Below are 142,398 nucleotides of genomic sequence, written 5' to 3'. Positions count from 1 at the left end.
TTTACCTGTAACAAAAACAAAACAGCACACACACAAAAAAAAAGGCTTCACTCTACCTTTTTCTTTTTCAAATTACGGCTGTACCCACACACCAGCACAGTCGGGCCTCTGCCCTCTTCAGCAGCCGCCTTGAGCAGACTGACTGCTCTCCTTTTAAACCCTGCACCTGGCTCTAATTTCACCGTGTAACAATTTATTTTTTTTTTTTTGGTTCCTGGGTAGTAAGTGTTATTTCCTAATTGCTTATGCCTCAAAAGCATAGAAAATGTCTATTATTCCCCACAAACTTTGCTTTTGTGACCAGGACAGTGATATTTTGAAATTTACTTGTTTTCCAGAACATTCCAGATAGATTCAGTGCTGAGTAAACTTGGAGTAACTTCTAGAACTTTCTAGAACTTTCCAGTAATATAAATAGTAGTATAAATACAGGGGCCTTAAGCCCACCAGTTCAGTTTAGTTCCAACTGCCTAAGTGGATACATATCTGCATTTTTCTGAGATGGCATCAAGGTCATAGGAGACTTCAAAATGGTGGCATTCCTGATGGGTCTCCAAGGCGGCTTTACCAAGTTTCCCTGCTATCTTTGCCTTTCGGACAGCAGGGACACCAAGGCGCACTACCACAGGCGGGACTGGCCACAGCGGACCGAGTTCTCTGTGGGGAGGAACAACGTCAAGTGGGAGCCACTGGTGGACCCCCGGAAGGTGCTGATGCCACCACTGCACATCAAATTGGGCCTTATGAAACAATTTGTCAGAGCTCTAGATAAGGAGTCGGCAGCCTTCAAGTACCTTCAAGACTTCTTCCCTAAGCTGTCTTAGGCAAAGGTCAAAGCCGGTGTCTTCGTCAGACCACAGATAAAGAAGATCCTGGAGTGCAATGAATTCCCCAAGAAGCTCACTAGTAAGGAGAAAGCGGCTTGGAACAGCTTTGTTGCAGTGGTTCGGGGCTTCCTGGGCAATCACAAGGCCGAAAACTATGTGGAGCTGGTTGAGACTCTGGTGAAGAACTACGGCACAATGGGCTGTAGGATGTCCCTCAAAGTCCATATCCTTGATGCTCATCTTGATAAATTCAAGGAGAACATGGGAGCGTACTCGGAGGAGCAAGGTGAGCGCTTCCACCAGGATATACTGGACTTTGAACGCCGCTACCAAGGACAGTATAACGAGAACATGATGGGAGACTACATTTGGGGGCTGATTCGTGAAAGTGATTTACAGTATAATCGTAAATCTCGAAAAACTACTCACTTCTAAATCTTTTGTAGTCATTTTTGTATTACTTTAGTATAAATACATGTTAATTTGGATTCATATGTTGTTTTTTTCTGACTTTATGTGAACGAAAAGACACAAATTTGCCCGTTTTCTCATTGGAAATAGGTAAATTTCAAAATATCACTGTCCTGGTCACAAAAGCAAAGTTTGTGGGGAATAATAGCCATTTTCTATACTTTTGAGGCATAAGCAATTAGGAAATAACACTTACTACCCAGGAACAAAAAATGTGTTACATAGTGAATAGCCAGGTGCAGGTAATGATTAAACAATAAAACAATTAAACAATTAAACAAAACAATTAACACCAATTAAACAATTACACAAAACAAAACCAAAATGTGCCTTCCGCACATGTTTTCCTATTAGGGAGGAATTAACCTCCTCCCTGCTGTCTCACATTATATATATATATATATATATATATATATAGTTTGTAATAATTTCTGTTCTGCATGTAGTTTCCATTTACTGCACATTTAAATAAAATGTTATAAAGTGATAGTTTTGTATTTAATTATAGTGAAATACTGTAATTGTCAGCCTGACTTATTGTGATTAAGTGATTAATGAAATGGTAAATATTTCGGTTTTGATTTTAAAAGTTTTGTGCGGACGTAAACCCATAGAATGTCAATGGGTCCTTGTGTTTGCATCGCTTAACAAATGCAGGTACATTCATACTGTACTGTATATAATTTGGGAATCACCAACCCGCTTAACTGTATACTCTGTTTAAGTGTATAAATAGTGATGAAAAATAGTCTCTCTCTCTCTCTCTCTCTCTCTCTCTCTCTCTCTCTCTCTCTCTATATATATATATATATATATATATATACAGACGTGCTCAAATTTGTTGGTACCCCTCCACAAAAAACGAAGAATGCACAATTTTCTCTGAAATAACTTGAAACTGACAAAAGTAATTGGCATCCACCATTGTTTATTCCATATTTAATAGAAATCAGACTTTGCTTTTGATTTTTTATTCAACATAATATTGTAAATAATAAAACAAATGAAAATGGCATGGACAAAAATGATGGGACCGCTATCCTAATATTTTGTTGCACAACCTTTAGAGGCAATCACTGCAATCAAATGTTTTCTGTAGCTCTCAATGAGACTTCTGCACCTGTTAACAGGTAGTTTGGCCCACTCTTCCTGAGCAAACTGCTCTAGCTGTCTCAGGTTTGATGGGTGCCTTCTCCAGACTGCAAGTTCCAGCTCTTTCCAAAGATGTTCGATAGGATTCAGATCAGGACTCATAGAAGGCCACTTCAGAATAGTCCAATGTTTTGTTCTTATCCATTCTTGGGTGCTTTTAGCTGTGTGTTTTGGGTCATTATCCTGTTGGAGGACCCATGACCTGCGACTGAGACAGAGCTTTCTGACACTGGGCAGTACGTTTCGCTCCAGAATGCCTTGATAGTCTTGAGATTTCATTGTGCCCTGCACAGATTCAAGGCACCCTGTGCCAGGCTCAGCAAAGCAGCCCCAAAACATAACCGAGCTTCCTCCATGTTTCACTGTAGGTATGGTGTTCTTTTCTTTGAAAGCTTCATTTTTTCATCTGTGAACATAGAGCTGATGTGACTTGCCAAAAAGCTCCAGTTTTGACTCATCTGTCCAAAGGACATTCTCCAGGAGGATTGTGGCTTGTCAATATGCATTTTAGCAAATTCCAGTCTGGCTTTTTTATGTTTTTCTTTCAAAAGTGGAGTCCTCCTGGGTCTTCTTCCATGGAGCCCACTTTCGCTCAAAAAGCGACGGATGGTGCGATCAGAAACTGACGTACCTTCACCTTGGAGTTCAACTTGTATCTCTTTGGCAGTTATCTTTGGCAGTTTTTCTACCATTCGCACTATCCTTCTGTTCACTCTGGGGTCGATTTTCCTCTTGCGGCCGCACCCAGGGAGGTTGGCTACAGTTCCATGGACCTTAAACTTCTTAATAATATTTGCAACTGTTGTCACAGGAACATCAAGCTGCTTGGAGATGGTCTTGTAGCCTTTACCTTTACCATGCTTGTCTATTATTTTCTTTCTGCTCCCCTCAGACAACTCTCTCCTTTGCTTTCTCTGGTCCATGTTCAGTGTGGTGCACACAATGATACCAAACAGCAGAGTGACTACTTTTCTCCATTTAAATAGGCTGAATGACTGATTACAAGATTGGAGACATGTGTGATACTAATTAAAGAAACTAATTAGCTTGAAATATCACTATAATCCAATTATTTATTATCTTTTCTAAGGGGTACCAACAAATGTGTCCAGGCCATTTTAGAATATCTTTGTAGAATAAGCAATAATTCATCTCTTTTCACAGCTTCTTTGCTTTATTCTATGACATACCAAAGGCATGCAAGTATAAATGATAAAATAGCTTTTAATTTCATCACTTTTCAGGAGGAATGAAGCATTATTTCAATTAGCTGTAAGGGTACCAACAAATTTGAGCACGTCTGTATATATTTTTATCTCTGTTTTCTAAAGAACAGCTACATTCCTGAGCTGTTTGTCAGTTGATGAATTTGAAAGAAAGAAGCATGTAGTGTGGGCAGCAGTGTGGAGTAGTGGTTAGGGCTCTGGACTCTTGACCGGAGGGTTGTGGGTTCAATCCCCAGTGGGGGACACTGCTGTTGTACCCTTGAGCAAGGTACTTTACCTAGATTGCTCCAGTAAAAACCCAACTGTATAAATGGGTAATTGTATGTAAAAATACTGTGATATCTGTATAATGTGAAATCTTGTAACAATTGTAAGTCGCCCTGGATAAGGGCGTCTGCTAAGAAATAAATAATAATAATGTAGAAAAAGGAACAGAATGTTCTGTCTCAAGTGATCTTATATGAGACAATATATTTATCCAACACCCCTCAGCTCCTGGGTACTCGGTTTTTGTTTTTTTTAGGTGTGTTGCGGCTAATTCGTAGGAGTCCAGGATGAAGAAGCTTTTACCATGGCAGATATCTTGTACATGTTCACACATGCTAAAAACAGAGAGGTGGGGTGAGGGCACCAGGATTACGGTCAAATTAAACCAAGATAAGGACTAAGGAGACTTTTTCATGTAAAATGTCTTTAATAACATTAAAATCCAAAATATTTAAACAGAAAAAAAAAACAAAGAAAAAAAAAAAACAAGCACACCCCACATAATACAATAAATCATTAAGGCACATCTTCTGGAAAAGAAAAGAACACACTATTTTTTTAGTAAATAATTTAAAACAACATACACCACTTGAGAAAGATGAGCCCCTTCCCCCCTAACAGATTTCTTGAATACATCTTAAAATACTGGTACATTACCCACACTGTATTTATACTATAACAACATGCTCCACTGTCAGTGTGGGGACTATATTGTTGTGATACTTGCATTGAAGCAAACATTCATAGAAACAATACTAACTACAGTATAATTACAGTACTAATAAACTACTTATAACAAAGGTATGGCAAAAGCAAAACCTTCAGTGTTTTCCTCCCAAACCAGTACTGACACAAAGATGTAATTACTAATGAGTTAGTATAATTACCTAATAGAAAACATTGTCTTTTCTTCTTTACAGTGTACACAAATATTTTGCATTTGAGAATGGTATTTTTGAATATTATAATTGTTTTTATACACTAACAAAGGCGTTAATTAAACAGTCTGCTTTACTTATAATTTACAGAATGTCAAATGTAATATTCTGTCATATTCTCACAAAATGGTGCACACTTATGCACCTCTGTGACGTCTATTGGATAAAGTAAATACAGTTTTATTTAAAAGACAATTCTGAAAAGAGATTAGAGCGTTGCCATGAATTAAGCCAGCTCCTAGCATGATATTTCAAATAAAAAAACGAGAATATGTGGAGTTTGTGCATTCTAATTGTAGGCCATCTTTCTCATTGAAGGGTACAGTAATAAAAGCACAACTTGAGATGTCCTGCACTGGTTAAGCCAGAACTGTGTGCCGGACCGGGAGCAGCTTCTGACAGCTACGACTGGAAAGGAACCAGAGCTGCTCCTCTCAGCTGGTGTCTCCACTGGGCAGGGTGTGGGGAGGACTCCTGAGGGGAGGAGGGGCATCATAGAATAGGGGGAGAAAGGAGAATAACCACACAGTAAATGTGAAGAACAAGGTGTATCAACATGCCACAGCGGTTCTTGTTGGAGAAATCGGTTACATGGGAAACATAGTTATGTCACGTCTACCATCTTTTCTGATCTCCACCATTATTCTCAAACACAATCCACTGTCCCATGTTGATATTTTCAATTGCACTAAGCAAGGGGGTTGGAGAGGGGGTAGTCAGTTGGGTCTTGAGGGAACAGCTTTGGAGACGGTGGTGAAAAGGCAGGGAAGCAGAGGGATCAACTGGCCTGTCAATCATTTGAAACCATCCTTGAATTCCATCCTTATGGGTTTTTTCTGGAATTCCCTAATTTTCGAGATGTATGGCTATTCACATAAACTAACAGAAGAGGAATCCTGTCATAGTTTAATCTTCACATTGTTTTGTTATTATTGCGACTGTTCCGATTCCAGGTCTCTTAAATCCTCTGAAGCTATTGATCTCTGACATGAATGTTTGTAAATTACAAAATGTAAAATGGTATCCTTTTTCTCAGAAACTGTGACATATTTTGGAGGTAAAAAATCTTAAAAAAAAAACGCTAAGAAAATTAATGGAATATGAGGCAATATAAAATACCATGCAATAACAATAATACAGTACCTATGCTGTTCAAGGGGAAATTATAAGTTGTATAACGGTACTGTTTTTTTAAGACCTATTTAGGATTTTAAAGACAACTTTTTTTGCAGTTTCCAGTATTGTGCTATTTTATTTTGGGTCTTTTCTCACAGTTTTCTCCTATTTGATCCTTTTCCGCCCCTGTGACATCCCATTTCTCTCTAATAACTTGTTCCATTGGATAACTAAGTACAATTTGTTGTCTTTAACAGAATAATCATTTCTTATTTAACCAGGTAAAAACACACTGGTTTTGAGGTGAAACACATCCCACTAATATTTAACTTTACAATGTTCAACTCTTTAGAGGAGCTCATTGGTGAAAATAAAGGAGACATTTATAATGTAAAGCTTTTAAAAACAATTATAATAATTGGGCTTGGCTGCAGAATTAGTCCATTTGAATTGATGATAAAGACCTGCTTGTGAATCAGTATATCCCTACTGGCCATAAAGATGAACTATTTCCAATATATCTTCCTGCTGCATTATTTTAGTGTTATGGTGCATTAAGTAGAGGGAAATGATGCTTGGCCCTAATAGTTTTTTTAAGCACATTCTTGTAAAGCATGTAATATACTATATAATAATTTCCCAGATCAAATGATGTATATTTTGTTTTCTCATCCCCTAAAACTCTCCCATTGAATCATATTTGCACTTTCTGAAATATTAAAGACATTCTGGGGTTTTCAGGGTATTAGTCTTAGTGTTAGTTTATATTGCTCAGAGACAAAATGCACTGTAATGTGACACAGTGAATACATAATGGGATCTAAATCACCAGTTACCCTCATCATATATATATATATATATATTGGATTTAGCTGCTGTTATTTTATCTATTACTACCATACATATATTTTAAAATGACAACAATTCACACCTTATTAAAGTTTGCTTCAGTACATTTGCATGTGTTATCATGTCACACACTTTCCCATGCTTCCTCATGTTTGTATACATGCTTTTGGCATGCATTTACCATCCATCACTTCTATTTACCACCATTTTACCATAGCAGACATTTATAAGGATACTCCTATTAACATACAATAAAAATGCTGACAGATGTCACTAAAATGGAAGTGTGTTGGGGGCATACAGTAAATATCAGCTTTGACGCCCCAGATAAATGCATTAAAGGCAGACTGGGAAGCATTTTTATAAATGGATTATTCTCTTACCCAAATGTCATTCATGGTATTTGGTTTCCAATTCTTGATTTGTTTCTGTCTTTATCATATCTTTGAAAGTGATGTTTAAAATATTTAAGCATGAAAAGTTCATAGCCCCAAGCCTAGCTGCTGAAGACTATTTCAAATAGCCTTAGTAGAGTTTCCAACACGGGAGTTTTGAATCATCGATGTGAGAATAAAGGTTAGAGAGTTAGGCAACCTATTTTCTAAGGTTCTTTGAGATTCAGTTCTCAGTGTCTCTTGTTAACAGCAGCAAATAACTCACAAATCATTGTCAGCAGGGAAGCGCACACAGGCCTTGCAAGTGAGACTAAATGAAATACACTCTCTAACCGCTAGTCTCACACTGAAGCAGCACACCCTGTGGGTTCATGAACTACAGCTACTTGAAATGGGCTTCAGCAGCTCAGCTGTGGCAATGAACCTGATCGCAAACCCAGTAACATGGATGAGATTGGGTAAGAGGACACTCCATTATTTTAAACCTTTTCCATTCTATCTTTAAGAAGCTTGGTGGCACTAGCCCTAATCAGGTTTGAATCACAGTGACTCACACATGATTTGAATCTATGTGCATACTCATGAAAGGAAAAGGCTAATAGCAAGAATTTGATTTTACATGTAGGTGTTTTACAGCGGTAGGCATTTTTATTTATTTGGTATAACAAATTTAGCTTTACATTTGCCTCAAAGAGTCTTGTCTGTTGCAAAAACTAAACAGCATGTGACCAATGGCTGGGCATAATCCAAACTACAAGTACTGCTCCCCTTTCTCTGGTGGAGACATTTTTACATTTGTTCTGCAATTTAAAAGAAAAGAAATGTTTAAGTAAGTATACATGTATTAAAACACATTAGACTACCAGTTACTTAAAACATAACCAAAAGTAATAATACTGACAACATAAAACATTATTTTTTTAGACATTATTTACAGCATACAATATTGTTATTACAATGTCAATTAGACTGTTCTGTACATGTTCAGACCTTGTCCATTTATTATCTATTAGAGTCCATATTCTTTCACAGGTTTTGATAGGTCAGGGTGCATTCTTTCTATATTATCAGATGCAGATAGAAACATCTATAGAGAGTGCATTTTATACTATAGTGAAGTAATAAGGGTCCAAATTTTGCATCTAGGAAGGAACAAGGAAACGGAAAAATTAAGTGGAACTTGAATAATCTTCAAAAGAGGCAGGGGGTTTGCTCAGTCAGGAAAACTAGTTTCACTCAACAACTCAGCCCTAGATCAGAAAGAGAAGAGACATTCAGGAGAGGAGAGTTAGCGGCAGGAAGACATTGCCATTGTTTTAGTGGAAGCAGCAGGAGACAGTGGAACATGCTGTCAGACAAGGAAAGCCCTTAGTTTGAAAGAAAGGGTGAAAGGATTAGTTATATACATGATGGAAGCTTCTGTAAGGATCATTGTTACAAAGTAGGGGTGGACAAAACTGGCCCTTCTGTCCCACAAGGAAAGGCAATAGCTTTTCCATGTATTATTTAAAATATTTAGGAATAATGCATTTTCAAGTTATATATATATATATAGGTTCACATAATACTGTGCTCGTCGATTCGTTCATGTCAAAAGTAAACTGCACATGTGCTATATTTTACTGTATAATGGTCTTTCAATATTTCATTTTTGGATGTGAAAGTCAGATAGTGAATTGAAGAGGGAGCACTGAGTTGTGAATCAGTATTTAAAATGTCTTACCTATGTACAACATATATAAAAAAATATTTCAATATGGGCAGGTGTCTGTTCAAACCATGTTCAAAATGATTTAATAGAACCAGTTAAACATCCTAACATAATGACTTCTTTCACATGACCTCTTTAATCTGGTGTGGACTGACCCCCAAGGGCCAGAATTGCCCAACCCATTATAAAGTGAACCAAAACAAAGTTCAGAAGAAATATCACATTCACTAAAGAAGCATCCCTACCATGAAAACATTTGAATAAATAAACACTTAAAGAAACTTAACAAAGTTTAACTAGAAGTGTCTTCAATGTGATGTGTATACATTGATGCATATGGTATGTCTAGATGTGAATCTGCTTGTAATCCCTTTCATACCCTGTGTCACACCCTACAAGTATTGTCAATGTGTGTGCTAGATTGGAGTGGGATAGACATATTTATACAGCAAGTGTTAAAAGATCTACCATTGAATCATGTTTTTAATATTCCATGCTGCTGCATAGAATCTTGCATTAAAGCAAAGCCAATGGCCGAACGACTGGGCGAATCGCCCTTATTCAGATTTCACCATGTTGCTAAGCAGATGTGACGCCTGATTAATCTGCTCAAACTTTCTTTTCCATACATTATAGTTGTTACATAAACAGAATGCTCCATGAATGTCCATAGAGTGCTGTGGTTATTTCACTCATGATGCTAGCCAAACCCTCATTTGTGGAATAACTCCAGAACTCTATGAACTCTCCTGGTGTCTCCTCTGTATATGGGATGTGCCCACAGAATAGGTCCTGAGTTTAGTAATAAAGCGCCGTGAGGATTGTAACACTCCAGACATCAGCTTGTATTTGGTATGAACCACATACACAGTATATTGAATGATCTTGACTATTTTTCTTATATGTAGGGCATTTTTCCATGATACCCAAACTATTGTTAGTTGCTTTGATAATCAAAAACCAATAATCAAAAATAAATGTGATTGTATAGTCTTTAATAGTTCATTACTAGAATTCCTGGAATGTATATCAAACCCACAGAGTACGTAAAAATTCTCTATCAGATTTAAACAACGAATACCACTCTCACAATGAAAGGCAGATTTAAGGCTGTTAGTGCAAACTGTGGTCATGGGCATTAGAATGCAGATTTAGTTCACACTGCTTAAATACATTGAAACATCTCAAATAGGATTCTAAAATAAAGTCAATGCTACCTTTTACACAATCAATAACAACTAAGAAACGTAAAGCTGGAACACGTGCAATATTTTACAATGCATTAAACAAACCTGGTTCAAAAACAATTATCCACAATAATATATATATAAAGGAAGGATTGCAACATAACATTGGTTTCGTTTACTAAAACTAAATAGCTGTCTAAATAGAGATTTAAATAAAAGAGATAAGGTAACCCAGACTGAAAGGACAGCTTCAGTATGATTGTACTCCTTGAGCGTGGGTCCTGTTTAAACACAACAGCAGTTACGCTGCATGCTGACTGTACTTGCTTCTGCCAAAGACTGCAGATTTCCCTTGTAGTCTTTTCAGTCCACTAAGAGTCTATTCTATCTATTCCTGAGCTGCTGGGTAGCTTTGATAGGCAGAAGAGTTCCACATATTTGAGTATTGGATTGTATTACTGGTAGCATACACCAGCTGCATGTTTAAGGCCAGTTAAGACTAATTGAGTTGGATACAATGTACTTTGTATAATGTTAACATTACATGTTGTGTTCACCCTACATGGAAATCAAGCCCTTCCGAAAGAGCTTTCCCCTTTATAGTGAAGACACCAGCTGACACGTTGCTGTGTTTGGGTTTCATTTGTCAATTGCAAGCACTGTACTGAATAGATGTTTGTGACATTGCTAAAAATAAAAACAATCTCATTTTCCTGTATCTAGGCTCAGTAAACCCCAAGCACTTTTATCAAACCTACTTTGTATCATCGTACTACAATCTAATTTACAATAGCAGAAAGATGCAATAGAGCACCACTCATGTCATTTATAATAGAATCCCATTGAAACAATTCATAAGATATCATTTGGAATGGCCAAACTGTGACACAGCCAAGAACACACTAAGGTTTTCAGAGCTGAAACATCAGCTTTCTGTCTTATTTGATTTGATTTTTTACATTACAAGTTCTTTATCGTCTCCTTTTCCCCATGGCGAGTACACCACTGTTTATCTGTGCAGCTGCCACCAAGGCTCTCAAAGCTGGACATAGAAATGCAGGACTAAAGCACTTACTTACTGTAAACAATAAACTGCTTATTCTTAGAGAGGATTTCAGTGTTTTTGACAGAGAAAGTATATGACAAGATGATTGTCATTGATTTTCCAGCAGTAACTTCCAGAATAGAAATAAAACAGTAAATAGAAAACAGGGATGTAATCTAGGGAAAAGGGGACTCGGGAATGTCTTAGTGCATGTCCAGTCTCTATGCTTAGTGTTTGTTGTAGTATTATTTACACGTACTCCCTGGCTGTGGATGGCTGGGATTGTCTGTAATACTGTTGCCCTCTTCTCTCCTCATTAGGACAAGAGCAGCAGAGAAACGACCCTCCCAGCATGGTGAGACTGGCGGCCGCCCAGCCAACAAACAGAGCAGAGCCAAACTCATACCTGGAGTGAAGGGACACAAAACAGGAATATGGGAAGGGTCATTCACACTATATTTGAGGTTAGAATCGTTACAGTTTTTACATTACTGTGCCCCCCCAGTATAATGCTGAAGTCGTGAGCCATGCTGTTTGTGTTCCTCCTTATAACAAAAATGAAAGTGCTAGTGGGATGACATTCAGGGGCAACTGGAAGCCCCTTTAAACTGGTTATGTGGTACAAAGGGCTGTCTTATAACAGGGAGCACTGAATTAAAATTGCTTTGTACTGCATGTGTAAAACTGTAATTCATGTCTGGGTTCTGCATCACTTTAGTGGTTTCATCATGTGACCGTATCCACCCAATGGAAAGAGAAATACATAAATAGCCCCTTACCTGGCATTCACAGGTGTGTTTGGGTTAAAGAATTGATGGGAGACTTGTGTTGCATACCAGGACACAGAGATCAGTGTGCACAATCCTGTAGGGCCAATGCAGACACCAGGATTAAAAATGAATCAATCCATCACAGAACACTGAGAAATGAATTGCACCGGAACATCTCAGAGTTTATATTGTCGAAGTGCTGTTTGCATGCTTCAGTTACATATTAAATCCACTGTTGACTTACATTCTTTGCATTTAATGTTTTACAGTGTTTGTCTCATGTGTAAATAGTGTATTTTGTTTCTTTTTAAATAAAATTAGTTTACATTTCAGTTTGTGCTAGATATGGCATGGCTGGGGGTTAGAACCCCCTTTCTAATGAGACAGGTGTGGAAGGTGGGCAGGTGCTAATTGATTTATTGACTGTCAATTAACCCTGGCCACATACTATAAAAAGGAGCTGGAAGCCATTTCCTTTGTTCTACCAGCTTAGAGGTAAATCAGAAGAATCTTCAAGACTGTGTGTTTAACCAGGCTGAGTGAATCAAGTACGTGACCACTATGTTCCTGCAGTACCTAAAATCCAGATGTAATATAATAGTGTTGCTTGGGGGTTAAGTGTAGCCCGTTAAAAATCTTTACTACAGTAAGTTAGCAGTTTTCCCATGCTTTTCCAATGGTTATACTATACAGTTTTAAAATGCGTCCCCATACCTCTCTGGTAAACCATGCTTTCTTACACTTTGCTATTCTTTTACCACGGCACACTTCTATAAGGGACCACACTGTGGGGAAGACCAGTTCAACCACCTGGGGAGGCTGGCCCTAGCCAGGTAGTGCTGGCAGTTGAACTTCTTCCTTTCTGCTTCATTATAATGAACCCCAGTTAAATGAAACAAGTCTACAGGCTTGTTACCTGCAAGCAGGAAGAGGACCCCTCCGGAGACAGCAATCCTGCTCTTCGTGACGGGGTTGTTGTCTCCCACTTTAGTGCACTTCATTCCCACGACGCTGACGATGATCGCGAGGAAGCCCATCAGCACGGACACCACCATCAGCGCCCGGCACGTCTGGATATGAACTGGAACAGAGAGCAGCGGCTGCATTGAACTTGCAAAGCACACAATCACAAGCTCCATTTAGCCCTATAAGGTTTACACTGCAGTGGTACAATCTTTGTAAGAGGTATGCCAGGTTACAGGAAGACACAGAGGGGTAGATGCACTAAGATGGGCCAGTCGCAGCGCAAAACATACCGCAATTTGCATTTCTGTTGCGATAATTCAAAAACTATGCATTTTGTCATATGTATTAAGAGAAAATATGTTAATGAAAACATGTGTTTTGGGTAGGCTACACGTTACATTATGTAAAAATATAAATCTGTACAGTAGGCCTATACATATAGTAGTAATATAAAATGAATACCTAACACACTTACCTTTTTACTTTAGCCTGTAGGCTACCGGTAACTTGAGAACACAAGTAATATTTGTGAACCCTCATTTGCACTACCTCAACCCCATTTTTGCAAATTTATGCAGGAACGCCCATAATTACATATTCATCTGGCTGAACCGCAAAGAAAAACTGCTGCTGCAAAGCATTCCCTAAAAAGAGACTAACAGCATTGGGCTTGTTTAGTACATTTCACCACAGACTTTCGACTCGTTTGCAGCTGGTTTGCGACTATTGAGACAGGCGCAACACTTTAGTACATCTACCCCTGAGTCATTCCCTGTTATCAAAGAGGCTGAGAAATCCCACTTGATCTCAAGTCTCAATGAACACACACATTTTAATGGTCCTGTGTAATCTGAAATATGGTAGAAATAATAACATCTATCTGTATATTTCCGGATACAAAACCTTATATGAAATTGGCATGAAGAACAGCACTAACTCCATCTGTGTTGAATAGTGGTGAGGAATTGAGTCCCAGTCATTTTAATATCAAACCTCCCATTATTTTACTCAAAGACATGAAGATAAGCAAACAGTAATGTGAATAATGGACATGCATAACTATGAAACACTCAGTGGTGGTAATGTATCTGTAATGTATATGCAGGCTTGCTCCTGTTCCACATTTATTTTTCAAGGGCTCACATAACGTATTTATTTGTGAGCTGACTCAGTGTTTTATTGAAACATCATGAAACCTGTTAACTGAGCGAAAGGGCTGCAGGGGTTTTGCATCTTAATGCAATGATTTTCAATGTATTCTTTGCTTCTGACTAGAAGCTGACCAAATGTGGCCAGGGCAGAGAGTTCCACGCTAAGGAAAATCTTAGCAGATGAAACAGGTGTCAATCATACCTGAAGCTTTCTAATTGTTGACTTTGGATACCAGTATCTCTGCCCACTCAATCAATTCAGCTGGTCAGAGACGACTCATAAACTGAAAGTGGTGATGCCTGTTATATTTAACAATGAGGGACCCCAGTCAAATACGTGCAAGCCTCTGAAAAATACATGATGAAAAGGAGCAAGCCTATGGATAAAAGAAACTGGACCAAAATGTTCATTAGAAATCTGGAAGACATTGTTTCATATGAAAATTGTAATTCTGGGTATTTTATGTTTAATTGCTGGGAAGTCCTGGGGGATGGTTCAGATTATTTTTATTTCAATCCCCTGCTTGCGATGCTCTGGCTCAATACAAGGTTTTGTGCCCCCCCCCCCCCCCCTTGGAATTCCTCTGTAACCCACATGGTTGAGACCGACCTCAGCACATGCTGTAGGAGTATTGAGGTCTTTCATACAGATACGATTAGGAGGGTGCTTCACAATGGGACGCTGTGTTCTCTGCTTACAGAGCCTGTTAAAGGGACAATGCACAATTCCACAGCGATTCCGTTATAAAAGTTTACCATAGTGAAAGCATAGCAAGATACAAAAAAGCCCAGTGAAAGCATGGTTTACCAGTGAGGCATGGTAAAGCATATTAAAAAATAACATTGTAACAGTATAACTATGGGAAAACAATGGGGAAAGCATGGAAAATCTGCACAATCCCTGTGCAAATGTACCTTGGTAAACTTTTATAAGGGTTAAGTATTGTTTAAATGTATTAAAAAATATTTATTCGTGATTGTCCTTTGACATCCAAGCACCTCGTTATAATAGGGGAAAAAAAAATCTGATTTAGCAGTATGATTTTTGTCTCGAGAGCTTACTATTAATTTGTGGAATATAAATAAATCCCCATATAGTGCTTTGAATATAGTTTCATTGTTCATTTTTTTTAAATTGAAATCAATTCAAACAATAAAACAACAATCGTCAAATAATAATGTAGTTATTAAAGTTTAGGAATCAAAGGGAGAATGGAGAAGAAAACTGAAAACAAGAGAGATAAAGAGAACAGAGAATAAACAGATCACGGCTTTCCCAAATCTGGGTAGGAAAGACATCTTTAAAAGCGTGTGTTATCTTACTGTACCTTCAGTAGTATCACAATAATGTTTATTTTAAAAAGCTAGTCTAAACTATACATTTAGAAAATAGCTTCAGTTATTCATATGTCATCCTATTAAACAATCTATAGTGCTGAATTCGGAAAATTCAGTTACAAATGTTCTGACTAGAATTGTTTTTCAATGTCTTCAGATGTTATGCTATATCAAAAGCAATGAAAAAGATGTTCAGTCAAAATGTTTGCCATTGAGTTTTAGTTTATTTTAGTATTTCTATAGTTATTCATATACAGTAGTCGGGATAACTCACTATTGAATAACTTTTCAAACGAAACCACAAGCTGCCTGACTCGGTTCAAACCATAAAACACAAAACTTCACAAACATGTTGCTACTATCTAACTAAAACATGAACACCTGAGAAATGGCAGCACATGTGCATGTAGATTTTGATGAATATGTAAATAACCTGGTACAAGCTGTAGAAACCATTGTAGACCAGTTTAAGACATCTGAGAAACGGTTACCCTTCCTGGTACCACATTAAACTGGAAACAACGAATTCACATGCATTCAGTGTGACGTCAAGCCTGTTACTCCACCTCCTCCGAGCATGTTTCATAAACTAGAAAAAACATCTCCATGATCGAACTCAAAACATATCTGTGGGTGTTTAACGTGAGTTTTTATTTGTTCATTTATTTGCATTTGCATTTGAAAGTTAATCTTAAAGGGGACATGTATAAATTGTACTGTCAGTTAGTACATTAGCTATTTTTCTTGAAAGTACAAACTGTGACAGGCTGTGTCAGGCCAAAAAGGAAACTCAATGGACCACTGGTGCTGGTATTGGGTGCTACATGTGACTGTGCCACTCATTATTAGGACAGCAGCAATGTCAAGGATGGATTCTAAGATACTTTTCAGCTATCATTCTCTTTGCTAATCCAAATCACTTGGAAAGAACAGGCCGTATAGCTAAGGATACAATTTTGTCACAGTGATTTTTAGAACATTTCATGGAAATTTTGGAAATAAACCAAGAATTCACAGAAATGTCACGGAAAGGCCACCAAATCATGTAGGTTTAGCTACATCAACATACACAAGAGCTTTTAAATAGTACACAAAAAACAATAATATAAAGACTTTTGCTTTTGACTGCTGGCAAGTTTAAATGTTACTTTAGAGGACAAAACTTAAAGGTCCTTTCACAGCAACGTAACATTCTTTTTTAGAATACTGTACGATGCAGCTTTCACACCGACCACATCGCAAAACAGACGGGGTCTGAAATAAACTGTGTTCCTATTTCTCTGTGCATGTCCAGCATAAATGTACATATATAGACAAAGTAAGAATGTCAAACAATTGTTTTTATTACCGTGTTCAGAATGAAATGGTATATATTTTTTCTTCAATAATAAGAACGAGACATCCATTTCCAAGATTTCACTGACTTTTGTTCAAATTCACGATTTTCACGATTTCCGTAACCTCTGTGGCTTCCATGACAAAATCGTATCCTTAATCATAGCTCTCCATGAAGTGCAAACAAAGCCAACCTTTTGGGGGCTGAGTATGTAAATGCAATGATGACATCGTAATACAAAGAACAACAATGTGTATGTATATAATTGTGTATGCATGACATCATAACTCTTGATGATGAACAAACAAAGCCGACTTGTCGGGGGCTGAGTATGTAAATGCATTGATGACATTGTAATACAAAGAACAACAATGTGTATGTATATAATTGTGTATGCATGACATCATAACTCTTCATGATGAACAAACAAAGCCGACTTGTCAGGGGCTGAGTATGTAAATGCAATGATGCCATCGTAATACAAAGAACAACAGTAGTGTATGTATAAAATTGTATAAGTTTTTTGCACGGTAGAAACAATAGCTATATGGTTCAAATCAGAGAATCTTAGTGAATTTTCAGAAGGATGACAAACTAGACAAACAACAAGTGTGCTGTATGCTAATAGAATCATACATCAGGATAGTAGTTCAGGCGACAGGTGTTAAATACAAATTGTTATCATTATTTATTCTGTGTTTGGTTGGATCCATCCTTATAAAAGTTTCCCATAGTAAAAGAAAAGTGTAATAAAACATAGTGAAAGCATGGGGAAGCATAGGTCCTGTTCCAGGTTTCTGGTTTATTCAGAATTTTTCCAAAAAATTACAGGATTTTTTTTTTAACTGGACGCCGGTTTTTACTGATTTATACCGGATTTTTGTCTATTATTCAATATTTTCCTGATACTATTTTCTAGGAAATACACAATATTTTGATTAAAATGCTGTTTTATTTTGACTCCGACATTCTAATAAGCAGCCCTACACTGTATCCTAGGATAGAGCAGATGTTTAGACGTCAGAGAATCAAATAACGTCACTTCACAAACACATTATCACCTGATTACGTTGGCCAATCAAAGTTGGATTATTGTGCCAGTTGCTGGGCTTAGTAACTACTAGCTTGATCAAAAACGAAATTGAAATACTTATATGAAAATATAATATTTTTACTGGATGAGGAATGGGGAGAAAACGTAAATCAGTTTATGAATATTGAAAAGAAAATGAATGTTTTAAAGTATATAAAAATCAAAAATAGCAGAAGTGGGTCATAGGCGCGGCAATACTGCTGCACTGAGGTACATGTTCACGCTGACAATAAAATAACATACTGAAAAATAAGTGACACATTAAACTAAAACAAGAAAGTGAACTGAGACAAGCAATCCATTTACGCTACTTTTACACACGCTTTAATAAAAAGAGAGCGCAGAATGACTGTGTTAATGAGTTTGTCAGAGTGCTGTGCTTTGCTGGACAGCCACTGTTTATTGCAGAGAGGTATGTATTGGTGACTTCATGCGACAGTACTGTACTGAAACACTACCTAACGCCTAACTTAATTGTAAATATTTGACAGAAAATGGGGATGCTTTAGTTGGTAAACTTATGGAACGCATTGATGAAAATGTCCAGTGTGATTTTTGACATGTCTCCTGATGGCTTGCACCACCCAGTTCTGTCAATTTTCTTTTCTTTTTATGATTTGAAGATTTAAACCTGGCTTGTTTAGTGCTGATGTCATGTTCATACCTTCTGTAGATACAATTTCCATCAGCACAGCGATTGCCTAAACGTTCGCAAAGTACCAGCTAACTTGGGAAAATGTGACTTCGGCTTGCACAGATTCTGCTTCATCATACATGCCAGGGACATTAAACTTAATCAGAAACCAGAACTGATACGCATCATATTCCACGTGTAAAGTGTGTATACTGAGATTTTTTTACCGATATTTCAATTAAAAACAATTTTACTGATTTTATTTTTTTAAAGTAAAAAAACGAAAATGGGGAACACTAAGCACAGGTAAGCATAGTGAAGCCCATAGAGGCACGGTAAACAATTGGAAATGCATATTATAACCATGGGGAACACTGCAAAATAACCGTGCACATTTACTGTTAATAAAGGTGCACCTAAATGACTTTGTTGCTCCACCAAGGTAGCAATAACAAAGCTAATCAGAAAAAAGGGATCCCAGGGCCAGACTGCCACATGTACATCTCACTCTGTGACACATTGCCAGTGTTCAATATAAAAGTGAGTGCTAGTTTGGAAACCAGTCCATTGTAATGGTGCAGTTACATTTCCTGTAGAGAGTTAACCTCACTTCTGTATAAATAACTTTTGCAGGATGCTGTGAATGAATATCATTACCTTCACTCAAGTTATGCAAAACCACAGTTAATGTAACACCTCTCACCAATAATTAACTGTAAATAAGGTGATGAATAATAACGGCTGATTAGGGTGTCAATCGCTTCTCAAGGCTATTTAAGCTATTAAATCGTCATTAGCACATTTGTTTCTGAAAGGAAAGAACACCCATTATGATTCTAAAACAAATGAGAAACAACTTACAAACCACTAAATCAAGTTGTTTTGTTTCTGGTGTAGTAACTTTATTGGGTGTGTTTTTCCTTCCTGAAATAGATGGTAGTAAATTCATACTGCACTATCAGTACAGAAAAAAGTTACTGTTTTAAAAATATATTTGGCAGGTTGTTTGAGTGGTTAGCTTTTAATGGATCTTAAATAGGGATTGAACATATAGCTTCCACTTCCAGCACTGAATGGTGTTCAATAACTACATCCACTGGTTTTGTGAGAGGAGGAATTCAGGACTAGAAATGTTTGAACTGGTTCTTTTGTGACTGCAGAATATGTATACACTTGCATAGGTCGGCATAACTCTAACTTATATGTAGCTTACACAAGTGTAGAATATTTAAATGAAAATCTAGTATCGCTGTGGACATTCTGAGACATATAAAATACTGCATCCCTCTTTCTTTCCGACATCAACAACTTCCAATCAGCAAATAGACAAATAAATGACCATCACCACACTGGAAGTTTCAGATACTGCTCAATGAGGAGCCTGCTCCACCGCAACCTGTCGGACCCTCTGTGCAGCAAAGCAAGGGAGGATTTGAAGGGATATAGGGCAGGCTGTGGGGTTTTCTGTAAGGTGACGTTTTTCTCAAAGTCTCACATTTAGAAATATAGTTACAGGGTGGTGTGGACACATTTAAATTACTATCAGAAAAGTAATATTTTTCCACTGAACACACATCTATATGTGGGATATACAGGATTATTCACTGGACAGATGGAATGAACATATTTATTACTGATAAACACACAAGTTACAGATACTGTTGATATTTTTCCATTTGTCCAGTCACTTTTGAATCACCCTGTATATGCTAATGTTGAGGTTACATTTCATAATAGTGAAACTTAATAAATGCAACAGCAAACGTTTTGACTAGAAGTCTTTTTCAATGCCATTTAAAAAGTCAGCACTAGTTATTATCCATAACATTAGTTATGGATAATATTAACGGTTATAAATGAAAGTCTCAGGTTATCCAGTTCATTCTAAAGAGCTTGCTGGATAATCATCGACCCATTTTGGGCTGGATAACCAATTTGTGACTTTAACAGTGACATTTTAAGACAGGCAGATAGACAACTATACGTGTCTCGTGGAATGATTTCATACATGAGAATGTCAAACACGTCACCACTGATACTCACCATCCAGCGACAGCAGAGAGTCGTACACCTTGCACTGCACCTGCCCTGTACTCTGAGAAGCACAAGACATCCACAGGCCTTCATACAGACCCACCGCAGTGATGATGGCATCGCCAGCGTAGGACGACTGCTTCCACTGGGGCAGGGCTGTGGTGGAGATGATGCCAATCCAGCCGCCAAGTGCCAAGAAGTACCCCAGTAGCTGGAAACCCGAGTTGGCCATTTTCTTTCTTTTCGAAGCAGAATGTTGTTCTTCGTGTCTTCTTCTTGGGTCTGATCCTCAAGGTGCTTGGGATTAGCCCAACTAGGAATCCCCCTTCCTTCAAGGAAAGAAAGTTCAGCTCCAGAGAAAAGCGGTGAATCGCAAATCCACTTTTCTGCTTTGTTCTGTGTCTTTGTAGTGTTACACTTCTGTTGCTATTTATTATCTCTTTTCCAGTTTTTTTTTAAAACACCAAAGAAGTGAACAAGAAAAAAATAGCACTACACCTTTTATTTCTAGTAAGTTTCTAGTCCCTTTTTTAAACAACCTGTTGTTAAGCCGCTGTCTGTCATTTGGATAACTTGTTTTGTCCAGTCAATTCAGAAGGCTGCAAATCACAGTATTCCCCCTCATTTAGAACCAACCCTAACCCTCGACTGGCCCTTTAAGAGGCCCCCTACCTGCAGGCTGGTAGCTTGCTGGAAGGTGCTTAATGTTTGCAGTGGCAGCCGGGATTGGGGAGAAGGCTGTGTAGTGCCTGCATAGCTTCCTTGTCACACTCCAATGGCTCTGGAGGGAACTCGGGGGGCTGAACACCAATAAAAACTTCACTGCAAACAAAACAGCCTTGATGTGCTCCACAGCTGCAGAATGCTAAAGAGACGCCTGATTGGCCACCAGCTCTGAAAAGATACGCCCACTGAAAGAATTAGAAATTCCACACAGCAGAATTATTAAAGAGACTGTATCCCATTTATCATGATGGACCCTTTACTAAACTGGGACCCCAGGAATATTGTAATGAGGGGCACAGCACAGCACAGCACAGCAGGGAGGGATTCTAGAGGCTTTCAAGTGGGCCTGGAGTAGTATATTCTTACTGTCAGGGCATAATAATACATAAAAAAGGTACCGATGCTTGCAAATTATTATAATAATTATTACCAGAATTCAATCTTAATGTGACCAATGAGAGGCTTTTTTTAGTCTTCAGTATTAGTAATGTTGTTAATTACACATTCATCATGAGCGGCTGGTTTCACAGACCCCAGTTAGCACTAATCTTGGACTATCCAGTGTTACTTTAGGTGTAAGATTGTCCGAGATTAGTGCAATCGGGATTGTGAAACCAGCTGACTGCTTTTGTGTTTCAGATAGGAAAATGGCCTACGAAGTGATACACATTAAGTAATACATATTTGTCAGCACTTTGTGCTTTGGCAACCAATTAAGTTAAGTATAAAAATACTAAAGTAAAGGGATAACTAAAGCTGTTGTATTTGTGAAAAGAGGAACATATCGGGGTCTCTTTGGCTCACCGAATGATATGGTCATTTTCTAGTTCAATCAGTTGTGTACAGGTGGATAGTGTGGCATAGCCATTGTGTGTCTACAAGACCAGTGTGTTGGAAACACCTGAAGCAAATGTTAACAGTGTGTGTCTGTGTCTCATTGACTGTCATCTTCAACTCATACAACATCATGTGGGCAGTGTGGTTTAGGTGCAGGTAACACAAGGTGTTTATTGCATTTCTCTAAACAGTGCTGAAACATGTAATCGTACTCTCACTTCTTCTTCTTCCATTTATTTAATCATCCCTGGGGTATTTAGCTCTGCCACTGTTGGTATTTTTAAAAACATTTTTTTTTTTTTATTATATTCGATTACGTTTTTCAATACTATGAATAAAATGTAAAAAATAAAAAAGTGTTTCCAGTAAATTCAAAGTTTACTTTTAACAACCTACACAGGGGTCCTAAGAAAGATAACTCCACTCAACACACAGCAAAAGACTATTCTACCCACTGGACAAGTGAGTAAACCCACATATAATAGTTTAATAAAATAAAACAAGACACTGAAACAACTGAATTCGTTATTTGAGGGTCGTACTTCTTTACGTTAGCGTTGAAAGGGTTATTATACACTCTAAATGAGCTCAGTTTTAAAAACAACACTGCAAGCTCCTAACTTTAGTGTTGACAGCATGCCAAAGCTAAGGCATGCTTTTTTGTTTTTCTGAATGCCTCTTCTATCTGCCCATTTTCAATGGTGATGCTGGAGAAACTACAGCTTCCATAATCCCGTACTGCAGCACAGCACTTTCGTTTCAGCAGGACAGGCGGAGAAGTAAACTTTTTCTGTCCTGATTTGGGTCTCATTCTATTTTGACCAAATTGTCCTATATTTTGAAAGGACAATGTCTTTAAAATGGGAATTTTGCCTATGGAAGTCGTATCACCTTTAATAGAACGGCCACGGGGAATATTTACAGAAATCTATTGATATCCACAATTCTCCTGAATTCAAGGCTACTTTTCATCCATTTTTCAATGTGCGCACCTTCTTAAAACAGTATCATCTTTTAATATTTATCACATCTCATATGCTAAACAGCATTCTGAAGACTGACGTTGTTTAAAATTACCTTACAATTTGTAAAACTGCACAAGTGTGCCTACAAAGTAATTTTTGTTGTATTTTTTTTAAATGTCCACAGTAAATATTGTGTTATGTGTTATATATATTATACATTTTCAAAGTCACACTTGTCAACACGGTGTTCCATCTTAATATTTGTTTGTCCTAGTAAAGTAGGCTGTCAGAAATTTAAGACACTAACACTAACGATGTCTTCACAGACCCCGGTAAGCACTCATTTTGGATTCATGTAGGTAAGGGAGTCCAACACTAGTCTGGGTCTGTGAGTTTCAATGAAACTTTTAAGACAACAATCAGATGTGGCTGACACATGTGGCTTACTAAACCCTACTTATTTATGCTCTGCTTGCCTTGTTACAATAAATATTGTGTCTCAAGAACAAAAAGCAAGGCTCATGAACTGAACGTACTGTAAATCAATCCATACCCCTGACCTGAGAAAAGACATTTTAATGGCCGTGAAACACTGAAACCAATGGAGATTTAAAAACAACTGGCTGCCTGAAATCTTGGTATCACCATGGAAACCTTAGAATCGAGGCGTTGCTAGGGTTAAACGTTCTCCGTAAACCATTTTAACTGAGGTTTAAACCTGAAAACGAGTCTCAGAAAAAGCTGGCCTACGAGCTCAACTGCAATGGAGCAATTTAGATCACAAAAAAAAACAATAAAAAAAAACCCTTGACCGCATACATCCTCTTGACAATTACGATGATATTGAACTTGATGCCCATTTTAGATTTAGATGTGTGCATATTTTGAAGATCACTGATGAACTAAAAAGTAACACAAAACATTCATCTTCCAGAAATGGAGCACTTCCTCCATCTCTCCAGGTTTGCCTCGCTAAGGTATTTCGATACCGGATCTTTTCAAAACCTGGTAGGCGACTCGACACAGGTGCATAAATCAGTAGTCTGCAGAACAGTCCGTTTCATTACACTCTCTCTGTGTAAACTGGAGCAGAAGTATGTGTACTTCCCCACTGATACCAAAAGATTGAACGGAACTCGCCAGAAGTGTTTTCAGGTCGCTGGTTTTTCTGATGAATTTGAAGTATGTTGATTTAAAGGGAAATTACTTGGAGATTCAGGTTATCCATTAAGAAAGTGGTTAATGGTCCCTTTTCGCAACAAATACCACATAAACAATTTCTGCAAGGAACAACACTGAAGCTTCATATAATAGGTGTAATGCGGATGCAATTTCATTGACTGAAATGTACAACTCCTTATAATAAACACTTCTTAGTATAAATTGTAATGTATGTAGGTACTGGTATATTTATTAGCCTTAGATTAGGCAGCATTTTAAACGGTTTCTATTGAAAATTGAATACATTTGGAAAATATATACAGTATATGTAAATATTTTATTCAACATTAATAATAATAATAATAATAATAATAATAATAATAATAATAATAATAATAATAATAATAAAATAAGATACAACACTGGAGTGGAGAGATAAACCCTTCATTACAGTGTTGTCTGTGTGAATGGGAAAAGTCTGCAGTGTTGGTATCCCGACTCAAAATGAACAGATTTTATTAAATGTTCTTAGGGAAAACCGGCGTTCCGTTAAGCCAACAAACCTCTCAACATACAACCTGCTGTACCAGAATAAAATGAAAAGAAAAGTACAAAAAACAATGAACTTGTACCACAACAGATGAGACATCTTTTTTGAACTTTTTATTTTCACAAAGAGAATAATTGAATTTATGCTGTCCTGTTTTTTTTTGTTTTTTTGGAGAAGAAAAAAAATTCTGAATCAAACTAAGCTCTTTGATTAAACACTTCTTGAAAGTTATGTTAACAGTTCATAAATACAGTGTGTGTGTGTGTGTGTGCGCTATACTAACTGCCAGCATTCGCTTTTCTCTTTAATTGAATTATTATTCCACTTGTTGTTTAATTGTTGTATGGTTGCTCTTAATTGAATGTACATGTCTCTTGTCAGCCCCACATCCTGTTTGTGTTATCCATGTGTGTGTATTGCTTACCCTTTCCCCTGTTTGCTTCTTAATTCTCTGCTTAGTTCAGCACTTATAAATGCTACAGTTAGTTAGTAGTCACCTTTGCAGAGCAAATAAAAAAGCAACACATTGAAATTCCATTTGCGTGTCTCGCTCTTCTTTGCTGAACCTGTGCGCACCAGGCGCCACAATATGCTTTTATTAAATTTTCTTAATTTTAACCCTGTTACTTTATTCTGCCTTTATCATTTTCTCAGTGATTTTGAAGGCATTGACCATGACTGCTCTGTGATTTACATCCAAATTTTCCGTGACAAAGTCCTAGCCCTAGCTATTATATATATATATATATATATATATATATATATATATATATATATATATATATATATATTAATTTATTTATTTATTTCTTTTTCTTTGAAAAGTTGGGAAGGCTCTGCCTCCCTTGCCTCCACTGATTCAACCTACTTACTGTGTAGATGAATTCTCAACAACTGTAATGGTTTAACTGGGATTAGGTCCCTAATCTTTGGTAAAGAACCTTGAATAATGTCGTTCAAACTATGTGTACTCACAATTTCTAATTAGTTGTACTTTTATTATTTTACATGTTTTACAAGCAGTTCACAAACCATGTCTGCTTTTGTGTACGAGGTAGAACAGCTCCATGTATGTAGAAGTTTTTTTTGTTTTTTTTTAATATTGAGGTATTAATTAGGCTATTCAATATAGTCCACCACTGGGAGAATGAAGCCTGAAGGTTACTGGACCACAGATGGAATTCTGAGCAAACCACATTACTCATGGAATATTGAGTAAACCTTTGTATTTATTAGCAACAAAAACTAAATAGATTTATCATAAAACAAAATGTACGTATCCATTTTATAATAGCAATAGAACATTCGGCTCGGGCCATTTAACGGCACGAGGCGGGCCTTTGCCAGACAGTAAAACCCTCTTCTTCAGGTTCTATTGCTTAATTGTTTTCTTTCTCTGTTAGTCTCAATAATGATCTATAACCTATGCATAGTGATATGTCCAGTTTCTGCAAATCTAAAGCAGTTTTATTGACAAAACAGTGTTCAACAGCCATTACTTTGTTGTTATTGTTTCTGCATGTGTGCAAATACTGCCTAACATTGCATGCATTCAAATTAGCTATGTAAGTTATCTGTACTTCCCAATTTTCCAAATCCAGCACATATGTGAAAAAAAAAACAACAAAAAACATGTCTGTTGAAAAGTAATGTTTAAGTAGTTCAAGACAAACCCCACAACACAGAGGTTTGAGTTTAAATAAATGTTTTATTGATGATTATGCGAGGAATGGAAGAAACAATTTGGCATCAAGCCTGCTTGGTTTGTGGGTCTCACCTGGCCGTCTGTGCGAGGCGGGAGACACCCCTAATAGATTGTATGTAGAGAAGCTACTGGGGCGGAGATGGGGAGGTGGAGGGATGTGAATCAATCAAATGCTAGAGAGGGGTGAGTTACATGGGTATTTATATGTTTTTGATAGGTTACGATTAGATGATGAAATGTGTAGCGGCCGTCCCTCCTCCTGAGCTTTGGTTTATAAACTTCATGTGGCTGCTTGTCATTTAAAACTTGTTATAATATATATTTTTACATTATTGTAAAACATGAGTCTATGAATGCTTAATTGTCATAATTTACCAGCAAAAAAGTAGAGAATCCAAAAACTGCAAGGTCCTTTATTTTCATTTGAAGCCCAACTCACACGACACAAACACAAAGGCTGGCTGAAAACGGATCCTGATGCAGTCTCTCAGAATAATGAGGCTTGTGTTCCTGGGGAAAAGACACATTCGCTTGGTGTAACAGGGTTCATTGAATGCAATAAAGAGAACATTGCAATAAGTGTAGGACATACTATACCTTTTGCTTTTCCTGGTTTTAGCTCAAGCAGTTTGACATTTATTTATTTTTTGGTCAGTCAGAGCTTTTTTTAAAATCTCCTTGTTACTGTGCCAAATGCATTAAACACTTTCTAACTAAATCATCATTAAACACTTATTTATTAAAGTAAAGATTCAATTTGACTAACATGACTAGCAAAACATTTCTGATTACCATATACTTACTGTTTGCGTATCGTGACTTTGTATAATTTCTTATAACTAGAGACCTATGAAATTCTTTTTATTTTGTATAATATTTCGTTTTATTTTTCACAAATGTCGTTTTATTACAGATACACATTAATAAAACAACTCAAATAGATGTATATCAATAATAGTATAGTATACATCATGTTTTAATTACATACATATTTTTTATTAAACATCTGATTTTTTAAACATTTTGACAAACAGACCTCACACAGAAAAATTATTTAGTTACCATAATTGTGTTCTCATTAGCGGCAGTAACAGTAATGTACAGTCCCCCACTCTTTTTAACTAACTGCCTATTTACACTGTCCTACTATTGTGGGGCTGTCATAATAATTACACATACAGCAATATACCCATTAAAAAAAAACAATTGCACTAAAGCAGTATACAACAAGCTTGGGGTTTCTCAGTATTTAAACACTCAGCAAAGCAGATTCATTCATTCAAATCCAATCAAAACCAAAACAGCATTTGCTCCAGTGCAAAGTTTGCACCACTTGAAATAAAACAAATAATTAACATACTAATGCAACATACAGTACAAGCAAACAAGCCATATTTTCTCCCAAGCAATAAACAGCTAATGATGTTTAATGACAGTATCTGTCGACAGTTGCAAAATCTGCACATCATTATCACTGTCAGCTGCATACATCCCCTCATGCTCAAATTATTTGCAGCGTTGTTTAATTGTTATGCACAGTTTAGGCATTTTAGAAATACACGTCTCTTCTCTTCCATCACAATTTGAATTTATAAATGACTCGCTCTAAATTATACATCTGCGCAAGTGCTAGTCAGAGCTCCCATTTCCCTTCAGACCGTGTCTATGGTAACGGTGAGCCTTGACAACTACGATTGCAAGTATTTATTTAAAGTATTTTCTGCATAAACCTCACAATTGTGTTTGTTTTATGATGATTTTTCTTTTTATATTTGCATTTAGTTTTATATGTTATATTTCGTGTTATTTCGTATTTGTGAAAAACACAGGGCTGTACTTAGAACTAAAATAGAGGTAACTTGCTATGCTAGCTGTGCCTTTATTCCTGAACAAATCCACTTGCCCTGTAGTGTTTTTTAGCATGACATTCAACAAACTTCAAAGTGCCATGCCAGTGGGTGTCATTTTATAGTAATTAAGGAGGAGCTATGCTAATATTGTGGTCATCACGCCCAATAAGAACATACAATGAAACAAGCATTGCTTTAAAAGCAGTGGCATAACTTTGGTTTCAGAAGTGTGTGTGTGTGTGTGTGTGTAATTGACGCCTATGTTTAAAAGGGTGTTTACAACAACAATATTCTATTTACGTAATACAGGCCATATGAGTCCACAACAGATGCAACTGGAGTGTCCTATTTTTCATCCTTGTTTATTTATCTCCGAGGATGTAATTATTTATGACATTTTCCCCTTAAGATTCCCTCATAGCACTGTTGTGCCAATAGTACTAATTCCTTTGAAGTTTATTGATTTATAAAAATGACTTGGGGCTACCCTTCCTCTCTCAAACAATGTGACTATCAATATTACATTAAAAAGAAAAAAAGAAAATTCTGATAAAGGATTTATGATTCTTAACGTCAACCCAATGCCATTTTAAAGCAAGCCAATCGCTGCTATAATAAGAGTGTTGTTTTTGTATCATAATACTTTCCAACAATGGGATTCAATGCTGTGAAGCTTTACAGACGAGCTACACAGACCGCTCTGCTTGCTGATGAGATTTCAGTGTTTTTATCTGCAGCAGTGTGGAGGTGTGTCTATGTTGACAATATACTGGATTTGTAATTTATGTTTATAAATACATATCAATGCTTTAAGATGAGTCAGGAAGTGTGTTGTGAAATGCCTGAAAAGTACATTACCGACAGGGAGGTCCTTAACTGGCAGATAATGAACAACCCTCAGGTTCTTAACGTCAGGGAGCTCACTCATTAACACGATTACAAAACTATTGTTCTGATATTTTGTCAGAAAACGTGTTATTTTAAAAGAGGCCCTCCCAATAGTGTGCAACCCCCATGCTACATCCTCATTGGCTAAGGCTGTCCAACATTCTATTAGGTTTATAATTGTGGCTTTGACCCCTGTACCCCTGTGCAGCCCGTTCTAATGGCTAATCTCTTATCAATATTATTAAACTATAAGAAAAAAAGATGAAAAACAATTGAGCATTCATCCAGGAAACAAAAATGGTACTGTTTTTTTTTTTGGTATTAAAACCAAGTGTTTAATGAATTTGAAATGAGCACATTAAACATTGTTTACTGACTGACTTCAAGTGGGTTTTTGTCTTTCCAAAGAATGTCCTCTTTTTCATTGCATGCAGCCGAAGACTGGAACCAAGGATTTAAACATAAAAGTGGATTAGCCGGGCACATTCCAGCTCTAATCCCCCATTTTCAGCTCCTTTGCCCAACACAGCAGCTCTCCCCTGGTGCCCTGGCTCTCAAGTGGGGTTCTTTCAGCTCCTGTCTATGGCTGTATGGACGTTAGTTATCTCAGAGCTAATCCGTCCGACAACTGGACTTAACTGGTGCCAGGCAGGGGGACTTTAGGCAAGGAACACATTTTTCCCATTGCATAAACAGACAGGTCTTGCAAAGACTGCAAAGGAGGCACATTCACTAACTATTGTTGGGTCGGTGACTAGCTCTCCAACATCATGATGCTATGCCATCCCGTACGGGTATAAGTATTAGTATCCAACGCAGCAGGTATTCCTGCTTGATCACTGACCGTGATGATTGTCAAGATCATTTTGTTCTGTGGCTTACATACATTGGCCAATACTATTTATAAAAACTGCCAGTTTTGTCCACTTTCTAAGTTAGAAATAGAAATAAAATCGGGACTACAGTTAAATGTTATGAGGATTTCAAATTAAAAAATCTGATTTCAAATATCTTCTACTGGTGAGGAGCTACAAGATTTTGTCTGTATGACAAAACAGCACTATTTACAGGCACTGTCAGCTATTTAATTATATGATATTAAGTAACCCCCCCTCTTAAAAATACATGTTCCTTTTTTCCTGCTCTCCATTCCTGGTTAATTTAGAGAGAACCTGTTCAGGTATTTCAGTTACCTGTCTTTGAGTGCTCTGAGACTGGAGGAAGAACACTTCATTGTGAGGCTAATCAAGGAAGGCTTGCTGGTGTTAGCTGTTTGACAAATAGTGCAGATGTGAGCAGGCTTTCTCACTATACACTGTACATGATTCACAACATTTTATCCACTGAAACACATTTGCTTTTACACTGATCTACAATCTACGTGCAGTCTCTTTGCTAAGATCAATGTTAAGAACATACGAAAGAACGCAAGACTGTTTACAAATAAGTGGACGCTATTTATCCCACTAATGCTTGCCTGGTTCCTTGTAGCTGATTGATCTCAAAACTTTGTCAAGTTGGATCTTTAAGGATTCCAGTGATTCACAGCTAGGTAACCCATTCCATCCCCTCACCACTCTCTATGTGAAGAAGTGTCTCCTACCCTCTGTCCCAATTCGCCACGAAATATCCAACCAGTCTTCTGGTCCTGGATATTGTGCTTAGCTTAATGTATTGGTCAGTGTTAACTTTGTCAGCCCTCTTTAAGATTTAAAAAAAATTCAATCAAGTGAATAATCCAAATGTCGGCAAGTATTATTGTGGAGTGAGACAATTTACCACCTAGTTAAAGATATGTTAATATGAGGGTTGAATCAGCTTTGAGATTACACCAATGTATTATGATGAGGACAGCATTGGCGATGCTCTGAGGAAGGAGCTACACTTTATAATCCTGCTGGTAAGGGACTTTGTTCACAGTGGTTTTGCACAATCTGTTAACATGATGATACAGACGGCACTGGCTGTTTTAACATCATTTTTTGAATACAGTCTTGTATATTAATGCACACAAACCACTAAGGTCCAGGTATAGAGCTGCAATGCTAATGAAGCAGCTTTTTAACCTTGACATATGTGTTAATAACTAACATGAGTGTGAGAAACAAGCCATTAAAGTGCTAAACAATCACAGGCGTAGGCCTCAAGGGCAGCTCCAAATGACAATTACAGGATCTGCCGTAGTCAGCTTACTTGCCGTTGCTAGGAGAACCAATCCAGACTTTCCACAATAAAAGTGAGTTTTTTTTATTTTGTTTTCTGATTTATTTTTCCAAGCCATATGCCAGGTTAAAGCCTTGAGTAACCAAACAGGATGTTGTCCACACTGTTGAGTGTGTGATAGGGGGCGTGGCTTATCTGCTGCCAGATTAGGAGAGATGGAGGTGCGTTGACAGTATCAGGCATGCAAAATTTATTTAAAGTAAACCAAAGAAAACCATGTGACGCTACCAGCAATGGCAGCGCATGGCATACATGTAACAAAACAAACGGGAACAGAAAATGCAAAATGGCAAAATAAACCCCTGGAAAGCAAACTACAAACAAAAGGTGCTGTGAATTCAGTGAGCGCTACTCCGCTACAAAGGATGTCCTGCTGACGCTCCTCGCTATACTAACCCCTGTTCCTATAGCAATTCAAACCGTGACCCAGGTTCCACACACAGTGCTCAGCGGTTTTGATTCAATGAATGATTCGCTCCGATCCCAGTTAAACACGCGATGGCTTCTTAATCTTTGCTGTCCAGTCAGCATGGATGGTCCTGGTCCTTGAATCATGACCTTTCAGCAGCCCCGAGGTGTGTTAGCTGGACAGCAGCCAAACACAATAACAAAACAAAACAAACACAAAACAAAAGGTGAGTTACACCTGATGCATCCCATCCCATACAGTATGTGCTCAATTCTGGGTAGATGCCCATCATGAAATACTGCAGACTGAGGAGCCTTGTTGGTTTAGAAGGCCAGTGTGTTAATATGGGTCTTTACAGGTCATTAATCTGGGCAGGTTTCAGCCCTTTGGTGCAGCTTTGTTAAAGATTACAGCAGCCTTTTTCAAGGTATGCAGGTTCCTTGAAACAACATATTGCCATTTATGCAAACTTTCAAATTAAGCATTATTGCGTTGCAGAATGAATAAGAATACATACACATTAGTCAAAAACACAGATAACATAGTGTAACAGGCTGTGTTGTGTAATGCACAGCTGTTATGGATCTGGTGCCCTGGTAGATGAGAGACGAGATGAGGTTAAAAGCTCCATGACCACGACTGCAGATGAGTTCGGCTAGAGAGAGAGGAAACAATCGAGGAGTGGATAAATAGGCATGACCAGCTACAGGTTCCTCTCGGTTCTGTCTCACTGCCTACCCTGAGGCGGTATTGTGCAAGGGCACACAAGCATAACAGCATGCTATTTTAATCCACAGCAGAGAGTAAAAAGACTCATTGCTCAGTCATTCCCAGTATGGAGCTTTGTTGAGCTGAGTGAGCAGCTGCTTATTGTAAATGCAGAGACTTCCCAGTGGAAACACTGCAGAGGTCATGATTATTGAAATCATTAACCCCACAATCTGTGACTTTCTTCTTTATAACCCACGTGAAGGGGCCTAATCCCTTTAAGCTGTAGAGGTATGTACTTGTGGCAGAGAGTGAATGCATCTGAATCAACAATCTCCCTCTCGACCTGTGAGAGCACTGTACAACAGGAACTGTGTGCCTCATACTGAATGGTTGGGCAGTTCATTCCAGGGGCAGTCGGAAGCCGGCCATTCAGGAAGGGGGCGGAGTCAAGGTACCAGGAGTCCTCGCCCTACTACGGTAAGCGAAGTTTCAGTCATGAGGGGCGGGGCTTAGGGTACTTTAGGGGGACGTGACGCCGTAATTGGTTCCTTTGTTGTGGTTAATGGGAGGAAACAAGGACTGTGAGATCGTGAGTGAAGTATTTTTGTTTTGTAACTGTGTATATTTGTCTTTGACCAGACGGCTAATACGAATCTGGGAGCTGCCGCTTCAAGCCAGCGATAAAGCCTGGACTGCACTTCACCTGTCTACAAACAAGCACCACTGTTTAAAATCACTGCACCTGCACCAAGAGCACGCACTGTCCGGAGACGTGTCTGTATCTGTGTTCTGTGTCTGTGTTTTGTATTATTATTTCGGGACTGCAACCCCTTGGTTTATACGCTGGCAATGCCCATAGTTGGGTACAGCCAGCATTATTATTTCATACAGTCAAGGAGATCATTAAAAAGAAAAAGAAAATACCTTAAACTGTGAACTTTGTGTTTGTCGTTGTCTGGAGCACCTGCATCACCCCTATACCTATGCACAGCCACGCACACGTTCACAGTACTGTACAAAGAGGCTGAGGCCTTATTAACTGTCTCATCGTTAACAGGCCTTGTCCTGCCTGGGACATATCTGCGTGGGACTAAATATTTTTAATGCACTTTATTATGAAGAAATTATTTTAGTTTGAGCAGGATCATTTTGGTTATGAGGTAATTTTCCAATGAAGTATTTCCTTTGTCAATTGTGACTATAGTGGTGACTAAGGCTGCCCACATGTAAACCGTTTACACTTAATAAACGTTTAGAAAGTCCATAAGCTATAATAATAAAACATTGAGCAGCTGACGCTCTTCGTTTTGTTTTTGTATTGCATTGCAATCGCATACTGACTCAATGACAACCCGATCCATTATTAAACAACTTGGCCTAGTTTCGTGCAATAATTGCCTGTACATGTAGTCATTAATATATACTTGCCAAGCCAGCTCTGGTATATCTATGCATACAGGAACCTGTTAAGAAACTACAGACTCCACAATGCACCTGACAGGGCTCTATCAAATTCCTGCCAAATGAATACTCTGAGACTCGTGTGTGGGATGTACTGTAGACTTGCTTGTTTTCAAAAAATGCAGTCAATGTAGATTACACATTTTCAAAAAACCTTCACCAGCCTGGAGGGGGTAGATTGTGCTTCTCTGGAACCTCATCCAGTTTGGGATCATGGCACCAAAAAGTATGCTCCTTTCAATGGCATGTTCAAGGAATCCGGGTGCAGGCAGTGTCAGTACGCACCAGCAATACGTGACATTTAGAAAGAGGGTACCAGCTAGCCCTCTCTTGCAGAGGTTAGAGTTTTTAATTACCTGGTCAACCTGTCAACCCACTAAGCTTTGCATCACTCTACAGGAAGACCCTTTCTCATTGTACTGTGCAGTGATGTTGCTTGTCGGTTTGGGTGCCTCTGTATACAGGTGTGGGATAAAAAAAGTATTGTTTTAAGGGGCCCCCGAGAGGCTCACCTGGTAATGGCACAGCCCATGGTGTGCAGGGTGAGACATACAGTCAGGGGAGCACAGGGTTTAGTTTTGTTTTCACTGATGCATGCTGCATACAACCTAACTAAAATATAAACGTGGAGTTAACTGTGCCACGCTGTTTCTCCAGCTCTAAGCACCCCCTATCACCCCAGCCTTACTTCCATCAAATCTTCAGACAATAAACATGTTGTATGAAGAAATAACTAGATGTCTGGCTTGAAAAATATGCAATTGCTGTAAGTGTGTGCAATACCAGCAACTATCTGTTCATTGAAACAGAATAATGCTGCTGCATTAACATAAACTTTCTATTAGTAATAACATGAAAAACTATGTTCTGTACAAAAGCCCAGAATACAGTTGCTATGTTAAAACAAATAGGTAGAAACTCTGAATTGAAAGAACTATTTCTATTGTGTAGCACCCATGTTTCCATCTCTAAATATTAAATTATTTTAATTAAACACTTGCATTCAGAGTTCAGAATGCAGCCAATAACTCAGGTGGATGAAGTTATGAGGATACCAAACATTTTCATTTATCCATTTATTTATGTAGGTATGCAGAAGTATTTTTATACTCTGTATAGGAATTTGAAAAAATCTGCAATTGCTTATTCACCATGGTGTGACATTGACAGAACTGTACACAATGGATCAGCACAACTGATGTATTTTCTTTGAAATTTTACTATTGTGGGCAAATGACACTTTGACAGAACGTTTAATCACATTTTGTATGGTTTGCTGGAAAATATTACATTAAAACACTCTTACCAGCTGATTTTTGTTTGCAATGAAATCTGCTATTACAGAGTTTTTATTTTGGTTCAATTTTCTTTTAAATTACATACATTTGTAAAGTGCCTTGGGATACTTGCTATGAAAGGCGCTATATACATAAAATGTTGTTGTTGTTGTTGTTGTTGTTGAATAATGAACAGTTTTTTTTTACTGTATAACATTTGCCATTCAAATGATCACCCCTGATATACACTATCATGTTTTATTGGTAAAAACATTTCATCAGAAAGGATAGGCCCAAGAAAGGTTTTAAACTTGCAATACACTAAGAAAATAAATCTTGTTGACTCTCCATTTACTTTTAAATTCTTGAAACGTGTTGTAACAGGATCCGTTTTCTCAACCAAAAGTAAAATATCATGAACATTTCAAGCTCTATAAAAGTTTCATCATTTTTTATATAAAAAAGGACACTAACCACAATACAATTATAGATCCTATCTTTGAGGAATACCAGACTAATAACATTATGCTCCTTGAAGAAAAAGTGATTGTTGATTCACAATGATGTGTTTGACTAGAGATAACTGTAGGCCAAGGTCAGGTGTGGCAGTTAATTCTGAGTCACATTCCTCACGTTCAAAATCGAACCTGCCTTAGTGCTTTTCTGTGTTCAGCTGCAGCTCCAGCATGCTTCCTGCAGCCTCTACATTGTAACTGTTGTTAGGGTTTCCTTATAAGTAGAGCCGAAAGAATTTACAAACTTGTGAATTCTGTCTTGAAACTGTTAGCGATGACATATTCTTAGTGCCAACATTTAAATACAGCTGGACAGACCCTACAACACTGAGTCAGAAGCAAGTGGCATAGAGCCATCTTTTCACAGCCATCTCTATGACAACACATAAACACATCTTTATTTGACAGCCACATAATGCAGAAGTTGTTTAAAAAGCGACTGGCTTACAGAGATCACTGTGCCCTGCTGTGTTGCTAAGGTAATGCAATTCTGTGCCATACTTCAGTGTCCTGATTCGCAAAAGATTTGTGATAAAAACATGTTTTTAACTATGTACAGTGCTCGAATTCAATAGGACATAATAATGTGTTTGTATTGAATGGCTTGTAAATAGATTATCTTGTTTGGTTTTGTTTTTGTTTTAAAAAAGCTTTGTTAAATATGCCAGAGATAGATTTAGACTCCCATCCCTGCTAAACCAGGTGTGAAATGTGGCCAGGTTCTAATTGATGTATTGATTATCAATCCCTAGTGGTGTGTACATATGTATTCACAAGCATGAAAGACATTAGACAATCATAAATGACACAGAGACGTGTGCGGCAAAACAGTAGACACAGGTTCTACTATGTGAATGAAGTGTGTACTGCAAATTATTAACGTTTCAGCATAAAGTGCTTCATGCATCTAAAATAGTAATAAAGGAAATTAATAAGAAGGCATACACAATATTAAAGCCCTGAGAATAAAGCAACAAACGCTCACACACAGGGGAGGGAAGAAGGAGAGAGAGGAAATCCACAACATATCTCCCAGTGGTACAGTTTATCAATCATACCTTAGCTTGGGTCAGACTCATTTTCTGTTTCTGCAAGTTTAAAACTATCAATAATCCAATTAGTGTCTAATCAGGGAAATCGGAATGGGAGCTGAATGGGGAAGCCCATTTAAAGTGAAACACATCGTGACATGCACTAATTAAATCAACGTGCAATTAAAATAATGTAATAAAACATACAAGTGCAATATAAACCAGTGGAAAATAATCAGGCATTCGTGACCCTGTTACCTTCGTTATAAGTACTGGTAAAAGAAAACCAAGTTGTCAGACAAGCGTAAGTAGTGTTATTATTGTCAGGATTCTTCTTGATCATGCAGGGTTTTACATTTTGAAACTGTTAATCTCTAATCCCTGTTAGGGTCTGGGCTCCACAAACTGTTCCTCTCTCACATGGCTAGCTGTTCCTTGCACTGCCTGTGCCTGGAGGCTCTCATCCAGCGATGACAGCCACTTGAGCACAGTGACTTGTCATCTGGTCCATGACTCCACCAGGCACCAAAATGATCTACGCCGGTCGAATAACAAGACAGATCATTCCAGTGCCTGGCAGAGTCATGATCCACGCATCAATTCCTCCATTTCAAGTGGCTGTCATTGTGTTTAAAAGGGAAACTGCAGTTTTTCGTTAGACAATGAAAAGAAGGGTGTTCACTGATCAGACCTCACACGCTACAACTTGTTTGACCCCCTGGCTGTGCAGATTCACAGAAAGACCTGCCAATATATACATATCTGCAACATTCAAAAATAAAAAATATGCAATCAAATAAGACAAAGGCGACAAAGATCTGGTTGATATAGTGCACCAAGTCCGGTTTTCATCTTTAATACTTATTGGAGGACTTGTTTTTTTTAGTATGGCTGTAAGTGATTGCTGTGTGCTCCAAATCCCATGTCAATGTTTTTTTTTTGTGTTGTTTTTTTTTTCCACTACATTCCACAGTTGACAAGCTGGAATGATTGTAGACTGGGGCCTGCTGAGTTTGGTCTAATCCTTGGAGTGAAAGCGCATACTGGGCTGGTTTCTGTGGTAACCAGTCATGGCTGCTTTCATCTGTAAACGTGGGTCTGAGTAGAGAGAATAATCCACCCTCAAAGGTGACATTTAACAGGGTTATGGATTGTTGGTTTTGAAAATAAGAGTTCCAAAAAATGCCTCTCAACAATTCTCTTTCTGTCTACAAACAGTGCAATAACTGTTGCAATAAACAAGTGCAATAAACAGCTATTCAGTGCAATGGGCAGTATGAAGAAAGTAAGAACCTGGGGCTTGTAAAGCAGGTAGATTCTGAAAAACTCCAATCAATACTAGCAAAGCTGTTATATTTGCCCTGGCAATGCATTGTATTCAGTTTACTGGAAAATAGGAAACAGCAGTTACCCTATCCCAAGCTTAAAGTGACTGAACTGTAGATAATGAAATAATTCCATACATCTTCTCTGTGTTGCACCTCCATTAGCTACATAGGTCTCAAATGTGCAGTTTTGAAAGAAACACATGTTTTAGTAAACACTTATTTGTATTTTAAAACATAGTATCTAGGTTGAAGAAAATTCTCAAACACTTCCTGATTCATTTCATTTCAGCAATGTCTTCAGGGTCAAAGGCTATTACTGGCTGAAAGCAAGTCAGTGAATCGGGCCAGCAGCTGGTAGGGTCAAGAGAAAATGGGAGTGGAAAAATTGCAAAAATTGTCTATCCAGGACTTGTGCTAACTCTATAAGGCAATAAACAGGTTTGAACTGAGGGTTAAAAGTGTTCTTTCACATAGTTAGATATGAGGATAATGTCTCAGAACACTGCACAGTTATTGGTATCTTTAATACCTAACTTATGCTTGAATTAAATAAGAAAATGAACTATATTTTACTTTGTGTCCCGTATACTGGAGACACTGAACGTAGTGCCGGTAGCCAATTCATTGCCTAATAACTTTAACCAAACTTAAACAGTTTGAGTTGCTAAAGCCATGGTGACGAATTTACTTTTTGTTTCTCTATACAACAAATCTGAACTAACGAATCTGATAATGTCTCACAAATCTGACAAATCAGTTGTTAATATGAGACAAGCTGCTCACCGGCTGAGACAATCCCAGCATGCACTGTGTGTGTCCCTGGTGTTTTTGTCTGGTTGGTAAATACACTAGAAATGCATTGAGGCACTGTAGTGCATCTGCAGATGTTAGGTGACATAAGTGTTTTGATTGTGTGGAACACTGCTGCCCAGTGGCAAAGCTTCCAGTATTATGACAGCAGATTGTGCCATTGTTTAGAGTCGGTGGTGTGAAAAGAGGTCTTGGCTTGACAGTGGGAACGTAGGGCGCTCACTGAGGCAACATTGGAATTAGGCAGTTCAAATTGAGTAGAAAACAGGGGTAACATAGATCATGGTGGCCTTGACTATCTACATAACAGATCAGTAGCAACATCTAGAATCGGTCTATGGACAAGATAGCATCTTGTGAAAAAAATGCACTGAGGTGAAAAACAAAAGTGTAAAGGTGCAGTCACGTACATTTTATAAGGGAAGGTAAATACCTGCATTCCTGAACGGTTTAGTTCAAACCTTCTGGTAAGACAAAGGTTCTATAGCCCTGTAAACATGACTTGAAAACGTGTAAGCACAATACAGAGCCCAATTAGTAATCTCCTCACACCTCACTTGAAGGTTTCACCTAATGCGGTGCTCAGAACAGGAGAGTTTAGTATACGCTGCATGGTAACACAAACAAATACCTTCTTACACTGTGAGTAATCTCTTCAGGAGCCATTGACATTTGAACCTGTACAAATCTGCAAATTTTTTTTAATTCATTTCGGTCAATTTCAAACTACATAGCTGGCATCACAATGCCACTGGAACACACAGCATGAATCGCTGCATACTGTACTAGAGCATGGGGAGGGGTTGGACCTCAGTGTCTCAGAGCCATAGCATGATTCAGGACCAGAAACTGCACTAAACATGTTAAACAGTGACAGCAAAATGCATTGCAAAATACAAATGCAAGGTACAAGGGCACTGAAGTGTGTGTGGTGAGAGAAATGTAACAGTCATACTGGCACAGAACCAGCGAGAAACAACATGCTAGCAAGCATACATAATGCAATACTCCCCGATTTAGCCTTTTCATCTTGTTATATAAACTGTAAACTTTAAGCAGTGTTCTTGCAGCAAAACAACTACACTACAGGAATTATAATGTTGTTTTCTCAGTCTCGCCATGTTCAGATCAGAATTGAGGTGGAAAGTTCACAAAGTGTTTTAAAGTACATTACTGTGTATCACTAAAGGGCATCCTTCTTACATTCCTTCTTCATAATGAGTTAACCCATGCCCAGTTACACTAAGACTACAGGCTGGTTTTACAGGACTGAATAGATTAGCAAAAATTGTGTAAGAAGATGTGATACAGAGTATCTATCCTTGGTGCAGTAAACATAATTACAGGATTTTGGTCACACTTATTAACAAATTCCCGGTGGATTCATTTTGATTAATAATTTCATATTTATTGGTCTTGAGTGTCAGCAGAAGAATACATTATATTAATATGATATTGTGTATCATATTCTGTTTACACTTATAAATAGAGGATACACAGTGAAAGTTCATAGCTGAATTTAGAGAATTACTTTCCTTAGAGCATTCTGCCTAGCAACACGACGTAAGTTAGGACAGTGCGATTCACCCGCTCATTCTGTCATTGGATGTGAATGAATGCAAGACAGATTCCAAAATGAGATTAGTATTATCCCAAGCTGTGTGGCACAACTAGCCTTCAAGTAACCTCCACATATAAGACTTACTCATAATGCAGAATCAGGAAAATATATAAATATACTGCATGAATAAATGTGTTTTTTAAGAAAGACTGCTTTATTCCTTGGCTAACAAAAATGCAGGTTTCATTATAAAATCTTTGAAGCTTGAAATGTTTTATGTATTTATTTTCCCCCAGTGTTGAAAGTGTCCTAATTCAATTCCAGCCCTGTTCTGGGATTCGGGTCGTAGCTGCTCGCTCCCACTCAGTGTTGCTGCTGTGGGAGGACAAACACAAAGGGGCTGTTTCTGTAAGGAACACAAGGGGATGGCGATCCACTGGAATTCAGAGGCATGCTAAAACTTCAGGCACAGAGATTATAACGTATTAAAGACGGATTTAACAATATAGAAATCTGTAGAAATATGTACACCTATACATAGGCTTTACTCTGTTACTCTCAGGGTTTTTCAGGGTGAGACACAGAAATATTGTCCACATTGGTTAGTTTGCACCGTTAAAATAAAATAAAACTGCAGTGATTTGTCGTTTGTTAAAGGATGATTGGGTGGCCCATAGCTTCAGATGGATTGATTGTTGACAATGCTCTTTGTCATGTGATGCCTTTTGGCTGTAGCTCTGCTCTGTAGCATTGGACCTGAAACCTGACCAGGCAACCTGGTTTTAGCATTGGTTCCTAGGGTATAACTTTGAGCTGAGATTCAAAGCTATACAGCACTTACAGTACAAACATGATTTCTTCTATAGAGCCAGAAAAGAGCCACAGGCTGTGCAGTACAATTCCACTGTTGTTTTTTTTTTACATTTAACATGGACTTGATAACAAAGTAAAGTATATTTACAATAATAATAATAATAAAAAATAATCTTAACTACTTCCAACAGTGTTTGGAGTTGACTATTCATAAAAAAATACCTTTGCTTAACATCTAAACAGTAATCTGTAGAAATCTACTATAATCTATATTTTTAACTGTATAGTCAATCCCTATCACAGCAGGTCAGTGACAGCACTGTGGCCTTCGCAAACTATACAGCTGTGCTTCCCAGTAATCTGCATCATTTTCTGTACAGGGGGTAGCTTAGTCCAGACATCCCAAGAAACAGCGGTGGGTAAGCAGATTTGTAAAAAATTACTTTGTGGGGATTGTAACGTCTACTCAAAAATCAAGAGTATACAAAAGTAGATTTCTTTCCAAAAAGAAGATAAAATCCAGTAATATTGCTCTATTCAGATATCTGGCACCGTCCAGATAACTCCTGTCACGGTCAACTACCACACCGTAGAGCCTTCATTGACCATCGCTTAATTAGATTAACTGTGATCTACAAATATTCAAGACCTCAAAAATCTCTCCTTCAGGTGTAAGTGGACATTTTGTGAGGTCTTGAAAGCTAGGGTTACCATATGGCTCCAGATTAACCGGACGCTTTGAGACAGACTGGGATTTCAAAATTCCCACTAAACTGAAAGTAATTCACGTATAAAGCAGCAAACAAGTCACACTGATCAGCTGCTTCTGATCAGATCTTAATGAACGAATAGCTAATCTATCGATAGAGCAACGAGATGATGATGCGATTGTATCTGCAGAATAATATGGGCGATTGAATTTTAACAAACAGAAACAGTCCGGTTAATCTGGAGCCACATGGTAACCCTATGAAAGCTAGTGTTCATATCACAGATAATCTAATAAACTGCACCACCTCTTCAAATCCATTACCATGAATGTCTGCAAAAAGGCACAAAAACAACCACATGTTTATTTTACAAAACTAAAACCAAACAACTCAGCATGTTGTTTCTTTCTCTTTTCCTCGTCTTTTCATCTTAGGTGTATTTACTGTATGCATTAGTCCCTGATCTGGACTACTGGGGTCTTGATTAAATGAACACTGTGACACCACCATGACCATTACATAGTATAACTGGCATCAGTGTTTCAGAACGGTGTATACTCACTGCAGCTTTAATATTCAGTGCGGAAAAACACACAGGTAGATATCTCATTTCATGTAAATATGATTCAAATAAAAGAAAAAAAAATAGTCTCATTGAAGATAAAAAATAATTGTAGGGCAATGGAATGAAAAGGAGAGGGTATGGGAGGATTTTAATTGGTTTGGCGTATTTACCTTAGAATTTATGAATGTAAGAACCTCAGAATGTGTTACAAGTTGTAGAGGAATGACCAGGGAAGTGTAACAGAAACCTGAAAGTAAGGCATGCAAACTACTAACATCTCATTGTGTGAGGATTGGTCATCGATTCTGATACACCAGTTTGTGTGTTCTGCTTGAATAATGTTATGCTGGTCGTATATACCACCCCGATTCTACAACAAATTTACATTTTACAGACATTTATGCAAAGTCAATATCGTATAACAAACCCTCGCTTTTTAAATTCGAAATGTATGAAATTGTTTGTCCACGTTATTTACATTTCAGATCTGCCAGTTGTATGATTTCACTCCGTCTGTGGTATTTGGTGGGACTGTGTGGGTATAGCATGCATTAATTAAATATGAACACAGATCCAGGCACGGAGGTCACATTGTACTATACAAGTGAACAATAAAGTCACCCACCAGATAGAAAAGTCGACCAAATAGCTAAACCTTAAAACCAAGGCATCCAACACGTTGGGTTAACAAAACTATACTGATGAGCGATGAGCAAGATGTTCTCAAAGAGCCATACAGAAAACATGCATTTATATTACTAATGTAAAAAATACATTTTGTTTATTAAACAGCTGACTGAATAGTAACATTTAAATAAAGGTCACATTCAACACTTTGCAGGAGAGGGTGAGATGTGTAGAAGTCACATTATAAACTGTATTGTTACAGTACAGTTTATTCTTTCAATTCATGGAGCAGATTAATTTGCAAACTGTATAATTCTTGTCAGACAAAAAGATACCAGTGTAGGGCTAGAAAGTGGTACGCATACCAAAATGTGACCCGTGTAATGTCAGACAATGGTATGCTATCAAAAAGGGGTACGTTTGTATTTCAAGTCTTTTAATGCATGTGCCAGTTTATGTACCAGTTCTTTTTTTTTTTATATATATATATACACTGATAGCGGTACAGCCTACAGTACAATGTGAAGCATGAGGGTACTGAATAGGATACTAATGTATGCATTTAGGCTTGTGGAATCTACATTATTGTCACATTTTTCCATGTGATTGTGTTCCCTCATTTAAACAGATGGACAGAATATATAATAATTGTATTAAATGAGGTGTATATGCATGCTGCCTGTGCGTGCTGTATACCAGGACTCAACATTGGATATGTTAGGTTGGTTATAGCTTGATAATAAGGTGTGGAGATAGTGTTTGTAGAATACCTGTTCACTCTCTATAGGAATGTTACCATGTGAATGTAAGCTATTTTAATATGTACAGTTGACCCTGCCTCTAATGGTGTAAGAGTGTCACTTAGTGTGATGAAGTGCCATTCGTTTTTCATCAGGGAAGTCTAGTGGGTATATAGTCATTGAAATTTGACACCAAACACCTCAACAATATTTCCATTACACACATTCATAATATACACTATAAAGCCAAAGACAGAATTAGTTGTGAGAATTATATAATTATTCAAGAGTATAGTGCTAATATTGATGCATGAAATGTGTAACAAAAGAGGAAAAATATACAAAATATTAAAATGTTTGCACAACTACACATACTATACTGCATCTCTATGATAAACACACAAACACACAAATAAACAATAGAGACACAGTAATTACCATTATTTAAAATTTAAAATAAATACAAAACTAGGAATATTTTCAGCAGATCTTTAGTTTGGTTTTTTTTTTCCCTAGCTTGTACTTTTGTTCAAATGTTCGGTTCAATACGCTCAGAGAACATTGCGTCTGTAAAATGCAGTTATTTTTCAGTATAAGTAAAATAAATAAACACCTTTGTTGATACCATCCAAGACATGCAGGGGTAGTACCGTCAAGAAAAATGGCATGCAAGGCATTTATTAACTAGCTGATACAGGGCCGTAAGCGATCGGCAAAAACAAACCAACAAAAATACTGCTTAGATTTATCGTTGTGATCTTAGTATAGCACCATACCTTAATTTAAAAAGTTATATTGACACCTTTTAAAACGAGATCTCCAGCCATACAAGCAGGGCTCTAAGGCTACATCGATTCAGAAGTGCTGTGATTGATGACTGCACAAATCACTACGAACAAGACAAACTGTACATCACCCACCAAATCGTATGGGTTTATAATTTTAGATAACCCAATGTATTGCTTATCAGTTACATACATTTGCTGAATTGTGAAAAAAAAAAAAAAAAATGGTATTAAAAATAACTTTCTGGGCCAAACTCAGTACATTGTACCCCTTTCAGATGGGTGTTTCCTTGTTTTCAGAGCTAACGTCATTTGCGCATGCCCGTTTTAGAATATGTTTTAGGGATCCTTTAGGTTCCTTTTCCAGCATTTGTAATTATATTAAATTAATGACGGAGACTGGTATTTCTGTTTGATTTGATTGCTGCATATAGTACCAGCTAGACAGAAACATATTTGAAAAGGCTTTGTTTAAACCAAGCACTTCTTGGCATTAATTGTCAAAAAGCTTGTGACCTCTAATTATAGTGTTGGTATGAACCTGTATGTCCAGACAATGCAACTATACTAGAGAAGCATTGGTTAACTCACACACAGATGAGTCGGTCAATACTGCCATCTAGTGCCTGTTGTAGGAAGTACAATTTAATTCTCTGATCTCTGAACTGCTACACTGCACATGAAAAGTTTTACTGGTTGTTTTGCTGATAAATGGAACCAGTAGGGTTTTTGTAAATTTGACCCAAAACCTTTTTATTGAAGTCCTTTTTTATTTTTTATTAATTAAATTAAGTTGTATTTTTAATAAACTCTTTCTGAAAAGGTTCGTAAAGGTCTATGAACTTGATTTAAATTAACACGCTATCAAACATTTTTTAAATAATTGTAACTCATGATTTAATGCTTTGTGACTGTATTAAAATAATATTTTAAAACCATAGACTTTGCATTCTAGTTCTTGTGGATTTTTTAAAAATGTAACTTGTTGGGTTTCCTTATTAACAAATACATTTTTAGTTACAAAAAATATGTGATTACAAATCTGCATAGGTGAATGTATGTATTCAAAAGAAAAACACCTATAGTTTTATCAGTTGTTGTTAAAAGAGTATTATTGGTTGATACCTAATAAATATAGTAACATATTACGACTGTTTTTTTTTTTATTAACTACATTTATTGTTAAATGAATGCATTGCTTTGTTCCATATATAATTGTGAAATTGTTTACAAATGAAATGAAAGCTGACAAGAAAAAATATATATTAAACTGATCATATTTCTTAATTAGTAGCTTAAACAATATGACAATGCTGAAATTATTATAAAATAGCACTAGAAGAACATCATTTAGTTGTGTATCTGTCACTGAATTTTATTAAAACTTGATTGTGTTACTTATACCTAGTTGACACTTTTTTGCACTTTTATTCTTCAGAAATTAGACCTTGTTGACTTCCCAGTTTAATTTAATTGAATTTAGTGTTTGTTGTTGCTGAAGGCATGCGGTATATCAATACTGGAGCACAAGGAGCGATTATAAACATATTCAAAATGTAACTTACAGTTGTCCTGACAAAGCTTTATTCCAATCACTGGTCTCTATTGTGTAAATTATCCATAACTTCTAAGCCAAAGAGCCAAAATTAAAGGTAAACCTTACACAGAACTAAGTTTTGGTTACGTACTGTATATGCAAAACTCTAAAATGTCATTTGCATAGACAAAACTGATGAATGCACCAACTAAAATGTGTATCACTGCTTAACAGTGCTACTGTGCTTTTCCCATGGTAAAGCACAAAACTGAAGTTCTCTACTTTGAATGCACAATGGATATATTATGGAGGAGAGGATGGATCAGAGGAGAGAAGCATACAAAAAAAGAAAGACAGCATTCCCTCACAATATTTTTCAGGGTCTGTTGGTTATAATGACTCTGATTGCCATTATAAAGCACCCTTTATTGGTTCATTTAAAAATGTAAAACTTACCTTCCTTATTTGCATTGCATCATGAGAAATATGGGACAGAGGAAAGTTAGCATTCCATAAACAATTGCTTTTGCATGTAAACATACTGATTTAAAACGTCCTAATTACAGACAGATAATCCTGTCTCCACAGAATAAGAGACACTGTCTAAAGAGCAGATATATGATATCCAGTGTTGCCCCATTTAAGAAAATCTAAAACAAAATTGCACAAACGTAAATCAGGCCAACATCCCCACAAAATACTTTATTGACCACAAAACCAAACACATTTATATATATATATATAAAAAAAACACAATATAAAATTAAAACTGCTGCAAATGAAACTTATAGCTCCTCTTTTCTGTCACTTGAGTCCAGAGCTGAGCTGGTGGCAGCGGTGGGATCTCTGCTTTCTGAAACTTTCTGCTCAGTCTTTGCAGAGGAGACAGAGGCATTAATTGTGGATGAGTCTGATACAGGTCCAGATTCTGAGTCTGTTTGGACCTCTGTTACTGGAGCCTGTTTCTCTGAAATAGAGTCTGTTTCCTCTGTGACGTCTGTCTGTGCGTTCCCTGGTGTCTCGGCAGTCTGTTTTGATTCTGCTGGGCTTTCTTTAGCGACCTCTTGAAATTCTGCATCAACTGGACTAGAGAGCATTTTCAACAGCTCTTCAGCTTGGATTCTCTCCTGTTTAATAAACAAACATGTTTTAGTGTTCAAATATTGTTGAAATGTAAATTGTGGGGCTTGCAAAGCAAGAGTCCCCACTTTAAATCTTCAACATACTACTTCTTCTTCTTATTCTTTGGCACGCTACTCCTCTTACACCGTTTAAGCTACAAACGTTCAAACTTTAAAACGTGTAGACCGGTCTGGAATAGTGTGCTTGTATACAACTTTTTGATATCTTTTATACTTTTTAAACTATTAAGCTTTTTGTCCTTTTTTGTCCATCTTCATTCACTTTAATGGGACTTTTTTCAACATTCTAAAGCTCCCCATTGTTTAAAAACTCCCAGACTTCCAACATTCTATTCACTGTAAACGATGTAACTTTTGACACATATCAGCTACTTTGACCACTTTCCCAACAAGTAAGACAAAAAGTTAGAGGGTATAACATCTTCCTCTACTTATCTGTTATTCAAATCTGAAATCAAAACAGAAATAACTTTTACCAATCAAGAGGTACACCTGTTTTAGTAACCGCACCAACTCAATTTTCTCTTAACTTTTTATAAACAACTGCCATTTTGACCACTTTCCCACTACTTAGAGCAAATGAAATCTTCCTCTACTCAGCTATTCAAATATGAAATCAAAACAGGAATGGTGTCTACCTATCAAGAGGTACAGCTGTTTTAGTAACGGCATCAACTTCTTTCAGTAGGCTACTTCCCTGTTGAATTAACTGTCATAGAACTTTGAGAAATTTCAAATTATAGCACTTCTAAGCATGAGACAATTAGTAAACAATGTGACTTTTGACACAAACCAGCTACTTTGACCACTTTCCCAGTAAAGCAAGCCCCACAACTTTACTTGTAAAGTTACCATCTTTGTTAAGCAATGTTGTTACTGAGTAAATTCTATTGTTTTGCCCTTCCTAGTTGCCAAATTCTTCTTCTTCTTATTATTTATTTCTTAGCAGACGCCCTTATCCAGGGCGACTTACAATTGTTACAAGATATCACATTATACATTATTTCACATTATACAGATATCACATTATTTTACATACAATTACCCATTTATACAGTTGGGTTTTTACTGGAGCAATCTAGGTAAAGTACCTTGCTCAAGGGTACAACAGCAGTGTACCGCACCTGGGATTGAACCCACAACCCTCCGGTCAAGAGTCCAGAGCCCTAACCACTACTCCACACCGCTGCCCTTAAATGCAATTAAACAGTTTCACACAGTGGAAAAAGCTAGACGGGGGATATTGGTATAACTGGTACAGAGACAGTCGCTTCTCTAGAACCTCTCCAGAGACAGTCGATCTTCTAGAATCTCTCTAGACACAGTCGCTTTTCTAGAATCTCTCCAGAGTTGACAATGGTGCTTTAGAGATGCCTACAGGAGCTTCCTATTGACTAGTTGGCATTTATTAAATTTTTTTATGTTTGGAGACATGAGTCTACATTTTCTAAGAATTGCATTGTATACCTAATATACATACACATAAGATTATTCATGAATTTAGCATATGACTTGAAATTCTCACCAGCCCTGCATCCAGTCCTGGGTTTCAGAACTACTATAAAATTACATATTTTATTGAAATGATCAGCAGGCAGGAGTTTGATGTTAAATAAATGGTTCCTCCCTTATAGCTGCATGAGCAACACCTATTAGTAAAGACTCACAGACTCACAGGTGACTTATTCATGCTGTGATGAGATGTGCAATCAGTCAATTGAGAGGAGATTTACCCAGGTCCCAATTGACAGTCTCCTGGTCATTTCAATAATACACCTAAACAAGGGGAGTTCTGAAACCCAGGACTGGCTGTTTAATCTTATTCAGTTTAAAGAAGTATATGGTCAAAACTACAATGTCACACAGTAAGCACAAGATAGTTCCTTGTCAAACCAAATGTGTGGGACTAACTGATGAGATTCCCAGTCCCAGATAGGCTTGAGCAGACTTTACCTTTTCATTGTGCCGTGGGTCCAGTGTGAACCACATTGCCACGGCGCAGCGCTGTCCCTTCGTCACGGCTTTCACCCCATGAGGGTTCTCCTTGCCAGCTCCAAACCCAACAACTCGACCACACTTCGGCCTGACCTCCGCCTGCAGTTACAAAGGAAAAGCGTTGAGTCACTTAATGACAGCCATCTGGTGCACATCTGGTGAAGGGCTCGCATTCTGCACTTGTGAAAGCATCTGTGTGTGTGTGTGTGTACGTGCGTGTGTGTGCTGAAAGTGACATCTTGCTGCATCTGTTCAGTGTTATAATAATGTTGAGAAGTGGTTTCCTCGATATAGCCTTCCATAGGCGTCTCTACAAACAAACTACCATCACAAAATCTACATTCACAGTATATGTAATCATTTCAACAAATAAATATCCACTGAAATGCACATTACATCTCAGAGGAGCAGTTCCCAAGATATGAGACACCATGCTGTACCCCAGCCTCTCTTGTTCATTGTACATCAGGAGAATATTCCTCATGGCTTTCGTATAACCTGAAAAAACACAACCAGCCTCATACGCAGGTGGATACTCGCAGGTAGAACATAAATGTAACACAACTCGCCAGACAGACACATCAAAAAATAATAGAAAAGCACTGCAAAGAGCAGAAGAAAAAAGTGAAGACACACACACAGGCTGAGAAGCATAGCTTGTATTAAGGCTATCATCTTCACTGTCTGAAGCATCATTTTCATTAATATTTAAACGTCAACTTTATTATGATTTTACTATAATGCTGCCTAATAAATGCTACAGTAACACAGTGTTTATTGTCTTATTCATAGCTCTACTAAGAGTCAGTTTATTTTAAATAGTGTGACCTGTGTACTGTATTTTGATAACGGTTTTGGAGGAAACTGGTAGCAACACAAAATGTCCAATTTATGAGACAATTTACTGCAGAGGAATAGCCTACTTATTCTCAAAGTATTGTTTCAACAAGTTATTTATAGTTTTCAAAACGTTTATGGAAGTGAAGAAATGTTTTTGTACACTCTAGATGTGTAATAATCATTTGTAACAACACTGGAAGCTTACTTGTGCAATATCATGTGAAATGTACACAGAAATCCAATACCACACATCTTACTGGTCATTTTTTAAATGGTTTTGCTATTTGGGGTACTGCGTTCAAGTTTTCAATAAGAGTATACTGTAGCTCCCCAGACTCATTTCAAGACACTGTAGGGTAATCTATTACTGTTTACAGGACAGTACAGAGCTCATTCCTTTATGACAGGTGAGCTGGGTGAAGAGAAGTGTATTCTTCATACCCAGTGTCTGGTGTTTAGTGAATATCAGTGTTGTAAACGGTGTTTGTTTTAAATGATACACAGTTTGCTTAGCAATAGAGTGTATTTGCGGAGCGGTCTGTCGCAGAGATCCGATCACAAACTTTTCATGACATAAAAACACTGGAAATGTTGCAAATTATTAGGGAGTATGGTTGAAACAGATTTAAAGCAATTAACACTGTGTGTATTTCAACATAACTTACAGTAACTGTTTTCGCATCTAGCTCTGTGAAGATGAAATTGCCGCCTTCAAAGTCATCATTCAGATAAAGGATTGCACTGAAATTACAAAAGAATAAAATCAGTACACAAAAACTAAAAATGCTTAGGTGTCACTCCCTTATGTCCCCTATAACAAATATTATAGGATTTTGCACCCCCTGGTGGACAGAGGTTGCAGGTCTCCTTGAATGGGGCTGCTTTAAAACAGAACACATGCCATCCAGTGGACACTGTTGGAACCAAGAGAGCCACTTTGGCAATTTCTAAACATCCCTGCTAACTATACTTCTCACTTTGACTTGCCTACACAAGGTCTAGGCCTTGCCTAGATCTTTTGCCATTGACCCTAAAGTGAATGAAGATAACTAAATATTCCCATATATTTTCTATTGACAATATGTGTCTTTAAAGTGTAGTTTTGAAAGACATCTAGCAGACACGTACTTTCATTTTGAAACACCTGGTACTAAATTAGGTTAAATGAAACTTGTGCACTTCCATGCTCATGCCACCTGGAGATTGAGATTGAACTCATCCCTCCAGGGCCTTCTTTCCTGTCAGTAACCAATCAGCAGCCTGCCCCAATGACTGACATGCTTTGCAGCCAGTAAGATGCTTGATGCCACCGACATGGCTGAGGAGAAATGACATAGGAAGTGCAACAGATTTTCTGTAAGGCAAGCAAACTTTAATCTTACTACAGTACCAGATATTTGAAATTAAAATTTGCTGTCACATGTGTTTCTTTTGAAACTGCACATTTGAGTTCCGTATAGTGAACGCAAGTGCAGACAGTAATTGACACTTGAAGCTGTGCAGCCCAAGCCCTGCTCTTGTACCTGTAGTCCCTGTAGGTGTAGGCGGGGGTTTCTTTAATGCACTCCATGGCCTCGGAGTTGAGTAAGCAGTTATCCACATGCACGGAGTGACTGAGATCCTCCCGGCCCTCCTGTTTTTCTGAAATACAACAAGCACAAGGTTCCAGGCACAGGCTCAAATTGTTCTCACCGCGGCTCTCACTCACAAAGCACAAGGTTCCAGGCACAGGCTCAAACTGTTCTCACCGCGGCTCTCACTCACAAAGCACAAGGTTCCAGGCACAGGCTCAAACTGTTCTCACAGCGGCTCTCACTCACAAAGCACAAGGTTCTAGGCACAGACTCAAACTGTTCTCACCGCGGCTCTCACTCACAAAGCACAAGGTTCCAGGCACAGGAATCTTGGTTATTGAGGTTTCCTAGCACAGGACTTGGAGCTGATCATTTCAAATACACTGGCTAAGACGCTGGGCCGTTTGAAAGGCATTTCTGTAACACTTCAACGTTTTCTGTCACTTGGTTGCTGACAACATGCCTGCAAAACTAAAGAATCATTTGCTGCAGCTCTTTTTTAACTCGGAAGCTGAGAGTTGAAGATGCCGTCCATGGACAGCAGATTATTCTGTGTTGTCAGCATGTCCTGTGCTAACAAACACAACAACATGGCAGCTTGTCAAGTTTCACGAGTTAGACAAGCGTCAAATGATTATTTTCCATGAGTGGCACACTGTCACCCATCAGTGAGTCAGCCACTGGACAGCAAAGGGAACCTGTTAACGCTCACTCTTTCTTTAGTTAAGTGTTGTGAATGGTAAGGCTGTTTCCTCACCGTCGATGGCAGAGCGGCAGACGAGGTGTGTGTAGGAGAAGTACAGCGGCGTCTCCAGACGGAAATACGACTCGAGAACCTTCCGCACCTTCTCGCTGAGGTCATGATACAGCCGCACGCTCTTCAGGGGAACCTTGCCCTCCTGTGCCAGCTGCAATTCCACAGATAGAAACTACTGAACACACAAGCTCAAGCTGCAGGGTGCTGCAATGAGCAATGTTAGTTTTACACTTTCTACAACAGTTTTGTGTGCATTCGGCTTTCTCAGAAAGTATAGCTGGTTGGCAGTCCAGTTTGTTTACATGTCCCACAAGTAGTTTATGAAGACACTAAAGTTTTCTCCCCCCTGGAAACCTGCATGTTTTTTTGTCACATTGCGAACAAAATAGTCATGCTGCAATAGAGGGTTATACATTACATCTTCATGCTCTATAACAGAAGCTGACAATATTTTACAGAAAACAAAGCTAATAGTTTGTTATTGAACATCAGAATCATCAAGGGTCCAGGACAACTATACTGGCTGTGGAGCAAGGTAAGCTTCTATTAAAAATCCCCACAGAGAAATTAATCTTTTCTGGAAACCTCGTCTGGGGTTGTATATACTGTATCTGCCACAGCAGTTTTTTTTTTAACACCTGCTATACCTAGTACACCCTTTTGTGTACATGGGCGGTTCCTCACATGACTGATTAATCTGTTGTGCATGGTGTAATATCTTAGTTCCAAGTGTGTTTCAAATCATGCCTGGAAATACTAATAGAGGGTGCTTCTCACTCCTTCATGAGAGTTGGAAAGAGTCAGAGGGTAGCCTGTGCTTTCTTGTAATGTTTAAGATAAAAGTAAAGGCTAAAAAATAAAATAAAAAAATAAAATAAAAACACAAGAAACTAATTGAAATGATCGGAATAAAGCAGCTTGCCTTCAGTGCTTTGAGGACAGTAACTCCGTGGAACTTCTCATTGGGTGTGTGTGGAGAGGGAGTCCCTCTGTACCCATCCCCCTTCAAAGCGGCTGCCTGGGGAGACACAGCAACGACTCAGTACAAAACAAAGTTCAAAACGGCTGGCCTAATTAACAAATACCTGGATTCAAATGTTATGCAATGGGAGTTCTGAATGTTACGACAGACAGCAGCATCCCTTTTGTCTTAGCTATTACGGCATGCATTGCTGTCTACAAGTGTTATATTACATGAAAAGCACACTTGCATTATTTTCTTCGAACTGCATTGCATTTGGAGGACTGAACACTTTATGGCTGGATATGTAATGCTTCCTAAAACACACCTGTGAAAGCACTGCATGCTGGAAATAGCTCACTGACAAAGGGGAGATTTGCAGACTTCAACAGGGGAGGGAAGTCTGTGTTATTACTGCGTGAAACATGCATTAATAAAAGTCAAAGTGAAAATTCCACCCCATATTCCAAGGTGAACTGGACTAGTGTCATTTTATGAGCAAAACCAAACAGTACCTCAGTGGCACATTCTACATTCCTGGCAAGAAAATAAAGACCTTCTGAAAAATTCCTATACTAGTTGCTCCACAACATAACTACTGTCGTCCCATAGCATGATGTTCCTTGGTCTGTTTACATCCTGTAATGTATAGGGTTTCATTATGTTACATAGAAATGGGGTGGCCGTCATCTGTTTGCATCAAACGCTCCCCAGGAGGGGAGCAGCCTGGCCAATAGGGCTGCTGTAGCAGGGTGAGGAGAAACAGTCCCTGACAATTGTTTCTAACCCACTGGAGCACCAGAGTCAATGCTCCCTGTGGAATCCCCAGCAAAGACTGGCAACTCTGCACAGCCAAGACACAAACCTGTTCTCCCCTGACTGTCTGCCTCATCCTGCACACCACGTGTCCCTGCCCTTATCAGGTGAGCCGCTCGAGGACCCCGTCTTACTGTATCTTACTGGCGCTTGTGTTTAATCTTTTGAGATACTCACATTGGACAGGAGGTGGAGCTCCCTGCACTCCTCTTCTGTCCCCACCCCATCCAGCACCGCCCTCTGGGACCCGTTGAGCTCCTTGGAGGTCATGCTGATGGTGATCCCATCAAACAGCACTTTGCCACCTGCAAAGCATTGTTATGGAAAAGGGTGTTACAGAAGCAGGGTGTTATTGCTCGATGACAGACAGCTCATTCCTTTAATCTACTAACACACCAGATCCACTGGGATGCAACGGGACACACTGCAGGAATGCCCTCTTCATTCTGATAGGGCTGTGCGGATACTCAGATTTTCTGAGTAAGTAACTAAGTAGTATTTGTCGGCAGGTACTAAATAAATCAAAACACACCTACTATTTAAAGTGTGGATTTCAAAACAAGAAAAGCTGCCCTTTCACCACCGTGTACCAATCAATTAACTACCGCACTGAGCATTTTAAAAGCAGATTGAAAGCGATTTTCCTCTCATCCAAGGCACTGACATTGTTACTGCTGTACCGAGGCAGTAAACTGACAATGAAAATATGTTGCAAATGCAACTGATTCGTCATTGAAACGTGACCTTTTCTTTGACCTAACTCAAGCTACCGCTGTAGAATCAGATATGTATTTGTTTGTCAAGTTTAATCAGAGATATCACCTTGCCCAGAATTACAATCCCACAATTCACTGTGGAAATTACACATTTCTAAAGAAAGTGAAAAAAAGAATGTTATATGAAAAAAGGATAATAAAGAAGTTGACAAATAATCACTTACAAAATACAAATGTTTTGCTAGTGTACTCAATAATTGTGTAAACATGAGAAACCTAGGGACTGTATTGTTTTGTGTTGATTAATTAACTCTGCCGTGCCGCAGCTCACACGGGTGATATTTTCATGTATGCGAGAGCCTCTTGGAAGTACATCTTGTGGGGCACATTTCATTTTCAGTTTTTTGGCTCTTTCCTGTATACTTGGAGTATGATTACAGCAATGGCTTCTTGGCATATTAGACAAGCAGCCCCGTCTAACTTCTGTGAAAAACAAAAATTCACTCCATTTATCCTTAAATTGCCTGTTTCCTGTACTGCATTTCTTTTTTTTTTGATCCACGTTCCATTTTTACAATATTGCCTCTAATAGTGCAACAGTGCAATTCACACCACCAGTACTTCCTCACACACAGAGGACATGTGATCTGCTCTTCAAGGGTGACTTGCAGTGGACTGAGAATTAAAATAACTCAATAACAGTCTGTGCCAACATATTTAACACATGGAAATGAAACACATTGTAATTTTGAAAGTGCAGTTTTTATAATGGATTTGTATGCTACCTGTCTGCAGGCCACAGTGTGGGCATCCCTGGTTTAACCCGAAAGTACCAGCTTTTCCCTGGAAGACCAGGGCACTCCTCCTCCCTCACCTTCTCTGACCAGCTGGGTGATGTCGTTTGACTCCTTGCTCTTCTCCTCCACCAGGTTCTCTATCTCCTTCATCAGGTTCCCAATCTCCTCAGAGATACGGGCTGCTGTCTCCCGTTCCGCCCTGCAGAGAGCGGGTGGGGTTACAGCCACAGAGACACACTTATACAGGCCTTCAGACCAGGTCATGAATCGGCCTGCAGGGCTCTGAACTTGGCTGCTCGCATCGACACATTAACACATTTGTGTCTTTCATATACAGAATGCAAAACTTCCATTGTCAATGAGCAGATTAACAATTATGAGCTTGAGAGCTGCTCTCCAGTTCCAGTTGACTGCAATGTGGAATGTAGGCTACTGTAGATCAGCCAAGATGTCTTTATATTAGCAAACGCCAGCACCCTCTAGTGCACAGCAGGGTACTGCCAGCAAAACTAAAGGCAGCTTGATCCAAAGTGGCAGGACACTAGATGGCACCGGCTCTTTCTTCTAGAAGACAGCGGGCAGGTCTAGCCTGTGTTACATATACAGAGCAATCTATGGCAGTCCTCCAGAACTGAAAAGCAGCCGGATATTGACTGGCAGCTGCTGCTGGATTGTATTGTATTGTATTGTATTGTATTGTATTGTATTGCCCAGTTTGAACACTTCTACTGATTTCATTCTTACTTTTGTTTGTCTCGCAGCCTCTGAGGCATGATTTCTTCAGGGGTCCACGTGTCCTAAAAGTGGAAACAAAGAGAAATCTGTCATTATCAGAACTTACATACATCCCTGGGAGACAGCGTAGGTCTTCCAGTTCAGGACTTCCTAAATGCATTTCACCTAAGCGTATTCCTCTGGGTGGGCACAGCTTCAGTTGCTTTGCCCCTTCCTTGTGGAAGTCTTCTCAGCTGCATTGAAATTCTACTTCAGTTTCTCAGTTTAACACTTCTCTCAAATGTACCTCTTTTTGGCTGTCTTCTCTTCTTAAGCTTCCTACGTTTTGAAATATCAACTGAGATTTGGTATCTTGTTTTTATGCTTACATGGTTTACCAATGTACTTGGGAAATTCTGCTTTTATCTTGTTTGTATTTAAGTTTACAATGTTTATACATTTGTGGACATTTTAATGTGCAGCACCTTGGGACACCGTGTGAAAGGCGCTATATTTAAAGTTATTATTATTATTAACTATTCATTAGCTACTGTAAGCATCTGCCATATGATTACTAGAGTAAAGATCACAAGACTCAAGCTTTTGGTTGGCAGGTATGGGCGCCATCACAAAGTTCTCTAGAAAGAGGCATTCTTAAGATGAATTATCTGAACTCATTCACGGAAATGATTCATCTACCCTTAGAAAAATTACCAAAGTAACTTTCCACACTTATTTAGCATTTTCCCCATGTTTTTTTCCATTGTTATGCTATGCATGTACCATAGTTTCCCACGGTTTGCAATGTTTTTTATTTTTTTAAATGCTTTACCATACCTCTCTGGGCTTTACAATGCTTACCTGTGCTTTACCCTATCACACTTTGTTATGCTTTTACTGTGGGAAACTTTTAGAAGGGCAGTGCTGCCTGGGAGGCTATTCCAGTGAAATGGGGTTCTAACCTGACAAGCTTAAAATGATCAAATAAACTGTTCTTGTGGATAAACTAATTGAATCTATTTTCAAGTAGCATTTTTAATAAGTTATGTAAGTGATGTATGTAACAAACTCCCCATCCCCAGCTGTACTGCTTTCCTATAAACAGGTGAGCAGTTTGGGGTATCATTGTAGTGTACTGTACACATGTCAAACACATTGCAGAGGTCAGTCAGTGGTAGAATGAATGCAGCATCGCAGCCGTTGTGTGTGCTGATGCGCTAGGGAGGCAATAAGCTGATCCCTGGAGCAAGCATTACACTTCAGCCATCAACACCAGACAGAAGGATATCTACATCATCATATGGAAGGAAGCAGAAATGGATGGAGACACATATGGATCACATTAGTTTACTGTAAAGCTACGTCTTAGTTGGTGCTTATCTTGGCGAGAGCCGAGTTCAAATCAGCATGAAGTTTTAACATCTACTCTCGTGTAATGGAAATCTGTATCCAAAACTAATAGCAATGCATTTCCTGTTTTTACACCACTCCATGTATACATCTACCTGGATGAGCAGTATAAAAGTATTACATACAGACACACACACACACACACACACACACACACACACACAGTACCAACAAAAATAACAAAGAGAACAAGAGCTCCACCCATTCATTCAGCATTGGTAACTAACAGATCATATTTTGGGTACCACCAAGAAGGATTGCTCATTAAGGTCTTTAGAATATTTTTTTAAAGAGGAGATCATTATCTATTCAGGATATTTAGTGAGCAAGTAATCTGAGTGAGGTCATCAGGCAACAAACTCCCCAGTTGCACTGCTTTCCTAGAAACGGGTGAATTTTCAAGGTGCCATTCTAGTATTGTACTCTTAGTCAAAGTGCTTCACGTACCGGGTCAACAAAAGCGATTCCAAAGATGTCATAGGCGAAGTACAGCAGTTCTTTCTCCAGGAGAGACTGCTTCATGTATTGCTGGATATTCTGGGAGGGAGTGGGGAGGGAAGGAGGAGGAGGTTAAAGTGTGTTACAGACTACACTACAAATCCAAGTGCTTCAAAGACTAGGCATAGTTTTCATGTCCCTGCCCCAAAACATTTTGTTTCAAGTTTTCCAGACCCAAATAAGATATACAGTAGTGACTATACAGTGTTTATAAAAATAAATAAAAACAATCAGTAACTTTGCTTGAAATAATGCAATATAAATAAATGTAAAGATATTACCCAGATGTAATAATGAACAGTAGACATTGTTTACGGCTTGCCTGGAAGGTTACAGTACCCTTGTCTCAGTGCTGCACTGCGGTGCTGATGGAGCTGGTTCTGCAGCGTAGCTCAGTAGAGCTCTTGCTTTTGCCCTGGTTGCTATGAACAGCCTACCTCTCTAGCAGTGATTGCTGCAGCCCTCTCCTCCCCCAGCACTGTCGAGTAGTAAGCCAGGTTCTGAATCATCACATCATCATTGGGTCGGAAGAGGAGGTAGGTTTTTGCACATTCAATGGCTTTCTCATACTTCTCACCTGAAACAGGAACGGATATGTTTCAGCCAAACCAATGGGGGCTCGGTTCAGTCTTGGTTCAGATTCAGAGTTTTTAGGCTCCTCATGCAACTAGGGATGCTTAGGCGCTGATTGTGTCTGTGTATCTGCTGTCTGTCACACACTGCATGGTGAACACGATAACAGCCTTGATTTTGCACCAATGTTCACCAAAATCTATTGGACATTTCGGATTGCATTTTGCTATATTCCGATAAACTTTAGACAGATATTTGGTTAAGCGATTATATATGATGGTTTCAGGTGCTATGTGATTATTAAGTGTTTTGAGGACCCTCGGCATGTGCACAGACTGGTTTTCACAAATACTTTATTGCAACACATTCAGATCAAAGAAATCACATTCTAAATCATGTATGAAAAAAACATCCAGTACATCTTGTCTATAGAGGTCAATGCCTGACAATTCTGAAGTTAAACTCATTTGAATGTTTTTTTAATATGCAAGGTCATTTTGAGAGCAGTTCAATTAGGAATGCATGAAAGAACACGGAACATATGCAGATAGAGGTCATTCCACAGCAATCAGTCCTGTTTCAACCTGTCAAATTGTAGAATTAAATGAATGAAAGATTAATGCATGTCTCTTTTGTATTCTGCCTATAAAGAAATACAGTCTCCAATATTAATTGAAACTTTCACAGAAGTGTAATAGTATAATATAAGTGAATATGTGTGTAGGGTTACACTTGTGTTACTGTACAAGAATGGCCACTCACTGTTGTAATAGGCAAACTGCAGGTAGTTGAAGTGTTCAGGGAGGAAGTCCTCAATGGGTTTGTCCCGGCCGGGTCTGGTAGCCAGCTCCACAGCACAGTTCTGTTTGCAGTTCAGCACCTGAATGTAGTGATCTGAGAGAGAGAGAGAGAGAGAGAGAGAGAGAGAGAGAGAGAGAGAGAGAGAGAGAGAGAGAGAGAGAGAGAGATGCTTTGCTTTTTCCACTGTCTAATTTTATTGAACAAGTGGTTTTTCAGGTATATGCAAGAATGAAAGTGTGACATACGGATGAACAATCGTACGGATAGCCCCAGATTGAATACTCTCGATTAATGTTAATACCAAGTTTCAATAAACTGGTAAACTGTTTAATATGGTTTATTGTTAAGCCAGCAATAAGCTAAACACCTTTATTTGTAGACTGTACTGCAGTGTCAGTGGAAGACTGTGCATACGATTCTCACAGCAGTGCTGGACTGTTGTAATATAATTAAGTTTCTGCTTATTTTAATACTTTAATACCAGCAATGAGCCTAGTGATGTTTATAAACATTACGACAGGTTTGAAGTGTCTTCATGTGCTTTACTTGCTATTACAGCAACAAGAGTCCGATTAAAAACCTTGACTAATTAAAAAAAATTTAAAAAGTGGTAATATTTCTTAATTTGCTTATTTTATTTATCAACATTGTAGTTATGTATAAATGCCATGTTTAATTAACACTACATTGATATAAAGTGGGGAAAAACTGAAAAAAAAAAGTATTGGTCATTTTTGAAAAGCTTAATTTGCTATTCCCCAGAATGGAAAATCAGTAGCCCTATAATAATAATAATAATAATAATAATAATAATAATACACCTTCGCAAAAAAAAATATTCACTGCTTTACTGGTGTGTTTTCCTTTCAGAATAGGGTGAAGTGTTCCCATTCTATGAAGGCTGGACATTTCCCACATTTCCAGTATATGAGAATTAACATTTTCAGTAACTAAGTTAACATCACATCTCTTAGAAGTTACTCACAATACTGAATATGAAATATGTATTAAGTGTGTATTTTTGTCTAGTTGGCTTAATATATTTCCTTTTACAGAATGTATTTTGATTATTATCTACATAGCACTTCTGTTCTGTAATAATGAACTCCTATGGTGCCCATTGTGGGTTTAGATTTATATGTGTACATTTGCTTACATTACAAAATACCATGTAATTTGGAAACATACATTTAAAAATAAAAATAAACAGACAACTGCAAATTGAACCATATAGAAAATATGCTTTCATAAATGGATGCCAGTATTCAGTATTCTGTCTTTTCATAATAAACAGGTAAGAAACGTCCTTAAAGGTCCCTGATCCCCAGAGTTCAGGAAGCTGTGGCTGTGTACCTGTGATTGTGTAGAAGAGGTCTGCACTGTGTACCTATGATTGTGTAGAAGAGGTCTGCACTGTGTACCTGTGATTGTGTAGAAGAGGTCTGCACTGTGTACCTGTGATTGTGTAGAAGAGGTCTGCACTGTGTACCTGTGATTGTGTAGAAGAGGTCTGCACTGTGTACCTGTGATTGCCTGGAAGAGGTCTGCACTGTGTACCTGTGCTTGCCTGGAAGAGGTCTGCACTGTGTACCTGTGATTGTGTAGAAGAGGTCTGCACTGTGTACCTGTGATTGTGTAGAAGAGGTCTGCACTGTGTACCTGTGATTGTGTAGAAGAGGTCTGCACTGTGTATCTGTGATTGCCTGGAAGAGGTCTGCACTGTGTACCTGTGATTGTGTAGAAGAGGTCTGCACTGTGTACCTGTGATTGTGTAGAAGAGGTCTGCACTGTGTACCTGTGATTGCCTGGAAGAGGTCTGCACTGTGTACCTGTGATTGTGTAGAAGAGGTCTGCACTGTGTACCTGTGCTTGCCTGGAAGAGGTCTGCACTGTGTACCTGTGATTGTGTAGAAGAGGTCTGCACTGTGTACCTGTGATTGTGTAGAAGAGGTCTGCACTGTGTATCTGTGATTGTGTAGAAGAGGTCTGCACTGTGTACCTGTGATTGTGTAGAAGAGGTCTGCACTGTGTATCTGTGATTGCCTGGAAGAGGTCTGCACTGTGTACCTGTGATTGTGTAGAAGAGGTCTGCACTGTGTACCTGTGATTGTGTAGAAGAGGTCTGCACTGTGTACCTGTGATTGTGTAGAAGAGGTCTGCACTGTGTACCTGTGCTTGCCTGGAAGAGGTCTGCACTGTGTACCTGTGATTGTGTAGAAGAGGTCTGCACTGTGTACCTGTGATTGTGTAGAAGAGGTCTGCACTGTGTATCTGTGATTGCCTGGAAGAGGTCTGCACTGTGTACCTGTGATTGTGTAGAAGAGGTCTGCACTGTGTACCTGTGATTGTGTAGAAGAGGTCTGCACTGTGTACCTGTGCTTGCCTGGAAGAGGTCTGCACTGTGTACCTGTGATTGTGTAGAAGAGGTCTGCACTGTGTACCTGTGCTTGCCTGGAAGAGGTCTGCACTGTGTACCTGTGATTGTGTAGAAGAGGTCTGCACTGTGTACCTGTGATTGTGTAGAAGAGGTCTGCACTGTGTATCTGTGATTGTGTAGAAGAGGTCTGCACTGTGTACCTGTGATTGTGTAGAAGAGGTCTGCACTGTGTATCTGTGATTGCCTGGAAGAGGTCTGCACTGTGTACCTGTGATTGTGTAGAAGAGGTCTGCACTGTGTACCTGTGATTGTGTAGAAGAGGTCTGCACTGTGTACCTGTGCTTGCCTGGAAGAGGTCTGCACTGTGTACCTGTGATTGTGTAGAAGAGGTCTGCACTGTGTACCTGTGATTGTGTAGAAGAGGTCTGCACTGTGTATCTGTGATTGTGTAGAAGAGGTCTGCACTGTGTACCTGTGATTGTGTAGAAGAGGTCTGCACTGTGTACCTGTGATTGTGTAGAAGAGGTCTGCACTGTGTACCTGTGATTGCCTGGAAGAGGTCTGCACTGTGTACCTGTGATTGTGTAGAAGAGGTCTGCACTGTGTACCTGTGATTGCGTAGAAGAGGTCTGCACTGTGTACCTGTGATTGCCTAGAAGAGGTCTGCACTGTGTACCTGTGATTGTGTAGAAGAGGTCTGCACTGTGTATCTGTGATTGTGTAGAAGAGGTCTGCACTGTGTACCTGTGATTGTGTAGAAGAGGTCTGCACTGTGTATCTGTGATTGCCTGGAAGAGGTCTGCACTGTGTACCTGTGATTGCCTGGAAGAGGTCTGCACTGTACTCCAGGTAGTTGTAGCCATCGTAGTCGTAGGCCCCCTCGCAGATCGCACGGCACTCCAGGTCAGCTGAGAAGTAGGCCTCCAGGGCCCTCTCAAAGGGCTCGATCGCGGGCTGGAACTGATCGTCAGTGTAGAGCTTCACCCCCTGCCGGAACTCATCCTGCATGTGAAAACACAAAAATCAATAGTGATTGAAGACAGACAGAGGCCAGGAATGCAGCGTGGAGGTGAAAACACAAATATCAACTGTGATTGAAGACAGATCTCAGGCCGGGAATACAAGGTGAAGGTTAAATGCGCAGGTTGCAATTTTAAGCCAGCCAATAAATTAATAAAAATCAGTGGGTAAGTGCACAATCAGATCAATTCTGCACTGAAAGGGTTTCTATTACATACCATAATCATTTCATTAGGTATAGAGCATCTTTCATGAACAAGCATCTCAGGGCACTCGCCAGTAAAAAGCCAAATCAAAAAAATATGTTTTAAGCTTCAAAATGTTGACTCTGCATTCCAAAGAGAGCTGGAGGGGAGTTCCAGGGGGAAGGAGTGCAGCAGCATGCTATAGACCCCTTGATCTAGTCTTTATTATAGGACAGTGGGATTGATGGTCTAACTTACTCCTATAGGGATTCCAAGTCTGTATATTCTATGACCGCGGTTTTCAACCTGTGGTACGTGTAACGGTACTGGTACGACGCAGGCTTGCAACTGAAACGCACCGGCAGCTGCTCACAATACTCCCTCAATCACACCATCGTAATGTATCAATATAATGTAATGCTGTTTGTACCACTGAATCACAGAGAAATGAGAAATTATGATGCAGGGCTCCAGACTGCGACTAAAATGGTTGCAAACATTTTTTGGGGGGTTAGGCACAAAAATGCTGCCTTTCACTTTAAAAGAATGTGTCAATATTTATGAATGCCACATGACGTCGGTCTGAAGTGGCGACAACAATGACCCGATCAACAGTAATAAAAAAAACAAACAAACAAACAAAAAAAAAACAATAAGCTTGTGCTAAATGGCAGATATTTTGATTGCTTAAATATTCTTAGCACATCACTCCAAGGACGAGATATATTTGTCTTTTCTCTCACTGACAAAATGGAAAGCTGGATCAAGAAGCTGTCCTTGTGGTACGATCGTGTAAACCATGGCAGCCTGGAAGCATTTGTAATTTTTATTTATTTATTTATTTTTTACTGCTGGCTGTAAAAAAATTACTACCTAGTCATTTTATTGCTAGAACTAGGGGATCACAGTGCAGCGAAGTTTGAGAACCGCTGTTCTGTAACTGGAACCTCATTTAACATTGGCCTTAGAACAAAATATTTCAGTGCAAACTGTACAAAAATAAGGAGCTGTGTTAGCTTAAGTCTGTTATTTTTAAAGAAAAAACCCACAGAAAATCGCTAATTGTATAAAACTACAAACAAACAATTCAGTAATAGAATTTAGGGGGGCAGGTCGATCCAGAACTTGTTTTCACGGTGAAGTTTGCAAACTTACTGACAGGGTAGTAAAATGTCCAAAATCTTCAGGACACGGACTGCAATCACACTGCTATAGTTGTGTATGGTACTCTTTATATGTAAGATATCTGCCAAAGCGTGGGGTTACTGGTGTTTAATCTAAATAACAAAGACAGCTTGGAGCAAAATTCTATTACAAGATTCACGATTTCCAGCTCTACACAAATGCAATTTGTAAAGAAAGGATGTCAGTACTAGGGATGTGCTGACACTTATTTTACACAGAATTACCTTTAAGAAGTTTGTGTCGGCATGTACTAAATAAATCAAAACACACCTATTTATTATTGCATTGATTTCAAAACAAGAAAAGCTGCCCGCTGGAAGCACATTTTCCTCTCATTTGGGTCGCTGACATTTTTACTGCCGTACTGTCATACCGAGGCCATAAACTGACAATGAAGATATGTTACAAAACTAGCAAATGCAACTGACTGGTCATGTAAACATGACTTAAATCTAACTGCGTGTAACAGGGGAGATCTGGACTGACTGTCTGGCACATTCGTATTACTGCAAGTAGAGGGCAGCAGTCTCGTGGGATCTGCCTGTCAGCCATGGCGATGACACGGAGAGGTGGGGAAGAGGGTGTGTGTGCTTTCCCTCTCTCTGAGTGGCTGAGGGGCGGGCCTTGGGAGACTGCTCGGCCCATAAGAACTGGCTTGGTTATGCGCTCGGGTGGCCGTGTTGGGGGAAGTACAGTGTCGCTGGCAGAAGAGGCCGGCGTGAAATAAGGAGCAGGCGAGCCCGACTGAGGGGACAGCCTTCCGTAAAAATAATTTACAAAATAAAAGAAATAATTACCTACCCGAGGGGACATGTATAGATATACGGGGAACCCTGGCCAACCCCAGTGTATAAGCACAGCGGAGTGTAGGACGGAGACCCGTGCTGACCGGCTTAGCGGCAGTGGGGGCACTGCATACGCAGCACCTTTGTTTGTAGTTTTATTACTGTGTTTTATTTTCCCTTTTTCTTTTGCCTTCTGTTTTCATTATTATTTTTGAGCACTTGAAGGTGCACGGATTGGGATACCTGTGTTGGTAACCCCGTGGTCCTGGTTTACTGTCGGTAGTATCCAGACCATGGACAACAGCGCCCTCTGCGGGCTAATCTAAATAAAAAAATAAGGAAGTAAAATAAATAAATCTGGGCACCTGTGCGGTGTTTACAAATAAAATCTTCTGTTTCCCGTGTCAGTGAATACCCCCACCCTTCCACACTGCGCTACCGCTGTGGAAACTGGGATATGCATTTCTTTGTCACGTTTAATCAGAGATAACACCTTGCCCAGGAATACAATCCCACAATACACTGCAAAGACCACACATTTCTAAGGAAACTAAGGAACGTGGGGGAAAAAATGATTTCATATCAAAAGGATAAAAACAGCAAGACAAATAATCGCTTATAGAATATAAATGAGTTTGTTAGTTTGATCACAACAGGTTCTATATTAAATAACACTGCCAGAGTGTTACTGATTGATACTCAATAATTGTGCAATCAAGGGACAGCGAGGGATCGCACTGTTTTGTGTGGAGAAATTAACACATTGTAATCCACTTAATACCTAACAACTTCAAATTTCTTAAAGGTAATTACTTGGAAACCGTTTCAGCATAGCCCTAATCACTACTGTATTGAACACAGATTCGATCAGAGGGAAGCTATCCATTGCACCACTGTATTGTGTTATTGTACTGCACATCAGTTCAGTGCACTCACTGAGGTAAGGGTGGGTATCCATGCTTCTGAACATTGGGGATAGCCATGGTTCAGATTTCACTAGATGTGTCCTGTTCTCTTGTGTGTCAATACTAGCCAAGGCAATGCCAAATGTAGGCAAGCACCATTAAACACCCACACCAGCTTCAAGCACGAGCAGCAGGAAGGCAGCCAAGTATTTTATAGGATACTGGAGTCCAGTGGAAATGTCTAGGAATGTGCCGATAAAACGGATCATTGGGGCAGCGTATCCCATTTAAAGGTGTTTTCATTTGCCTTTAATGCATTTATTTTATTTGTACCTACAGCTTGGTCCTTGCCAGCAAATCAATAACAAAGTGGCAGATCACTAGATGGTGCTGGCTCTTAAAACACTGGCTGACAGATACAGCCTTCGTTACATCTATAAATAACAAGAAACTAGAACTGAGGAGCAGATCCAGAACTCCGGGGATACAAAAAACATTATGAGGCAGCAATTCTCACGAGGGAAAACTTCACAAGGAGGTAAGGGGACAGTAAAACGAATAAGAACATGCGATGTGAAGACACTGATTTACTGACACAGACTCATTCCGTGGCTGTAAGAGTCAAGGGCGGGACGAGAACACGTAACCTCATGGCTTACAGCTGGGATCACGTTCCAGGTCTCTCACCATGTGGGGCTTTGCCTCCAGGTCCTTGAAGTCGGACTCCTGCACTCCTGCCATCATCTTGTAGTACTCCAGGTTCTGCCTCATCTCCTCGTGCTCGGGGTTAGCAATGTAGAATGTGTTGGCAGCCGCGACAGCCTTCTCCAGCCTGTTAATCTGGGGGAAGAGGGCGTGCACTGAGGTCTGCTTATTAGGGACCAGTTGGATCATCTCCCTGCTACACACTTGTGCATTGTCTCTTGCCAAATATTAAAGGATACAGTTCTGTTACTTGGTTTAATGCTCTTTTATTGGTGCGTCAAAGCTTTTTTATAAAGGTGTGGTGCCCTATGCATATATGCTACCTGTTAGAGCTCTATTTGTTTCTGCTTTAGGTACACAGATCAGCTATACTTACCAGGGTTTGCCCTTTCTGGCCTTCTCAATTGGTTCACTCTCAATTATTCTCATTCTCATAATGTAGGAAAGGTCTCAGAGACAAGTCCTTCAATGTTGTCTTGTTTATTAGAACGGACAGCAATTACAGATACATGTAAGAAAGAATTCTAGATTCTACCCAAGTTATCCAGGAGCGAGATGGTCCAGAGGACAGCACCCCAACAGGCAACTCCGTTATCAGCTCGATGCTCTCAAGACGAGCCCCTATTTATATCCCTCGGGAGTCATGCCTTATGTCACCTCACAAACCATTCTCAGAAACAACACAGGTTTATGCACAGGATGTCGATAAACGCAGCCTGTTTGAATACTGCAATGGAGACTGCTGAGAAGCGTGACGAATAATTATCCATGTATCTCAAAGATAAGAGGAAGTTAGTCTGGGGCTCGGTTATATTTTAACATTTGTATGCAAATATTAAGTTGTCAGCAGATATTACCTGATAACAGATATGAAACTGTCAGCCTGCTCCCTTCTCCAGAGAGCAGGTGAAGGATCCCAGTATATTAACTTTTTTTCGTACTATATTAAAATAGCCTTGCTTTGTCAGTGTCAATGCTGTATATCATCTTTGTCAGTTGAATGGGACTGAAGCATTGCGTGGTGCACTCCAGCCATGTAAAAACATATTTTGCAGTTGGCAAGTAAGGTCAAAGGTCATATGGTCATCTCATTACATCGGGGTGTTTGGATTTTAAAGTTTCGGTTTTTAAGTATACTACAGCTGTGGCTAAAAGTTTTCCATCGCCTAAAATTTTAGGATTGTGGCATACTTTAAAAATAAATATATAAACAAAATTTAGATATTTTATTTAACATCATGTAATCAAAGACACTACACATTTATATCGCAAAAGTCTACTAGAAACCATAATAGTAGTACAGTATTTCAAGTTAGATTTCAAAATGTCTTTTTTTTTTCATTTTTATCAGTGTCCGTTATGTATATGGAAAACTACATAGCGGTGTGTAATTCAATATGTTAACTTAAATTTATGAAGCAAAATTCGGTAATTACCGAGGGTGATGCAAAACGTTTGGTCACAGCTGTAGGTAAAACGGTTTCATGGAGATGATAATGCAAACCATTGTGTACATTATTTTTGGACATGCTGTTAATTAAAATACCACGTACTGTACAACTGAAAGTTACTGCCGCTTCCTGGTACCAAATCACTTGTGTGGTGATTGTGCAGGAGCCCATAACTGGGTACACGCGCTGGTGCAGAATTCTGCAATGCCCTGCCTGCTTTAATTGATGGATACAAAGGAGTGGCTGTCTCTTCCTTGGAAGACTGGGAAAACGAGCAGCCAGCAGTGTTGAGCTCACTACGTGGCAGCGAACTCAAGGGGGAAGGACTCTTTAAAATAATGCGTGTGGGGGGTGGGGGGTTATCTGAGTGTTTACCAACTCGACACAGTGTGACAAACGCGTCTAAACTTTTAATAATGGTAAAGAAACTGGAAAACGAACTGTTTATGCATAAAAATGCATGCCTTTTGCAGTGTAAAAATATATACTATCACGTAGAAGGATATTTGTTATTTATTTTTAGTTTACAAACGCCAATGCATTCTTTTGTTTTCATAATGTACTTATATATTTTGACAATTTTGTGTATCTTTCCTGTACAGTGTATACATATTGTACTCGATAACAGTTAGCAGACATTCGGCAAGTACATATAACCCAGGGCCTAAGCTGCACGTCATATATCGGGAAACCTCACTATTGTCCTCTTCCAAGTAGTTTCGTCTTTAGACCTTTGCTACAGTGCATTTGAACAAGTTAACCGTGGACACTTCAATTTTCTACAACTCTTGTATCTTTTTTAGTGTCTGTGGCACAATTAATTCGTGCTGTACAGTTGCATTAACAATAAAACTCTGGAAACGTTTCCTTAAAAAGAAAGTTACATTTTAGTTTCAAATGATGGTTTGCCATATGTAATCTCGTATAGCAATAATATATTGTCCAAACGGACTGAGAATATTATTAAACTTGTAACTGATTTTGCAGCTTCCATACAGAAATTAATAATGCTTTAAATAAAGAAGTTATCTTTAAAACACCAGGCCGGCACATTTTTATTTTAAAAAAATATACTAGGTTGCATTTCTTGCATAATAAATGCATTTTGACTAAGTTTTAAATTACCTACCTTAAAATAAGCCACTTGGAGATAATTATAAGGGCTCCTCTTCCTAAACTCCAGCGCCACCTCCTCGCTGACTTTGTGGAGAGATGCGGGCCCCACTTTCTCCATCTCACACTCATGTATGCACGCAGCCCTTTTGACCACTTTTTGGAAAAAGCCGAGGTCTTCAACTGGCCCCATCCCTGGCAGCGCCATGCCCAAGCCCGGTAGAGGTTCACCGAAGCCGGTCTGGTTGGCGCAAAGAAGACAACAGTGTGCCTTCGCCCGGCGGAGTGCCCCCTTGTTTCGCAGCGCCCGCTCCATGTTCAAGATGACCGATTTCCAGTCTCCGATGTAATAAGCCTCGATCGCGTTGTCGTACAGCAAATCATAGGGCTCTAACGGGACATTGCTGTTCAGCTGTATGTCTGCAGCAGACTTTGGGAGCTGGGAGACTGCGAGAAGGAGCGTGCCAAGGAACCAGAACATGGTGATGAATCGGGCCGCGCTGGTGAGAGATCAGCAGTGTTCCACTGAGTTAATAGTATCGTCTACACTGTGGAAGAATCCTAAACTCACAGCAGAGCCAGGGGGCAAGCACTGAGTGCAGGAGGTGGAGTTAGCGGAGACCCTCCGAACACTCCCTTTAAACTTCTGTGCAACGCAAAATACAAAAACCTACTAAACTAATCCGAACTGTGCTACCCGTACACCCCGCACTAAACTAATCCGAACTGTGCTACCCGTACACCCCGCGTAACGACGTGTATTTGTTTATATATGAATAAGTATAGCCAGCACATGAAGCAAGAAAACGTCTTCAGTTTAGAGATAACACACAATGTAACCCGAAACTGGTTTATCTGTAACACAGACCAGGCTAAAAATAAATAAATTAAAAAAAATGAATAACTATGCAAAACACTTGCAGTAATATTACAACAGTGTTACCTCCCCTTCACTCAAAGCGAAATAGGGCGTCTGGAAAATAAACACATAATAATAATAATAATAATAATAATAATAATAATAATAATAATAATAATAATAATAATAATAATAATAATAATAATAATCAGTATGCCACGGTGTGTAACTGATGCATATAGCTGTAATACACTGCTATTATCTATTGTTAATAATGGGGATTCACACCTAAACACTGACTTAGAGTTAGGGGTTGCCAAGTCTACCTTATACAGGACAAGGACATTCTTTGAAATATTTATTTAAAGTTAAACTTCTTGCACAACATCTAGACTTAAATTAGCTTTTAAAAAAGTTACACTTTTGTTACTGTGACATTACAGTCTGAGGGAATTTGCCATTTACGACTAGATCATGAGTCATGTTACCCCCTATTACGAGTCCGCTTCTGTGATTTTACTGAAGCTTGCTATCGCAGGTTTCCCACCAGGGGCGCGCTATTGTTTCAGTCCAAAATGATTATCCTATAATATGACGGCAAATCTAGTAAATAAGGTGAGAAGTGCACACACTATCCCATCAAAACAGCACGGCCATTGGACATCTAACCTGCTCCTAACAGTATTATTGGTACAGTATTATTTTTAGATGACATGCATACTAATATTTTTTTTGAAGTCAGATGTTTTAGTGTCTATTTTTTTTTTAACGTTTCAGTACTTTTACATAATTGCCCAATGTAGCCCTCGCACTAAGTACGGCGAATTTTGCATTAAATAAGTGCTTGTGTAACATTCTAACCATTTTTCACAGGCATAGGTGTCCAGAGTAACACTTCACCCAAAACCCCCACACTTGTCCACAACATACACTTTTATTTGAGCTCTACAAGTTAATGCCACGTTCAGATTAATAACTTGAATTATACGTGTAATATAAAATCATAATAGAACATTACTATACAGACTAACATTGATTTGTTTTCAGGCAAAATGAAGAACGGCTTCGTGAAGGACCTCGGTAATAACGCCCCATGTGAGAAATGTGTATACAGAATTTTGGCAGCTGTCATTATTACTTAGCTGCTCATCGGTACTGGTATAAGAAAAAGGTAGAGGTTTATTTTTTGTATATTTACTTCAAATTCTGTAATGAACATGGAAACGGACAAGGACAACAACGTTAGTGCACCAAAGAAGTCGACAACACCTACTACGACTACTGGTAATGTAAATACATGTTTACTGTCATCTTGGCTGTACAGTGTAGCAGTGTTGAGGTGAGATTAGGTAATATAGGTGGATTCTGGTTATGGAGTCGTGCCGTGGCACCCTCAGTCTAACAAACGGAGTTCGACCGGGACGAGGTCAACGGTGATCGGTTTTTAAAGGCAATCAATGTTGTTGAATTGAGTACTGTTTTGATTATTTAAATAATGTTTGATATTTACGACTATGTCTTTCATTATCTGTCAGCTGGTTAATGCAATGGGTAAACTATGAAGTGTATTATAAAAAAATAAAAATAAAAGTTTTTCAGACGTCTGCGTTCATTAGCTGGGTCTGAATGCAGGTCCGGTTTGTTTTATGCAAGAATCGTGTTTGTTCTCTAGCACCGTTCGGGCTTTTTAACTCACACACAATGCATTCTGGTAAGTGTAGTACTGCTCTCTTAGTCCTAAACAAGTGAAAGGAACCAGAGACAGGTAAAACGTACCAGAATGCATTGCGATGTGAGCTGAAAAGCCTGAACTGTCCCTGTGAACATGGAGTCATATGGTATTCATTGCATTGGTGTGAGGTCAGAGATTCCATGTGTATGGATGTGTGCCTGGGTTAACCATTGCACAGCCTGCGGCTCTGGAGATGAGGAAGTCTTCTGTTTAAACACAGGCTTACATACCCTTCTGTTAACCCACTGTGTCCTGCCTGTCTCTGACTCTTCTTGAAGTTGCCCTGGTGGAGAGTAACACCAATCCCTCTGGTCTTCAGCTGGTGAGCTCTTACCAAACCAACCGGGTGGGGGACCCAATGGACCTGGTGGCACTGGCACAACAAGTACAGAAGGTAGGGACATTGACCAGACTCTGAGACACACTCGCTGAAAGCAGGGGTGAAATAGTTTAGGGTTTCAAGTTTAGAGTGTTAAACGTTTATAATTTTGCCTTGGTGTTAATAAGTATTAAGTGTACAGTGTCACTTTCACATTCTATATTTCTTCACTTTTTTCATATACAATTCAATGCTGTATCTTTGTTGTACCCAAACACACGTTGCAGAAATGTATACAATGTGATAGAGGGCTCATTATTATGATGTTTCTGATTGGTTACTAAGCTTACATGTTTAAACATGTTTAATACTAAAGGTTAAACGTTTTGGACGTTAAAAGTAAACTAACACCCTTGTAGGCAGCTGATAAATTAATTTCATAAAGTCCAATACATTTAACCTTGACTTGTTCATGGTTTTTTTTTTTTTTTGCTGCAACATTTTTGTAATTATATATGGGAGCTTAATGAAAATGATCAGGTACCAGCAATCTGGCTACAGGTCAGAGTTATTACACAAGTTGTCCAACCAGTGACCAGTAAATCTCCCTGGATCTGAAACTGCCTGCTTGGAGAGATCCAGGCAACAAAGGAGGTAAAATAGTTTCGCTCATCCAGTTCAGAGAAGATTTAGCATGGGCATGATCACTTGCTCATAACACAATAACAAGCCAGTACTGGGTATGGGACATTTGATGAATTACTAAATTAAATCGACTCAGATATAAGTGTGTAACTTTGCTCGCCATATTGCTGGAGTTTTTCACTGCATACAGGACACGAGTGACATTATGTTTCTTATAATGCTTGACTGATCTCTCTGTTCCTGTTTTGCAGGCAGATGAATTTATTCGAGCCAATGCAAGCAACAGACTGACAGTAATAGCTGATCAAATTCGATACCTACAGGAGCAAGCTAGGAAGGTATGGGGCCTGCTGTTTTAAAAATCACTATTCTATTGTTGGCTTTATGTAAGAGGTGCTATTTCCCCTAGTTGTATGTGTCTTACATCCAGATTTACAGCAGTGTGAGATTGAGATGAAGCAACGTTCTTCTGGGGTCCTGCTGCTGGGAGGGGCAGTTTACCTGTTCACAGGTGGAGTGCACTAAATTCAGTTGCATGTAGGACTGGAGCAATGCTTGCTTTTTTACCATTAATGCATCTTTTTTTCAAAGCAGCTGATCCATCAATCCATCATTTATCAAATATTACCACAGTAACTGCAGTTTTCCAATTGTAATAATCTGCATTTACCATAATGTTTTGTAATATGCTTTACCATGCCTTTACTCTGCTATATTATACTTTGCTATGCTTTCACTGTGGTACGCTTTTATAAGGGATTAGCACCATAAACATTTCACGATTTGGAGATGTGGATGATCTATCTTGCAAAGCTGCTTTAGCAGAATCCTCTGAACATTGGGAGTACATTTCCTATGTGGTCAGGTTCTTTACACACCAAACCAATTGTGTGTGTGTGTGTGTGTGTTACAGGTTCTAGAAGATGCTAAGAAAGATGCTGAACTTCACCATGCTGCCTGCAATGTAGTCAAGAAGCCAGGAAACATGTATTATCTGTACATGCGGGAGTCCGGTCAACGATATTTCTCCATCCTCTCCCCGAAGGTAAATAAAGGTCCTTCTATAGTCTAACTTGTAGCTATATCTTTAGAATTGGTCTTCCCATTGTGGATTATTGAAAGCTATACATTAAAGACCACTTCACCAAAACATGTTAAAATTATGCAGTCATATTTGTTTTCTTCTATTTATGTCCTTGGCGGAGAGATATGTATGTTATTGACATTTAAATTATATATATATATATATATATATATATATATATATATATATATATCTATATCTTTAAAACTCAACACAATCATACAAATTGCCATCTCTTGCTTTTTCCCCATTACCTTGTTCACATAGCCAAAACAATTATGATAATACTTAAATAAGTAAAGTGTATCAAATATGAAAAAAGTGAATCAAATTGAGACAAAGTCTAGGATTTCCCACTTTATGTGTTCTCTAATTTTAACTATTACTGGTGTATGAGAAGTGCTTTTGTCTTCCCAAGTATTGTATTTCAGCTAGGAGTTTGACTTCAACCAAGTCGTTCTGGCAGCATGGCAATAGGCTGCTGTCTCTGTGCTGTCAGTGGACTCATTACAGTGCTTGTTTCTCCAAACTGTACTGTATCACAGGATTTGGAATCCCAATGAAAGGGAGTGGCAGAGTTTAGACTTCAATCCATTTCAGTCGTGCACACGTTCTCATGAATGATTTTTTAAGCTTTACATTACACAGAGGTTTATTTATTTCCATGTGCTGTGTTTGTTTCTCTCTAGGATTGGGGTTCCAGCTGCCCGCACAAATTCCTTGGTGCTTATAAGCTGCAGTTTGACATGTCCTGGACCCCCTCTGAGGAGGCTGAGAAAAGGGACTCTGAGATCAGCATCCTAGACAAGCTGCTGAGCCAGCAGACAGCCCTGCCCCCCTGTAATGAGCCCAACTTCCAGGGGCTCACACAGTGAACCTCCTCCGGGCACCGGGCACAAAGAACAGACAGACTTTGCAATGGATTATACTGGATACGGAAGGATGGTTCTTATTTTACCTTTTTATTTCTTTTTATCCATAGCTACAAGCACACACGCCAGATTACTGTACCACTTTGTTTCTGTGTGCAATGGTTTTTGAATAATCTATTCAAATTATTATTATAAATATGACAGACAAGAAGTCCATATTTTTTCTGTGTTACTGTATTTTAATTGGTAAATATTTTCAAATGTAGTAATTAAGATCAAGTAAACTGTTTAAAAACATTTTATATATGCTTCTACACAGAAAGTCTTATGATAACAGAGAGATGCCTAAGAATTAATAATAAATATGTTCATTGTACTTCAAAGTACAGATGTGAAAAACAAAGGGTGGCTGAATTGAAGGTTGACTGCATTCTGTTGTTTTTACCGTTTTCTTGTCAATTTATTCCTATTGAAAAAGGTTCATGTTAAGCTTCAATTAAAGAGTAAGTAGCGGGGTTCCATAAAATATAGCGTTACACATCCTCATGTGTTGCTACAATTGTTTAAATAACGTGCCTGTCATTTTTCTTTTCATTGTTAACATCCTGACAATTTTTTTACACTCATAACTTTAAAGCCTGTTTCAAAGTTGTTTTAAAAATGTCAGCTTTAGTGCACTGATAGTGTTAGGATTTTTCCATTGCAAGGTGTCACATTGACACAGCAGCATTGCAAGGTGTCACACTGACACAGCAGCATTGCAAGGTGTCACAGTGACACAGCAGCATTGCAAGGTGTCACACTGACACAGCAGCATTGCAAGGTGTCACACTGACACAGCAGCATTGCAAGGTGGCATATTGACTTCTGATAATGTATACAGTTACAGTCCTGCTGCTTATCAATACATTGTGTCTGAAATACCCTTAACCCTGCAGTGTACAAAGTGTCTTTTTCAGTTTGCTCTTATCTTGTAAGTAGAAAAGAAAAAGCCATCAGCGTAGCCTCCACTTCAACTGTGAGCATTAATTACCAACCCATCATAGACATTACATATAATTTGATAATAAAGATAGTACATCCTGCACAACACAATAAGGTTTAAATGGTTAAAAAAAACTGCTGTGTAGAAAGAAAAATATATATACCGGATTTTGTCGAGTCAACGCCCTGATCTGAACAATGGCGCCCCCTCCCAACTTTCAACTTATAATACCTGAGGGGACATAATCACAGCTCACGTGAAATAACTGCTTAGAAGTAGGTGCTCTGTGCATTAATGATTCAGACAAGTGCTTGCATCATCAACGATGAAGGTTCAGATGACGAAGACGTGGAGTCTGGAGATTTCGGTTCAGATGATATAGACTCCGCAGTCTGATTGAGTATGCTTTCCTGTTACACTACAGTCCATATTTTGGGTTTTAATTTTTAATTTTTTTTAGACACTGCAAGAGCTTGTAACTCAGGCCTTTTTTTGTATTGAAGATTTGAATGCTATAGTGCTACTTTGGATATTACTTTATTATTTCGTGTTGTTTTTTCACACTGGACACTGCAATTTCCTACTTGCAGAGATTATGTAAAGCCCTTTATTTTAGTGGATCAAAAATGTCACGTGTTTATATATTTTAAATGCAGCGACTTTTATCGTAACGTTTTTCACCTACATACTGTGTGTGGTTTTTCATGACATGCATTTCCACTGAACACTAGCTTTAAAGTTTAATGTTTGTTTTGTGAAAATATTTGAAATGACAAAACAGTGGACAGACTGCAGCAACTTTAAATTGTATTTCACCAGTCAATACATGTTAACTGCACTTCTTGATTCTTTGGCGTGACTGTAAAGGTGACATCAATTGGCTAATTAAACAAAAGATTTTACAGTTTTGCAGGTAAATTGATTTTCTTTATTTACAGAGAAGCACTGAATTTTCTCCCGTCTGATGATTCATCAGACAATTCACAAATGCATCACAGCCCTGTTACTATCCAACCAGCGTAGCCAATATCACAGAATATTAAAAAGGTGCTCAGTTTTCAGCCCACCAGTGAGGTCCACAAGTGCAGATGTTTCCACATGATCAGAACTGGTTATTGTTAGGGATGTAACGAAACACTTTGTATTGATAAATTGTGATACTTTATTTATACGATATATTGTATCATAATAGAAAGACATTTTTTTGTAACAGGATTCAGAAAAGCAACAACATAGCTCATTGTAGTTCAACAAGTGGTTCTTGAATGAAGAACAAGTGTGTTTTGTAGTTGGTATGAATACATCCTTGCTAACTTATTACACGTTTGTATTTTAACAAAATAGTCCATCATTAAATGCTCATTTAATCTTATTAAGCATCGTACAAGTAGCCCATCAGGACCATCACATATATCGTGGTACATATCATATTGCAAACAGTATATCGTGATACATAATGTGACATCAGTGTATTGTTACACGTCTAATTACTGTGTACGATCAGCACTATAATCTGTGATGCACTTAATGTAGGAGTTTATAAAAGGCAAAAGCTTCCAGTTGTCAGTTATGATACTGACAATGGCTGCATCCTCTGAATTTTTGATCTTCAGCAAAACATAAAACTGAGGGGGTAGGAATAGCAGAACCTTGTAAGATTCAGGATTCAATTGCTTAGAAACCAGGTATTTATGAAAGCTGGACTCGATCACCTCCCTCAGAGACCTCTCACCTACTTCAAAGCAGAATAAGCTTGTGGCAGACTGGCTGGACTCTTCTGGACACAGGGACTTCCAGAGTTGGTGAAAGAGCTGCTCTCTGGAACCCTGAGACCAGTGGACAGGCACAGGGAGGGGCAGGAACAAGTCTGGGAAGCCTATAGGAATCGGATCCAGCTGGGTGTGCCAAGAAAGCCCATCCTCTGTGGTAAATATTGCACTGGCGTGAAGAACCGTGGGATAGGGCCTCCAAGGCTTGAGAGTCAAGGAAACCACACAAGGCTTCCTGTCGTAGATGAGGCACGGCACACTGACATCGCTAACTCGCTCGTAATTAGAGTCCGTCTGCTCAAAATGCAAACATATACAAAACAGTTTATGGTATAGTGCATCAACTTCGCCTGCAAAGGTTAGATGATATTTCAAAATTACCACAGAGGCAAATTCAGGGTTCAAGAACTGGTTTTGATAAACCTTTAACAGGTCTACATCAGGAGTACTGTCCTCTGGTCCACTGCTCGAATGATCAGGTTTACTAATACCATCTTCAGAAAGTTTGACAAGCTTCAGCACTGGCTGCCTGGTTCTATGGACAGTTAAACTGCTGGACAGTTCTTCGCTTTCAGCCATGATAGATGACAAGGACCTGATTTTTGCTTGACTCTCACCTGTTCCCATATTCAGGACCCCTGAGAGCTTCTCCTTGGAAAGGTTAGTCAGCAGGGTGTAATAGAAGCGAGCATGATCTTGGATGTCTACGTCCTCGAAGCTGTGCATCATGAATTGAAGAAGGTCGGCCAACTCGATGAAGACCTGATCCAGGTTAGGGTGCTGAAGCAAGTTTCGGCAAACTGAGAGAACAGCGTTGCCAATCCGCCAGTCTCCCAGTCCACAAAGGCTGGAGTTAATGAGGAGATTGAGCAGGAAGCGCACTGTGCTCCTCTGTGAAGCCTGTTCCTCTTTGGCCACCCTGCCTAAGACCTTCAGGTGCCATTGCAGGCTTTGGTGGACCAACTGCTGTAGAGGGAGCTCAACAATCAACATCTGTAGGGCCTTCAGCAAGTCAGTGGGCCAGCTGGAGTCCTCCAAAAGCTTCTGGGTGGAGTCCACCAGGTTGATCAAGTTAGGGGCCAAGGTGTAGTGGCTCCGGTAGAGCTCAGAAAGACTTTCTATCAAGTCTCTTGTGTACTTTTCATTGAGGTAGAAATTCTGCATAAAGATGTAGACTGCTCTGAAAAAGGTGGTGGTCATTTCTCTGGTGCCATGGTGGTCAACAATTTTATGGAGAGCCATCAGGTGGTCAAAGATGTAGCCGATTCCTTCCTCTTCATCAGCTTCTAGGTAGGCCAGACTCAGGATGTTTAAGCGGGACAGCATGGTGCTGCTGTCATTAAAGACGGTGGGGAAAAGGGAGGCGGCCATTCGAGGGGTCACCAACACAGGCAAGCTCTCCTCCCCGTTGGAGGAGATAGGACGGTTCTCTGGGAAGTGGAGGATACATTCAATATAAAATAGCTTCTGTGGGGTGGACAGCAGTGGGTGCTGGGCCATGCCCACCAGCCGCTTCAGAAGAAAGTTCTCATCCTCAGCTGTGAAGAGGCTGTCTGTGAAGGTCCCTTTCATTTGCAGCGTGGAGTGCAGAAGGGAGATCTCCACAGTCCCAAAGAGACGAAGAAGCTGAGACTTGAAGATGGCCGGAGACAAGGACTGGACCATGGAGACCACCTGAGTCAGCTCACGAAGCAAAGCGGCCTGCGTCACTGGGGTGAGCAGATAGCACTCCTCTAAAAGCAAGGAAACAACTGATTTCAACTCTTTGGTTTCCACGTTGGATGGAAGAACAGGGATCTGACTCATTGTTGTCAATTGAACCAGTTCCAGTGGTTTTTCTGTTGCCTTCCAGGCAAACCCTTCATTGCTTGCTAAAAGCTTCTTTAGATCTCCATCCATCACCTCTTTCTGCAAAGTCAGGCAATGCACCGCGTTCCTTAGGGCCACTCCATACAGGAGAGTGTATGCTTGGTGCAAAGGTGTCATCTCCTGCTGCTTCAGGGAATAAAGAGCCTCCAGCTTATGGGAAAGCAGCCCTGGGCAGCAGGTTTCCATTTCTCTAAGGCAATCACACGCTATGGCTCTCAAGGGTCTAAACATCCCACCATGCTTTTGATCATTTGTATCCTGTGCTGTCTGAAACAAGAGATCTAGAAAGCCCTCAGCCACTTTAACCCCCTGCTTCACAAAGGAGGTGGATATTAATACGGTGGTGATGGATAGCATCAGGTGGCACTTGAGATTCACAGATTTGGGCGTGTGAGCCGTTCGAGAGAAGATGCCCAGTAAAGCGACTGCTGTCTGCTCTCCCACTTGCGGGGACGGGCACAGGATAGTTGGATGCTCCTGCAGGGGGCCTAGCATTAATACCTGCAATATAAAAAGAGAAGAAAGTGTGATAGTAAAAATAATTATAAAATAACAACATAACATCATGAACTGATTATATTCAGATTATTTTATTAATGTTATTATTTGTTAGAATTAAACAAATGTAGAATATTTACGTTGCTATTTGATGTGTTATTTTATTCTGAATACAGCAAAAATAATGGTACTCTGTTGTGTACTGTGCAGCTAATGTGGTACTGTAGCTTTAATTGGAAGACCGACGCTGCTCACTGCTTGAGTTAAGCCTGGGCACCGCTAGCGGGGAGCAATGTGGGGTGATACCGCAAAATTGGTGGACACACATAAAACAGCGTATGCAGCGCCGGTTTCCAAAGAAAATCATGCCTCTACCAACACAGCCAAACTGGCCATCAATTATGGACTGGAGTTCCAGTGATGATGAGATGGAAGAGGAAGAATTTCAGACTAATTGATATGCAGTTAATTTATTGAAGAACATATTAAATATTAAATACATAAAAAAAATGCCTTATGATTCTGAAAGCTTCATTTTTCCCTTAACTTTCTGTTCTTACAGAATTAAATATCAAGAGCTGTGTTACCCCTAACAGACACCAAACAGAACCAGGCCAACATGTTTTGAATGTAATTTGGGATTAACATGTCTTCTTGTTACTGTGTGTGATGAAGTAGTATAAGAGATTAATCACACAAATCAAGTTTTCATCCAGATATGACGTATCATGCAATCCCAAACCGATTGGTTGGGGCTAGAGTTGCCGCCACGGGAAAATCTCTCAGCTGCAAAATACGCTTGCCTAGCGATATTTTGCCTTTCTAAAATTCTTCCGCTGCGTGAGAACGTGAGTTCAGTCTCATAAAAATAATTGGTGAGCGATATGCGCGGCAAAATGCTGCTTTTTCCACATGATACTGGGCCACTCATGTGTGTCCTACGCTTTAGGCTGTGTTTTCATATGATCTGCTTCAGATCATGTTCAGGTTAAGTGAATTTTCTGCATCACGATGAGGTCTTTCGCAAGACAACCCCACTTCGAATACGAAAAGATTTCAGGGTTCTAAAAATGTATATATATATATATATATATATATATATATATATATATATATATATATATATATATATATATATCTATATCAAGTCACATCAGCTCTATGTTCACAGACGAAAAAATGAAGCTTTCAAAGAAAAGAACACCATACCTACAGTGAAACATGGAGGAGGCTCGGTTATGTTTTGGGGCTGCTTTGCTGCGCCTGGCACAGGGTGCCTTGAATCTGTGCAGGGCACAATGAAATCTCAAGACTATCAAGGCATTCTGGAGCGAAACGTACTGCCCAGTGTCAGAAAGCTCTGTCTCAGTCGCAGGTCATGGGTCCTCCAACAGGATAATGACCCAAAACACACAGCTAAAAGCACCCAAGAATGGATAAGAACAAAACATTGGACTATTCTGAAGTGGCCTTCTATGAGTCCTGATCTGAATCCTATCGAACATCTATGGAAAGAGCTGAAACTTGCAGTCTGGAGAAGGCACCCATCAAACCTGAGACAGCTGGAGCAGTTTGCTCAGGAAGAGTGGGCCAAACTACCTTTTAACAGGTGCAGAAGTCTCATTGAGAGCTACAGAAAACGTTTGATTGCAGTGATTGCCTCTAAAGGTTGTGCAACAAAATATTAGGTTAGCGGTCCCATCATTTTTGTCCATGCCATTTTCATTTGTTTTATTATTTACAATATTATGTTGAATAAAAAATCAAAAGCAAAGTCTGATTTCTATTAAATATGGAATAAACAATGGTGGATGCCAATGGTCAATGGTCAATGGAACAGAGCAGGATCAGTTTCCTCATCAGGTCAACATATGATGTTCTCCCATCACCACAGAACCTAAACCTCTGGGTAGGAGAGGATCCCTCATGTCCTTTGTGTTCATCACCTGCAACATTAAGGCACATTTTGACAGGATGTAAGGTGGCTCTTAGCCAAGGACGGTTTACTTGGCGCCATGACCAGGTGCTGCGATGTTTGGCCTTAGCATTGGAAGACAAGCGTAACATGACCAATAAGTTGTCACCTGTTCCATCAAAACATTACACACAAAAGACAACATTCCTCCGCCCAGGAGAGCAACCACCAAGAAAAGGTGTTAAAACCAATTCTCGCCCAGGACAACTGGAAGCTGCTAGAGACTGGAAAATGCTAGCAGATGTTGGTCAACGGCTTATTTTTCCACCTGAGATTGCCACCACTAACCTTCGACCAGATATTGTCTTGTGGTCTGGATCAGCACGCCTTGTTCACCTGGTAGAGTTAACAGTGCCATGGGAGGATGCTGTAGATGAGGCATATGAGAGGAAGAAACTGCGGTATGCTCAACTAGCCACTGAAGCGGAACAGCGAGGATGGAGAGTTCGGGTTTACCCAGTGGAAGTGGGTTGTCGAGGATTTGTGGCACACTCTACAACCCGGTTTCTCAGAGACGTCGGATTCAGTGGCCAAGAGTTGCGTCGCACAGTGAAGAACTTATCTGAAGCAGCAGAAAGGAGCAGCAACTGGCTGTGGTTGAGACGGAAAGATTCTGGCTGGGGACAGGTAAGTAAGCTGGGCTGAGTTGAGTGGGGGACGGAGGGGGGTGATGCTGGGACGCCAGAATCACCGTCGAGCCCTCTTGAGGTGTCGTGGGCTAGTCGACGAAACACTGAGGATGGAAGGTGCCCACTTGAAAACCCCAGAGATGTACCCTACTTAGCTCAATCCAGACGGTTGTCATGCTGATGCGCTGGGGAGGCCGCACTTTGGTTGATCCCCGGAGCCAGCATCGCAGCCGTTGTGTGTGCTGATGCGCCAGGGAGGCAAAATAAGCTGATCCCTGGAGCCAGCATTACACTTCAGCCATTAACACCAGACAGAAGGATATCTACATCATCATATGGAAGGAAACGTAAATGGATGGAGACACATATGGATCACATTAGTTTACTGTAAAGCTACGTCTTAGTTGGTGCTTATCTTGGCGAGAGCCGAGTTCAAATCAGCATGAAGTTTTAACATCTACTCTCGTGTAATGGAAATCATGTCAGTTTCAAGTTATTTCAGAGAAAACTGTGCATTCTTCGTTTTTTGTGGAGGGGTACCAACAAATTTGAGCACGTCTGTATTAAGCACGGCGTCATCCTGAATTTTGCATTATTTTGATGTTTTAAAAGTACATCTAATTTATAATACGAAAGTTCACATTTTAAAAATACATTAATATAAGCGTAAGTAATCACACAGACAAAATGCAATGAACCGCAGACGCATATCTCAAAATAATGCAAGACAGATGGCCAATCTTAATCTGGCTTAATGTAGCATGCAAATAGCATTTGGTACCTAAACGCCAAATAATGGAATAAAATGGTTAAATAATACGTTAGTATGGGGTGTTTGCCTATGAGACTGACAATGATTGTTATGTATAGGGTTTGTTGTATCTTAATATAAAGTAAACTTGATTATACTGTGTTTGTATTTGTAGCAATAGTAACAATAAAAAGCAGTCTGCGAGCGTACGTGAGTTTTTTCTTTCTCTCACAATATATAAATATCTCTCTCTCTCTATATATAATTATTTATAGACAATTTACTGATGTTTTCATTAGGTTGTTAATTGTACAATTACTAAACTACAATACTGCTGTTTTCTAATTTTATTGGACATATTGACATGGGTCAGACAAGGCATTGCTTTAGAGACATTATACTTGGATTTATATACATTAACCACAATTGCCACGGCCACAGACCAGAATCTTAATTTGTTAATGTATGCCCCAGTTCCTTTGTGGCAAAGTATTGTTCAAAATTAAAATACATTGAGAGCTTGGAGTTCTTACGGCATTGCTATGCCAGGATAGCACAGTAGCTGTATTAGCTGTTTAATATTTATTTTAAATGTAAAACACTCATTTATAAAAAAAAAAAGAATATAAAGTTGCCAAGAATTACTAAAGTTTGCTTGCAGTTTATTACAATGTAATAAAAAAAAAAAAAAAACAATGCTTATGTTGATGAAATAAAGCCAGCTCAGTTTTCTCATTGGGCTGATTTTGCACTTTTATTGATATTGGCAGGGTGGGATGTGCAAGTTTTCATCTGCAAACTAGAGCCTTTCAGTTATTGTAAGAAGGTATCAACAATCTGTGGAATTGTACAGTGGGGTTCTGTAAAACAATTGATGTGTTCTTTGATATTGCCTCTAGGTTAAAATGTGTGAGGAACTGCACATACGGTTACCATAGGACTCCATGTACAGAAGGCCAGTTCAGGCTTTTCAACTCACAACCAAGTGCATTCTGGTAAGTGTAGTCCTGCTGTGAAAGGTAGGGTGCGTTGGTAAATTCACCGCTGCATGCACCGATGTAAAGCGGATTCACCAAACCATTGTTAAATTCACCAGGAGTTGCTCAACGAACTGTTAAATTCACCGGTGCATCATCGCTGAAGCAACGGATTCACCGGGGTTGAGAGTGGGTGAACTGCAGCAAAACAAAAATGGTCGCTACCACTGTGGAAGTTTGTCTTGTACAGAGATACTGTTATCAATGTAATTGCAGATTCAGAGACACCAAATCTTTTGAAAGTGGGTATGGAGTTGTGTATTTTTAATAAACATATAATAGCGCTAATAAACATATTGATAAACAATATCACATTTGCCAACTTATCCAGAGTAGCCAACTGAGCTGGTGACGTACAAGAATTCAATGAGAGAGAGAACAGCTTATTTTTATTATCGTGTATGCTATTTGTCCTTTTATACTTCAAACAAATACGTTACAAAGTTGCGAAAAGTGAGCGAACTGTATTTGAAAGTGCATCCATTAATATATTCATATTTATAAATATTTACAGTTGCAGGCTAGCTGCTTTCTACATTTTAATGTAACAACAAGCTAGCTCCTATAGTCGGTTAAAGATAACTAAACCTTCGTCCCAATAAGCTTTCAGCTCGCACAGGTCAACCACAGCCTTGCATGCCGCAGCAGCAACCTTTCTATTATTATTATCAGCTTTGTTGATTCACCAAACTGCTGTTAAATTCCTCCACCGATGAGCACCAAGTGATGTCACTTCCGACTCAGCGATGCAGAGAACCAATTAATTTAACAACACACCTGTAACTGAGACAAGTAAAACATACCAGCATGCATGGCGATGCGAGTTGAAAAGCCTGAACTGTCCTAAACTGTTCTAGTGTACATGGAGTCATATTGTAACCTTAACTGCACGGCTTACCATAGCAGATTGGTGAAATTAACAGGACTCAAAAAGACCAATGTTGCAAATTTTAAAGGGCTATAGTCAGCATTCTTCAAATGACTCAAATGTGATATAACGTGTTCTGTGTATATAGGTTTTTAGACCATGGTATTAAAAACAAGAAAAACAACTCCAGCCTCTCAAGCATTGTTTTTTGTTGTTATCTGTGCATACTTGATTCTAGTGAACTTTGTGATTAATTTTGAGACGTCTTTATAGGCTGTAGGATGTTCCGTTAGGAGTCAGGTGAGTCTGAAAGAGCCTCATTACCTTTGTGCTCTCGCTGACCTTGTCATCCTTGAGGTCCTGCAGCAGGTCAGACAGGAAGTCCTCCGGAGTGGTGCTGGAGAGGAAATGGCTGGGGCTGCAGGAGAACGCCGCTACTCTCTGGGGCCAGCCTTCAGGGTTTGGTGCTGCCATTGCGGAGTCTCCCTGCAAAGAGGCAATCATCAAACTGCTTTACTTCTCAAAGTACACTGTAAAAAAAAAAATGGACAATGAATCAATGATAATGTGACAGCTGTTTTTTTTTATATATATATATATAAAATATATGTTTCCTGCTAAGCAAGGCTTTCTCCTAAACCACAATATTCCAGACATGTTTTCATTCATATTTAGCTATAGAGATTTCATATGCCCCAAATTCTTTGCACTTTCCAACTTTCTGGGGGAATTTCATAACGGTACTACTGTTACTGTCATCCCTCCCTGCACCTGTGTATCTGTGCACAGTGCTGCCAAGGTCAGATAGCAGCAGTATATTATCATGACTTGCGTTATCAACCGCAAAATTAAACCAATTAATATTTATTATTATTATTATTATTTTTTTAGCAGACACCCTTATCCAGGGCGACTTACAATTGTTACAAGTTATCACATTATTTTTTACATACAAGTACCCATTTATACAGTTGTTTTTTTTTTTTTTTTTTTTACTGGAGCAATCTAGGTAAAGTACCTTGCTCAAGGGTACAGCAGCAGTGTCACTCTGCTGGGATTGAACCCACGACCCTCCGGTCAAGAGTCCAGAGCCCTAACCACTACTCCACACTGCTGCCCTATTAATACATTGTGGATGACTGTGATAGTGCGTGGACTGACTCTTCATGTACACTGGTTAGCTACTAATATTGCTTTCTATTTAAAGTTTTTCCGTGGTAAAGTCCCAATATTACTGCAATAGACGCATAATATGAATTGTCAATACTATAGTGATATATCAGTATTTCCTATTGCATGAACACAGGGATTTCTAAAGAGAATTTACACTTTTAACAAGGCCCTTCTGTTCAGAGGTCACGTTTTTTTGTACAACCCTAGATCCTGTTATATCTATATTATGATTCTCACAAAATATCGTTTTCAAAAGCCATGCATAACTTGTTAAAAGTGTTTACTTACTTTTTTACAGCACCGGAAAACATGCAACGTACGTTTTTCCTGCTCTTTTTAAATTATGCCGCTGTGAATTTTGCTTATAAATGATCGTCACAAAATACAAATGATAACAGTTACATATCATACAGAAATATGCGGTATTATTTAAATATTCTGTTGCCACTTTACCTTATTAATATTTTGTTACATTCCACCGTTCCTGCATTCACGGTCATGTGATCACACCCCTGTCACATGACCAGTGCGGTGACGCTCTGTTTTCAAATTGCTCCCGAACGCCTTCCAGTGGGATCAAATCAAGGCTTTTTTGACTAAAACAGAAAGTAGGCCAATATACCGTGCTATACATTTTTATACCGTGCTTTTCTGAAGCTATTTTAAACATGTATGACGTTTTCTGCAGTATACTATTATTTACATAGGTTGACATAATGTATACAGTAAAATGTAGGATGTTGATGTATGACTTGCATATTAGCTGTAAATGATATATCCCACAATATACTAGGTATGTTACTGCTGCCTAACAGGATTCATATTTATTGGTTTTTTTAGAAAGGATTCTTTATTTCTGTTTTTTTTTATTTCTTAGTAGACACCCTTATCCAGAGCGACTTACAATTGTTACAAGATATCACATTATTTTTACATACAATTCCCCATTTATACAGTTGGGTTTTTACTGGAGCAATCTAGGTAAAGTACCTTGCTCAAGGGTACAGCAACAGTGTCCCCCACCTGGGATTGAACCCACGACCCTCCGGTCAAGAGTCCAGAGCCCTAACCACTACTCCACACCGCTGCCCTTATTATACAAAGTGTCCGGTAAGTCAGGCATCTGGGGCATTAATATAGGTCGGCGCTCTATTTTCAGGTGTGAAATCTCTAATAAGAGAGGCACGAATTCAGATAATTTTCATTTGTGTTGCAGATATCAGCGCTGTGTGGCAAGCCCAGAGCCTGAGCAGCATCAAATTACACGGCTCTACATTTCTATCACTGCCCTCTTACCTAGGGTCTGTCTGAGCCGTACAGCAATTACAATATTGTGCTTTGTTTAATTTTTCAGGTGCCGCTCTTAAATTGTTGCCAGATTATCTTTCACCATAGTAACACAGGCTGGATCAGCAGTGTCTGTACAGGGTTAAGAGACAGCGCCATCTAGTGTTGCATTGCTGTTAATACACAGTACTAGTTCACAAGATGGTGCTTGCTCTTAGCCGGTGTTAAATCTATATTTGGTGTACTGTATTTGTTATTGAACATATAATGACATACAGTATTCAGATAGTTAATTATATAATGTTAGAAAAATAACAGCGGTGTGTCACTGATTAAATTATAAATACTGTAAAGCTATAAATATTTGCCTAATCACACCCATAAAACCTATTTTGCTCCAGAAATTTTGGCGACCTGTTGCAATATACGAAGTATGTATTGTTAGTGGAATTTGATTTCATGCGAAAAATGTTTGCAGGTTTTTTTCAAACTCTGTTACTCCTAAAAATACACACAGATTAAAGCTTTATGTATATGTCAAAAATACCAACCTACGTGGACGTGCATATGGTGCGCGGAAATCTGACGCAACGTGCGTGCTGTGCGTGCCCCTGTAGTTGTGAGTGAGAAACCCCGAGCGCGAAGCTGCCAACGCCCGGCACAGACACACAAACATCAGAACGATACGGTAAGAAACCCGGGCTAGAAAATAATTCAAAATATTCTGATAATGTGCTCGTTTTTACACTCTATTTACTGTAATGACGTGTTTTAGGTTATATTAACGCAGAAGGTGATCGCCGCTTTATGGTTTGCTTGTGATGTGACCCGAGGTGGGGTTGAGGACAGAGATTGTATTTTTGGTTCGACTCGGAATCCCCTGTTGAAAATGTCTATGGAGGAAGTGCATTTCAACATTGAATTAAATACTAGCTGTTAAAAAGGAGCGACGCGTTTAAACGCGTTTTCATTGGATTCTGAATGGCGTGTTAATGATTACAGTGAAGTTTGTTTTCGTATTTCTATATCCGATGCAGTCAGTTTTGTCCCTCAGTATAGCGGAATGGCGAGTTTTACTGCGCTGACTATTCAGGATGGGAGGAAGGAAGGCGCACTAGACTAGCACAACACACACAAACTGCCGAGAAATTGAAATTATGCGACACAACAGCAAATGGAATATGTGAAATGAAATGCAAGAATTCATTATTTTATTTAAGAATCATTGGAAAACTCTATTGTATGAATGTATGTCTCAAGAAACCATTTAAACATCCGGTGGGAAGATGGTGGTACTGAAAAAAGGGGTTGCACGACATGTCACGTCTGCAGCATAGTGTAGTGCAACTGCTGCAGGATGAGCATTTGAAGGATAATCAAAGCATGTAGCTACCTAAACTATCACATTGAAAAGGGGTCGGATAATTCTGGTAGTAATTCAGTTAAGCTGTGTAAAATGACAAGCAATTTCTGGGTGTTACTTTGCTTGAACAGTGAGTAAGAAAAGGAGTGTCGACAAGGACTAAAAATGTACATAAATCTTATTACAGTATTATCTTTTATCTTTTATTGTTAAATAATTGGAGCGAGTCATTTTGCTGACTGTCTGTCATTATAACGGCTGTTGTCACCCAAGCATTTCACAACTCGCTCCCCCTTCCTGTAGATTTATTAACGTCTTTTGGCTGTAGTGTTGGGATATTCTTTATACAGAATTTCAGTGCAATGATGTGAGAGTGCATGGATTATGAAGATACACTAACTGAATTAAACAACGTATGCTTAAATAACATATATACCGATAATTCTTGTGTTTTGATTATGATAGACACCTTGTTTCAAAGTGTGTTTGCAGTAAATGAGTACAGTTATCAGATCAGAGTGAATACTTTCATTGCACTTTAATTATCTTTCTGCATCTAATTTTTTTAATTGAATGAGGAACGTTTCTTGTTTTGTCACTTGGGTTTCTAATACGTCAAATATACAACTTCTAATCTTGCAACTTTTTTTAATTTAATACATGTTTTTGAGCTTTAAGGCCATGGGTGCTTTGTAAGTTTGTGGTGGGAAACTTGGTTATTGGCAAAACATTGTGGTTAGTGAGGAGGAAAACATATCTGCCACTGCTGTTGGTTAACTGTAAGCAAACTTTTGACCAAGATTTATTCCCTGAAACATTTAACATGTAAATTGTAATAGGATAGCTTCTGTTTATCCAAAATAGTGTACTGTTTTGTAACTGCCAAATTGCCTTGACCTTGTTTAAGTCCCTTAGCAAACACCTCAAAGCTGGTATTGCTTACTGAACAAAAGGGCTTTTCATCTTTTCTTTATTCAAAGAGTTGGTACTGGTAGGTCAATTTATGTTCCTTATTTGGAATTCCCAGGATGGGTTTATTGGAAATAATATGCAGTTTTTTTTCCATTTCTCTTTCTGTGGCACTTCCCACAAAGGCTTAATGTTTAGAAATGTTTTCATGACCTCCAGACACAAACATTCTAAAGCCCCTTTCACACTGGCATGCTCTACCCGGGTCGGCTACGCTTTTGATAAAACATGGTTGACCTGGGTGACAGACGCAAGTAAACAATGCGCATATCAATGCCCTGGAAGCAGCTTGTTACGGACGCTTCCATCCAAGCTTCTCTGGATTGAACCGTCGGCCCACGTTGATTAGATCAAATCTTTCTTCATCCCTACTGCAATCAGGCTAATGCTGTGTCTCGGTCAACAAAAATATGCCTAAACAGAATAAACCCATGTACTTGTGGAAGTGAAACCTTCACGCAGGCGTGGCTGTTTGTTATTTCGCCGGCTTATGAACCGCCATCATGCGTTTTGTCTCGCTCGACCCGGGTCAAAGCGTGTCAACCCACATCGTGAGGTATGACCCAGGTACCTGGTTTTACACTATGCAGGATTGTGACCCGGCTAGCCATAACCTGGGTCAAGACCCGGCTAGGAGTGCCAGTGTGAAAGGGGCTTTAGACAACAGTTTCTGCCACTAGCAGGGACAACACCCGTACAATGTCTTTTAAGCGTGTGAGCAGTTGAAAGGGACCTCAAACTCTGCTTCTCTGTAGGCTTTGTTTCATTGCTGCTCATTCTTTACTCTGCTTCCATCTCTTCCTTTAGTACTGACATGAGATTCACCCCTTATGATAAGAGCCTTGGATAGTGTTTTTATAAGCCAATTGTTTCCCACAAGAGGACCTTATTGTTCTTAAATTTGGATTATTAATGCACGTTACCCATTTAGCCATCATTAACCTTCCTTCCTCAAGAAGTGATGGGGATGGAAATAGACTGCTTGCCACATGAGTGGAGATCAACACTGTTCCCACAAAGCTTTGCTACCAGAAAAAAAAATATTGCAATTAGAACTGTCTGCATGAATGCTGGATTGTCACCTTGCACTAGTATTAAAAACACCATTTATCTTCCTAAAGTATATTAAAATGACCGATTTTAACATTTTGTGGAATAACTTGCGTTCACAAGATTCATGTAGAAATGTAAGTGTGATATACAGATGGACACCTCCCAATATCCCCACAATCTGATACAATCAATCACTTATATATAGAATGTTAAAGCTAAGTGTCATCATGTTTTTCTGCCTCTACTACTGGATATCTCCATCTCTGGTGATTTCATCCCTTGGATAATGATGTGTTTGTTTGTTGTTCATTGTCTTGGTGCTACTTTTTAAGAACACAGGAATCGGAGAGGCAAGCCTTGGATATCAACAGGAATACTTGTATGTTTTTCTAGTGCACATCTAGGCCTGCTTATTATCCTGTGCTGGGAATGCATGCCCTGCACAGTGTGGAGGCAGGTGTGCGTACATACATACACATGGCACACTTAGGACCACTTGTCCATTTGTCCCAAAACTTGGATTATGTACCATTTACACTGGCGTATATGTAGGCTATTTGTCTGTCCACTTATATTTTCAAATATATCTGTGACAAAACTTGAAAGGGACATTATTTTGCACTAGTTAATAGTATCAGAATGCAGGGGTATATGGAGGCACCTCCTTTGTATGCCAAAATGACATTTTTACATCTACATACAGTAGGGATGAAACTAGGGTTGGGATGATTTACGTTAACTCTGTAATATCGTATCCGATAGAAGTCGGTAAAAAAACTGCATTATAAAAATAATTCGAGTTATCGGAAGTGTACGTTATTGTATTAATTATGACGATTTTTAATGACCGCTGAAGTTGTTATGCTATTTTTACGTTTATTCCATCTGTTGTAGTCCTATTTAATTAGCCGCCACTTCTGCTCTAATGATGATGGCCCAGTGGTTGTGAGAGATTTTGTTGTGAAAAGGCGGAGAGTGGAAGCAACAGTGAGAACACTCTTTCAAAACTGCTTCACAAAAAAGAAAAACACAAGGTGTTGGAGAACATGGAGGTGCCCTATGTATAAAATATGCAAAACTAAGGTTATCATACCAACAGAAAACAATTCTGGACTCATTTAGAAAACAGCAGGTACGCTATGTATTTTTCTTGCAGCCACACGTACACTGTGAACTATTCTATGTACATTTCAAATTGATTTATTTTTTGTGTGCAGTATATGGAAGGTACTGCATGGTATAGCATGTAAATGCAGCAATATGAACTATTTGTTTTGCGTTTTATTAAGTAGTTGGATAAAAAAGTGCACTAAATTCCTTTTAGTTTCAACTTTAAAATGTTTTATTTTCGAATTCTACAGTAATGTGTACAGAGAAGGCATGATTTATTGTGTGTCACTGTTATATATATATATATATATATATATATATATATATATATATATATATATATTGTGAGACAGCAGGGAGGGGGTTAAGTCCTCCCTGCAGAAAAACATGTGTGTAGGCACATTGTGGGTTTGTTTTGTTTAATTGTTTTTGTTAATTGTTTTATTGTTAATTATCACCTGCACCTGGCTATAATTGTAAATTAGAGCCAGGTGCAGGGTTTATAAGGAGAGCAGTCTGCCTGCTCCTGGCTGCTGTGTTGTTTATTTTGTGTTACAGGTAAACAGCTTAGCTGTCCTGTCTTTTAGTTTAGGTTCCTGTTTTGTTTAGTTATTGCTCAAAGAGAGCTAGGTGTTTGTTTTGTTTATTGTGTTTTTGTTTTTGTGTTTTTATTAAAAATAGCACAACCGCGCTTTAAAAAATCAATTTCTGTGCCTGGGTCAGTGTTTTTAAAGGGGCAACAAATTGCGGTGAGGGTAATTTGCGAATGTTTTTTGAAAGTGACGACAAAAAAAAAAGTGGAATCGTCACTAGTGACGATCGTTTCTGTTTGTACTATAAAAAAAAAATCCCTTTTGTTAAAGTCACACACAACGTCTCGTTCTTTAAAAGAAGGGATCGCTAAACCATCAGCGCCTCAGCCTCTCGATTCATTGACTCTGCAACGTTCTCATCCCGTGGTAGATGATGTAAATGCAGTCAGCCAAGCAGCGCCTCAGTTTAATGTTGCGTGTCAGTTACCATGGTAACCCAGACCGCTTTATGAGGCTGTACTCGGTGCTGCTGTAGCTTTCAGCCTCACATTATTCTTTGCAACCTGACAGCTTCTGCGGCTGCGCTTTCACGATTACAGAGAGTTCTGCTCAAACCTTTGCATCCGCAGTGTTCGCGCCATTGCGCCAATGCCCCAATGCCCCACTGAAATAAAAAATGTCCCGCTGAAATTCTCTTAACGCGCCCGTGTGTCCCCCTTCCCTGACCAGACGCAATCAATACCGATACGCAGTAAATGAATGCATTTTGTATTACCATGACATGTCTGACGACAGGCTAATCTTTTTACTTGTTTGTTTACACTTGCGTTTTCATAATTAAACTCCCGTGTTTTATTCTCCAGTCCAGTAGAATGCGCTCACACACCCTCCCTGGTTACAGTCAGTTTCACAGTAAAGCTTGGACGACAACATCAGGCTTGTTAATAACAACATGGCCCGGTGCAAATATAACCTTGTATCCCTGTTACACCCGACCATTACTTCTGGAAGAATAAGTAATAAGCTTCGACAGTGACTGCTGAAATATAGGTTATTATAGTTGTGCTTAAAAATACTGTGTGCAGAAGATTTGTGAACCGAAAACGCATCATTAACTAAAAAAAAAAAAAAAAGCAGACGGTAAAGTTATAAAATATGTGAAATGTATCTTTTCTATGACCAAAAATGCTAAAATTCAGGGCCAAAATTATTCTGTATGTGTTAAGCACCAACTGTCTCTGGACCATTTCGCCAGTAGGCCTATCGAGCATGATAAAACGGCACTGTATATATGCCTACAATACATCTTGCATTGAGAAAACACCACTGGAATCGGAATAAAGGAAATTATTATGTAATACAGTTCACGTGCAGCATGGTTTTGGTAAGTAGCATTTTCTAAACTATATAATTATGTGCAGTATTAAAATAAGTAAAAAATAGCAAATCCACAAAACCAACGAAATACATAGTGTATATTTGACATTTTATTTGTAGTGTTCTGTGTAACACGGGCCATCGTTTAACCTGAAGCAGATATACGCGTTTATCATATTATCAACAACACCAACGTGTGTTGTAAAAATAAAGCAACAATTGTTTTGAAAACTGTCCAAAATATTTACTTGGTGGCCAAGAATGAAAAATGTCAATCAACGTTTAGTCACTAACACCAGACTGATGTGCTGTGACCGAGCGTTCAGTGCACACACGACTAATTGACATAGTAAATATGTACATTTTAAATAAGCCCTGTTGTTTAAATGTAATATAAACAGTTGGGCGGTTACTGCAGTCTGTCTGGGATTTAAAAAACTAAAAGCCTAGTCTTTAACTCATTTTATTTCCTGTGTGCGTTCATGCCTGCAAGTCGATATTTATTTGTTTCAATGACTCGATTAAAGTTTATTGTAACTTAAGTATTGGTTCATTTCAAAATACAGAATGTATGGCCAGTCAGAAACCGCAGTATTGTCATGCGGTCTAGTTTGACATGCCGTTACGTCTGGTGTGAGCTTAGTAAGAGTTTTTAGCTTTCAATCCAGTGAAAAAATGTGGATTGTTTGCTCAATACTAGTACATTACTAGCAAAGGGCGATCAAGACGAAATACCATCAAGATTAAAAACGCCAAAAATGTCTTGCGACTGAAGCTCTCTCTAATTTCCCTGCCATCATCAGTGATTTGTGTGGTAACAAGCAGGGACATCCATTACACTGATACTAGGTAAACATTTTATTATTATTTTTTAATTAGCATCAGTACTGTACGTTTTAGTCACCAATAATTTAAAAATGCCAGTAATATGTTTTCGTATTGAGGTCAGCTGTAGAGATGCGTGGATAGTGAACTTTTCTTTGCCGCCTTTTCTATAACTTTATCATCAATATAAATACATGATTGCGGTAAACTTGTGCGCGCGAATTAAAAAATGAAACTGTTAGCCAATACTGTAAAATGTCGCAGAAGAAAATCCACTCATTTTTTCAGCAAGAGTGAAATAGAACAAACAGAACAACAAGTTGTAGAAAATGAAGACGGATTCGGAACAGCAGAAAAAAAAGAACAAACTAAGCTCACATGCGTCAGATAAAAGAAAAAGAAAACAAGCAGCAAAGTTTCAGCCTTATTGCAAAACTCTGTTTCCATGGGTTGTATATAATATTCTAACACTGTTTTTTTTTTCTTTTTATTGTAAAAAGACATACATGGTATAAGTAATTCATAATGCATTCTGTGTCTGTATGTAGCTTTTCAAGGCAAAAAAATCTGGTTCTTGAGTTTTAATGTTCTAAAACTTTACAGCTGTAAATTTACCAATTTATTTAAACTGTAGAGCATTATTAAAATGGTTTAATTAAATAATTGTTTTGGTCAATACAGTGATTTTAAGGTATAACATAAAAAAACAGGATTCATAACACCCTTGAAGACTTGAGCTGTGCGCCAGTAGTGACTACTGAATATCTGGAGTGACTAATGTTTTTAGAAAGTATTAGTCACTAGTGACTACAAAAATTTAGAACCCAGGGGAAACCCTGATATTATATAATTAATGCGCATACAATCATGCATATCAGGGCTTGAATTTCAGCGCAGAATCGCACATTCCAAGTTGTTCCCGCATATCTGCAACTTTCAGTGCAGGAAAATCCCGCAGAGATATTTTAAGACACCAAGCTACTTTTTTTTTTTTTTTATTCAATTTAGAATGCCTGAAACGCTACAACAGTCTCTATGGAAGTGGGTGTCAGTGACGAAAGCACTATGAGCTGCATTCTGAGTAGTTCTGGTTAAAATAAATATATAAATCAATCAATAAAAGTAGTGCTGGATATTTTAAGTGCTGTGAGTCTTTATTCTCTCATACGTGATTCTCGACCGCTATCTTTAAGCATTATAGAAACTCAGTACACTGCAGTATAAGTAAACAGTTTTGAAAAAAATATATGATATTAAGTCTATCTAGGTGTTTTGCAAGCGGTGACATTCGCTTTAACTGTTACAACTCAGCTCCATTTATTATGGGGTGCCAGCGCACCAAAGGTTACTCACATATTACTCGGGCACTGTAAAAGCCACCTACCTGGCTTGTTTAGAAGTATAGACTCGGGGCTTTCCAAAGACATATTTATTTAGTGTGTGTATGCGGTACTCCTAGCCGGAACGACGACTGCCCGAAGTTAAGCCTCTCATCATGTGATAGAGTTCATTTTAGGTTTCGTTTTAAGTCTATGATCCGTCATTGTAGCAGCTAGACTGAAAGGGATGGTATTGTTGGAAAGCTCAGCTGCCCACCCCCCATGTTAATTTCATATTGAGAGTCAATGGTGCATTTTTTTTTTCCATCTATGATTACAATATATATAGCAGTGGCCAAACATGATGTTTTTGGAAAAGCATTTTTTTTTTTACATATATTCTCACCGCTACCACATATAGTATGCCTGATCCTGTTGCAACATACATAGTATGAAAGGAAATGTTGTGGCCTTTCATTCAATATGTTACATGCATGCAGCACAAACTATCCAGTAGTTACATACATAAATGAAAACAGTGAAAAGCAGGTGGAAATAGGGCTGTGTGTAAAGAGTTAAAAAAAGACATGGAGTTCTGCTGCATGCAAAAACTTAGTCAGGCAATGGTAAAAGCAATGGAGAGTGCTCTGCCTCATAGTGATAAACAGCTGTTAGGTCTTCCTGAAAGCAGCTTATTTTAAAGCAACACCAGTGTGAATGATGATGCAGTAAAATATGTATTGTTTTTTATATGCAAAAGTGCCTTTTTTTTTTTTGGCCATTCCCCCCCCCCTAAAATTTTGCAATCCCTCATTGGCTGCAGCATAGGGGGGAAATCCCCCCAGCACACAAAAATGAATTTCAAGCCCTGGCATATATTATAGCTACAATTGAATAATAGAAGGTATAAACTACACCAGTGTGCGTAATAAGCCTGTAATTGTATTGAGGTTTCTGGTGGCAAGATAAATGAGTCATTTATCCATGTCTTCAGAAGCCGAGATATAGTTATAGATTTATATTATGCACACCTTGGTGTAGTTTTTTTTACCAGTTCTAGCCGTTAGAATAGCTTGAAAAAGTCTGTAGTAAATTGAACTTTCATATTTGTGTCGCTTTTAACCCTTTGCAGTCCATTTATTAAATGTGCGTCAGGCACGCCAGGTCTAATTTATTTTCACACGCGCAATTAATTTGAGACGCGCTGTTTTAAGTGTTTTTTTCCACAGTCAAACAGGTTTAAAAGGCCCTGCATAACAACAAAGCACTCACTAGGCATCTCCAGCCCCGCCCCACCCTTTCGTTCGCTATAGCTTTCACCTATGTAAGAAATAAATAATAATAATAATAATAATAGTTGAACATACCGATCAATAATCTCCTAATCACTCGTTTTATCACCAAACTCCTCAATAATGCAATCCAAGTCATTATTTTATTACTATAACATCTCAAAAAAGCTCTGCAAATGTCCGTGTTCTCTGTGCGCTGATTCACAGTCAGCCAGCTTGTTTACTTATGACCGCCCCGTTATCTGATACCAGGGCCATGTATGACTATTCATGAGATACGCCTTTTTTTTTTCGACTTGTCTAGGCTCCTGTCGCTCCCACTCGGCAATTGAATGGTTTTCTCGGCTTTTTCCGGAGAAAAAACGATTCGAAACCCGTTTTTTGCGTTTCTATAATGATGTCGGACAGGGTCTGACAATGGACCTGATAGGAATAATTGCAATGTCGGACCAGGTCCGACAATGGACCGCAAAGGGTTAAATACCTGTCTGTGCTTTCCAGTATACCACAGAGGTCCGTTTTGTCATCTGACTGACAGGATACGTTTTGCCAATATGTTGCTGAATTGCTGTACTGGTATTTTATATTTTCCTGTTTTCACCACTTTCTTCCAGGCACTTCTTTGATAAATTTATCACTCAACACCTTTTTTAATGTGTGTGTGCTGTGGTGAAGTCAGATAAGATGTGCGCACACCTGTACATAATAAACCTTAAAATGTTTAAACAAAAAAGGGTGCACTGCTTTAGACAGCTTTTCTTCCTCCTCGTTTTTAAACTTTTTTGAGTTGGCTTGGTGCTCACAGATGGAAAAATCACAGTGACACTGCCAGTGAACACGTGTGATTAAATTCCTGGAACCGCTGTCATATTGAGCTCAGTCTACAGCGTCCCTCCCTGTTTGCCCTTCGTTAACCAATGATACAGTACGTCTCTTGTGGCTTTGAGCTGGGAGGTGCACAGTAAAAAGAATGGCAATAATAATACATTATGACAGTCATTTTCCCACAGGTGGAGATTAGACAGAATTAATTTGAATTGTGACAGAACGGGCCAGGTGGTACTGAAGAAGTTTGTGAATGGGCTGTATATCAGATGTGCTGGTGCTGAAGGGCGGGCTTAGAGGCAACTTTTGAGAGCCATGTTGTAAATATCATTCAGATCATAGCTACTGAGAACCATTTTTAAAACTCTACGTCAATCAGTCACAACTGCATCATCCACACTCGCAGCCTCCCCATGACGTTAATAAAAATGGATTTTGTGACATTGTTTAAATCTCTGAAGCCAGCTAACCTGAATAAGTAGCAAGTCGCTCTGCAAATGATTTTGCTTTTGTGATCAGAATGTCATCACTGATTGTCATTCTTTGAGTCCTTACTTTGGTAAACCACAAAAATAGCACATCTTCTTCAAGTTGCAATTGCTGTAGTTTCCTCTCCTTGTTGCTGTGTCAATATATAAACTAACCAGCCACTTCTCTTTTTCTTTTAAGATAGTGGAAGTAGTTGAACGACCAAGAGACAGTTTATGCCTTTTAAACACACATTGAATTATACAACCCCTGGAAGCTTTAGGATTTTTCTTGTAGAAAAGACAAATAAGTGTGCTTTCTTTCTCTTGGTTGTATATTTGCAGCAGTGTTTTCAACTAGGAAGTACAGTGAACTAGTAGCTTGTCATCATGATGGAAAGGGTAATTTTAAATTAAATACTGCTGACCTACATCTAAAACTAATTTAGGTGTATAGGGCAACTGATTTTTTTCATTGTGGGGAATAGCAAATTCCGTTTTTTCAAAAATGACCAATTACGTTTTTTCCCCCAGAAGTGTTAAAATAAGTAAATTAATAAGTATTGCCACAATTTATTTATTAGTCAAGATTTTCAATCATTCTTGTTGCTGTAATAGTAAGTAAAGCACCTGAAGACACTTGCATGTCAATGTTTATAAACCTCACTTGGCTCATTGCTGGTATTAAAATAAGAAAACAAATGTCCGGCACTGCTGTGAGAATCGTATGCACAGTCTTCCACTGACACTGCAGTACAGTCTACTAATAAAGGTGTTTAGTTTATTGCTGGCATTACAATAACAATAAATATGAAACAGCTTGATAAAAAAGGCATGTTGAGGACTCGTTGCTACACAGGTTCATTGCTGTGTATCACCCGATTGTAATTTAAATAGCGCCCCTTTTAATGTAAGCTCATAATTAATTCTCCCAATAGTTTATTTGCGCAATTCTGCATTCTTGTTGTTTGCTAAGTTTAACAAGAGGTGTATCTCTAGACACAATGTCTTTATGAAACAAACAGTACGGTGTGCAGTGACTACATCCAGCAATTTCCTTTAACCCTTTGCGGTCCATTTATTCAGCGTGTCTGGTCCAATTTATTTTCACACGCACAGTTTATTTTAGACGTGCTGTTTAAATATTTAAAAAAAAAATTCACAGTAAAACAGGTTTAAAAGGCACTGCATATCAACAGGACACTCAGTACTGCATCTCCAGCCCCGTCCCACCCCTTGTTCACTGTATTTCACATACCTCTTCATAGTCGTGCATAACGATAAATCATCTCCTGATCACTCGTTTTATCATGCCTAATTATGCTTCCAATGCCTAATTCTGCGATTCCATCCGCAATAAAGTAACCCCTAGTATGTGCTGAAGTGCCAAACAAGCCACCACTTTAAAAAGCTGTCTATTTGTTGTAATTATCTTAAAATAGGTTGACACATTATAAATTAATCCAGACTTCTTTGTGTGTGAATACAGCAGAACAAGTAATCGTGTTGTAAATCCACAGTCTGTTGCCAACAGGTATCTACAGCACAGAGCAATATGAGTACCAGCCAAACCTTGAGCCCCAGGTACAACTAACTGAGCACCCACATAAGCCTTAGTGTTTCTCCTCCCTCCCTACCGTATCTTTGTGAACACACAGCAATTAAAAAATAAAAGCAGTAGTCGTAGATTTAAAAAACAATCATAGCTGGAATTGAAGTACTGGTATGTGATAGAAATAAGTTCAGATGTATTAGAAAGAATAATACAATTAATATTCAGGCTATAAAGCAGGTGCAGCTGAATGATAACTTGCAGGATCACTAGTGAAAACAACAAATACTGTACTGCTCACTTTATTACTTCCATTATAACATTGCCCATGACAGCCTTGTAATATAAAACGGCCCTAATGCAGTCAGCGCAAATAATTGTAACTGCCATATATCGCACTGTCCCTAACATCCAGTGAATCCAGGGAATGGGGATCAGGTTTTTCATGTTGCCGATGGCTGTCATTTTCAATGAAGTGCCGTGGCATGGGAAGAATATCACTGGTTTGAAGTGCAGACACATCGGTGGGCAGGTAGTTGTCAAAATGTTGCTTGCCAGTTTTGATGACATTTAAATGAAATGTATTTAACATCAATTGTCTGCTTTTAACCTTAGTTCCGAAGATTTTTTGGGGGGATGATGAATTTATCAAATTTCTCTAACTGCTCAACTTTTGCCTATGTTTTTATAATACTGCATTGTCTTCCACAGTGGAACAGAATTTGAAATGATCTTCATACCTAACACAGTAGTACCACAACAAACGTACCTACAGTAAAAGGGACATGTTGGAAGTCATTGTTTTGACCCTGTATCCACAGTGTTTCTTCTTTTACCCTGGCTGAAGTGTGAAATCCCAATGCATTGCACGGCCATTGCACAAAGTGATGTCAGACTGCGATGTCCTATTTCTGCAATGGGCAGTGCTGAAGTTACTTATGTTGTGTAATGCTGCACAGAAATAGCCCAATTGCTGAAAGTAGTATTGTAATTAAGTTGAACTCCTTTAAGTTTCTTATAATTTCTAACAGCTGTTTTTGTGGTTGTTTTGTCCTTTTTTCAGTAGTTAGTCTGTTTCTTTTTTGATGCCTTTTACCAGCAAAAATGTCACAGTGAAACATGTTTTGAATGTTTAAGTTGAAGTCTTTTTTTATTCCTGTTAATTTCTATTTTCAACATTTTGTTTAATTGCATATTAAAAACATTCGAGTCCTCAACATTTCACATAGAAAATATTTAAAGTACATATTTGATGCATATGAAAAATGGAAAAAAGCTGTGAGTTTTTAGTTGGAACCAGTCTGTTATAAGATGATCCTTTTATGTCTTTGTGGATGTCTTTTAAGGATGTCTGCTTTGTGAAGTTTTCAAACCAATAGTGTTTAATATACGTGATGAAAGTTTGAAACTGTGACACATTCTCCAGTAATAGTTTTATTTCCTCTTGTCGATAGTGAGGAACAGAAAGCAGCTGCCCTTATTATAATGCCCTTTGCTGGAGATATAGGCTCTCCCCTATAATGCTATAGTTACAGGACCATGCTATTTATGTTACTCCTAAGTATAAAAGTGTTCCTGTAATGGCATTATGGGGCAAATGGAAGCCAGGACCATGCTGCCTTCTAACCCATTGTGCCTTACAAAGGGGCAGCACTGTATTCGCTTGCCTGAAATGAAACAGTCAGTTATGTCTCTCTTTTGAAGGTTAAGGATCTAAAATAAGAAACTTTTTTTTTTGCTTGGGTTAAATTTATAGAGAGGAAGTACACAACTCTGCAGGAGATGGGTCTCCCTGTTAAAATTGTGGTCAAGAATTGAATGTGGTGTAGAAACGAAGTAACAGTCCTTGTGGTTTTTTTTAGCCTTCTCATGTTGGTTGCAAGGGGGTTGACAAATTCTAAAATGTATTTTATGGTCCGAGAGGAGGCTGTATAGGCTTATGGGTGTGCTGACATTTCTACACTATTGTTTGTGTGTTCGTGTTTTGTATACTCATGCTTTGGGGTTGTTGAAGATTGTGGTGTGTGTTTTTGAATGAGATTACTAGCTAACTTGTCAAATATGGAGATGACTCAAAGCTTGGGGAAGTGACACTTGCTTTGTCAAATCCAAAAAGGTCTAGACTGCATACAGAACTGGGCAGAAATGTGGCAAATTCAACTCTGTGTCAACAAATGTAATTACATGCTGGTCACAAATTTAGGATTCAAATACAATGTGGGGTGGGGGTTTAGAACTAGAACAGGCTTATCAAGAAAAAGACCTTGGTGTTGCAATAGACTCATCACTATCAGCAACCAGACAGTGCAGGAAAGCAATCAAAAAGGCGAACCGAATGCTTGGGTATATATCCAAGGAGGTTGTGGTGGCTGTATAACGCACTGCTAGACCATACTTGGAAAACTGTTTTCAGTTCTTGTCAGTACCAAAGGGACATTATGACTGGAGAGAGTCCAAACAAAGCAATCAAACTAATCTACGAGGCTTAAAGGAATGCATTATGAAGATGGGCTAAATATCTTTTTGGCCTAGAATAAAGAAGAATTAGGGAGGACATGTTTTTTGAAGGCCTTAAAATCCTAAAAGGAGTTGACACAGTTAACCCAATCCAATACTTTAAGCGCAGTATAGAAATCAGGACACAGTTGAAAATTAAATGGAGATAGACTTGGACAGAGGGAAGGAAACACTCCTTTACACAGTAAAATCATTTGGATCCTTTAAGACCCAACTTGACAATTTTGACATCAGCGATTAGCAAGCGCACAAACTTAGATGGGCTGAACGGCCTCCTCACGTTCACCTGACCTGTAATTTAGACATTTACAAAGTTCCGAGGCTTGTGTTAGAACATATTGGTATGAAGATAAAGAAGTTCATAGATGCGTTACAAGAAATGTTACATATTTGATTTATTCAGCTGATAATCAATAATAGGAAATGTTTGGATGCCATTACTTGCGTTTTTACCTAATTGTACATTTCATGGCAGTCTGTTAAACTGAAGGGCTTATTTGTTATTGCAGTGGCTTGGAAATGCAGTACTAATCCGTCTGAGCATTATTCAATATTAAATCAAAACAGATAATTTAATTGGGGTGGTGGAAGGATTGCCTTCGCTTTGTCAAGCTATCCAAATAATTATCACTGCGTTTTGAATCTGAATAGTTAATTGGCCTGCAGCTTTTTTTTATTGTCATTATTTTAAAATGTGCAGTAACACTGGATTGTTGACTTGCTTTAGGCTTGTGTTTTCGGTATGAGGTTTATATGCACAGATGAGGTCAGATTTGTGTTTGTGCAGTTTGATTGTGGAAGGAAGCAGTGTGATTCCCCTGTTTCTAGCGAGCTGTTGCCTCATTGCAGCAGAGCAATGAGGAGCATCTCTAGGCAGAACAGCAGAAAGGAAACCAAACACAGCTGCTGACAGGAAACCAGGAAGAGGGAGGAGGGGTGAGCTCTTTGTTTGGAATGGAGGATTCAATCTGCATATGCTTGACTCTGCAGGCAATGCGGAACAAAGGTGGTTAAGATCAGTTCTTATCAGACCTCTGCCTATGGGAAGATTGGGGGAATGGGGTCCACGAGTCTGGTAATCACAACTTTTTCTCCCTTTTGAAAGTTTTGTATGAACAGCTGCAGCACGATTTTCTTAGTTTTTCCAGCCTCGCTGTTATTATTTTACGAGTCGGCACAGTATTGGGATAATCTTGCATTGATTTCAAAACCTGCTGCATTCACAATTCACACGCACTGTCCTCAGTCATAGGGGATAATGTGATCACGCACTGTTCGGCCCAATCTATAGCAAGTGTTAAGTGTTTTTACTGCTATCAGTAGCTCCATCCACAGTAATTCTGAATGTTCATTTCAAATGGTGAAGCATTGAACTTGTGTTTTTGTGGTACGGCAATTTTGTTTGGCATAATTTACATACCATGGTTTTCTCTCACGATTCCTCAAAATACTTACAAACGTGGCTTCGCCTCGTTCCTTTTAGAGATGCCATTTTATTAAAACGAAATTTACGAAAAAACGCTTGTCATTAACTTTCTAACCCCGCTGTGGAACTGATACCGTACCACACCTACTACAGCATGAACACACACTGCACCAATGAAGTGCCAGATTGACTGAGAATAAAACCCGCCCCAGTGTCAATCTTTCTGTTGCGTCAATTAGAAAAGTTACTTGGAGGCAATTGCCAAACCCCTTCCTTTTTTATAATATCTGCCCTTCCTGTGGCTGGAACTAGAGCAGTTCGATACGCGACGGACCACTGATGATAAATTACTAAATTAACCCTTTGCGGTCCATTTATTAATCGCGCGTCAGGCACGCCAGGTCTAATTAATTTTCACACGCGCAGTTAATTTTATACGCGCTGTTTAAAAGTATTTTTTTTCACAGTCAAACGGGTTTAAATGGCCCTGCATATCAACAAAGCACACACTAGGCATCTCCAGCCCCGCCCCACCCTTTCGTTTGCTATAGCGTTCAGCTATGTAAGAAATAAATAATAATAATAATAATAGTCGTACATACCGATCGATCATCTCCGGATCACTCGTTTTATCACCAAACTCCTCAATAATGCGATCCAAGTCATTATTTTATTACTATAACATCTGAAAAAAGCTCTGCAAATGTCCATGATAGTCTCAGTGCGCTGACGCACTCAGCCAGCTTGTTTACTATGAACGCCCCATTATCTGATACCTGATACCATGTATGACTATTCATGAAATACGCCTTTTTTTTTCCCGACTTGTCTCGGCTCCTGTCGCTCCCACTCGGCAACTGAATGGTTTTCTCGGCTTTTTCCGGAGAAAAAACGACTAAACACCCGTTTATTGCGTTGCTATAATGATGTCGGACCCAGTCCGACAAAGGACCTGTGAGGAATAATTGCAATGTCGGACCCAGTCCGACAATGGACCGCAAAGGGTTAATACATTAAAAAAAATGCATTTGGTGATATTTGTCATGTAACCAGTTGTAGGTCTAGCATATTCAACTTTTAACCACTTCTTTAGTTTATATGTTTTAAACGTTTTAAAATTCCCATCCTTACACACTACACACGTTGTACTATTAATAGAAAACACCAGGGAGCCTGGAGTCCACATTTAATCAACCTTAATTCTAAAGGATGTACCCTGAGTAGGACCTGAATCCTAGCTGTGCAGAGAGACTGGATGAAAAGTGATAGATGTGTGCAGTCTACCAATGGTTTCTACATACATGTAAAAGGGAACTCCTGTTTTTGGCAGGAGATTTTAATGCAAAGTAACTATATCGTGACTGACAGCATCAAAGGACATTTCATTATTGCTCGTGTTTCTTGTGCTGTAACGTGAAGCAAAATATACTGTATCTTAGCCACTGTTAACAAAACTGAGTGATTTTTATAATTTTTTATGGATGAAAAAAAAAAATTGCCAAGTTGAATGTGAATAGGATCTCCAAAGCATAGCTGAGGTAATGCACTCACTTTGTGAATGATGATGGATTCTGTTTATTTAATGCTGATTACGACATTGATTTTAATTCATTCCTGATTGATTCATGAAAACCTTCCTGTCTGCTGAGATTGTGATCTCTGGGGTGTAAATGGAGAGTTTGTAATGCCGTAAGGATGTTTGCAAGCTGTTCATTTCATTGTGAATTCAGGTCTCCTCCCAATTGTCACATCCTGACAGCTTCTATGGCTTGCTTGCTTTCGTCTGTTTAGATTAATCATAGTTCCTGATTTACTGGGCTTTCAGTATATTTTCAGAATAAAGTGGTGTAAAGCTGTATTAATATCCCAAGCTGGTTAAATGTGTCACATTGTTGTCTTTGTGTTTTACAATATGCTGCTCAGGCCTTGACTATCCTTAAACCATTTCGGGGGGTGTTAAAAGGTTTGATGTGTTTTTTGGAATTCCAGTGGACTGTCTAGTGTCTGCAAGTTTACAGGTGCAGTTTCTAAATAGATCTATGTTTTAATTTGTATTAATTTTAACAACTTTTAAGCTCCCTTTAATTGTTCTCAGCTCCTAAAAAGTTGCAGATTTCAAGCTAGTTATAACATTTTATAGTTGAGCTGAAATCTCCAACTGTTTAAGAGCAGCAAACAATTAAAGGCCTAATTAAGCTAATTATTATTTCAATGAAGGGTTTAGTTAAGTAATTGAGAGCTCAGTTAGAATGAAACCCAGAAGACCCAGGGGTCCCCGAGGACCAGGATTGAGAACCACTGCATAGTGCACAGCAGGATACGCAATGGAAACATGTTGTAAATTCAGTATAAAATGAAGTCTGAGTGTGTGACACTGCATTATTGACTTGGTTAATGTCATCAACACTAGACGGTAGCATCTGCTCTGCAGGAGTGGTGTTAGTGTTGCAACACGACTGACACGCTGAGTATCATAGAAGTCATCTGCAAAGACCTGCTGAAATACCGAATAGGGGTCTGCATCTCAAAAAATAATTACAAATAAACAAACAATATGAAAGCCAAATATGTAGGTCTGTACACTGTTTAAAATGTATAAATAGTTGATTTTTAAAGTGCTTGATCCAGCCCCCAGACAAAAAAATCTCCACTCCCTTGTGTGGTGTGTTTTAACAGCAATATGGATCTGTCCTTCGTTTTACTTTTAAACCTGAAATGAAATCCTAGTAGTTATGGTGCTTTCACTTTAATAGTTTTGCATGCAGATGACCTCCAAGTGTTTGTGTGACACGCCCCTGCAGCAGCTGCCTGTCATTTCAGATACACTCCCACACATATGCCATCCCTTTTATCGATATAGAACAGCATTATTTAAAAATAAACTTTATACTGTCATTGTTAGACCTGGTTCTTTTTTTTTTTTTTTTGCATTCTGTATTATACTTTAGCGGGAATGATCAAATCATTAGAGATGTTGTGACTCATGAATTGCAGTAGGCTACAGAGAATACATTTATTTTCTTAGACAATGATGATAGTCAGTAATAAACAGAAAAATAAATAAATGTACTATTTCAATTGTAATTTCTTTTTAGAAATTATATATATATATATACACAGTACTGTGCAAAAGTTTTAGGCAGGTGTGAAAAAATGCTGTAAAGTAAGAATGCTTTCAAAAATACATGTTAATAGATTATATTTATCAATTAACTAAATGCAAAGTGAGTGAACAGAAGAAAAATCTAAATCAAATCCATATTTGGTGTGACCACCCTTTGCCTTCAAAACAGCATCAATTCTTCTAGGTACACTTGCACAAAGTCAGGGATTTTGTAGGCATATAGTCAGGTGTATGATTAAACAATTATACCAAACAGGTGCTAATGATCATCAATTCAATATGTAGGTTGAAACACAATCATTAACTGAAACAGAAACAGCTGTGTAGGAGGAATAAAACTGGATGAGGAACAGCCAAACTCAGCTAACAAGGTGAGGTTGCTGAAGACAGTTCACTGTCAAAAGTCATACACCATGGCAAGACTGAGCCCAGCAACAAGACACAAGGTAGTTATACTGCATCAGCAAGGTCTCTCCCAGGCAGAAATTTCAAGGCAGACGGGGGTTTCCAGATGTGCTGTCCAAGCTCTTTTGAAGAAGCACAAAGAAACGGGCAACGTTGAGGACCGTAGATGCATTGGTCGGCCAAGGAAACTTACTGCAGCAGATGAAAGACACATCATGCTTGCTTCCCTTCGCAATCGGAAGATGTCCAGCAGTGCCATCAGCTCAGAATTGGCAGAAAACAGTGGGACCCTGGTACACCCATCTACTGTCCGGAGAAGTCTGGTCAGAAGTGGCCTTCATGGAAGACTTGCGGCCAAAAAGCCATACCTCCGATGTGGAAACAAGGCCAAGCGACTCAACTATGCACGAAAACACAGGAACTGGGGTGCAGAAAAATGGCAGCAGGTGCTCTGGACTGACGAGTCAAAATTTGAAATATTTGGCTGTAGCAGAAGGCAGTTTGTTCACCGAAGGGCTGGAGAGCGGTACACTAATGAGTGTCTGCAGGCAACAGTGAAGCATGGTGGAGGTTCCTTGGGGCTGCATTTCTGCAAATGGAGTTGGGGATTTGGTCAGAATTAATGGTCTCCTCAATGCTGAGAAGTACAGGCAGATACTTATCCATCATGCAATACCATCAGGGAGGCATCTGATTGGCCCCAAATTTATTCTGCAGCATGACAACGACCCCAAACATACAGCAAAAGTCATTAAGAACTATCTTCAGCGTAAAGAACAAGGAGTCCTGGAAGTGATGGTATGGCCCCCACAGAGCCCTGATCTCAACATCATCAAGTCTGTCTGGGATTACATGAAGAGAGAGAAGCAACTGAGGCTGCCTAAATCCACAGAAGAACTGTGGTTAGTTCTCCAAGATGTTTGGGCCAACCTACCTGCCGAGTTCCTTCAAAAACTGTGTGCAAGTGTACCTAGAAGAATTGATGCTGTTTTGAAGGCAAAGGGTGGTCACACCAAATATTGATTTGATGTAGATTTTTCTTCTGTTCACTCACTTTGCATTTTGTTAATTGATAAATATAAACTATTAACATGTCTATTTTTGAAAGCATTCTTACTTTACAGCATTTTTTCACACCTGCCTAAAACTTTTGCACAGTACTGTGTGTGTGTGTGTGTGTGTGTGTATATATATATATATATATATATATATATATATATATATATATATATATATATAAATAAATATATAAATGATTTAATTCTCAGTCGAGCCATTATTTTAATGACTTGGGAGTCTTGATATCAGGGAGATTATCAGATGGAAGAACTGGTTTTGATAAGCAAAGGAAAGTTATCATAGGATAGGGTACAGCTGGCAGGGGACAGTCCCCTCATGCACCCCAGCATTTAACAGGTTAATGAATTGCATATGTTCTTTTGGGTACTTTCCATTGACAGTGTGCCGGTTAATATCAGAATATTCAATACACTGAGATCCTTAATCTCTGTCTTGCCATGTGAAACACAGTTTCGTTAAACTGAAAATGCAGTCATGTTAATAAACTGCCTGTCTCCCTCTCTGTTTCAGATCTTGTTGAATGAGAACAGTGGATTCTAACAGAGAGCAGCTATGCAGACGATTAAGTGTGTTGTAGTGGGGGATGGTGCTGTTGGTAAAACATGTCTCTTAATTTCCTATACAACCAACAAATTCCCATCGGAATATGTACCAACGGTAAGTCGGTTTTAATTCTTTAAGGGGTTTTTATTATTTTTGTATTTTGGTGAATAGTCTATACTTTTTTACATCCTGAAACTACGTTGCTTTTAAGAATGTGCTCCTAAAATTATAGAACGCCTACTTTAGTTTAAGATCGGGGGAGGGACACTAGCCAGTTTAATTTCCTTCCTTCCTTACAAAGTAAATGTCTGACCTCAGGCAAAATCTCTAAATCCAGCAGTTACTGGTAATTGAGAGGCATTGCTGTATAAGAACCTGATAAGCAGTTATTGAAGCTTTGCAGGCAGTAGACTTGCATTGCTACATTTTTTGCAGATTCTTTCATTCCCAGCCTTAGCTGTTATCATCTGTAGGCTTCTAGCACATTTCAAGAGACTAATGGTGTGTGGTCTTAAAATTAGGTTTGTAGTATAAGCTATTAGTCAAGTACCCCCAAGACATCGTTCTTAAAGGCCACTTATTACTATGTAGAAAAGAAATTATCATGCTGACCTAGGTTTGCTGAATGGCCCTATATATCTGAAATGTGTTATTTTTTTTTCTCCCCTTCTCTAGGTCTTTGATAATTATGCTGTAACGGTTATGATTGGTGGTGAACCATACACCCTAGGATTATTTGATACTGCAGGTATGTTGCACTATTAACTGACTTGTATAAGGGAAGGGAACATGCATTGATCTGGAAACGCGGTGGCTTATTTTAGGGAGGCAAGTCGCTAATGATCGATTTGGTTTTTTAATCAACTCTTTCAGCTGTTTGATATCCAATCATTTTTTTGTAAAGCGGAAATTAAAGTTTGAAACAGAACTTGATTTGTGCAAGCAAGGGAATATTGGAACTGCATGTTTGAACTAACCATTGAGCAGTCGAGCAATGTTGTTGATGCTTTGATTTGTATTTGATGTAACCTGTTGGGTTTGAGCTGAAAACAGTAAAGTGCACTGCACAGGCACTCTATCATTGCTTTGAAGCAGCTTTTACTAGTTGTGCAGCTTCTGTTGCTATATTGATAGATGAGTAGTCTGGATCAGGGAATGGTTACAGAATCCTGGAAGGGTATTCCCTTTTTGTGGGATGTTTACAAATAATTGTGTCTTATTTATTGTACTGCTGAGGTTCTCCATAGACGCCCATGTCAGGGAAGCAGTGCTCCACTTAAGTTTAGCAGTCTGATTGCAGCAAGTTAAGCTTGATTAGCTTTTAAAGGCATGCTGTATTGTTGAAAATGGAGAGTAACGGGCTCCCGAGTGGCGCATCCAGTAAAGGCGCTCCTCGCAGGATGTGCCCTATAGCCTGGAGATCGCTGGTTCAAATCCAGGCTATGTCACAGCTGACCGTGACCGAGAGTTCCTAGGGGGCGGCGCACAATTGGCTGAGCGCTGCCCGGGTAGGGAGGGCTTAGGTCGGCAGGGGAATCCACGGCTCACCGCGCATCAGCGACCCCTGTGGCCGATAGGGCGCCTGTGGCTCTGCAGCGGAGCCGCCAGATCTGTGTTGTCCTCCGGCACTATAGGTCTGGTAGCATTGCTGTGGATCTGCCGTGCGAAAAATGACGGCTTGGAAGGAGCACGTTTCGGAGGACGCGTGTTTCAGCCTCCGTTTCCTGAGTCGGCGGGGGGGTTGCGAGCGGTGAGCCGGGGATACAGATAATAATTGGGCATGCTAATTTGGGGTGAAAACCGGGGTAAAAATAATTGGCGACGACTAAATTTATTAAAAAAAAAAAAAAAGACAATGGAGAGTAACATGAAATGAGACAAGCTCCGATACCCCCTGTAACCCCCCCTGTAACCCCCCCTGAATAGCTTTGTAAACAAGATGAGTCGTCTAAATGGGGTTCCTGGTTTTTAAATAAATAAATACTATAAGATCTATCAACAAAACAACATCAAAGTATTTAATCACCGGCTCTGCATTCTTGTAGAGATCGTTAGCTGGCCAGATTTGATCAGTGGTGATTGTAAGAAACACCATCAGTAGACTGGATTACCTGAAAGGGTCATACAGAATTTGCTGTTTAATTCTAGAACTACTAAAACTGTAAATAAATATATTTAAATGAGAACGTTTTACAAGTCTTAAAGGCTTTAAATGCCTTCATGTGTTCTCAGGCTATCTGCATCCACGTTTTCAATGTGTTTTGATTTTGATGTGCAAAGGAAGGTCTTGATATGAGCCATAGAGCAAGTTTCCTGTCGCCTCGTCCCACCCTGTACTATTGCAAGCTGTTCAGGAAATTCTTCTATTCCAGGATTTCACAACTCAGCTGCTGGATGCTGATAATCTCAATGATCAAAACTATGAATGTGGACTAAGGGCAAGACAATGGAGTAGTTGACACAATTTGTTGATATGCCAGAAGTGTAAAGTAGCTTGAAAGATACACCATACCCTGCAAAGTACAGCTGCCATTGGTACAGATATGGCTTGTTTTGTGTTTTATTTGTAGGGAGGCAAGTCCGTTATGATTCGGTTTGGTTTTATATCGACTCAGCTGTTTTTGACCGAAATAAAAATGCAACACTGAACTGCATTTGTGCAGCCAAAGGAACGGGACATACCATTATTACACACATCCTTTTAACTGTGACAAATAAACACAATAGTGTTATTGTCTCGCACATACCTGTCTTAAACAATTAGAAACAATATAGAAAGATTTGTATGTATTGAGAGACTTATTTTATTGTTGCCGTAGTCGGTTGTAAATGGCAAATCATATCTCGTAGATTTATATCGGCAAAAAACTAAAGCTAAAACTCGGGCCTACCTCCACAAAGTTCTAGGACTCGGACATGCATTGATGGGCTAAATAGCGCCTCTCCAGAAACTAACTTCTTTTTTCTTTTCTTTTTCAGGTCAGGAGGATTACGATAGGTTGCGACCTCTGAGTTATCCTCAGACAGATGTGTTTCTAGTCTGTTTCTCTGTCGTTTCACCTTCTTCTTTTGAAAATGTTAAAGAAAAGGTTTGTCTCGATGTTTTTTGGTTTTAATATATTTTCCAATGTGTAAGCACCACTGGACAAGGAGTTACTTGGCAGTGCTCTAGTGTATTTCAATTTTAATGTACATATATTTCTGTCTGTATTGAACCATCAATTTACAAATGTCAACTATTATGTATTGCTTCTTGTATAGTATGTTTTAAACTCACATTGACACATGCATAGTATTTCAGAAACGCATTTACAAAAGAGAAACAGTTACCCAAGCAAAAGTGTCAAAAATATGATTGTTTTGCTCCGTAACAGTGGGTACCAGAGATCACTCACCACTGTCCAAAGACTCCATTCCTCCTGGTTGGGACGCAGATTGACTTGAGAGACGACCCATCAACAATCGAGAAACTCGCCAAGAACAAACAGAAGCCCATCACCCCTGAGACTGCAGAGAAACTGGCCCGGGACCTGAAGGCAGTCAAATACGTGGAGTGCTCTGCCCTCACGCAGGTGAGTGGGGAAGCTTGGCTACTCACAAAGCAACTCCAAACAAGCCATGGAGAGAAGTGTGGCTACTCAAAGCCATGAGAAACGAGCCAGGGAGCTGGAATCGGTTTGTCCTGGCTAATGGAATGTGATAACTGGATATTCCATCCAGCATTCTATGCAGAAACACTCACTGAAACTAAGCCAGAACTCATTAGAGTCCGGAGAGGTTTGAGGTTCAGGCAGTGAATGATGTGCAGATTGGCTTCTGACAAATTTAATTGAGTGAACAGTTGGAAGACCCAATAGCCTACCTTGACCACAAGTCTAAAACCAGTTTAAAGTCTTTACCTGATAAATGTAACTTGGTACAAAGCCACACTAACAATCTATCTGTTAAGCATTAAGTTGTGCAAAAATGCATTGGTTGAAAAACAAGAAAGTGGAGGTTTAACATTGTATTCACTAATACAATGATAATACAATGAATATAAATCCGTGAATCCCAGGCACTATGGAAGATGAGTGTTCTGCTTGCTTCTGATTCCATCGTCTAGTAAATCATAGATGGAGAAGTGCATTCCGTGCCTTACAATGGCAATATCATCACACAAACACTCCATTGATTTACATTGGCAATATCGTCACACTGGAATATTTTGTACGTTTTATTATCTATGTATTTAGCAGCTGTCATTTAGTTTATTGTGGTGAGTCATAGCAATTGATAAGTTGGGTGATGCAACTGTCATAACATTTAAGGAACATGAGTTACAAAAAGGCATGTGTTCTACAACAGACACTCCCTGGTCTTAATAGGCTTCAATATACTGCATGGATTTTCCTCATTTTGACTATACGGATATGTGGTTGCTTTGGTGTTTTATATTTTAAGCATGTGTTGTGTTAACCCAAATATTGATATTTTGAAATCTAAATATTTCTATACGGTCATTAATGTGAATTTCAAGGGACCAGCAAAAAAAAAAATCTCATCAGGAGTCTAATCCAAATGCATACTGTCAGTTTTTATTGAAGTTACAGTAACACTGAAATCAAATTTAATTTACAGTACAATGGAATGTATTCTACATTTAAAAGTAGTGTGCATTTTATTGAAAATACATGTAAGTATAAACTGCAACTTAATCTGCATGTCCCATTCAGATAACAGGCATATTTAAACCACAAAAGCAAGGCGTCCTCAACCTCAGGGTATTGAGCAAATCGAAAACACTGACGACTTGCATCAACACTTTGCTGTTTATAGACCTGGATTCTATCCTGTTTTTTTTAGAAAGATAGAGAGTGTTTGCGGGAATGTTGAAATCTGCAGCAACAGCTTTCTTTTTGTAGTACAGATGTGTACTATAAACCACTTTCAGCACCTCCACTTTCATCTGCAAGGATAACGCATGCTTTCTGTACTGGTCACTCATTTCAATGCTTCATGGAAAGGGCATTGATGTGTGAGCACTATGGCAACTCAAAGTGCATCGTAGGTTCAGTAGTCTCCAAACAGCACTATATTACAGTACAGAGACGATGATCTGGATGCAAGTTTATACTTTTCCCAATATCCTTTAGACTCAAAGTAGGGCAATTCGTTTTATTCATTTCTTCCCTGGGGGGCTTAAGTAATTTGCACAAACAGGAAATTAGTGTTAAGTGAATTCGTATTATAAGAAGTAATTTGCAATAAGTGACTGCTAAATTTGTCCACGACCATGTAAGTGTTTTAGATTCTGTAAATGTTTTGTGTACCTGTTAGCAAGAGCTTTTAAAGTGGCTATATCCCTTTTTATCAAGGTGGGCCACTTGTTTATTTATAAATGTTGCTTGGCACCTTGTTTTTGCTTTTGAAGTAGTTTATTTGGTTTTCATTTGCAGAGGTAGCTAAATGATTGAACAAAGAGTTGGGTGGAGCTTGTTTTAAACATGGATGGACCTTTATCACATGCCAAGCCCTTCTAAAATAAACCAGGCTTGTAATGAGCACTTTTCTATCCAACCCTATTTCTAGTAGAAATCTATCTGCTTTAAACAGGATAACAGCCTTGTTAATCTTAATTTCTGCTCTGTATAAGATGTGAACATTGACATATAGAGGGGAATTCACAAAGCAGTTCTCCGAACACCTTTATTTTCTGATTTACAGGAGGGGGGACATGACATATTGGACAGAAAACAAAGAACTGGAATTTATTTTAGAGACTTAAATTTTGGAGTAAATTACCTGAATTTACCCAATTGTCAGACAAAGTATACAACGTATAAGTACACGTGTATTTACAGTTTTAGGGGTTAATGAGAAATCCTCTCCATATTTATTTTAAAAAATAAATAAATAACATTCCTACAAGTTAGTCAACTGGAATGCTTGGTACTTGTAGTGCTGCCTGAATAACTGGGTGCTGATGTGTTGCATAGATCCAAACATGCATCTGTGAACATACAATAGACTGAGTGTGGGAGTAACCGTATTTGTCACTAAATCTAAAATGAATCATCTAGTATATTTAAGTTTTTATAACAATGCAGTAATTTTGGGAAGTAGATACGAGTCATCAGTAAATACTTGCAACATTGTATTCTGGTTACCTTGAAATTGATTGTAACACATATTTTTTGGTCCTTTGCAATAAATGGGTATTAAATGACATTTTCACTCAAATGACATTTTCACTCAAATACCAGTGCGATGCTTCCTGCCCAGACTGCTCTAAGGCACTAAAAACTACTGGATTGTCTGAAGGTGCCGTATCACTACTTCTTGGTATGTGTTTTTCAGCTGGACACATTTATCTATAAGGGTTAATGTTTAGGAAATGTAATAGTTTACTTGAATAGCCAGGGTGTTTTCTTAAACAAGCCACCCATTATATTGGAAGCTAGCAAAGCACTTTGTTGAAACCTGTGTATTGCAGTATGAAATTGGTTTGCAAAGCCATTTACAATAAAGGTGATATTTTATATGAATTAAAGTAACAGAACTTGCAAGTCTGGTACTTCTGGATTTTTTTTTTTTTTTTTTCTAAGCTGCTAAAATAATGAATGGTGAAATGTTAAAGAGAGTGATTGGGCTGTCCACTTGAAGGGATACTGCACCTTCATGTTTTGTCATTCTCACCCCACCTCCTCCTCCTCTCCCACTCTAAATAGCCAGTCCAGCTGGTCTCTGCTGCTGTCCAACTGTAGTCTGCTCCCAGTTATTCAGATACATCCTGAAGTGCTTTGTTGCGTTTGCTTGCTCACTAACCTGTTTGCTTTGACCTCTAACCTTGGTGCTGTTCTCTCCCCCTCCCTCTCTGTCTTTGTAGAGAGGTCTGAAGAATGTATTTGACGAGGCTATCCTAGCTGCCCTTGAGCCGCCTGAAACTCAGCGAAAGCGGAAGTGCTGTATATTCTAAAACCGTGTCTCATTCCCCTCTCTACTTCTTCTTCCCTTCTGTAGAAATGACTAACGTAAAATAAAAACGAAATGACGACGTTTTAAAATTCCTGTGTCCTGCTATCATAACCTTCTGAGCAAGCTTGCTTTGTGTAAATGTGTATACTTTTGTCTTTCTCTAAGACCAATATCTCCATTCGTACGTCATCCCTGATACAAGGCCATTAGCCCGTATTCCGCTTTCTAAACACCTTCTCTACATCAGCACTTTATAGGTCTTTGGTCTAAAGGAGGTGTCATAAAGTATTACTTGGGAGTTAATGTTTCACTTTAGAAGAAAACTGAGAATATACTCTTGGAGCTTTGACAGGGGTCAAAGGGAAGCTTTATTCTGCACCTGATTACATCTGAGAAAGAAAACACTTTTCTAGACTATTTCCCATACATCTATATCCCTGTTTGTTTTTTGTACTGCTACTCATGTTACATAGAACGTTCTTTCTATCCCTGCTGGACCATGGACTGCTTAACGTGCCATAGGCTTGGTTGCTTTTTTGGTTCAAAATGAGATCTCAAGCAGTGAAATCCCAGTTTAAACTTCTGGAATTATTTGTGAACTGAATAAAGGAAAACTGAAAATCCCTCTTTTTCGTGTTACTCTGTTGCTCTGCAAGTGTTTAGTGGTTCGAATGAAAGGGGTTATTTTTGCGACTCCCACTGTCTCCTGTTCATATCTGCTGCACAGCATTAAATAGACGTTGAACGCAAAGGAGCCATTAGCCTCCTTTGCAAATGTATCTATTTCTATCCGCATATTAGGTTGTGTCACTCACTGCATAATCCTAAGTTTCTGTAAAGATCATGAATTGTTCAAAGCTTTCCATCAGAGGGACCACATAAATTGTACTACATTAACTAAGGCTGGGGTGATGGGTGTGTTTTTGGAAACTCCAGATGCATTTGAACATTTTTGTTGACTTACTGGTGTTTGGAACCAGTTTGTAGCTGTTGATAAATTAAATTTAAATTATCTATCCTAGCACACCACAACTAATGTTGACAAATACAAAATCCAGTTCATTGCATTCCAGTAACAGCTTTGTGCATCACTTCATATGTTCTATGTGTTTAGAAATGCAATATCCACATTGTTCTTTCAATGATGATCTGAACATGGAATTATTAAACAATCCCTGCAGCCTGGGTGCTGGTGGTCACTCTGCTAGTAATACACATGCCTTTTGTAAGTGTTGCATCCCTAACTGCTCATATAAAGCTACATGGCGTTATGGGTTTAAGGAATAAGCAGTTTCTGGCTAAGATATGTTCATTTAGTCTGCATATTTAAAGAATGTGCTAGTTTTCAGTTCATAATGACTTTTGAGGTATGAAGTATTTCTGAATCTTTTTGTACCATTATGACAAATGAAAACATTTCCAGAATTCTAGCACAAGAATTGCATACCAACAATAGTAGAAAAATATTTTACTGCAAAAGATGCTTGCTGTGTATCCCCAAATGGGCAAGCGCTAATCTTGATTCCTTTTCACATTGCTGGATTGTGTTATTTTATTTTGAAACCCAAGCAGTAATTGTTTACAGAACCTCCACTTTCTTGTTTTGTGTTTTAATTGCAATGATCACTTACCTGTCTGTATTTATTTATTTCCATTTAGCATGTTTGTCCTTTTAATGTTCATCTTATTTCAGCAAAGTAGTATAAACACCCAAGGCGTAGTGTATTCACACTCAAAGCACATTCTCATAATGTAATAACTATCAAGTCTTGTAAAATGAGGTGTCATTATGCAAAACCATGTAATGTGATTTATTGATTCATCCAACGACTGCTGGAAAAATACAGAATGAAATGGTTAAGTTGATATAAATAAATTGCACACTAACCCAGATCCCACTACAACTAACAGCTAAATAAGTCTATTCATCATTGCAGTAATGGATTCATTCTTTACTCCTCGAGTGCCTACATGCTGCCTTTAGTTGCATCCATATTTCAACATGCCATCTTTGAGTGTTGATAACTGGACTCTTCATTGAAAGAATGAGGAAAATCCAAATAGGCAGCTTTATTTTCTTTTGAATTTTTCCCCCTTTTTTTATTTGATTTTTTTAATTTAACAAACGAGTCCACGCCTTTTTTTCTCTCCCACTTGTTTTCAGAAAGGACTAAAGAATGTATTTGACGAGGCGATATTGGCAGCCCTGGAACCTCCTGAGCCCAAGAAGAAGCGCAAGTGTGTGCTGCTATGAGCGCCTCCCTTCCTCCTCTCCCTTCCCTGCGAAGCTGTGCTCAGCTTTTTAATCTAAGCAATGTTTAAAAACGAACAACTCAGATTTATTCTGCAATAAAGATGACAAATTGCCCTTCACACACAAGAAGTGTGTGACAGTTAGCCTACCCATACAACCCTCTTCCTTTTAATGTAACATTGTACTGGTCCAGATATATTTTTGTTAATGATTTATATCAGATACACTGATCTGTACTATTTTTTTTTTTCTGTTTTTATTTTAAGAACCGCCTGCAGTGATTCATTCCTTTGTAACAGTTAATTGTTTTTTTTTTATTATTATTTGTGATATTGATCCTAAGTGCCACATTGGAATGACCAGGGACTGAAGCATATACAGCTTAAAAGGTTAATTTTCTATTTGACCAGTTAAGAGAGATGATTTAAAAAAAAAAAAAAAAAAAAAAAAAAAAAAAGTGGGGTAGTGAATCCATTCTTGCCATCCGTTATTAAGTTTGGCTTTTTTGAAGAGGTCTTTGCCTGCCTCCCCTCTGCACTCAATACCCTGTAGACTGATTGATTGGTATTCAATTGTTGAACAGTGGTAAGATTGGAACAAGTCACTGTAAAGGAGGCTCTAACAGTGTTCAGCTGAGTTTGAGAACAGATCAGTGGTGTTAAACACTGTCTTCCCTTGCAGGATAGTGCTGTGCCCAGCAAGCGCATAAGCACTTCTGTATTCCTTAACTGATCCAGGAGGTGTGTAGGCTTGGGTTTCAATTATAGTAGTTTCTTAGCTTTACTTGCTGAATAAATAAGATTTTAATGAAGCGCATGGAAATTTGAATGGAGTTATTTTTGTTTGTCTGTGAAACTATTGTAGAATTTTGCAAACTTAACAAGAGCTATGAAACGAAACAAAGAGTATTTAAGTTGGCGAGGGAGGGTGAATCGGATGTAGTTCGCACAGCTGTGAAACGTCAGTATTGATGCAACAAGTGGTATTCTAATGTGGTAATTGAGACCAGATGGGGATTTACCAGTACTTGTTATAATGCATGCGTGCAACCTCCGGTTCCTGTGGTTTAGATTTTAATATTAATAAGTAATAATGATGTAAACAGGTAACGTTGCTGTTGTAGACTCCAGTGTTATGCATTTTTACCGAGACTTTAGATTTTTACTTTGAGTTGTTTTCGATTTTATAAAGGAACTTTCACCTTTCACAAACTTTATCTTGTAACCTCTTTGGTATTGAACCAAAGCTGCTTTTTTTTTTTTTTTTTTTTGTCTCCGTTCTTGTATATGCATTCTTTTCAAAAATATTAAACTTATCTTAATGGCCTTTTACTTTTTTTTAAGTTTTAAAAATCAGTGTAAAGTGTGCAAGTTTTAGTATGTAAAAGACAAAGCTGAATCTAGTCAAGGAAACCATTGATATTGCAGGTTTGTTTTCTTTTATTGAGTCATTTGTGGCTTTGAGATTTTAAACTGTGAATAGATAGCCCTGTAATTTAATATTGATTATGTGCCTCCCTGTGTAAGTGCAGAGCAGGTTCTGTGTGTTCACACTGAGAGTGCACTGCAGGGCTTTCCTCTTGCTGCAAACAGGTATCGGTTAGACATGCTCCAGATTAATAACCAGTGTACAATATCCTCTGTGCAGACATATTCCATGATTGCACTGAATCACTTCTGAAGGTTTAACCCCAGTTTGTAGCCAACATCACCTTACTCCAGTGAGAAGAGGATTACTAAAGTCAAGCAAAAAGGAACAATATACAACAGCATTGGATGCCCTACCCTTTGAAAAGTGTTCAAACACTGCTAGGTAATGTGATGGGCTTCAACCTGAAAACTTGTAAACACATTAAAGGTCCTTGCGCCAACTGTTACAGGCAGCTGCAACTCGATTTAATCAACAGATGCCCTCCTGGGATAAGCCACTACTGGATTTTATAAGGGAATTTTTACAGCACTGGGGAATCCTCTTGGATTTCATTGACCACCTATTACGCCATGTTAACCATGCAATCCAGAGTGCTGTAAAATTCTCCAATAAAGTAAAGCTGAGACTGATCCTGGTGGGTATTTGTTGATCATTTATGTATTCTTTTAATTCATTCATGCTTGAAAACAATATATTTTCCCACCATGTTGTATTAACCTATGACAAGTTCAAACTTTACAAACTGCGCTTGGTGGATGGTGTTAGATTTCCCATTACTGCTAGTGAATATTAAGCTAAAGACAGTGTCGTCTTAATTATTTGTTGTGTATTTGCCTTTGTTTTATTGCTCCAAAAGGGTTGAAGATATAATTTACAGCGGACTACTATAACGGATGCAAATCTGCTAATGGCTAAAACTCCTGTACTGGACAAGGCTGTTTTGAGGAGACTGCCTGTGCAGGTCAGGATTGGGTAATCTGTGATGGCAAGTCCTTTCTGGCACCACCCCTGACTGTAGCCAGTATCATTGTCTCCTGATTTACAAACACCAGAGCTTAAAGAAGGGTGAACAAAACAAATAATATTAAGGCATCGCTCCAATTAAAATATTACAATACAATATTGTTGCTTTTTGAGCTGCTGATGTACTGTAATTGAGTTCCTCTGGAGAGGGAGAAGTAACACTCACTAAGTAACTGGCACGCTTGCTGACCCTACACATGCAACTCAAGTGTGAGGGGAAGCGAGCTCTGACTTGCTCATGTTTGTAGCATTGCAAAGATGCCCCTGTGTCCAGTAGACTCCTCTTAAACCACTGAGCTTTTTAATTTGCTCAACTGGTGTGGTTTGATGCCTATGCTGTTACGCAAAGATGTCAACTTTAGTGGTTGGTTACTGTGTTCCAGATATTAAACTCAACAAGGTTGCATTTAAAAAATGCTGTAGCCAGCATCTCTGAACATAACAATTCTACCTGTTCACATCTCTCCGGTCTAGTGGTCATTACACTGGCTTCCAGTAAACTACAGAATTGACTTGCATTTCATGTACATTCTCACTTGTAATGCATTGGTCCAGGCTTTTGTGGAGAGCTACTTCACTACTTTATCCCCTTGTATTGGAACACATTCCAGGTGAAACATTGAGGTGAACCAACAATAGTTTATGGTAATCTTAATAAACTACCTAATGCACCCTTACTTTGAAAATAAAATCCATGTCCAGCAGTACCTTGTTCATTGAGACTCTGGGGTGGCCAAAGTCAGCTCTTCTACTCCTGGGCCTGTAGTTATCATTCGTGTGAAGAAATGACTGGATTTGTTCCTGTGCATAAAGTTTAGAATAATGAAATCCTGATTTGTTAATGTTGTGTAAGGCACTCGTATGCATGTTGTAAGTATAGGTGTTAATAAATCTCATTGTCACACCTGGTAATTTGCATTTAAAATGCCTCTATCTAGCCATATGTGGTAAATGTAGCCGTCTGTCACTCATCTGTTTTCTAGGTGAGCGCCCACACTGCTGTTTTGAAGAGTAAATTAATCGTGGGTTCCATTTAGCTACAACATTTAGTAGACTGAGACAGACATCAGATATAAGCTGCACATTAATTGAAAGGGACTGTTTTTTGTTAACGAAACAAAATTAAATTAATTCACTCTTGGTGCTTTAATTGCTACATGAGAACAAAGAAATTCCCTTTTTACTGCAATCTGCTTTTCTTCCCTGTAAGGAAATTGAATGTACTGATTACAGAGTGAAATGATCGAGTCCAAAACTCCAAGCATCAATTCCTATATCTCCAATCTGCCTTTGAAAGCTACCAGTGGCCAAAAAAGCCAATAGTAGACAGATCTGGAGTATGTGCAGCAATATGATGTGTGCGCTTGATGTTTCTGCAACCTCGCTCCCATCAGCTCACACAATTCCATCAGGGCTTCCTTTGGAAAGTGGTATCTTCTGTACTTGTTGTGAATGTCATATCGATCCTGAAACACTCAAAGCAGCATTGGCAAGGCCTTCCAGAAGTGCGAGACCAGCCATTTTCAAATGATGTTTTGACATATTACTGTATGAATTTCTAGAAGAAATGTTTCTTTCTTAATAGCCTACACACCTGCTACAACTTATCATATTAATGTCTTCTGTAATTACCAGTGTGCAACTGAAACAAGGGAGTCACAAAAACATTACTTTCTGTTTATTAAGTAATAATCATGATGGCGATGGTAACCAAAATGTATATCATACTACTGCCTAAATATTAACCCCTGCTCTAGGTTTAGAAATGTATAATGAACTAGCCAGAGCTTTGCTAATCGGTTTGGCTCATAAACATTACTTCTACTAATCTTTCACTTTTTTGTTAAAGTTGTTTTTAAATTAAACCTAAAATAATGGTGACATGTCTAGGGTTTATCCACAAGGTGTCACTATAGTTCCATGTTAAAATGAAAATAATTTAAAGGATAAATTATAATCTAAACATTTCCTTCACACCCCATGTACAGTAAAGTCACTTGCAATGATAAAAAAAAAAAAAGGTTTTCAAATTAGAATACAAAATAACCTTGTTACAGAATTTGTGTGAGTTAGTTGGGGAATGATCTACATTTCAAATCATGGCTGTTTTGAGAAATAAAATTTTTAAAAAAATTCACCCTCTAATTGTCTGCCAAGATAATGGCAACTTGTATTGATGTTTTAAGAAAATTAAATTTAAAAACAGTGTGATTAAAACATGCCTTAGTCTACCTGTTTAAAAATGACCATAACCTGAGTTTGTGAGTTATGGAGTGTGGGCAATGGATGCATCGTTTTAGTATAGTGCTCCCTGCATTGCAGGCTGCAGATACTAATACCAATATTAATAGTTTGTTCTCTTTATTTTGTATCTGACTTACACTCAATGTAATAATAATAACAACATGTTGGTCCTGCGAGTGAGGAGCAGGGATCTGGGATTCAGCAGAGCAGACACTGTGTTGAGGTCTGGGGGAGCTCACGTCACCACTTGGATAAAAGGTAAACTTGGGCTTTGGAGGCATAGCACAGTGGGCTGATTGCATGAGAAAGTCAGAGCTCATGTGTTTCTAGTGACAGCTATTTAACATGCAGCTGATGGCCAACATCACTAACTTGTGGGTATCTAGTGGGTCTTTCAATTAGAAAAACACAACTGCCCCAAGCTATTTAGATGGGAGGGCTGTAGTAGAGTGTGCATGTTTAGATGTTGTCTATACTGGTTTGGACTGGAGGTTGATCGGAAGTAGAATTTATGTGTAAGGGGTTCCTGACTGGCTCACCTGGTACAGACACGACTGGATTGCAGGGTGAATCATTGGGGGTCTTTGCTGGGGATGCTATAGGGAGCGTTGTATTGGCGCCTCTGGGGGCAGGGAGGCAAATCCGGCAGGGATTGTTTGTCTACACCACACTACAGCAGACACTACTGACCAGGCATCCTGTGAGCTCAAAGGACACCTGCAGGGCTGGCCTTTGTCCTCCAGGGGCCTGTAGCTCGTCAACATCAGCACTCGAGTTACTGGGTGTAAAGAGTCGATTGGCTTTGTCATGTGATTGGAGGATGTCCACTGACCTTCAGTTTGCCCGAGTGACTGAGGATTGCAGAGGGAACGTAATTAGACCTTCTAAATTGGGGGAAAAACTCATAAGCCAGACTGCTGAACTAAACGCATTGGACAGCATGGTGCTGTCTGGGAAAAACTACACGACCAGATTGCTGAACTCAGAGAAACGCATTGGACAGCAATGGCCCAGTTTGGGAACCCCTGCAGTACTGCACTCCTTTTGAAGGATCTTTGCTGTAATCCAGTGCTGACACATCCAAAGCCACTGTTTCTAGAAGGACGACTTGGGAGTATAGATTGCCAGCTATGCAGTTACGCAAAATCTTGTATGCAAAACAAGGAGGCTTATGTCTGCGGATCATGACAGCTGTGGTAAAGACTAAGGCGCTGTGGTCTTTTCTTTAGCCAAAGTCTAAATCGCAGAGGCTGTGGATGGAGAAGAGAATGAAGAAGGTGGCAGATTAATGGACCAGGCCAGCTGCCAAATGCTGTGGGGTTGGTAGCCAGAAGTCATACATCCAAACCACTCACAAAACCGCAATGAATAGTAGATTTACACTGCATGATATTCTGCTTAAATATGATTACAACAGCTAGGAGCCAGTACACTAATAAGCTATAACTGCTGTTCAAGTGGAAAACTAAAATATGCTGAGTAAAGAATCTTGCAGAGTTACGGTAGGGCCAAGTTAGACTATTTCTATTGTAACAATGCAGCAGGGACCAAGGTTCGAACCACAGACCAGAGCACGGAGGCTTAGGAAACTGATAGCACTGCGATAGCTGGGCATGAAGCACTGACCCTACCCCACTATCCCTCAAGCAAGAGCCTTAACCACTGAGCCAGGCTCCCTGCAGAGCAGTTAGAAAGCCTCTTATATTGCATTGCCTCATCTTACCTGTAGGGGTCAGTCACTTAGCGATACATAGCAAGGGGTTCTGTGACATCAATAAGAACAAGAGTGAAACAACGTAACTCAAAAGGTCTACATGTCTGTTTATTTCTAGTTTTGTAATTAGAGTAAGTTGCTTTACTTTTTTTTTTAACTGCCCCTTTTTAAGATGGCTGAGTGGTTCGAATGTCGATTACACACATTGTTAAGTTGCGCTCTCCTCAGCTTCAGTTGAATTCAGGTGGAAGGAGAGAGAGAGAGAGCAAGCGATGAAGACAGAGAAGGAGACAGAGAGCCTGCTTCCTATCAGAGCTCTTGACAGGAAGAGGGTTATTTGCACTCCATAAATTCCTGCTTTTATTACTCTTAGAAGCCAAAACAAGCAGTCAAGTACCTTTGGATAAACACTGGCGACAGTTTTACTAGCTATATTAAATTACATCTCAATTTCACCTTATTCTGGAAGTCTTAAAGCGCTAGAATCCTAATTTAAACTTACTGAGGTTGTTCTTGTATTCATTTCTCATGCTGAACAATTAAACCTTACCTGAACATGTGTCTGCTGTGTTTTGGTCTTCTCCTGTTTCTCATTCCCTGCAGGGTTACCTAAATTATCATTTTGTATATGCTTGTATTTCAAACTGGAAATAGAAGTAGTAGGATTGAAGTATGTCTGGAAAATAGGACCAGCTTGTTTTCTGGTAGATTGGTGCCCCACAGATCTATGCATGTAGTTTAGAAGTAGCTGCAAAAGCCAACCCACCAGTGATGCCACCGTTTTTGAGAGGCAAGTGTAACAGGGCAAAATAACATAAATTAGAATGCATAATTTAAAATAAATAAATTTTTTAAAAAATCCAGAAGGATAACCTTTAACATTAAAACATGATATATCTTAACCTACACATTTTTTTACACAAAGATGTAATCACAGCACAATAGCACGTGTAGTACAGCAATGACTCAGTAACTGTAGACATGATAAATCACCATGCTGCCTTGTGTTGAAGATGATCTGTGTGGCCCAAGACAGATTTGACTAGAGGGCATCATCTGTTAAAACAACTCTTTAACATTAAAGCATCAAAACAGCCTTTTTGTAAAATATTATAATATTTAAAAAAATATGTGTCAGTTATTTTGATTTAAAGGTACACTTATTACAATGATTTGGAATGTGTTGCCCTTTAGACAGTTAAGCACCAAAGGGATTCAGTCCTGTCTGCTTTTAAAGTGGTTACAGCTGACCAAATTATTTTTTGCACTTTCATTCACTATATAGCTCTCAAATGTGCAGTTTCAAAAGACATGTTATAGCAAACATGCCTTTTCATTTTAAAACACGATGAAACACAAATCATCCTGAGAGTCCTTAAGAGAACTTGAAATATAAACTTCATTGTTTGGTTGTAGTTTTGTCCAATTAACAGACAGAGTTAATTAAAGACTGGAGTAAACGCTTTGAAAATATGGATCAATATCTGGTACTAATCTAGGTTAAAGAAAGTTCTCAGTTTGCTTGCCTTGCCTTCCAGGAAATCTGATACTGTTTCACTTCCTGGATCATTTCACCTCAGCAGTGTCTTTGAAGTCACAGCTTGTCAGTCATTGGGGGAAGATTCCATTACAGATGAAAAGAACATGGAAGTATAACCAAGCTAGAGAATTCCACTACAGATGAAAAGAACATGGAAGTATAACCAAGCTAGAGAATTCCACTACAGATGAAAAGAACATGGAAGTATAACCAAGCTAGAGAATTCCACTACAGATGAAATGAACATGGAAGTATAATCAAGCTAGAGACTTCCACTACAGATGAAACAAACATGGAAGTATAACCAAGCTAGAGACTTCCACTACAGATGAAAAGAACATGGAAGTATAACCAAGCTAGAGAATTCCACTACAGATGAAATGAACATGGAAGTATAATCAAGCTAGAGACTTCCACTACAGATGAAACAAACATGGAAGTATAACCAAGCTAGAGAACGTTAGGTTATTATCATAACCCTGGTTCCCTAAAATAGGAATAGTAACCATTACAAAACCCAAACTGAAAAACCACAAAACAGCAGTGTGCCCTTCCAGAAATGTCTTCTATCCCCAGAGGTCCTCCTTCTCCATGTATGGAGAACCATAGGGAACAATGTGTCGACTCCCGAGAGGCAAAGAGGTCCACCTCTGCCCTGGACTGCATGGAGTGATAGCAGGTTCATTTGTACCTACAGTAGAAGCCAAGTGATGTCTGTCAAAGCCTTCTGCGCATGCTCGGGCCCGAGACATACAATGCACTCCATGTGACTGTCCTTTGCAGGTAGCTTGGCCTTGCAAGAGGTACATGCATGGAACCCAGACATGTTAACAATGCTGTGCAATAGTGTGCAATACACTGTAAAGTGCACTTTTTATTATTATTATTATTATTATTTGTACTGTATATTAGTACCTGCACACTGCACTTGGTGCTCGGTACTGACACGCAATGCTGACGCTAGCACTCGGCACTCTGTACCAACACTCGGTGCTGATGCGGTGTGCTCGGCGTCGACACTCTGTGCCGGGACTGTCTGCAGTAAACTATCTTTCTGGGACTGTCTGCAGTAAACTATCTTTCTGGCACTGTCTGCAGTAAACTATCTTTCCGTTCTGTAAACAGGTAAGCAGCGTTTCTGGCCCTGTGCAGTAAACAAGTAAGAGGCTCTGCTGACTCCTGATCTGCTTATTTGAAAAATCTAGTTTTACTGCAGGTTTTAACAACACAGTTTCTTAAAATATATTGTATTGTGTGTTTACTCCAGTCTTTAATTAACTTTTTTTTCCGTAGAGTAGATTGGGCCAGCAACCCAAGAGTTCAGTACCAGGCAGTTAGGATTCTCCAGACAAGCCCAAAGCAAGTTCAAAGCCATGTAAAGACAGCTATAGAGAAGAGCAATAACTTGATAACTACTCTCAATGATGCAAACGTCATAAAAAGATAAGGGCAGGGTGAATAAATAAATAGAATTATATTTGAAACTAGTTTGTGATGAAACTAAGTTATTGAGAATATGGCTAGTAAACTTCGAATGTAGGCTAGGCTGTCTACATCTGTACGCCATACGCTGGGTGAATCACATTGATTACAATACAAAGGACTAAGGAAATGGTCTACTTGAATGTTCAAAAATGAAAGTATCCATAACTAGTAAAAACTCAATAATGCTGAATTTAGAAATACTAAAAGAAACTTAAATTCAATGACAAAAATTCCACTAGATGCCTTTTTCAACTGAAGACATGAAAAAGAAATTGTATCAATTGAGAGTTTATCGTATTATAGCTAACATGCAAAAGCAAGACAGTTATCGGGTTCACCATGTAGAGTGTGACAGACAGATAGAAGGACGGACAGACATGATCAGTGCATAAGGGCCCTTGTTTTTGTTATGAGGAGCCTAAAAATAACCAATATTAAACAATGATATCCTCGCATTTTTATTTGCAGAGACCTACCTTCCATTTAGAGGGTGAGAAAGCAGTTCAGTGTCCACGTTCATTCAATCTCTGACCTCTCTTTATGAGACTGTTCAACTCATTTCACTTGAGACCTAAACCAGATTCCAAGCCTGGCACCCTGAGGTGAAAGCCCAGTGCATGAAGCCACTGCGTCACTACTGGGGATAGCACTTTCTGTGTGGTCGCTTGACAGAACAGATTGATCTATTGGGGAGAACCCCTTTGCATGAGGCCTCTGCTGTGTAGACACAGACCCCAGGCATGGATTAGGAACCATTGTTGTCCTTGTTCTGCCTGAATTAACATGAGACTGACACACACGTTATGTAATTAACGTATTCAGAGGGTGCAGGAGTGCAGAGAAGATATAACTGTGATCCAGGAGCAGCCCTTCCCTCAGCTGAAATTCCCAGACTGGGTTCCAGGGTTTTTTTTACATTGTTGGGTCTGCTTTGATGCCTCAGAAGCCATTGAAGTTCCATTACTGAACACAAGAGGACCCCCTTGCCACACAAGTTGCCTGGGGGGTATACAGAGTGTTTGCCGACTGGTGTGTGGAGTGTTCCAGGCTACACTACCACGATGACAAAACACTGTTTGTGAACAAAACTAACCCCCTATTGGAAATGTGTGTCACTGAGAAACCAGAAACGTCAGAAAACAAGCAACCTACCCACTTACAAGACTTCTCTTTTAGTCTAGTGTAACCAAAATGTGTAATACCAAGAACAAACTGTTTATTGCAACTCCCTTCCCTTCCACATTCCATCTTGGTTAAAAATGCTAACATTTACCTGATCTGCACCAACATGAGCAAGTGGGGGTCAGAGCACAGGAAACGAAAGAGAAAAAACTGTGCTGCTCTTCAATGTTCATTTAAAACAGCACAGACAAATCAAAAAGATATTACATTCATGTAAAACGTTTTGATATAGGTGAAGCCGTTCACCCTGCATTTATTTTGAAATCGAATTAAGGAGGATTCTCTTCCTGCTCCCCAACTGGCTCCCCTGGTAAAGGTACGGTCAGCGTGGTGTGCAGGGGAATCATACAGTCAGGGAGGGGTTTCAGGTCAGCGTGGTGTGCAGAGGAATCATACAGTCAGGGAGGGGTTTCAGGTCAGCGTGGTGTGCAGGGGAATCATACAGTCAGGGAGGGGTTTCAGGTCAGCGTGGTGTGCAGGGGAATCATACAGTCAGGGAGGGGTTTCAGGTCATCGTGGTATGCAGGGGAATCATACAGTCAGGGAGGAGATTTAGGTCATCGTGGTATGCAGGGGAATCATACAGTCAGGGAAGGGATTTAGGTCAGCGTGGTGTGCAGGGGAATCATACAGTCAGGGAGGGGTTTCAGGTCAGTGTGGTGTGCAGAGGAATCATACAGTCAGGGAGGGGTTTCAGGTCAGCGTGGTGTGCAGGGGAATCATACAGTCAGGGAGGGGTTTCAGGTCAGTGTGGTGTGCAGGGGAATCATACAGTCAGGGAGGGGTTTCAGGTCAGTATGGTGTGCAGGGGAATCATACAGTCAGGGAGGGGTGGTTTAGCTTTGCAAAGCTGCCGATCTTCATTGGGATTCCACGGAGACACTTTTATTGGCTCGGGTGAGGGAAGTAACCCTTACTGACCAGACTCCCCTGAGCTCAAGCGGACACATGCATGGCTGGCCTTTTTCCTCTAGGGGCCGGTAGCTCACTGGCATCTGCTCTAGAGTTCCTGGGGGTGAAGAGGCAGTTGGCTTGGATGTGGGATCGGAGGACATCCACTGACCTTCAGTTCTTCAGAGCTGTTGTGGGGAATTGCTGCAGTTAGGAAGCGTTACTGGACATTCTTAATTAGGGAGAAAAACTTTCCTAGTGGACTATACTTGAACATTCCTCACAAATACCAGTGTAATTAAAGTGAACATTTTTTTTTAAAATATATATTAGGACCAGTCCCCCTAAGTGTTAAAGGACTGGCACAAGATCTGCACACTTCTTGGTTTAATTTGCATACTGTCTGTATCCTGTATATTCAGTTCCCACCTTCATCTCTTAACTACAGCTCTCACAGCTGCATGCCCGTTATCTCACTGCACAGCTGTATGTCCTCTATGATATGGGATACAGACGTTATTTGGGATGTTGGCCAATGCTATATATTTTTTGGTGTATTTTATTTCCCTTAAAAACCCTTTTTTTCTTGACCTGTAGAACGAGGTTTAAATAAACAACATACAGACGTGCTCAAATTTGTTGGTACCCCTCCACAAAAAACGAAGAATGCACAATTTTCTCTGAAATAACTTGAAACTGACAAAAGTAATTGGCATCCACCATTGTTTATTCCATATTTAATAGAAATCAGACTTTGCTTTTCATTTTTTATTCAACATAATATTGTAAATAATAAAACAAATGAAAATGGCATGGACAAAAATGATGGGACCGCTAACCTAATATTTTGTTGCACACTGCAACAAAATGCAATCACTGCAATCAAACGTTTTCTGTAGCTCTCAATGAGACTTCTGCACCTGTTAACAGGTAGTTTGGCCCACTCTTCCTGAGCAAACTGCTCCAGCTGTCTCAGGTTTGATGGGTGCCTTCTCCAGACTGCAAGTTTCAGCTCTTTCCATAGATATTCGATAGGATTCAGATCAGGACTCATAGAAGGCCACTTCAGAGTAGTCCAATGTTTTGTTCTTACCCATTCTTGGGTGCTTTTAGCTGTGTGTTTTGGGTCATTATCCTGTTGGAGGACCCATGACCTGCGACTGAGACAGAGCTTTCTGACACTGGGCAGTACGTTTCACTCCAGAATGCCTTGATAGTCTTGAGATTTCATTGTGCCCTGCACAGATTCAAGGCACCCTGTGCCAGGCGCAGCAAGGCAGCCCCAAAACATAACCGAGCCTCCTCCATGTTTCACTGTAGGTATGGTGTTCTTTTCTTTGACAGCTTCATTTTTTTGTCTGTGAACATAGAGCTGATGTGACTTGCCAAAAAGCTCCAGTTTTGACTCATCTGTCCAAAGGACATTCTCCCAGAAGGATTGTGGCTTGTCAATATGCATTTTAGCAAATTCCAGTCTGGCTTTTTTATGTTTTGGGTTTTTTATGGGTCTTCTTCCATGGAGCCCACTTTCGCTCAAAAAGCGACGGATGGTGCGATCAGAAACTGACGTACCTTCACCTTGGAGTTCAGCTTGTATCTCTTTGGCAGTTATCCTTGGTTCTTTTTCTACCATTCACACTATCCTTCAGTTCAATCTGGGGTCGATTTTCCTCTTGCGGCCGTGCCCAGGGAGGTTGGCTACAGTTCCATGGACCTTAAACTTCTTAATAATATTTGCAATTGTTGTCACAGGAACATCAAGCTGCTTGGAGATGGTCTTGTAGCCTTTACCTTTACCATGCTTGTCTATTATTTTCTTTCTGATCTCCTCAGACAACTCTCTCCTTTGCTTTCTCTGGTCCATGTTCAGTGTGGTGCACACAATGATACCAAACAGCACAGTGACTACTTTTCTCCATTTAAATAGGCTGAATGACTGATTACAAGATAGGAGACATGTGTGATACTAATTAAAGAAACTAATTAGTTTGAAATATCACTATAATCCAATTATTTATTATCTTTTCTAAGGGGTACCAACAAATGTGTCCAGGCCATTTTAGAATATCTTTGTAGAATAAGCAATAATTCATCTCTTTTCACAGCTTCTTTGCTTTATTCTATGACATACCAAAGGCATGCAAGTATACATGATAAAATAGCTTTTAATTTCATCACTTTTCAGGAGGAATGAAGCATTATTTCAATGAGCTGTAAGGGTACCAACAAATTTGAGCACGTCTGTACCTATGTGGTGGAGCCTGGATTTCTCAAAACAGAAGGCACAGTGCTTGCTCTGTTTGAGACGTATTGATAACAGGGTCATTTGGTTTCTGAGGCCTTGCAAGAAATATGTATAGAAGCAGTTTTATTTAAAAGGAAAAAAAACAGCTGGAGAATTGATGTACACAATGTCCTTTTTATAAAGAAATCATTTTTTTTTTATAAAACAATATTCTTGGAATGTATCATGTCACATACCACTGTGTGGAACTGGATTCCTTCTCAACATGTAAGGATGCACTTGCTCTGTAATAATAACCAGAAAGGAACCGCTGATCCTAAGTAAAACAGACTGAGACTCCTCCCATCCATCGCCCTCAAGCAACGTGAACTCTGCAGGACAAGCTAAAGAAACACGAGCAGCTTGCCGTCAGTCAGAATGTGTTCAGAGGGATCTGTCTTCTTTGAAAACACTGCTCAATGATATTTACCAGAGCCCTGCACTGCAGTGTAGTCTCCCATGTAGAATATGCAGCGCAGTGTAAAATGCAAACACATCTTTCTCTCTCGGTATTTACAAATACTGAATAAATCCAATGACAAACATACAGTATTAACCAGAAGTGTTTCTCAAAGGCTTCAGTGTTGTTTGAGTCCTTTATTTCATGTGCACATGGTACCTGAGGTTTTCATTTGCTCTGTAAACCCTTCGGAATAGCTTTGTATTGATTGCAGAGAGAAAAGAAAGCGGTGTGTGTGAGAGGTACAGTATTGCAGGTATCTGTTGTTTCTTCTTTATTGAGTGGATCGGGAGATGCCCTACTGTAGATATATAATCCATAACTATTAAACACCTAACAGTGCAGAAAAGGAAGAACATGTAATGACAAACGTTTCGACTAGAGGCTTTTTTCTCAAAGTCTTCAATGCTCTATGCTATAGTTAAAGTGATTGTAGCTCATAATTAGTATTATTTTTTTTAAATAGCAAGGTTATATTAAAAACACTTGACAGGTGTACAAATACCAACATTTCACACTGGTTTACAAATAGATGTTTCTTCAGCTTGTCCTGAAGAGTAAAAGTGTCTTGAGGCCGTGCTGCGTGTAGGTGCTGAAGGTGAATCGGAAGAGCCTACAATCTGTATTGAAAATGCCCATAGATTGAGTGTTGCAATTCAATCCTTCATTCGGAGTTGCATGCTATCTACTGTGTGTAATAATTATGTACTGTAAAATGCAACCGAAGCAGGCATTGAGGGTCTCATGGTGCTTCAGTGTGTGTAATACACATCATTTAAACACAAACTTTTTGATGCAAAACCTGTCTTTAAAAACTTTATCAGCGATGTAAAGCAAGTTATATTGTGGAATCATGTACTGCTGTGCCGCTGGTCTGGAAACATCAAGTTGTACTGTGGGAGGTGTGCACTGGCACTGATGTGTGGATCACGTGAGAAATGAAGATCAGCCGGGCACCTGACTTGAGGTGAACTGGAGCACTATCAGCAGCCAATTCCCCTCCCTAACCCGCAGCAACGTGGAGGCCAGTGCTCAATGTGGGCGCCCGGCCAAGATGGGCAACTCACAGCAAACAGGATTCGAACCGCAGTCAAATTCCTCACCCCGCTCTCCATGTGATGCTGCTTTTACTAGGTGAGCCGTGCAGTATCTATAAATCAGTTCCACATGTTTTAATCAATCCCATTCCTCTGAATGTTACATTCAGATGTCGACTCACATGTATTTGTTTCGCCAGCTTTGCTGATGCTTATCTAATACTCTTGGGCAGGTGCAGGTCATAAAACGTATTTTATAAAAGCTTGGTCTGGAGATATTTCTACTAGACCGCCAGAAAAGACTAACACCATTTACAAGATGTCTGCTGGAAGTCATGTCAGGTGAGCTGTGTGTCCTGTGCCTTTACCACTCTCGCCTCAGGGCTGCACTGAATGGTTTATAATGTCATTTCAATCAGTATATAACTGTGTAACCTTCTCCGCCAAAACCTAGCATAACATTGAGCATGGCTGTCTAAAAATAGCCCTGAACTAATCCCAAAATAAACTCTGAAGTGAGGCCTCCTTGTGCTGCACTGCAAAGTGCCTGGCACTGCGGCAGAGGGATTGTTAGTTTAATAATCCAGGGCTCTAGCGAATTACCTGCCAGCATGCAGGACTTCAGCCTCACAGCTGACCGCATGAACCTAGGCAAGCTGAACAAGCAGGCCCGGTCCTCCTGAATTAGCCAGTGTGCTTTGGTTCAGCTTGGAGCTACCCCTCGGTTTAAACAATTTTTAAGCCTTTATCCAGATTGCCAGGCAGTGGTGCATCAACCAAGCGGATTAATGGCCATATGGGTTCAATTTATTAAGAATATTCTGGACCACTGAACCTACCTTGGCAGATTATCTCCTTTATGCTCGTGATATGCATTTTGCCCAAAGGATGGCTTGCAATAAGTTTTGCATTTGATCCACAATGTTGTTAAAAAATGGAGATGCTCACAACAAAGACTGCTTTAAAGATGGAGCTGTGAATAGTAACCCAGCGGTGATGTGACACATTCCATTTACCATGGGGGCCTATGTGTGCCATTTCATAATGTTGGCAAAAAGGGGTTCCACTGTGAAATAGAGCCACAAGAGCAGACATGTCTAGGGAGCTTGTAATGCATTGACATATCAGCCCATTGAATTGCATGGAAAGGCAAGGGCAAACCATACGGTTCAAAGACAGACAGCTTGCCATTCAACTGAACAGCAAGCTCTGCAGTCAAAAGGTAAGTACGGGTCTTATGCTGATGTCAGTGTTATTAACTCTTCAGTTGCTAGGAGGAGACCCATTACAAGCTGCAGTACAAACACACCTAATAGCACTTCCTGGAAAGGCAGGACAAGAGGAGGCAATTTGGTCCATCAGTGCTCATCCAGTTCATAGGAGCTGATTGATCTCAGAACTCAACTTGGGTCTTAAAGAGTAAGTAGCGGGGTTCCGAAAAATACAGCGTTACACGTCCCCACGTGTTGCTACAACTTTAAATAACGTACCTGTAATCTTTCTTTTCATTAACATCCTGACTTTTTACACTTATAACTTTAAAGTTTGTTTCAAAGCTCTTTTCAAAATGGCCGCTCTAGTGCACTGGGGTTTGAGATCTGTCCTCTAAATCACTGCAGTACTACATCATGGATCGTTATTGCTGTGTTATCTATTTGACAATGTGGGTAATAATCCTTACACTATCAGTGCACTAGAGCGGACATTCTGAGAAGCGCTTTGAAAGAGTTTAAAGTTATAAGTGCAAAACGTTGTCAGGATGTTGACAATGAAAAGAAAAATTACAGGTACTTAAACAGTTGTTTAAAACACGTGGGGACGTGTAACGATATATTTCTTGGGACCCCGCTACTTACTAGCATAGCTAGGTAAACCATCACCTTCGATAGACATCACCCTGCTGTTTATCCACAGACCACTACCAGCTTCGGACTAAATATATCTGCATTTAGACTATAAACTTCACTAATGTCGATACATGAAATATAGAGAAATAAGACATTTTTTTTTAACTATAACAAACTTTCTTTTGTGCACAATTCATGTAATTCTATATTAGCAATGAACATAAACCACTGGAATGCTGTTGGGAGGCACAGATTGTGCTTGTTGTTAGCCTGCGTTGTGTGATAAACAGCAGATGAATGGGGCTGGGAGTGTGGGAGATGCAGGAAGCAAACTGAAAGCAAAACCTGGCCTGAAAGTTTGGTTCATTTTGAACACTGAAATGAATCGGTTATAAACTTTTTTTTTTTTTTTTTAATTTTTTTTTTTTATTTTTATTTTTATTTTATTTTTTTTTTATTATTTTTACCCCGGTTTTCACCCCAATTTAGCATGCCCAATTATTATCTGTATCCCCGGCTCACCGCTCGCAACCCCCCCGCCGACTCGGGAAACGGAGGCTGGAACACGCGTCCTCCGAAACGTGCTCCTTCCAAGCCGTCATTTTTCGCACTGCAGATCCACAGCAATGCCACCAGACCTATAGTGCCGGAGGACAACACAGATCTGGCGGCTCCGCTGCAGAGCCACAGGCGCCCTATCGGCCACAGGGGTCGCTGATGCGCGGTGAGCCGTGGATTCCCCTGCCGACCGAAGCCCTCCCTACCCGGGCAGCGCTCAGCCAATTGTGCGCCGCCCCCTAGGAACTCTCGGTCACGGTCAGCTGTGACATAGCCTGGATTCGAACCTGCGATCTCCAGGCTATAGGGCACATCCTGCGAGGAGCGCCTTTACTGGATGTGCCACTCGGGAGCCCCGGTTATAAACTATTTAAGTAGACAAGCCATATTGGCCAATTCAGTTTCACATTTGTAGGGCCTATCAGAAGAAGGGGGGGGGGGGGGGTTGGGGGGAGGTTGCACAAGTCACCAGGAAGATTGATAAACTGACAACCCCAGATACACACCCTCAATGTGTGCCTGGCCGCTGACCTGATGCACATTGCATTTCTCAAGCACAACGCAATCATGCTGCTGCACTGTAGCCAGTTCAGAATGATAAAACATTTTACATTTTCACAAGCCAATGAACCGGTATTCACTGACAATTCATTGTCAATTACTGAGATTCAATCTATTGCAGTAATATGGTACATAATACCAGAAAAGGACAGTGTGGTCTTGAGAGAGAAAGTCCAGCAAAGAGCAAACAGACAAATCTCAGGGTTTAAAGACATGATCCAAGAAGACAGAGGGATCTGTTTAGCATACAGCAATAAAGCATTGGGGGACTTGACTGAAGTTTTTAAAATCTTAAAATGAGCCAAAGTAAACCCTAGCCTATACTTTAAGCACTGCTGGAAAGTGAGACAGTCTCAGGACAGCGGGTAAGTGTATGGAATGGGTTTTGAGTACAATTAGATTATATTTGAAGACGAAGATGATACCTCACTTTATATAATAGACTATTTATAATTTATTTATGTTTATTTCACTGATTGGTGCAAGTGTAGTAAGTTAGGAAATGGATGTAAAATGACTGAAAGTGAATATAACACCAGAAAGCAGAGTCATAATTCTGCTTTATAAAAACAATTGCATGTAATACAGTTTATTTGGCAACAGGGGGAAGCATAGAGCAGCACAAGAATGATTGTACAGCAAGACTGCAGAGGTGAGGTTAGGGTTGGCAGGTTTATTTAAATTATTTGGCCAGATTTCAACACTAGATTTTTTTTGACTTTTAAAATACATGCCAGGTAGGTGAAATATGCACACTGGTTTGAATGAATGGTTCTGTACAGCGCAGCATAAAGAATGGCTCTGGAATACAAAGGATTTGCCAACACAGATTTAATTCAATTATTTATAGCTAACAAAATAGTTCCACACATTTTTTTCGGCCATGCTCAGCCATTCATTCTAGTCTCAAATGTGCAGTTTTGAAAACATGACATCTGGTACTACACTAGGTTAAAGAGATCTCTGTTTGCAAACCATGCTTTTAGACTGTCTTGCATGTTCTGGGTCGTTTCATCAGGAGGATTGAAATTGCCCCCACTGCTTCATTGGCTTTCTTTCCTGTTAATAACCACACGGTTAGAGGAGACTGACAGGGAGTTCCATGGTCACCACAATGCCCGGATCTGAATCCGATTGAGCATGTCTGGGATGAACTTGGACACAATATTTACTGTATAACTGAATGGATGAACCGTGAAGCACCTTGTAGAGTCTACCATGTTGTGTCAGTTCTCCAGGGGAGTTGGGGGACTTGTGTAGTCTTGAATGCATGTCAGGGATGCCGTGTTACTGACTGCTCATTTACACACAAGTGTGTGCTTCCCCAATGGCCACAACTGTGATTGTTAGCAGGGACAGATTTAACCCCATCACTACCAACCTTACACTTATTTACACAAGCCAGGCTTTTGCCCTGCCACACAGGTGTTTCCTATTATTTTCCAAACATTCTTCTATCAGGCTTGGTATTGCTGGCAATGCGGAGAGCTGGATAATACAATCCCTGGGCAGTGACGGCCAGGGCATTACCTTACAAGATCTGCACTTCTTTGCTCTGTTGTATCCTGGGACACTATCACCCTTCATTTAAATGTGCTTTATTTTGCTCTTATCTGCCCAGTATTTTACTGCATTTAATCCTGTACTTCAGAATATTGTAATCTGCCAAGTGTTTTACCTGTAGTATGTTGTACTTAATCATATCCTGATGTAACTATCACTATTATCTGCTGTATTATTGAATTGTGGTTTGTCACACTTGAACAAAAATTATTGTATTTCTTGCTCTTATTGTATTACTTGTATTGTAACACTTGAAATGTATTTGCTTGCGATTGTAAGTCGCCCTGGATAAGGGCATCTGCTAATAAATAAATAAATAAATAAATAAATAAATAAATAAATAATAATAATAATAATAATAATAATAATAATAATAAAAAGCCAGATGTTTCGCAGGTATGTGTGTGGTAAAGAAGGTTCTCATTTTAGAGATTTTGCGAATACATCCTCGACCTAGCAAAACGGCATCTTTTGACATAAATAAACACTCCAGCAATAAATCTTTACTTGTTATTTCTTCGGTTTTGCTCCCAAGAGCTGGTGTTGAAATACAAGATGACTTGTTGGATATGTTCCTCCTCCCCCTCCAGTCCCCTGGGAACAAGAGGACGAACAGAGGCGCACTTTCAGCCCAGGATGACAGGAGTCCAGTGTGTGCATGCTGGTGAGTCCCAGGCTTTTGGGCGGGCTCTTAACCAGAAGCTGCTTTTCATTATTTGTGTTTTTTTTGGCACTGGCCGGGCAGCACTTAGGAGCTCACAGTAGTGTACATGTCTCAGGCAACACACAATGTTTGTGTTTGTAAGACGTGGACACCAGGTTAGGTGATAATTGCTCCGATGTTTAAACAAAAAATGAGTCAAACAACTGGAAGCAGTTCTGTGGCACCCTGTCTGTTGGCACATTATGTTTCTGTAAACTGATTTCTACTAAGCCCCTGTCAATTAACACGGTACCTGAACTACCCCCATACATTTCATAGTGCAGGATTGTGCACTGTAATACCTGCATTCTGTCTAACTGGATAGTGCTACCACACAGTAGTAAGAGCTGCAGAACCAACTGCACATAGTACACTGTACAGTGCATGCTGCATAGCACCCGCATTCTATCCCTTTTAAAAGACTACCATAGTAAATGTGCATGGCAGTTATGTAGTTCACCTTGCGCATGTTTATAGCTGTAAGACAAGCCAAGGTGTTTGCTGTTGTGGAATTATCACAATGGTGTCCTACCATTATAATATAGCTCATTACACATAGAACAGTAGTGTAATAAAACAAAAGTGCTTTGAATCTAATGCCTTTAAGGAAAGTACCTTCAAATGTCATTGTGAGATTTCACTACAAAATGCTTCTGGGTGCTGGTGATCCAATATTGAGCTCGGACCATTTTTTTCTCGAAATCCTTATTGAGAATCCTAGGTGCCTGGCACTGAACAGCATTCCTCATTGCATTATGATGTGACTGTGACCTTTCAACTGCTAGCCCTGCCAGTTCTCTTTGTATATATTAATGTAGAGTAGGCGGGGCTTGCAAAGTTGAAAGGTCATAGTGTCACATGATTTGAATGAAATGTGGAAGTCTCGGCACTTAAGATTCTTCAACAGGCTCAATGCAATCTCAAAGCCAGGTAAGAGGACAATAAGAATAGCTCGATATACAGAACCCAGAACCACACAGAATGATTGCCCACACCATGTAATAGCAAGGGGGAAGCAATTCATATGGAATTTGAAACTATGGGTTATTTAACTATATAAAATAAAACTAAATAATGCTTTCCTTCTTCAGTTAAATTAGTGTTTTTAGTTGAGGTCACATTTAGCTTTTTCTTGTCGCTGTTTAAATTTCATTTTGAATTAGGTGCACGGGTATTGCTAATGTTATTTTTAGCAATGAGGCTGAGGGGAGTCTGTGCTACTGTTTGAAATCCTGTGCACCCAGGCCCTTTTATTATATGAATGTATTCATTCTTTATCATACTTCTCTGGGCTACACTATTCTAAATCATCAGTGCTAGTAAGAAGACCACATCATCTTCTGTAGCTCGTACAAATTAAAAAGGATTGAAATATTGTCATGCAATCATGTATGCATTATAATGTACAACACTGCTTTAAAGAAGACCCATTAAAGTGATTGGAAATCAGGATTCTCCTATTAACACAATCCTGCTTCCAGCATAACTTCATTGTGCAATTTCACGCCTAAATTCAATGCCTTGCTCATACCTATTGAAAAATCAAGATCTCTCTATAAAAGTGGAGTGACATTCAATGAACAGAAATCGTTCAGGTCGCAAGAGGATATTAAAATATGTTTGTGCTAATTATAAATCTTCATTAAAAAAAATACAATAAGAAAAGAAACATTTTGCATTCAGATTTCTCTTCATAAAGAACGTTATTAGATCAAACAAGAGGCTGAGACCGAGAGAGCGCACTGTAGGTTCTATAGACATTGTCATCTCAAATGTATTGCAAATGTCATGGACTTTCTTATGTTATGATATTATATATTATCAAGAATCTACATTGAATGAACCTTAATCTAATTTGTCTAGCTTTGCCTAGAGATAACGATCAACCTAACACCCTGAATGCACCAGGCACTCAGGAAACAAAAGGCTAATGAAAACCGTCTCCATGATTTAATTAACCCGTCTAGTGAGAGAGGTGGTTTAGAATAGGAGTCTGAAAGAGAGAAAAATAGCTTAGAGATTTAAGACAAATTTCACATCATATTGATTTAATACCACTATGAGTACAAGATGCAAGCGTTTTTATTCTTAAATTGCCTAACAAGTATAGAATAACCCAGGTAATACATCCCTAAGAGAATTAAAATGTTTGCAATGTCTAACCAAAGTCGCAACCCGACATGTTTGGTGTTTTACAATAAGAAATGTAATTTCTTATGGTAAAAATAACGGGAATTCAGAATAAAATCTGAATTATTTAGCAAAAGTTATGCACGTTTTAAAAGTTTCCCCTTTCCAGATTATGATAAAGTACTGATCAGACAGAGGAAGGGGGGAGCAATCAATCAAGATTGGAAGACCATTCGCTACAAAATAGCCAATCGGAGCATGCAGCAGGAAATTCAAATAATCTCTTTGTTTGAAAAGTATAAAACCCCCTGCTTTAGCCCCAGCTCCTGGTCCCCAGCACTTCCCCCCTACGCTTGCCCTCTAATCTGAGTCCCCAGCTCTACCCCGCTACGCTTGCCCTCTAATCTGAGTCCCCAGCTCTACCCCGCTACGCTTGCCCCAGATCTTCGTTAGCCCTCTAATCGCTGCCCCAGACCTGTGCTATCCCTGCTTGCTCAGACTCTAAGAAACTATAAGACTGCACCTGGAGCCCTCAGATCTCAGTATTTATCCATCAAGGTTGGGGGCCCTGACACTCAGAGAAACACAAGGTAGCAGAACACTGAAAGTGAATGCTTTTCAGGCTAGGTAACAATACTCTTAAATATCTATTCAGGTATTGTGTGACCCCTTGTTGTGTCAGTATGTACTAGTATTTCTTTGGTAAATTGTTGTTTTAAACCTTAGTTCTCATTGTAATGCTTTTAATGTGACATTAATTGTGTAACTGTTTTGTGTGATTTTCAAACTTA

General features: G+C 39.1%; 5 protein-coding genes and 1 long non-coding RNA gene across 13 annotated transcripts; 3 read left to right on the top strand and 3 right to left on the bottom strand.

Annotated features, from left to right (window-relative positions):
* Positions 1-4,372: 4,372 nt before the first annotated feature.
* LOC117425657 (claudin-19-like) lies at positions 4,373-21,331 on the bottom strand. 4 transcript variants are annotated; one of them, XM_034042786.3, is made up of 6 exons: positions 21,179-21,331; positions 20,516-20,835; positions 12,871-13,035; positions 11,964-12,048; positions 11,444-11,590; positions 6,552-8,041 (listed from the first exon to the last, which is right to left on the bottom strand). In XM_034042786.3, the coding sequence occupies exons 2-6, from the start codon at positions 20,736-20,738 to the stop codon at positions 7,993-7,995; spliced, it is 669 nt and encodes a 222-aa protein (XP_033898677.1). In that variant the 5' UTR covers positions 20,739-20,835; positions 21,179-21,331; the 3' UTR covers positions 6,552-7,992. The 4 variants fall into 4 exon arrangements, with proteins under 4 accessions (XP_033898678.1, XP_033898677.1, XP_033898676.1 ...); XM_034042787.3 differs by lacking the exon at positions 6,552-8,041 and adding an exon at positions 4,373-5,355 and having other exon boundaries at positions 20,516-21,321; XM_034042785.3 differs by having other exon boundaries at positions 20,516-21,321.
* An 11,354-nt stretch (positions 21,332-32,685) lies between these two features.
* Positions 32,686-33,454, top strand: LOC131698798 (uncharacterized). Its single transcript, XR_009307822.1, has 2 exons — positions 32,686-33,008; positions 33,171-33,454. It is a non-coding gene; the product is annotated as an uncharacterized LOC131698798 (long non-coding RNA).
* A 13,519-nt stretch (positions 33,455-46,973) lies between these two features.
* On the bottom strand, positions 46,974-70,308 carry LOC117432040 (prolyl 3-hydroxylase 1). The gene is made up of 15 exons (XM_034053440.3): positions 69,628-70,308; positions 67,030-67,182; positions 63,075-63,264; positions 59,847-59,978; positions 58,949-59,088; positions 58,461-58,550; positions 56,634-56,686; positions 55,967-56,088; positions 54,554-54,681; positions 53,522-53,617; positions 52,600-52,750; positions 51,792-51,909; positions 50,934-51,009; positions 49,387-49,527; positions 46,974-47,418 (listed from the first exon to the last, which is right to left on the bottom strand). Exons 1-15 carry the CDS (start codon positions 70,090-70,092, stop codon positions 47,077-47,079), a joined length of 2,397 nt encoding a protein of 798 aa, XP_033909331.3. The 5' UTR covers positions 70,093-70,308; the 3' UTR covers positions 46,974-47,076.
* A 788-nt stretch (positions 70,309-71,096) lies between these two features.
* On the top strand, positions 71,097-75,559 carry c20h1orf50 (chromosome 20 C1orf50 homolog). Its single transcript, XM_058993444.1, has 6 exons — positions 71,097-71,160; positions 71,518-71,754; positions 72,481-72,596; positions 73,418-73,504; positions 74,080-74,211; positions 74,940-75,559. Exons 2-6 carry the CDS (start codon positions 71,682-71,684, stop codon positions 75,123-75,125), a joined length of 594 nt encoding a protein of 197 aa, XP_058849427.1. The 5' UTR covers positions 71,097-71,160; positions 71,518-71,681; the 3' UTR covers positions 75,126-75,559.
* A 1,894-nt stretch (positions 75,560-77,453) lies between these two features.
* LOC131698858 (AP-5 complex subunit beta-1-like) lies at positions 77,454-87,265 on the bottom strand. 4 transcript variants are annotated; one of them, XM_058993440.1, is made up of 3 exons: positions 87,130-87,265; positions 85,828-86,033; positions 77,454-80,246 (listed from the first exon to the last, which is right to left on the bottom strand). In XM_058993440.1, the coding sequence occupies exons 2-3, from the start codon at positions 86,005-86,007 to the stop codon at positions 77,595-77,597; spliced, it is 2,832 nt and encodes a 943-aa protein (XP_058849423.1). In that variant the 5' UTR covers positions 86,008-86,033; positions 87,130-87,265; the 3' UTR covers positions 77,454-77,594. The 4 variants fall into 4 exon arrangements, with proteins under 4 accessions (XP_058849423.1, XP_058849425.1, XP_058849426.1 ...); XM_058993442.1 differs by having other exon boundaries at positions 85,828-85,989; XM_058993443.1 differs by lacking the exon at positions 87,130-87,265 and adding an exon at positions 86,965-87,117 and having other exon boundaries at positions 85,828-85,989.
* A 1,256-nt stretch (positions 87,266-88,521) lies between these two features.
* Positions 88,522-119,765, top strand: LOC117432225 (cell division control protein 42 homolog). Of its 2 annotated transcripts, none has more exons than XM_034053817.3 (6): positions 88,522-88,651; positions 109,711-109,857; positions 110,419-110,491; positions 112,723-112,832; positions 113,118-113,315; positions 118,865-119,765. In XM_034053817.3, exons 2-6 carry the CDS (start codon positions 109,753-109,755, stop codon positions 118,952-118,954), a joined length of 576 nt encoding a protein of 191 aa, XP_033909708.1. In that variant the 5' UTR covers positions 88,522-88,651; positions 109,711-109,752; the 3' UTR covers positions 118,955-119,765. The 2 variants fall into 2 exon arrangements, with proteins under 2 accessions (XP_033909708.1, XP_033909709.1); XM_034053818.3 differs by lacking the exon at positions 118,865-119,765 and adding an exon at positions 116,612-117,323.
* The last annotated feature ends 22,633 nt before the right edge of the window (positions 119,766-142,398 follow it).

Source organism: Acipenser ruthenus, chromosome 20, assembly GCF_902713425.1.
Source record: "Acipenser ruthenus chromosome 20, fAciRut3.2 maternal haplotype, whole genome shotgun sequence".
Taxonomy (NCBI): domain Eukaryota; kingdom Metazoa; phylum Chordata; class Actinopteri; order Acipenseriformes; family Acipenseridae; genus Acipenser; species Acipenser ruthenus.
This window is presented reverse-complemented; position numbering and strand designations above follow the sequence as displayed.

Coding starts and splice junctions, on each gene's coding strand:
- LOC117432225 (XM_034053817.3), top strand. CDS start 109,753: ATGCAGACGATTAAGTGTGTTGTAGTGGGGGATGGTGCTGTTGGTAAA. Junction 109,858..110,418: donor CATCGGAATATGTACCAACG/GTAAGTCGGTTT, acceptor CCCCTTCTCTAG/GTCTTTGATAATTATGCTGT. Junction 112,833..113,117: donor TTGAAAATGTTAAAGAAAAG/GTTTGTCTCGAT, acceptor GCTCCGTAACAG/TGGGTACCAGAGATCACTCA.
- LOC131698858 (XM_058993440.1), bottom strand. CDS start 86,007: ATGATTGCCTCTTTGCAGGGAGACTCCGCAATGGCAGCACCAAACCCT. Junction 80,247..85,827: donor AGGTCAGCGAGAGCACAAAG/GTAATGAGGCTC, acceptor TTTATATTGCAG/GTATTAATGCTAGGCCCCCT.
- LOC117432040 (XM_034053440.3), bottom strand. CDS start 70,092: ATGTTCTGGTTCCTTGGCACGCTCCTTCTCGCAGTCTCCCAGCTCCCA. Junction 67,183..69,627: donor TCCAAGTGGCTTATTTTAAG/GTAGGTAATTTA, acceptor CTCTTCCCCCAG/ATTAACAGGCTGGAGAAGGC. Junction 53,618..54,553: donor AGCTCCACCTCCTGTCCAAT/GTGAGTATCTCA, acceptor GTGTCTCCCCAG/GCAGCCGCTTTGAAGGGGGA.
- c20h1orf50 (XM_058993444.1), top strand. CDS start 71,682: ATGAACATGGAAACGGACAAGGACAACAACGTTAGTGCACCAAAGAAG. Junction 71,755..72,480: donor AACACCTACTACGACTACTG/GTAATGTAAATA, acceptor CTCTTCTTGAAG/TTGCCCTGGTGGAGAGTAAC. Junction 73,505..74,079: donor TACAGGAGCAAGCTAGGAAG/GTATGGGGCCTG, acceptor TGTGTGTTACAG/GTTCTAGAAGATGCTAAGAA.
- LOC117425657 (XM_034042786.3), bottom strand. CDS start 20,738: ATGGCCAACTCGGGTTTCCAGCTACTGGGGTACTTCTTGGCACTTGGC. Junction 11,591..11,963: donor AACACACCTGTGAATGCCAG/GTAAGGGGCTAT, acceptor CCTTCACTCCAG/GTATGAGTTTGGCTCTGCTC. Junction 8,042..11,443: donor CAGCCATCCACAGCCAGGGA/GTACGTGTAAAT, acceptor TTTAAATTGCAG/AACAAATGTAAAAATGTCTC.